Here is a 144,179-nt window from a genome sequence, read left to right on the forward strand (position 1 = left end):
ATGACAGGTAAATACCATTGGTCAATGCTGAGGAAAGATAAATGCCATAGAGTTTATTTTATACTAAATGTAAAAAGCAAATGGTACAGCAAGTGCAATTGAATTTCTTTGTCCGCATCCTCCGTGTGACACTGCTGGAGCTCCCGCTGCTGCTGGGAGGGTATCTATGGATGGATTTTGTTGCTCATCTCTCAATTCTTAGAGACTTCTAAGTGCAGGAGAACAGTTTGCCCCTGAAAAGGGAGTGTTAGCTTTCCTGTTCTTCTAAACGTCACTTTTATACATTCATCAATAAAAACAAACTGGAATTACACATGGAAGAAAGCTGACCTTTCCAAATATGATAATGGATACAACTGTGCAGTGTTCTTGGAAATGCAAAGGTTATGTGGTCTTAATATTTGATATTTGGAAAGAAGCATAGTTGGAGGGAAAGGTGTTTATTATGCAATTTCCTCATTACAGTTATTCTCTGAATAATCCTTGAACAAATATCTCTTAATTTACTCGCATGATATCTATGCCCTAATTATCTTCAATATAGGATCGTGAGTGTATGAAGTCTTACAAATGGGTAAAAATTTATGTTATAACAAAATGAAAAGAAAAAAAGGGAATATGAGCTGGAAATTCATAGAAAAATGTTAAAAGGACAATATATACATTTGACGATAGATTTAGCTATCCTACTAGCTAAAGAAATTACAATTAAATGACAATAAGATAATGCTTTGCACTATCTCCAATATGTAAATCAGAAATGATCAACTCTATATGGTGGTCAAAATGTGTAGCCACATGGAACTCTCCATCATTGGAGCTTCTCAATGACTCCAGAGGACAATTTGGCTATCTCTAGTGAAAATGGAAATGTCCCACGTTGCAAGTTTTAGTTCTCAGTGTATGTCGCTATTGTTGCTACTGTGGTTGGCTGCTGTCCAGTCGCCCCACTTTATGGAGATCCATGTCGCAACGGGACCTGAGTATTGTAATCTGTAGGATTTTCACTTGCTGATTTCTCAGAAGTAGACGGTCAGTTTTCCTAGTCTGTCATAGTCTGGAAGTTCCGTGGAAAGTATCCAGCATCAACGTAACCCAATAAGCCACCGCTCACAGCCAGGAAGTGTCTGTGCTGAAGAGTTTGGGTCAGGAATAGCATTCAGGTCTCGTGTATGGAAAATGATCCTTCTTCCATTGAAAGGGACCCATCAGGAGGCCCATTGCAGAGATTTGAATACTTAACAACAAAATAATTTCAGTCATATCTATCATGAGATAAAATGATGTAATTTGATTCATATGTATCAACATGGACGAGCCTAAAAGTAAATTATTTATCAGGGAGAAAAGTAAATTGTATAATGTATATTGTAACAGTATTTCTGTAAAATTTAAAAACACAGCAAGATATATACTGTTCATTGATGTATCTATGTATACTTTTATAATAAAACTACAAACCAAATGTATGAACTGAGATCAAATCAAAATCATATTTGTGCTATCAAGAAAGGAGAGAGAAGGGTACTGGGGAGAGGTCATTGTGGAAAGACCTTTGAGGATGTGAGGGAGCCCTGGGGATATAGTGAGTCACACGTTGGCCTGCTAAGAGCAGCACGTGGGAAACACCAATCCCTCCTCCTCTGGAGGCTCCTAACCCCGTGAACACCCAGTCTCAGAAACTTGTGGAGCAATCGCTATGAGTTGGAATAGAGTCAATGGCAGTGAGTTGGAGTTATTTTGGGTGCTTAGTTCTTGACACTTTATGAGGGGGCTTTGCAAAATTTGTGGAAAAAATGGATTTGAAAAACAACAGTTTTCCACAAACCCCTTGAAGCCTCCTCATATTTCATAGAAAGAATGAAAACATAAAGCTGTTCATCCACAATGAGTTTTTTTTATGTGAAATAGCAAATATATGCAAAATACATGGCTTCATCAAACAATGTAAACAATCCTCCAGCTCTGGTCAGTCTTGTGATGTGTGAGTGTGACTGGAGTACTTAGTACTCCTACACTTGTCCCTCTCCTGGATTGTCTTGTTTCCTTTGAAAAGCAAAGTCAGACATCATCTCACTTAATACCCTTACTCCTAAGGGGGGAAATGGACACATTTTATAATGAAGATAAAAAAATACTGGTGAGTTGAATACTTAGTTATAGAGACCTTATGGGACAGGCAACCCTTAGAGGGTTTCTAAGACTATAAATTTTATGAGCACAGACAGAATGACCGATTTATTGAACCATCCCATCTTTGATGAACAGTCAAGTGTTTAAACAACACAACTCTCTGGACTTCTTGAACCGTTGTGTAGAATATTAATAGTTGTTAGTCTGTGGTATGTACATGGCTATTTGTTGTGTTAGCCCCAGAAGATTTCTGTAGTTAAGAAAATAACAAACTGATGATGGTGTTGGATCATAAGACACAAATTCCAGAAACAATGTACCTTGACTATCTTTAATAATTTCCTCAAGGTAATTACACACTGCCACTAAAAATCTTACTTAGAATTCAATACACACTAGATTATTGCTTACATCTTCCAATCTTACTTAGAATTCAACACACATTAGATTATTGCTTACATCTTTCACCCAGTTGTAGGATTCTCTTCTGTATATAAAAGGAAGAAGAATTTTAAATGTTTTTTGTTAAAACCTTTTCAGTTGAGTCACCTCTCCGATACACATTAGGCCTGATCTGGTGCTAAAAATCTGCTGTATTATTTTTGCTTTTTGTTTGCTCATATTGGGGTTTATCTTGGAGTTGCTTTGCAATTGGAGGTGACCATTTTGATTTTTGGTTATATATATTTTCTCTTTTTCAGTATATGAAACCCAGGATTTATGAACCTTTAGTAGAACAAGTAGAATAAGAGTGTCTGAGGGTTAGAATAGTGGTGTGCTGTGTGAGGTGTGGGGTAAAAGGAAGCTGATGTCAAGGAGTCCAAGAAGGAAGTAAAATCATTTGAAACTGATTATGGTATCAATTGTAAAGTACTGTTTGATGTGATTGAACTATGGAATAAGATGATATCTGTATTAACTCTCAATAAAATGTTTTTGAAAAATATAAAATCAAAAAGTCTTAAAATATTGCATAATTTTTACAAAGAAAATAGAAATAAAATTTCTATTTTCTAAATACTAAATTTAGTTGAGTACTCTCACCCAACTAAGGAAAGCTTCCCTTCAACAAGATGGTCTACAATTAGTAAAATCCACCCCAGACACCAACTCCATGCATCACACAAAGCAAGTGCCCAATAAACAAGGGGCAATCTGAATAGCTTATTTTCACCTTTCATTATAAGCATCTTAAAGATTCTCAAAAATCTTTCATCAGATTCACTCAAGGACTTCTCAAATAGCTTCTGGCCTCAACAGTGTGGAGAAGGAGCTTTTTCATAGTCTTTGGCTTAAATAAGTAGGAAGACATTCAGAGAGCTCCCAAGGCATTTGTCAGCACCTACTCTTGACTGGGGAAAGTGCTCCCAGTTAATAAATGTAACTCAGAACTTTAACTTACCCAGATACCAGAGGGATAGATCAATGACAAGGGGCATAAATTATAGCGTGCTGAAAAGATATTTATAACTCTCCTTTTACTCTTGTATAGTGCACATATCATTTGAATGTAGGTATGCAGGACAATTAATTTTTCTCAGGTGAAAGAACATAATTAGGTATCAGGAGAAAGTATGCCTACACAGTACAATCTCCTTTTATAGTTTGAAAATTTAATCTACATGTCAAAGATTAATTTCCATTCTCCATTTTAAACATAGCAACAGAATTTTAGGTTGGGGAAATGTTGAATATCAAGAACTACTCTTTTGGACTCCTGAAAGACATAATTTAATGAACAACTTTTAGTTAAATGTGATCTTTTCAAAATAGCAAATTAATATAATGGACAATAGTAATAAACTAAGTATCTCCAGAGAAATTGTGACTATAAATATATGCAATTATTCTGTTATTATTAATTGTTAACATGTTAACAATTAACGTGCATGTTAATTGTTGTCGTAGTTTCTTATTGCTATTATCGCAAAAATTCAACAGTTGCGTGGCTTTAACAAAGAGTAAATTATTTGTATTTTACGGTTTAGATGACTGGAAGCTCAAGTCTCCAGTTAAAGAGGAAGGCCTTCCCCAGGTCGCCGATCTGGGCAGATGCATTTCCCTTGGCAGCAACAGGTCCTGGGTTGCTGGAGAATCTTTATAGTTCATGGTATGTCTTCTCCCAAGCCCTTTTTTCTGCAAAGCTGACATTTAGGTACAGTTTACTTTACTTTGCTAGTTGGATCCCTTGGGTAATACAAAGATTTAATGCGGTTAGCTGGTGATAGAAATGGCAGGATTTTGAGTCTACACTAAAGGGACAAAACCTCTTTTGAATACTGAAAATCAAGGATGTAATTTTGAGGATTAAAATGAGTCTGCACTAAGCCATGGTATTTTCCAATGCCTTATACCCATGTGAAAGTTGGACTGGGAATGAAGAAGACTGAAGACGAATGATACATTTGAATGAAGAGCTTGGGCTGCCAAAAGGAACAAGACATTTGTCTTGGAAGAAGGTATCTCAGAGTGCACCTTTGAGACCAGGGTACTGAGAGTTGGTCTCACCTGCTTTAGACATGTCAGGAGACACCAACTCCTGGAGAAGGGCATTGTGTTTGATAAACTAGATGGACTGCAAAAACAAGAGGCAGGTTCTCAAGGCGAGGTATTGACAGAGAAGCAGCAACAATGGGCTTAAGCATATGCACAATTGTGAAGATGGTGTTTCCTTCTAGAGTGTGTGGAGTTGCTGTGCGCTGATGGCACATAACAATGACAACAACAACAAAGGCACCGTGAGAGAAAGGCTGGGGGGTGTATGCCTGAGAAATCAGCCATTGAGAAGAGTATGTGTAGTAGTAATGCGCTACTACACACTTGGGTTGTTATGCGTCAGAATTCACTTGACCTCAACTTGTTCATTATGTTGAACCCAAAGTACCTGCAGGTTTCTTTTTATCTATGCTAACACCAAATAACCAGAAAACCTGTCTTGGAAAAAGGATAGCCAGCATGCTCTGTAGAAAAGAGGACGGCGAGCCTTCATCTCATGGATTCATGTACTTTGGGAATGTTATTGGGAGAAACAAGGCCCTAAAAATGGACATCATGCTTGATATAAGAGAAGGTCCATGAAATAAGGGAAGACTCTCATTGAGATGGATTGCCATAATCCTCCAACAATGGATCATGTTACAATTGTATGAGGCTGGCTCACATCCAGGCCATGTTTTATTTTGCTGTAAATGGGGGTTTTATGGTTCTGAATCAACTCCAGGGCACCTAACTAGACAGTAGTAATGTTTCCCTTTAATTTCACACTTCACTTGATAGTCAAATATGTTTTTTAAACAAACAAACAAACAAGAAACCCTTTCCCAAAATCTATCCTCATGTTTTAAATATCTAACTAGAAATTCATGATTATTTAGACTGTAAAAACTGTAAAATTGAATGTCAATACATTTCTCAACCTCTTTCCATCCAAGACCATCAGTTTACAAGAGTCTTTTAACAAAGATTGTTACAAAATAACAGGCATCTTTACTAGATGATAATAATAATGAAACGTGAAGCTATCATTTCAGGGTTCATAATATAGCTTGTTTATATACATAATAAGGCAGTGTTTCCATCTCTTCACATCTTTCCTTAAGAATATTGTGCTCTTTGAATTCAATCATGCCAAAAAGAAAGTTTTGGCATCCTGCAGTGTGCGATTATATTCCTATTAAATGTTCTTTAAATTGGGGGGAATAAAGCTAATGTACAGGAGCATGTTCAGGGCTGTAGGGTGCAAAGAGTAATTTTCCCCCATGAATATATTGCAGGACAGCCCTTGCTTATGCAGAATGAGTAGGTGCATGATCAGGATTGGAGAAAATTTCTCAGTGGTACTTTCCTGGCCTTTATCTCAGTAAAGCAGTTGTCAAATTTCTTAAAACTTAAAAATACTGTTAAACAATTTGGAGGAGGTCTGATTGTTGTGGGTGGTGGGGACATGGGAGAGGGGAAGGCAGGGGAAAGGAAGTGGGTGTTAACAAACCCAGGCACAGAGGAACAACAAGTGATCCAAAATTGGTGGCAAGGAGGGTGTTGGAAGTCTGGTAGGACTTGATCAAGGACAATGTAACTGATAGGAATTCCTGAAGCCCAAATGAAGGGTGAGCATGATAGTGGGACAAGAGAAAAGTAAAAGGAAATAGAGGAAAGAACTAGTAGGCAAAGGGCACTTACAGAGGTTTAAATATAGGTATGCACATATGTAAATATATTTATATATGATGATGGGTAAATAGACCTCTGTGTACATATGTATAGGTTTAGTATTAAGGTAGCAGATGGACATTGGGCCTCCAATGAAATACTCCCTCAATGCAAGAACACTTTGTTCTATTAAACTGGCATTCCATGATGCTCACCTTCCCGACCTGATCACTGAAGACTAAGCAGGTGCATAGGCAAATGTGGTGAAGAAAGCTGATGGTGCCCAGCTATAAAAAAAAACTATAGCATCTGGGGTCTTAAAGGCTTGAAGATAAACAAGCGGTCATCTAGCTGAGAAGTAACAAAGTCCACATGGAAAACACATACCAGCCTGTGTGATCATGAGGTGTGGATGGGATCAGGTATAAAGCATGAAAGAACAAAAAAATCATATCACTGTGAATGAGGGGGTGTGCAGAGTGGAGACCTGAAGCCCATCTGTAGGCAACTAGACATCACCTTACAGAAGGATCTCAGGGAGGAGTTGTAAAAGCCCCAAATAAAATGATTAAAAAACCAAACAAACCCAAAATCTTCACAACTGGACCAATAGGTTACATTTGATAAATGGAAGAAAGATTGAAGCTGTCAAGTACTTTGTCTTGCTTAGATCCACTATCAATGCTCATGGAAGCAGCAAGTCAAGAGATCAAAGGATACATTGCATTTGGATAAATCTGCTGCATAAGACATTGTTAGAGTGTTGAAAAGCCAGGATGCTACTTTGAGGATTAAGGTGCACTTGACGCAGGCCATGGTACTTCCAATCATCATGTATGCGTGTGACAGTTGGACTTTGAATAAGGAAGACCAAAGAAGGATCTAGGCATTGGAATTATAGTGCTGGTGATGAATATTAAGGTACCATGGACTGCCAAATGAACCAAAAATCTGTTTTGGAAGCAGTACGGTTAGAAAGCTTCTTAGAGGCAAAGATGGTCAGATGTTGTCTCAAGTACTTTGGACATGTTGTCAGGAGATATCAGTCCCTGGAGAAAGACGTCGTGTTTGGTAAAGTGGACTGGCAGCAAAAAAGAGAAAGGCCCTTGGCAAGATGGTTTTACACAGACTTGGCATAGGAACAATTGTGAGGCGCAGAACCAGGTAATGTTTCATACTGTTGTATGTAAGGTCACTGAGATAGTTAAAGTTTATTGTGCCAACCTTGCTGATAAACACATGTGGGATTAATTGAAGGATGGAGGGATAAATAGCTCAGTGAGCCTCGCCTTTCTAGTTCTCGGTTCTATTGTTTTCTGATGGTTGGAACAGGGTGCAGCTGCCTTCACCAGTTTCCTGCTTCAGCATGCAAGGCTCACTTCCTGCAAGACATCCCTGAGGAGAATATGCTGAATGGACCTACCCTAATGTAGCCCTGGGTGCTGGAGCACCCATGTGGAGACCCCTGCTAGCACCGAGATGTTTACAAGTTCACTGATTCGACTTTCCTCCTGCAGTCAGCATCACTGTGTCTGATTTATGAGATGGAGGAGGAATTTGTGGATTAGTGTAGGTCATATGGGTTAATATTGGACTTGTGGACTTGGGCAGCACTGGGTTCGGATGTTTTCTTGATGTGCACTTAACCTTTATATAAAACTCTCTCTTAAACAAAAGTTTCTGTGGATTTGTTTCTCTAAAATACCCAGACGAACATAGTCACTATGAGTCAGAACCAATTTAAGAGCACCTAATGCCACCAACAACAGAGCTTTGTAGCAATGGGATGAAAACCAGAGCCAGAAATATTCTTGCCAGCGCAGCTAAGAAGTGCTGTTGTGGACCAAAGAACTGTATCCTTAATGTTTTCAGATCCTAACTAGATTAATCTTAATCTTTTTAATTTTGGGGGTGGGGGCTGATGCTATTTTTTAAAATAAATCATTTTATTTCAGGCTCTTACAGCTCTTAAAAAAACAAACTTAAAAATCCTTACCTTTAAAATGTCTGTGCTTTTTACAACATTTATCAAGATTTCCACTTTAGAATCAATGAAACTGTTGTTAAACACTTCTGAGTTCACCTTTCTGCCTTAAATTTGACTGCTCCAATAGATACCATCAGGAACCACTGTCTTTATTGGACATTGTTCCCTGAATTGTATTGGTAAATCCAATGCTAGTCCCTGATTATAATATCTTGCATAAAATCCTCATTAACTTCAATCTTGCTTCCAAGACTGACGGAACAATAACCTTTTGAAAAAGGGTGATCTTCACACCGCACATTTTGTACCCATTGAGTCTGAAGCTTGTGGTGAGCAAGATGTTCACCTAACTTGTAAAATGCTGACCCAGGAGAGATGCCAAATTGATTATTGATTGTATAGTCCTATTCCAGTTTCTGGACTTCAACCACAGTTTCTTCGTTTGTCAAGGCTGTCTGTCTTCCCTCTTCCTCTTGGCTCTTTTCTAATCCCCCCTCCCCCAATATTAATCCAGTTGAAAACTGTTTTTGTTATTCCTTTTTTTTTTAAGCCATCATTCCCATCGACTTGTTGCAAAGTTTCAATGACTTGGCAAGATGTCCACTTGAACTTTGTTACAACTTGGATATTAACCCTGAACTTAGAATTGTTCTCTTTTATTGCACAAAAAATATGTCCTCTCCATGTAAAAAACAAAACAAAACCAAAAACAACAACAAAAATGGGACTAAGACAGTGTATTGCTGAGCAAGCTTGTCTAAAGCCCTCCACCGATAACAGACACACCCTTCATAATGGTGTGTTTAGAATAAACCCGCGCATGTATGAAATAAATGCTAGTGGCAAAACTGATGCCAGTGGGTTCCTGAGGTGGCTCCATTTTGCAAACCTGCAACTATCTTGGACCTATTCTAAACCCTGTCCACATTTTCCTGTAGATTAATCAGTAACTAACTCTCAATCCACAGGGGCGATGGTTGGAACAAGAAAGACCGTCTTTTGTGAAATATGATTGACAAACAAACAATAAATTCAGTCTGATAACAAACTAACCACCGACGAAGAATAGCAGATGTTGGAGAAAGCATGTGTGGAGTAGTCAGCATAGCTGGCAATACATAGGATAGAAAAAAAGATCCTGGAATTTCTTGGACAACTACCCCATGCCCAAGATTCCTATAAATGTTTTTTCCCTTATCCCCTTAGAGAGCACCTTAGGAGGACACCCATTTCCCCCTGCCTTTTTGTGTAATTATATGCATCAAACCAGTTCCTGAACCTCACCACTCTGTCAGATTGATTGGATTCTGCAGTGGATTTCTTTGCCTTGCCATTGGGGGACCGTACCTTCTGACTTTCCCTTATACAAATACACATAGCAGTGTCATCTGTCACTAGCCAAACCGAGCCCACTGCCATCAAGTCATTGCTGACTCACAGTGATGTCATAGATTATGAGTGTGTTTCCAAGACTATAACTCCTTACAGAAGTAGATAACCTCATTTTTCTTCCATTGAGCGTCTGGCGGTTTCAAACTGTTGACCTTGCAGTTAGCAGTTCTCTACACCACTTGTAGCTTGTAATAGATTGTACCACCCGGGCTCCTTAACCATCACAACACATTCAATTACATAAGTGATTACAAGGCTCTTGTTCCTCTTCCCAGATAGCTTTGTTGTCTTTTCAAATCAAACTGAAAACAAATCATGGCCTCCTTTCTAATGAACAGATGCATTTCAGAATTGCAACAAACATGTTTTCACTTTTTAAATTCAACATGGTGCTTTATTGTGTTATTTTATATTGGTCTCTAATTATGATATATTATTTATCCTCCAACCTAAGTTGTCATTATTTACAAAGCAATTAACATAGTACTGAAGCTATTAAAAGGGATTAATAAATATTTGGTGAGAAGATGAGAAGAGAAGATGAGATGAGAAGTCTTACACTACCTCAAAAAAGAAGCACGGCCAAATTATTAATTATTGGATTAGCAAAAATGATATAACTTATCTAAATCTCTTTCTTATCCAAAAATGTAAAAATAGTATATAGAATATACATATATGGATTGGCTTAAATATATTTCTTATAGTTATTAGAGTTGAGGACGTCTAATGATTGATAGGGTATTAGAACTTACTTCTGAGCACTAACTTTGTCAAGGCTACCGTTGACAGTGGAAGAGCTAAATCCATTTCTAAAGAGCACATTAATGGGCCTCCACTGAGTTCGTTCTGATCATGAGCAAGGTAAACAGGTTCGCCCCAGACAGGTTGTGTCTCTGAGAGTCCCCAAGGCAGGCAGCCCAGGGAAGGTGGAAAATGTCACCCTCAGGGATCACAGTGGCCCCAGTAATGGCCCCTTTTCTGGTCTACAAGTTGAGTCTATGTGTGTGATGAACTGATCTTCTGCCAGCCATAATTTCATAATAATTTCCTTTGTTTTCCATGACCTATGACAGTAGCCATGTGACCATGAATTCTCCAGACACCATTATGACATCATGCGAAGGGTCTCCCTCATCTGAATGATTTATCTTTGCTTTGATCCTATTTAAGAGGTAATAAAGGAGTCTCTCTCTCTCTCTCTCATGTTTTTTTCCTTTTTAGAACATGTAGTAGACAAGATTGTCTATAAACACAAACCAGTGACATTTATCTATGTATAAGAAAGAGCTTCGTACCAAGAAGTAATTCTTTATCAAGAAGGCGTCCCAGTCCAGTCCAACTCAATTCCCATGTCTGATGCTAGCTACTAAGTGTCTCTTCAGACTTACACAGCCACGTGCTGGAGATGTGGAATGGTGAAGCTGGAAGGTCCCAGGTCAGTGGGTGCACTCGTGAATCCAAGGTCACTGGGAACATGGCCAGGCACCACCAGATCTCAGGTTTAGGCAGCCCACCTGGGGCCACCTCTGGAGGTAGCCTCAGAATCCTAGTGAAGACCCAGGAGAGTGGCAGAGGGAGAAGCAGTTCCCAGAGTCCCTCACTCTCATACAAATGGCCAGACCCTCAAGAGAGGTCATCAAGCTGTGACTTGATTGACAGGTTGGATTCCACTCCTAAATATCATAAAATTTCATTCATAAAATTTCATAAATTATCTAAGTACCACAGAACAAAACCATGCCCCACAAATACCTTGCATTAGGAACTAAAGACAGGGGAGGCTCTTTAAGTTAAATGATGTCACTTAATTATCATGTCCAGCTTGGGAATTTGGTAACCGAGGTTTTATTGATCCTAGTTTTAAAATAAGTAAGTTCAGAAAACTTTAGCAATTTATTCGTGATTCCATGGTTTTCAATGTTGGGTTTTCTGACTTCTTCTACTTCTTTTCTAGTCTTACCTCCCAGATCACAAGGCACTGATGAGCATCCTCTCCCTATGAGTAATACTGGCATCTACTGGAGCATCAGAGTGATGCTCTCGTGCCCTGAAACAAGAAGGCCTGTCCCTAGGGGTGGGGTGAGCTTTATAAAGGGGCTGTTGTGCTAAATACTTAACTCTCATAGTAGAAACAGTCAAGCTCCTGATACTTTATGACCACTTCTCACTCCAACCATGATGACTGCTGTCATATGCTCCTTTCTTCTAGAGTTGGAATGGAAAAGGGATTTTTTTTTCCTTATATGACTCACATATGTTCCAGATTACAGCCAGAGCTGACAATTCTGGTTTCTTGGTCTTTTTAGTACCTATCCTATGGCATTTAGAATACAGAATCTAGGGTCCTCCTTGGTTCATTAATTTACCGATTTCCTCCTTCCCAAGGTTCCCCTCATTTCCATTCTTTATGAAAGTCCACCCTTCAGCTCAGATTTTATCATCTTGATTGAGAAAATTTAGAGAAATCACTCACAATACTCAGTGATCACAATATCCGTCCTTCTTTCTGCGGACTGCATATGGTTTATAAATTAGAAGATTTGCGTTAGCCTTTAGTTCCCCATACATATGAACTGTGAGGACTTTGAGAAGCCACTCAAGCTCTTACCACATGGAAATGCAACAATGCTATTGTTATTTTTGTCATATTACAATTTCAATATAGAATAGGGGTAACATTAATAATAATTAGCAAACAGAACTGAGAATGATGATTTTAAAATGCTTTGAAATATCTAACCAATTTATAGCTTGACTTTTGAATATAATAATAAACTTCACTAGAACCTCTCATATTTATGTACCTTCTAATCTAAAACTGTTATTTATGTGTCATTTAACCAACAAATATTTATTAAACAAATGTATATTTAGTTCCCAATATCTTCTGAAAGCAGTGTAATATGTTAATGTATTCCCTAGTCCTGTTGAAAATTTTGCCTATAAACTAAAGATTGAACAATGAATGAATAACAGAATTAATAACTACAACTAGAGTCAATGCACAAGGTAAGCATAAATTGTTGATATGCAAGATTTTCTATTTCTGTATTTTTCTTTCCTTGGATTGTGTCTGGACTGTAAGTTTTCTAATTAGGCCAATAACGATGTAATGGACTTTATTGGAAAGGATCATTCTGATTATATTATTGTAATAAGTAAATTATTTCACTAAATTACATGAACATGATAATGAAAGCATAACAGATTTATAGCTGGAATTTTACATTCCCCGCTGTTAATGTATTTCTTGGTAAAGCAATAGACAATGTCACCAAATGAATATAGAAATTTGACTAGTGTGCATTAACTAGGTGAACGATAAAGAAAAATAGTATGTCTTGCCAAAATCATGAAAAAGGAAGCTACACAGCTTGATGATAGTTGCCTTCAGATGGTCTTCTAGTGCTGAGACAGTGAAAGTTGTAGATGAACCTGAAATATTTTGTCACTCTAAAAATCAAGAAATGTTGAAGGGAGGGGGAGACATATCAAAATACACAAAGACAGCAAAATAATCGTTCTCTCTCTGACCCGTCTGGGATCATTTTAACATACAATAAATAACACTGGTAATTAATAAGATCGGAACTCACGAACCATATTGATATAAATAAGTGACAAAAGGAAGAATGAAATTCTCTTTTAGATAAAGGAGTGAATGTCTTAAAAATATAAATAATACCTAAAAATTAATAGGTGGCATTTGATGAGAAATAGTATGTTAATGTGTTCTCAAGGTATGTCCCCAGCAAATAGCAATGATCCAATTAAAGGGGAAGATATTAGCTTTATAGTGCAAGGTCCCTCTTAGAAAATGATTAACTATAAGATTACCCAAAAGTATATTAACTCTGACTGTGTACCTCACTTCACAGCTAAGGACACAGAGTCACAAAGCCCAGTGGCTTGCTCACATTCACCAACCCGCGAGTCCCATGGATGGAGTCGTTCCGAATCATGTGGGTTCCATGTATGCAGAGCTTTACTGAAGAAAGCATAAAACAAAAGAATGGTACATCTCCCTGTACCTTTCATTACCTCTGTCAGTTTGTAATCATATTGTTAGAGGCAGGAAGGCTGCGACATCGTGTTATTCCTTCACGTAATAGCCCATCATCAATATAAAGAAATCATGTCAATCCATTCTTTGTGACAATGCAAACACATTCAATATCTCATGAGAATCACACATTAATTTTTGAAATGTTATTCTGTTTTCTCAAAACTATCAGTAGAAAACAAGAAGAGTTAAGCAGTCAGGTCAATATCTATGAAAAATAATTCTTATTTAAAAATGCCTCAGTCCTCCTGCACTTGAGAAAGCACCCTTTGAAACGTTGACATCTCTTATGACTTTATGTCTAGAAAGGAGGAGGTTATGTATAATTTCTTCAAGTTCAGAATTCTTGGTAGGTTAAAAAGTTACTAAAGCTTTAATTTTAAAAAGTTACTAAAGCTTTCAAATTCTCAAAATGATTGTAGAGGAAAAATTCATCAAAATAAAAATACTTTTAAGGAGTATAGATTCATGAAACATAACATTATGTTAAAGAACAAGGTAGGCATGTCACTATACAAATAGACTTCTTTAATCTCTAATTCTGTCTCACAACAGCATCCCATACAAAGTACTCTGGTTACTATCTTCTACACTTTAAAGTTCGCGTGTCTTTAAAGACCCTGTTTAAAATACCACATCTTCCTTGAGGGTTACCCATAAGCAAAGTAGTCATATTTGTTTCACCTTCTTCCTAATCTTGAAATTACTGATTTAATGACTTATGAATGACAGATTCATTCTTTGGATCAGATGCAGTGTTCAATAATACAGATGAGAATGAGTGTGCTTAATTTCTGTCTGGTTAAATCCTGGGTTTCCACGAGTGAATGGGTGGTCTTGAGGAAGTTGCTTAATAGCTCTGGATTACTATTTTCTCACACTCTACACATTGTAGAGATTTTAATTATGTACCAGATACTGTTTTGTGCTATAAACATGGGGATAGATCACACAAGTTTGGTCTTCTATCCAGATAACTTTCAAACATTATATAGATAGTCTCTTGATTTGAAATTAGAGTAACCACTTCTAGTCAGCCAACACATTTGGATTTGATTGTATATTTTTCTAAATCTATTTACATCAATTTTGGTACATTGATTTAAACAGTTTTCAGATCTCAAGGGAAATATTAAAGTAAATATAAATTTTCCTACATTGTATAGTTTTATAAGAGCCTGTTGGTAAAACAATTTAATCACATGATCTTGATTTATGAGTCACAACAGCCATCAATTTGTTACATAAGGCTAGCCTAATAGAATTATTCAGACACAATGCAATGAATCATGGCTCTTTGTCCTTTTTTTTCCAAAAAATCAATTGGTACAAAAGGGGGATCTGTTTTTAGTTAGACCCTGCTCCTGCCTTTGAAAAAAAATCTCATTTGTATTCAATCACACAGCAAATAATAATTTTCCCTCCATTTGTTCTATCTCTCTCACCGGCATACTTCCTGCCTGCTCTGCTTAATATGTGACTGGCCAAAATTTAATCTGTGTTGTAAGTATAGAAGATACCCACCTTCCTAATTGGTATATGGTAATTTAATATCTCACTATATTTTATATTTAATATATGTGGAAATAGACAAAGACAAAGACAGGGTGGATGATACCTTCAGGACCAAGGGTGTGAGGGTAGATGCTGGGAGAGTGGAGGGTGAGTGGGTTGGAAAGGGGGAACTAATTGCAAGGATCCACATGTGACTTCCTCCCTGGGGGAGGGACGGTGGAGAAGGGGGGGAAGGGAGACTCCGATAGGGCAAGATATGACAAAATAACGATGTATAAATTACCAAGGGCACATGAGGGAGTGGGGAGCTGGGAGGGAGGGGAAAAAAAAGAGGACCTGATGCAAAGGGCTTAAGTGGAGAGCAAATGCTTTGAGAATGATTGGGGCAGGGAATGTATGGATGTGCTTTATACAATTGATGTATGTATAAGTATGGATTGTGGTAAGAGTTGTATGAGTCCCTAATAAAATGTAAAAAAAGAAAAGAGGAGAAAAAAAGATAATGATTAGGGCAAAGAATGTACAGATGTGCTTTATACAATTGATGTATGTATATGTATGGACTGTGATAAGAGTTGTATGAGCCCCTAATAAATTGTTTTAAAAAATTCTTCAGTTCTCATTTCTTTAGAGAGACATCCTAATGCTCTTTCAAGAGTTTGTTCTTGTCTTCAAACTCAAAATTCCAAAATACTTCCTGTTCCTGTACCCTCCTCACAATTATTGCTATATTTGAACCCATTGTTGCAGTCACTGCGTATGTCTATTTCACTAAAGGTTTCTCCCTCTCTATCTCTCTTTTTTCTTATTCAATTATCCTTTATTTCACAAATGCCAATGGATCGGTCCGTTCTGATAACATGACCAAGGAATGTGGGTGGTGTCCCATTATCCTCGCTGCTAAGGAGCGTATTGGGTACATTTCTTCCACAAAGGATTGGTTTGTTCTTCTGGCAGTCTGTGTGTCTTCATAACCTGTCCCACCGCCATAATTCAGATGTGTCAAGTCTTCTTCTGGTTCTCCTTCACGTTGTCTAGCTTTCCACTTGCATAAGCCCATAGAAAACATTGTGACATGAGTCAGGCACCAATTAGTCTGCAGACTAATACAGTAGAATCCCGGTAACCAATCACATCAGTATTTGACATAATCGGATTTTGATGCGAAAAATGGAGGAAAATTTTGCATCGGAGTTTGAACAAAACATTGGCATCTTAGACCGACACGAGTGATTTTTGTAAACAAAAGCAGTTCATGTTTCGGTGACTCGGCATCAGTTGGCGTTGTTAGTATGCGTTGTTTAAACCTTTTGCAGCCCTTTCCATGTGTTTTGTTATAATTTTCTAAGTTTTTGTGACTTTTTGTAATATTTTAAAATAAAAACATGGATCCTAAGTAAGAGTTTTTTTTAAAGGAATGATCATCATGAGGAACTGGTTAACCCTGTTAACTATATTTTAATGATAATTTAGTAAACCCTTTTAGAAATCAGTTAAGGAAATGCCAGTAGCAGACCACATTAGACAGTTAATTATTATTTTTTTTTAGAGAAAGTCATCCAGGTCCTAGTGAAAAAAGCAAAGAAGGGGGGGGGGGAATAAAAAAAGGTCCTGAAAAGCAGCTACCAGTTGATTCTATGGAAGGGGATTCCCCTGCCAAACAATGACTCTCTTTCCATACCTCCTTTCCACATTCTTGTCCACAGATCCAGATCCTCATCAATTTCAAGGTATGGGCCACACTGCAGTTGCTAAAAACTTTTTTAATGTTGTGTTTCTTATTTAAATTATAATATTTAACTCTGAACTTACTTACTTTGAAATATATGTGTAATGTTTTGCATAAAAAGGCAAGGTTAAGGTAAAATCTTGGTGGTTCAGAGTGGATTATTCTGTTTTCAATTATTTTTCATGGGAAAGATTGATTCAGAACTCTATTGCATCACATCTCGACGCTCCTTCTAGAAAAAACAGAGTAGCGTCAAGGTCCAGGAGTCTAATGTCTCTGTATTTTTAACATTTTATCGAGGCCCCTTTCAGCTATTTTCTCCAATGCAACATAAAGTTTGGTTTCTGACTGCTGTGTTTATGGATGTTGATTGTGGATCCAAGTAAAAATAAATCCTTTAACAGATTCTTTTTTTTTCCTGGTTGTCATAAGGTTATTAGTCCAGTTGTGAGAACTTTGACTTTTTCTGTTGAAGCATAGGCCACAATAAAGGCTGTGATCTTTAAATTTTATAAATAAGTGTTTCAAATCCTCTTCACTTTCAGCTAACAAAGTTGTAACATCTGCATATTGGTGGTTATAAATGAGTCTTCTTCAGATCCTAGTGATCCACAGATAGAGTCCATTTGCTCAGATCATTTTCTCAGGTCACATATTGAATAAATATGGTGAAGGAATGTAGCTCACACATGTTGTTGCTGATTTTAAACCATGCATATCCATTTGATTGTTTGAATGACTTCCTATTTATCTATGATTCTACAAAACTATCCATGTTTTGATATGATCCGCACAGTTGAATGTTTGCAGAGTCAACAGAAAACAGGTATGCATCTTTCTGTATTCTCTCAACAATGATATCTGTCCTTCTCCATCCTCTAACTCTGGCTTAATTTCATACTGATGGCAATAGCAAAAAATAGGGTTTTGAGACTTGACAGAAAACCAATTGAAATGTGTTTTTTAAAAAACGAATGGAGCACTGGAAGATTTACTCATCTGTCATGGAATTTGGAAGATAGATATGTGATCCATCTATCAGAAGAGATCCATAAGTGTGATATCCTAAAGAAAAGAAAAGTTATTAAAAATATCATTGATACTGCAGCCAAGTAAATTTTTGATGAAGCTAACTTTAAAATGATGACAACAGTACATTGACCAGCAGTTGCTAGAAGTCAGATTCAGAAGATGACTTGGAATGAGGGAAGTCATCGTGATGGCAGATGAATCTTGGCTGAAAGCACAGAATACCAGAAAGATGTTTATTTGTGTTTTATTGACTGTGCAGAGGCATTCAATGGTGTGGATCATAACAAACTGTGGATAACATAGCAAATAATTGAAATTCCAGAACATTTACTGCTTCTCACTAGAAACCTGCCCATAGACTATGAGGCAGTTATTTGAACAGTACAAGGTGGGGCTGGTTTGAAATCAGGAAAGGTGTGTGCCAGTGATGTCTCCTTTCTCGATATTTGTGCGGTCTATACACTGAGTATAATGAGCAGCTGGACTCCATGAGAATGAACAAGGCATCAGGACTGGAAGAAGGGCGACAACCTTGCTGACTGGAAGAGAGGAAGGCGTGTGGCACTTGATGCTGCAGAACGAAGGCTTGCATAAGGATTCCAACTCAAAGACTCCCAGCCTCACGTACGAGAGACATGTTATACCAGGAAAAACTAGTCCTTGAAACAAGATATTCTGCTTGATAAAGTACAGGGTCACAAGGAGGAAGTTGTTCATTGAGATGGGTTGACACTGTGGTCACATTAGTCTCAAACATAACAGCAATTATGAGAATGACAGGGGACCAGGCACTCGTTCATTCTATTGTATATAGAGTTGCTATGAGGTCAAGTTCATTTGATGGCACCTAACACCACCAACATTTTGTTGCATAGATTAAAGCCAGAGCCACAATCAATAGTTAAGCAAACTGCTCCTATCTTCTGAAAATTGAGGCCAATAGACACTCAAAATATAGCTAAGTGAACAAGATGTTTGTTTTTAGATATAATTATGAACAATTTAGGATCATTTTAGAATGAAGGTTAGTGTATAAATAACTAAAAATAAAGTGTGTATTTTTTCATTTTAAGGAGAAAAGACTTTTCTGTCTGGTGGCTGCCAGGAACACAAACATCAACATCTGCAGAAGAGGGGTGAAGACTGTAGATGTTATTTTCAGGCAGATTTTAAAGCCACCTGGCATACCATCTGTAAAGAAGAATCTGACAAATTGAAAGAAATAATGTGCAAATGTTCAAGCTTTAAAGTAACGCAACCCTCTCCCCCATTTTTATACTTACTCCACCACCTGGAATTCTATATATTTACAGAGAATTCAGGAATGAACTATTTCAATCGAATTTTGTCTTTCCCTACTAGTTGCATTAATATTGTACCCTCTGGATAAGTTAACAAGCAGAATTGCAGTCCTTTGTAATTCTTAGCCAGAAAAGTTTTTTTTTAACTAAAATTACACTTATTTGGCTAGCAGGTCAATAAATGTACATGGCAACCCTATAAGACAGAGTAGGATTGCCCCCAGGGAGTTTTCCCAGCTGTAATCATGATGGTAGCCAATTGGCACATTTCATGGACCTGCTAGTGGGCTCAAACTTCAACCCATAAAATGAGATCAGTTGCTTCTGAGTTTATTTCAACTTTAGGGTGTCACTGGAAACTTGTGCTTGATAGGACTTTGGTTGCCTGTGACCTTTCAGAAGTAGATTGTCAACACTTTCTTCTGAGGCTCCTCTAGGGGGTTCCAACCATGAACCATTTGGGTTGTAGCCCACGGCTACATTTGTGCCATGCCAAATCAATAATCATGAATGGAATATTTACCCCCAAAGGGTATCAACAGGAATCAATAGCTGAATGGAATGCAAACATTGCCTGTGAAGAGGTTGCATGCAAGTGTCAGTGGGGTGCTGAAGTACACAGCATGGATTCGTGAACGCGAGAGGAAGAGGCAGTGTCAGGTCTGTGCTATAGGTAAGTTCAGGAGCCCCATCCAATCTGCAACTCCGTGCGCTACTTCAGATCCTATTGTAGGAGTTGTCTGCTTATTTTTGTAATTTAAAATGTCTTACACTTACAGTATTTCAAGGTTTAAAAAGCTGAGACATATTTTATGTAAAAAGATTAAAGCGAAACAGTATGTTCAAGTTTATTATTATGATTTTGGGTGGGAAGAGGCAACTGATAGAACTCCGTGATGTTTCAGAACACTGCTAAATATTTCATAAAGGAGTCTTTGCCTGTGGTGACTGCAATTGACTCTGTTGGTGCCCTTCCCAGCTCGCCTTCCCTGAGCTGCTGTACCTAACTGCCACTCCCCTCTGCTGTGAGTGTGGAGATAGAGATATCAGCTGCACCTTCTCTAGAGAATGGAGCCAGATGGGAGTGGCCTTGCCTGGGAGATTAGTTCCCCTCTTGCCCTACATGTCAAGCAAAGGACTAACTCACAGGAGAATACAAAAGATCTCCTCGCCTGTTTCGGAGGTTTTCCTCCAGGGAAAGTTTATGCCCTTGTGCTCTCCTGGGGACTGCATGAAGCTGGACTCAGGCTGAGAATTTCCTAGCTGAACTCAGTTCTTTGTTCTGCCCTTTGCCCTCATCATTTTATCCCTTGAGAACATGCCTTTGAAAAATACTACGCACTCCAAACCTTGTGTGATGTTTTACTTCTAGAATCTACCCTTAGAGAAAATCAAAAGTTAAAAACAAATTGCATACTGCACAACTCTTAAGAGTGAATGATATAGCACCAAGTACCTTCTCGTGGCTGCCAAGTTGATTCTGATTCACCGCTACCCTACAGGACGGAGGACACCATCCCCAAAGGCTTCTAAAACTGGATCTTCAAGGAAGCCCACTGCCACATGTGAACCACTCACCATTTGGTTCACAGTCAAGGGGGTGGCCACTGTGCACCCAAGACAGTGTAAAGATAGACCATAATAGATAGGTTACAGTTCACTAATGCCTGCGCACACTTTCATTGTGTTGAGCTGAAATTGACTTGAAGGCAGTAGATTGGCCATAAGCATGGCCTGATCACTTTGTGACTTGATCAGGTAACAGTTTAGTAGATGCAATTATCTCATGTTTCTTTCTCACAACCAACTATCCATGTTTTTTTCTTATTGGCATTAGCCAGATCCCATTCCCGTTATGAAAGTGTGCCTAGCATGTATAATTGTTAGACATTATAATAATGGTTAGAATATGAGTCCATTGCGTTCCATTCAAATCCAATGTGTCATAGTGATCCTAAAGGGCAAAGAGGAACTGCTCTCCTCGATTTGTAAGGCTGTAATCCTTCTGAAGGAGTGGCATGGTGGACTCCTAACTGCAAGGTCAGCAGTCTGAAGCCATCAATTGCTCAGTGGGAAAGAGATGAGGCTGTCTACTGTCATAAAGAGTTACAGTCTCTGAAGCCCACAATGGCAGTTCTGCCCTGTCCTACAGGGTCACTGTGAGTCAAAGTCAACTCGATGGCAGTGAACCTGGGATTTTTCAGTTAGTGCTTGGAAAGTGGACTTCCGCAACTTCTCCCACTTTAGCTATGAACTGAGTGATCGCTCATCAAGCCCAAAACCAGTATGCGAGGGGCACACAAGAGGTGCATGTAAAATTGTAATTATCCTTTAATTCAATTTTTCTGTGAACTTTTTGTGGCCTTCCCATATTACTGCAGATTCATGCTTGATTATCATTTATTAATGTCTGTGTAACCTATTGGTGGAGCCCTGGTGGAGGAGCGGTCAGCATTGGGCTGCAATACGTGTGGTTGGCAGTCTGAAACCACCAGCAGCTCCGTGCAAGAAAGACCGGCCCTTCAACTCCCATAAACAGTTACAGTCTCAGAAACCCACAGGGGGTCGCTGTGAGTCTGCATTGACTCAAGGGCAATAAGTTTGGTTTGTTGAATCATCTATGGAGGGAGAAAGAAGAGGCTCTCTACTGCCATAAAAAATATCGTCTCAGAAAGCCACAGGGACAATTCTATTCTGTAGTATGGGTGTCCCCCAAACTGTAATGGGCCCCATGGCAATGAGTTGTTGGTTTGTCTCTATCACCTACCATGTGATCTGGAGAAAGACGGGTGTTTTACCCTCAGGGACAGTTGTAGTCCTGGAAGCCAAAATGGGCAGTTCTACTCTGTCCTAAAAGCTCATCATAAATCAGAAGTGACTCAATAGCAGTGAGTCTAGCGTTTACCATCATGGTAGGTGAAATGTTTGATTTTTCTTGATTTTGGAGTAGAGAGATATAGAAGGTAACAAGATTGAAAATGTTCGATAGAATTAAAATCACAAAAAGAAATCAAAAGGAGAACAGTAGCACTGGCTTTATTTTTGTTGCAAATGGAGCAGCTAAGTGCTGTTGAAGAGAGCAGTCATGTGCCTTTGGCAGTCAAAAACAAACTACCAAACAGGATTGGAGTGACAACTGTCTTTGATTGAAATGATAACCCTGGCTTGCCACTCAATCATTCCTCTGATATGCTTTGGGCTTCATCTGTTTCTTTGGATTTTCTGGTTTTATTTTTCTCTCATATTGGGGTTTATCTCTGTTGTATTTTGTCATTGTTGGTAGCCTTCCTGAATATTTGCTATGTGTTTTCCAGTATATGAAACCCAGTACTGATGAATTTATAGCAAAAACAACTAGACTAAGAGTTCCTGGGTGGGGGATAGTGGAGGAGGTGGGGAGTCAGGGGAAAAGGATATCAAGGAGTCCAAGAAGGAAGAAAATGATTTGAAATAGAGCTTGGCAGCAATTGCACAGTACTGCTTGATGTGAGTGAACTATGGAATGGGATAATGTCTGGATTAGCCCTAATAAAATGGTTAGGGGAAAAAAACCAAAATAAATGACAAAATTTTCTATTGAAAAAAAAGATAAACGGGACTAGAGTGTGAAGAAAAGACTGTCGAGGAGAGATAATAGACAAGTCTCGATTGTTGGCAACTATTCTGTGGGCAAAAATCGGGACTTGACCTGAAGCTTTAGGAGTATCATTAAATACAGAGGACATCATGGCTCTCTGAATATGGGAGAGGAGTGTATTCAGATGCCGAGTCATAGAGAAGTGTAAGTCCACGTGTGTGTAAGCATTGCAGATAACGGCATTTGAGGCTACCCGTAATAGTAATGGGGTTCTTCAGGGCATTTTAAATATTAGCAAAACCAGAATCATAGTATCAGCTTTAATGTAGACTCATACATATGAGGAAAAGTGGTATCTTTCCTTCCTCAAAATATGAATGTACCCTCACCTGTCACGCTATAGCTGCAGTAATCTAGTAGCTACATTTCCTGTGTGGGAGAGCATTTGAGCTCCCAGTGTACTTCTATGAGTGCTGTTTTATTTTAATGAGCATCATTAGCCTTCATTGGCGTATGATTTGGAGGATGTCATATGGAGTCAATAACTTTTTAGTCGAGCCTTCCCATACATAGAATTCACATAAATATGTCAGCTAGACCTAATTGACATATTTATGAGAATTACCATTCATTATTAAAATAGATTTGTCCTCATTATACAGCCCTGTAGACTGGTCACATTATCATCTTAGAGATAATTGGTGACATATTTGCAAATACATATGCAGAAATGCAGGAACCTGGTGTTTTTGTTATTCCTTTCAGAATTGCAGATACCACTAATGGATTGTTTCAAAAATAAGAAATAAAGGGGCCTTTTGATATCATCTATGTTATTCTCCACTCATTAGGATGGCTCTACTAGATTAAATCCATTTTAAGCTGACCACATGGTTTATTGGATTAGTATTTAAAAATACGAATCTAGCTGAGTACCCAGATAAGTGATACCAAAGGCTCTATGTGTGGGGTGGTGGGGAAGAGGGGGTGCAGGGTCCAACCAGCAGGAAGCTTTTATAAATAATGTGGAGCTTAATTAAGTCTGTTGAATTAAATTAAACTACCCTATGATTTTTTTTGAGTATTTGCTCAATCTGTATTCAACTCACTTCATTCATTAGGGGTCTTTAATAAATATTTTTGTCCTAATGTGAATAAAGAAAAACTCTTGAGAAACATAAATATTCATTTATAAGTTAATTTCTTACTTTACTTGAAATTTTAATATAATTATGACAGATAGACTTTTACATATTCATTTTTTTAATTGTAGGGGTTTAAATGTTAGATCATCAATTTTGCATTAAAAATTTTGAGTTACTTATTAAACCCCCTACCCAGACATACCCGCCCTATCTTGAGAATAGTCTTCTCTTTCTTTTGGATTACTATCTTCCCCTTGACCAAACTCCGTATCTGCCAACTCTCTAGCTCTTGGATGTAGACTTGAGTCTACTACTACCATACAGGAACACCGGTGGGGGCATGGTTACATGTTGGGCTGTGATCGGCATGGTTGGTAGTTTGAAACCACCAGCAGCTCCAAGAGAGAAAGACTGGGTTCTCGACTGTGTGAACAGTTGCAGCCTTGGAACCCCACAGGGGAGCCACTGTGAGTTAGCAGTGAGTCGATGGCAGTGAATTTGGTTCGGGGATTTTCATACTACTACTGTACCCATAGCTAACGTGAATCTTTTCTGTTTACTCAACTTTTCATCCCTTGATTCAAACTGATTTTCTTCAGTAAAAACATAAACTAGTCCATTCTCAGATGACTATTGCCCATCAAGATAGACTATTTTTATGGTAAAACCATATGGAGGTTAATGAATGGCTTCTTCTGTTTTACTGGAGTAAATTCTGATGAGGTCAATTAGATTAACAATTTATGAATATGGAGAGATATTAAATTACCCTGTGAGTTTTGCAGATTTTTATATTTTAGATATATTAGATGGAATTTGATTCCTGGGACAATCTTCCACAATTATCTCTGCATTAACACACAAGCAGACAAGTAGTTTAGCAAAGATGAGACTAGCTGCTCCGGTAACAATTGTACTCTCAGAAATTGCCGGAGACAGTTCTACTCTGTCCCATAGGGTTACTACATGTCGGCATCAACTCGATGTCAATGAGTTCTGTTTTGTCCACGTATGATTAACATACCCACCTCTCATTACTAGTCCTCAAATAAGGTATTCACTTTCCTTTTAAGAATTCATGCTACTGGGAAAATCCGGCACAGTTTAATGGTCAAGTGCATAGAGGCAGAAACTAGATGACCTGGAGTTTAACTTATGCAACTCCTCTGTCTAGCTGAGACATATAATTTAACTTCTTTGTATCTGACTTTCCTCCTCTGTAAAATTTTTTTTGTGCAGATTAACTTAATAAAGGCTATATAAATATGAAGGCTAGATTAAAAGAATAAAGCACTTCAAGACTAATTTATAATGATAGAGAAGTAAATTCCATGCTATTTCAAAAAGTTTATAGAAAAATACCACACTCTTTTATTTTCATTTTTATAGAAACTTTTAGAAGTCCCTTCATATTTTTAACAGCATTATTTTCTATCTTTTTAAGGAAAGAAATCTTATTCTAAAAGTCATAGAAAAATGTCACCCAGCAGTGAATAGTTGTTAGGCCTAAGAAGCAAGTTATTATTTTTTCTTCCCTTCACTGATTCAACAACTATGTCTACTATAAAAGAGACTCCACCCTAAATGCAAAAATGAAGATGCAAAGAAAAAAAAGAAAATGCAACAAGAAACAGTTCCTGTATTTAGGAAACTAAAATTTTAATTGAGGAACCAGAAAACAAATTAGTGATCAAAGTTGGTATTAGATACCATCAAGTTAGTCGCTGGCTCATGGAGTCCCAGAAATTTTCGTGGGTGTAGTTTTTATGGAATCAAACCCATAGACCTTTCTTTTATGGAGCCAAAAGGTGGATCAGTCCTGATGTGCAAACCAAGTCACTTACAGCACTCAGGCTTAATGCTAAGTAGAAATATATTTAAATGTGAGAAGTGGGTCAAATGGTATAGGAATCAGCGAAGCTAGAATATCTGACTTCAGAAAGAAATGACTTGTGTGAGTCCACTGGACAGGAAGACTGTTGGATTCATGTGCTCTGTTTACCTCTGGTTCTTGGTTCTTTGGGATGCTGCCATGTGTCACACCCCACTGAGGTAGGAAGGGCATGGGCTAGTGTTGACTCAATAAGCTGTGAACTTCCTTTACCCGCTAGCACCATGAGTAGGCAACCTAGAGATAATGCTGGATACTCTATTTGCTGGGTCCCTTAGTGATGAGCAGAGACTCCCTTCTCCAATCACAGGAAGTATGTATTGATCATAATTGCTTTGATTATATGCGACTAATTGCCAAGATATATTTTTGATGTTTGCTTTTTTAACTATAGAATAAGTCAGTGGAAGAAAACAGAGATGTAGGTGATGGAGCATGGATGTATGAGCCAAGCTATTCATAGAAATTATAAATTATTCATTGTGGCCTGAGTGGAAGAGAAGTTATGAACTGAAGCCTATGAAAGAGTTATGCCAGGTCATGAGTGATTTCTTTGTGAAATTTATACAGGGGAAATAACATTTCAGCAAAAGTTTTACACTGAGTAAACTGGTAAAATCTAAGGATTACCAAAATAATTCACTTTTAAACTTAAAGGCACAATCCAGAAGACAGAGAGAAGAGTTAGCTCATTCGGTTAATTTTCTTCTGTCTCTTTCTCCTGTACCAAAGACAATCCTCCCTAACCATGATTAATGGCAGCCCTTACAGGGATTCACGTGGAATGATTCATGTAAAATGCCAAGCCAGCATAAAGCCTGGCATATGGTAACTGGGAACACTAGGCCCCTTCCCTTGAAGTAGTAAAGTTTGTTAGAAAAAGGATCTATTCATGTGCTTATAAACAGCTCTCTATCTCACTTCGGCGAACTCACCAACAAGCTGTTCTGTTTGCAACTAAATTAAGGCTGTGTTGAAAAACATAAACTCATGACTCCTCTGATTTATTTTTATAATTCCTGAATCACACAACCCAAACAGCCAACCTCACTGCCATCGATTCGATTCCAACTTACAGATTCTTGATTGGATGGAACTGAATGACTCCCAAGGTTGTCTGAGAGGGTAAATCTCATCTTCCTCCCTCAGACTGTCTGGTGGATTTGAATGAGGAACCTTGCAGTTAGCAGCCCATACATAGCCCACCCTGCCACTGTCACCGCCAAGGCTCTTTTCACATCACAGGGCTTGACATTTCCATGGAATCGGCCAAAGTGAAGAGACGCCTCCTTGTGTGAAAAGACTCAATCAATGAATTTTAATATGCCACTTTTGTGAGCAATTGAATCTGATCTATTGGAATGTACCTTATTCATAAATATTGATTTAGGAAATGTCATTCTGATACAATATGATCTAATCCACAGTACATATTCAAATTGTATCAACTGTAAATCAATGATTTCTCTCTGAGATTTTCTTTAAGGTCTATTTAAGTATATGTAAAATGGGATCATGAACATATTGCTATGGCTTCTTCCACTGTGATAGCTGTTACCTGAAGACACAGCATGAATTATTGTGTGTCCCACGATGTCCATGTAAACTCCCATTGTGAACCTGGAATGATCACCGTCTGTTCTCTGTATATTCTAACTATATCCCTCTGCTGATTTATTCATAATTTTCAAAGAATTTGTTTATAAAATAGTTGTTTAGTATGTCCTATTGGTCAGGGTATGGGTTAGAGAGACTGAGAAAGAATTAAACAGTACAGAATACATTCAAATGTTCTTTCCCCATAAGGTTATTAATTTCTTGTGAATTTTGTCTTCAGATACAGCACAGTGATTAAAACTTTAAGAATTGGGGCCAGATCGCTTGGACCTGAGTTCTTGCCTTTTTGTTTGCTAGCCAATGTCAGTGGAAATACTTGTTTTTGTTAAACTTCCCAGGAACCACTGGGGCTCCTAAACCATGGAATTAGAAGTTATGATGCTTATAAAGCACTCAGTAGAAAGCCAGGCACTTGGTAGATATCCACTAACCATTGGGTTCTATTGGGATCCTACTATTACTTTGAAGGGCAAGCATTGCCATTTACATGCTTCCCTCTCCACTTCCCACCATCCCACCCCCAGCCCCATTCCCTCGAAATCAGAACAGTGCTGGGGTCATAGATAGGTACACTATGAATTTCTCATGAACTGAGCTGAGTTGGAAATAATATAAAATTGTGAAAATAGGCTGATCTAGACATTCTGTTTTCAAATGCCCACACATAACAATATATTTACTGTTTTCACTGCTATAAGAAATGCAAAAATCTAAGTTCAATGTGGTGTAAGAGAATGTGCTTCTTTAAATATTTATACCCATATTTTCTTATGTCTACATTGTTGACTTGTTAAAGGACCTTTTAAGCGAATCTATATTTTCATTTTAAAATGATATTTTAAAATATAAATTGTATTATACTTAAAATAAATAAAAGAAATCACTCACTGTCATTGCATCAATTCCTGGTCACCCAATAGGACAGAGTAGAGCTGCCCTAAGGGTTTCTGAAGCTCTAAACAGAATGCCTCATTTTTCTCTTGCAGATTGACTAGTGTTTTTGAACCATGAACTTCGTGGTTAGTAACTCCTTGCATTACCCACTATGCTCTCAGGGTTCCTTAAACTTAACATTTCTATAATTTTTGCTGTATTTAATTGAAAATTTAAATGTTTTATCTAGTGTTGCAATATAATGTCAGTGAGTACCTTAAAATATACTTTATTGAGAGACACAAGAATCTGGAAACTACTCATAGATGACAGTTAACCTCTTAGATTTAGAAAGTGCATGGAGTTTGATGAGAGGAATTCCAAGGTCAAATCTTCCTGGGGTGACAACCCTGTGAAATGGTTCCCTGTGAATTCCTGTTTATGGGAAATCTGTCCCTGACTGGGATTGCAAATTAGAAAAGAGGATTTGATTGCATTGGATGTTGCTGTGGGGCCGAGGGGGAGAGAGACAGAATCTCACCATATGCGGAAGCAGAATATTGATGACATAAAAACATGAAATTGTTCACTATAGATTAGAAAATGAAATAAGCCTAACTCCCCTCCTGTCCTCTCCCCTCACACACTGCCCAGAGTTCTGGCCTATTTACCCTGCACTGGGTGGGGAGAGGAGGCCTTCAACATGGCCATTTAGAAATTTCATTTTTAGAAATGTTCTTTCTAGAACTATAGCCCCATTCATATGGCCCGCATCCCCCAGGATGTTAGATAACAAAGGCACTTTCTTTGAAGCCCTGCCCACCGCTGTCCTGCTCCTGCACTCAAGGACATCCAAGCGAAGTGTGAGGATGCTTGAACTGGGCAAAACCAGGATTTGCTTGTGGTTCATTGCCACCACTTAAACACAATGGCTGTACAGCTGGACTCAATTTTGTGTCCAGCCTTAGGAAGAATTATAATGTTGGCCCATTTTTATTTTTGGAGGAGGGTGTCTTATGTTTATTTTTTTCAGCATTCTGACCCACTAGTTTCTGATTTTTCTTTCCCTTATGGTCTAATTTTATTTCATTGCACTTTTTATTCCTACTACTAAATAAATTCAAATTCATTATAATTATTTGTAGTTATGTAATTAGTTTTAAATTTATGTCATTACTTTAAAAGGTTTCTTTTTTTAATTGGATAAATCTTTTTATTGGGGCTCATACAACTCTTATCATAATCCATACATACATCAAGTGAGTAAAGCACCCTTATACATTCGTTGCCCTCATCATTCTCAAAATTCGCCTTCCACTTGGGTTCCTGGAATTAGCTCAGCTTCCTTCTTTTCCCTCCCCTTCCCCCCCCATTCCCCCTTCCCCCTGAAACCTTAATAGTTTATAAATAATTATTTTAAAACAATTTATTAGGGGCTCATACAACTCTTATCACAGTCCATACATATACATACATCAATTGTATAAAGCGCATCTGTACATTCTTTTCCCTGATCATTTTTTTTTCTCCTCTTTTCTTTTTTACATTTTATTAGGGACTCACACAACTCTTATCACAATCCATACATATACATACATCAATTGTATAAAGCACATCCACATATTCCCTGCCCCAATCATTCTCAAAGCATTTGCTCTCCACTTAAGCCCTTTGCATCAGGTCCTCTTTTTTTTCCCCCTCCCTCCCCGCTCCTCCCTTCCTCAGATGCCCTTGGTAATTTATACATCGTTATTTTGTCATATCTTGCCCTACCCGGAGTCTCTCTTCCCCCCCTTCTCTGCTGTCCCTGTCCCAGGGAGGGAGTCACATGTGGATCCTTGTAATCAGTTCCCCCTTTCCAACCCACTCACCCTCCACTCTCCCAGCATCACCCCTCACACCCTTGGTCCTGAAGTTATCATCCACCCTGGATTCCCTGTGCCTCCAGCCCTCATATGCACCAGTGTACAACCTCTGCCCTATCCAGCCCTGCAAGGTAGAATTCAGATCATGGTAGTTGGGGGGAGGAAGCATCCAGGATCTGGGGGAAAGCTGTGTTCTTCATCGATACTACCTTGAACCCTAATTTTATCTTATTTTACACTGCCCGGCATCTGTCCTCACCCACCTTCCCATTGACCATCTCCCAGAGAGGAGGTTACACATGGATCCCTAAGATTGGTTCTCTCTTTCTACACCTCCTTCCCTTCCGGTGTCGCCACTCCCACCGCTGGTCCTGAGGGGTTCATCTGTCCTAGATTCTCTGTGTTTCCAGATCCCTACTGCGACGCTGTGCATCCTCTGGTCTAACCAGGTCTGCAAGGTAGAATTGGGATCATGATAATTGGGAGGGGAGGAAGCGTTCAAGAACTGGAGGCAGGTTTTGAGTTTCATTGTTGCTACACTGAACCCTGAGTGACTCATTTCCTCCCCACTACCCTTCTGCAAGGGGTGTCCAGCTGTCTGCAGATGGGCATTGGGTCCCCACCATGCACTCCCCCTCATTTACGGTGATGTGATTTTTTTTCCGCCCTGCTTTTGTTGTTTGAGACCTGGTCCCCTCTGCCTTTCACAATCACACATGTTGGGGTGCTACTTCTGTGTGGACTTTGTTGCTTCTGGGCTAGATGGCCGTTTGTTTACTTTCAAGCCTTTAAATCCCCGGAAGCTATATCTCTCAATAGCCAGGCACCATCAGCCTTTTTCACCACACTTGCTTATGCACATAGTCATCTTCAGCGTTTATGTGAGGAAGGTGATCACACAATGATGGTTTTTGCTCCTTGGGGTCTGCTACCTGGTCCATTTAACACCTTGTAATCGCTTTTGCTGTGTGCTTCTTCTCTGTGGGTGTTGTTGCTTCTGAGCTAGATGACCGCTTGTTTGCCTTCAAGCCTTTAAGACCCCAGATGCTATAACTTTTTGATAGCCAGGCACCATCAGCTTTCTTCACCACGTTTGCTTATACACACGTCTGTCTTAGTGATCATATCGGGAAGGCGGGTATCGTGGAATGACCGTTTAGCTGGGTAAGGTGCTATTGTATTGAGGAAGTGTGCATGAGGAGGCCAATGTCTACCTGCTACCCTACTACTGAACCTATAAATATATGCACATAGATTTATTTCCCCCATAATCATAAATATATTTACATATGTACATGTCTGTATTTAGGCTTCTCTTTATGCCCTATGCCTCCTACTCCTTTCCTCTATTTCCTTATGCTTTCCTCCTGTTCCACTACCATGTTCAGCCTTCATTCTGGTTTCAGTAATTCCTCTCCGTTACCTTGACCTTGGTCACTCCCAACCAGTCCTCCCATCCCCTCCCTCCACTGGTTTTGAACCACTCGCTTTTCCCTTGTCCCTGTGTTGGCCAACACCTCCTCACTTCCCCTACCTCCCATGCTCTCATGTCCCTCCAGGACCATTGGTTCCATTATTTTCTTCTCTCATTTTTTGTCCAGCCTATCTTGTCTAAGTGGACCTGCTGGTATAGTAATATATGCATACAAATGCAGATGACTTTGACAGCACCCAAGTGACACGTAAGAACATGGCTTCGACAGCAGCAACACCAACACGCTGATAGGCAAAACCGCCACCAACATACAAAATTTACAAGGTAAAAAAAAAGAAAAGACAAAACAAAAAGATGGCCAAAAAAAGTAAAAATTTTGTTAGTAGTTCGTGGTCTGTTTGTTGGCCTTTAGGAGTGTTTTCCAGATGAGTCTTGTGGGGTGCCACGTCCTGGCCCCAAAGTCCATCCTTTATACTCCCTCAGGATCTCTTTGCTCTGCTTCCCCCACTACTCCATTGCACGCCCCCAGTGTTTGCCTCAGTCTGGTGGGGTCAGCTCAGTCGCATATCCCCCACTGTGTCTCAAGTGCTGTCCCGTGTAGGGCCATAGGTCGGTGCAGGATGTTGCATCTCGCAGTGTGGCCAGCTGTATGGTCCTCTGTACGATGGGCCTTTCGAGCTGGGCTATCATCTTCTGAGCTTGGGGGGTTCAGGTATACTCCACTCTGTCCTTCCTCCTTCCTTTGTTTCAGCTTCCTTCTGGGTGTGGTGTGGTGGGTCAGTTCCTTTCCCACACCAGACAGTCTATTTTCATTTTCTGTGGTACTCCCTTCGATTGTGTCGGTGGTGATACTTCTGGGTTGGACCAGCATATGGTCCAGTCTCTTTGTGTAGTCCTCCGTACTTTACGTTGCCCTCCTTGTTTGGTGTGTCATGGTGGGGTCCGTACGCATCTTCTAGTTAGTGGGGATACAACCAGTACTCTCCCCCAGATGGGTTAGTGTCCGGTTCCCCCCATACTATCCTTTGCCACTACTATCCTGTGATCCGTGGATTCTCAGAGGTCCCTTAGATCACTTGTCCTAGTCCCAGCCTCCTGGACAAAGCACAAGTCTTTGAACATACATTTTCTTCCATCCCTACTTTCAGGGAAGTTACTTAGTTGAAACCGAATCTGTTTGTTTATGATCTTACATAGCTAAATCATGTTGATGGTTTCTTTGTTTATCAAAATTGAACACCTTTATGGAATCACCCTTGATTTGGGAGTCACATGTCTTTACTTCAAGCGTTGACTGTCAAAAAATAATAATATGATAATCAATAAATTGGTAAGCATAATGGATGAAAACTTAGTTTTTTACCTTGGTGAGAAAAGATATCTTATGATCATTTTATCACTCACAGGCTAGAATTAGACATGGTGTATTTTAAGGATGTGTTCTTTAGTATGTTTTCTTAAAGTAAACCTTTATTTTAGGACATATTTGAGTTTTCTTCTGTCTTTGATTTTGGACACATATATTTCTTCTTTTGTTCGAACACTTTCATGTTAGAAAAATGTCTATAGTTATAAACGCTTGTGAAATAATGTTTAAGGCAAAGATTCAGGGAATCAGACTTATTGATGAATGAAAAAAATTGTGCATGAAATTCAGTCAGAGAGATACATTCCATAAGAAAAATAAATGAGTGCATAAAGAAAGACAGCAAGAAAAATATGGAAAAAGCTAAGATCAATACTAGCATTTGAGCTAGTTAGATTAATTTGTCTGTACTTGTAGGGTAAAGAGGTTAGCACGTAATTTACATTCATAATACACTGATGACCTGAAGCACTTAGATCTCCTCATTTTCCTGTTATTCCTAGGGATGGATGATGAATATTTCCTATTCAACATTTTCATTCTTCTGTTTGGGTGCTTGGGCACATTGGATTTTAAGAACAATTGCAGGCAATTAAGTTCCTGTGACAAGATAGCATTATTTTTCCTGTGGTCCAATATGTGTCCTCCTCTATTGATTTCTGCTGGCTTCTTTTGTGTGCGTTCTAACACCAGAAAGCAGCCATGAATTCATCAAGGGTATTGATTAATCCCGCTGCTCCTTTTACCTTCCCCAGGTCCAGCATCTTGCAGAAGGCTGGACTTAGATTTTGGAAAGTACTTCATTTGAGTCTACAAGAGTTAGTGCTAATCACTATACACTACACAAAATCAAATAATGCTCTTTAAAGCTTTGAAAACAAAAATGCTTTGTATCCATGCTAGTAATTGCACAGGTTATGAGTAGTATAGCATCCCGGATGAGTCTTTTTAGCAAAACAATGGGGGCTTGTGAGCCTCTATGTTTTAGAAATTAACAGAGACCATTATCATTGTCTTGGTCTGTGAGCATCAAGTGCCTCAAACCTCCAAAGGTTCAACTTAATTAATATGCTTGCTATAAATAAAAGAGACATCGGATACACTAAGGGAAGCTCATTTCTTATCATTTGTGTGCCCATAAATACTAACAGAACACCATGTCTCTTATAGTATGAATTAGACAATGCAGATGGCTGTGTCTAGGAAATCACTGAAAGCATGCAGATGAGACATAATATTAAATGTTCATTTGAGCTAATTTTTTATGTGCAGCTTTCAGGCATTGACAACCCTGTTATGTCATCCTTATTACTCCCTGCCCCAGCCTCACTCTCATGGTTCCTTTACTGAGTGGTTTTCTTTGTAGCTTTGCATTTAAGGTGGAGCCAGAACTTCCAAAATCACCAGGGAGTTGGGGGGGGGGTGTCACTCTGCTAATTATGCTGTTGAAAGAAAAATCACTGATATGAACGACATAACCAAAAGCGCAAAGACAGAGGGAAACTTGGGCAAACACATGAAAATAAATATTGTAATTACAATTTACCCTCTCATTTAGAGCAATACTTCAGTTATCTCCATACAATGCTGGAATTGTGTGCGAGGTTCAAGTGAAGGAGGAAGATGATAAAGCTAGGGAATGCTGAGAAGCCTTTTGATCTGCAAAATAAGCATCATTTTGGTGAGCATTATGCTATGCAGATGTTGCTCTGCCCATACTCTACATACCTGACTGGAGCTCATATACATTGAATGCTGGGAAGTGCTTCACTCTTCTCTTCTTTGACATGAAGGCCAACGGGCAACTGGGAACAGAGTTATGGAGATTATGGTCCATCTGATCCAATGCCACTGCCAAGCTTTGCTTCAGCAGTCAACCCTGCGTCTGGCCATGGCTACTCTGGCTTCTCTGGTCTTCCCAGAGAGCTGGATGTGCCACTGTGAGGGACAGTCTTCCCTCTTTGTGCCATCAAATGTGTGAGGTCAGTTGTGTCAGACTCAGAGTGATTCCTTGTGCCCAATGTTGGGACTCTCCCCTAGTGCAAGAAATACATATGGGATTGTTATTTTGGGGAGGTGTGGCAAACAGAAGGCAGCCAGGTCTACTGGAGCTGAATGGTCCACAACTCCTTGGCCATCATCAGAGCTAGAAAATTCCTCAGCCAAATAGAGAGAATCTTGTTTGCATAGAGTTTCTCTTTTCTTCAGATATCCTCCCCCCAACCCCACAGGAGGGTCTAGTTTGCATTGTGCCGATGTCGAATTGCTGCTTGATCATATTAGACACCCTTCTTTCATGGGACTGACATGTGATCTAAGTCCACACACACACACACCACATCCAAAGAGGGGATGATGAATTTCAGGATGCGATCAGCAGTCATCACAACTAGAGAAATGTCTTTGTCCTGGTTGTTGCTTTCTCTTGCTGCAGGCTCTTTGTCAGGAGCTGGTCCAAGTGACTGGCTTTCAATTGCTCTCTCCTGGCCCACTGAGGTGCTGCTGAAAATATGCTTTCTACCTGAGCATGGATTTCCAGGCTTTGAGCAAATCAAAGTCTCTTTACTAAAGTACAGACAGCGAACTCGCTATTATTGAACCAGACGGTTCTCATTATGTCATGGCATTGGCAGACGTCATTGGCATGGCAACTGGAGGTAAAGAGCCTATTTTTCTAGTTCAAATTAATTCTATGATTCACAAAAATTCATTAGAGCAGATCAAAGGGTTTCCTAGAAAACATCTGTTTTAAACCTCATCTGAGTGCAAAGTTTAGGACAGAAAACTGACCGGAGTAACATGTTCAACACAATTATACTGCAAAGTGCAAACTTCAAGTTTGCTACAGATGAGCAGAATGGTGTTTTTTGTTATTGTTGCTGTTTTAGGTTAATTAATAAAATTAAGTAGGTAAAATAATTAGATATGATTGGATCCACTGGAGAGGGGTTTGCACTTAATTTAGAGTGTCTCATTATTGGTAACATCTATGCTTTTTAATTGTAGAGGAAAACGCTACCCAGTTCCAGAAACATCTTGAAACAGAAAGAAATATTTGTAAAGGGTTAGATAACAAAAATATTTTGAAACTTGAGCACAAATCATTATTTATATACACATCTTATGGTTCAAAATGACATGTTTGCATTTTAACATTTTGAAGTGTTATACAGGTTTATCACTGGATCAAAAAAGTTAAAAAAGGAAAGAGGGAGAGAGAGAGATTGAAATGTCTCTCTCTCATGGAATTTCCAACATAAGTCAGGGAGTTGTAGGTCATTAAACCAGGACCATGAACCAGGGACATCCTAAGGTAAAAATGCTTAGGAAGAATAGGCCACCTTGACTATGGTAAGTTATAGATTATGAATTCCTTTGAGTGGATAGTAAGGCAGTAGTACCTGGATTTTCTTGTTCATATTATCTTATTGCCTTTTCTCTAATTTAAGTCCGAGCCATGTCTTATATGATCTGCTGTGATACTGGCAGTATTTGTTCCTCAGGAAATCACAGTTGGACATGCCACTCTTAGGAACTCTATTGGTCTGGCATTGTGGAAATATCTAAAGTTGTTGGAGAGTTAATATCAAGTAGCAGAGACCAGGAAATAAACACAGAGATGAATTTATCCAAAATCAAAGAAGGAATACCATTTGAAAGGATTAAAATAGTTAAAACCCTGGCATTCATTCCTATTTCTTTGTCTTTAAAATCTTACCCTAGTCTCTCTGTATTGTACCCTGATCTCTATATTGGTTTAATATTTATTCCACTTTGTGTCAGCACCCAAGCCCAGTATCATTGGTCATACTGTGTTATATGCTTATGACTACAATGAGAAGGTATGGAAACAAATTTTAATTAAAGGAAGCAATCAAATCAGTCAAATGATAATAGTGATTTCTTTTAATCTGTAAAATTGCCACACAGAGTGAAAGGGCAGGTTTATAACCAGTTCAGGAACACATGGGAAGTCAGAAATGCAAAGCTATGGTTCTTTCTTATTTTTGTTTCCCTGTGTGCCAGCTCTGCTTGGCTCTCTCTTCATAATTCTCCTCTGCAGATCGGGTTCAAGTGAGGTAGAGGGTCGCTGCTCACTTTGCTCTTATAGCTTGTCATCCACATTGATGGGCTACAAGAGAATGATCAGGGAGCACCTGGGATGTCAGGGGAGAAAAAACAAAATTGGACAGAGACAAACAGCATATGGTGATCCTGCCCTGAAAAGACACAGCCATTCTTAAAGGGCGCTCTGATGCTGGCAGCACTCCTGTGTCTGCATCTGGTACATGGAAGGGATGGGGGTGGGGGAAATTTCTACTAACACCTTAGTCAGACCATGAATAAAGGCTGCCTAGGAGGGCCAGGAAGGACATGGACTCAGTAATAGGTGGCTTGGGTCAACACAGCCAGGGTCAGCCTGGAAGAGACTGGCAAAAGAGTGCTTTCTTGACTCTCAACCTTGTAATTGAGAAGGGATCCTTTTTTGAGAAAGGAGCCCTCTGCAGGAGTGGAGAGCCTCGGAGGAGTGGTTGGTAGTTTCAAACCACCGACCTTGCAGTTAGCAGCCCAACTTGCTACCCACGTCACCACCAGGGTTCTTTGAGAAGGTATCCTTTCTTAAAGGGTGCTTCCATGTCCACCACATTCTGTGACTTCCTTGTCATTATCACAGTGTGCTCATTCCACAGTTGCTGAGTTTCAATCACAAGCCATCTAGCCATTACTCTGTAAGTTTGGGAAACAGGAGAAATGGTTGATTAATTCCTGAACAGGATTATTGTAGGTAAAACTAGGAATTTTCATAGTTTGGTTGGACACATGAAAGGTTTTAGTGAGAAATATGATAGATCAGTATCTAAAAGAAGTTTGTGAACCTTAGAAAATATCAAGGTGAAGAATTAATTTATTTTTAAAAAGACCAGTACATGAGAGTCAAAGTTGACAACTTTAAGAAGATAGTAGTAGTAATAATAGTAGCAGCAACAGAACCTATCTCCTCTCAGGGAGTCTTGGTTGCCATGATAAGTGCAAAGCCGATTCGTATGAGGTGCAGGGAAGACATGCCTCCAACCCCAAAACTTTTTTTTTCTTTTTCTCTTAACCCCTTTGGACACCAGTTGTCCCTCCTCTGGCTCTCTTTACTTCTACTCCAAGGTTCTTAAACCACTGTGGGGGCCACCCAGAACTCAGACCATACATCGAGTTAAGGGCTTTTTCTGAGGAATAACGGTTAGAACTTGGGATAGAGATCAGGATGAAGAAAACTGTAGGCAGTTTCCCTACTTCAGTGCAGAGGGATCCTCTCAGGCCTCCTTTCAGTCTCCTCAGGACTGATATCTTCTTGGCGCCTGCATGACAGGCTCTTGGCCCCGCCATCGGTTACCATTGGTTGCCACAGGGCTTTTCTCTGGGCTTCCTCCTTTTACATTGCTATAGCTTTCCACCCCTGTTACCACTCTCTCTGTCTCCCTCTTTCTTGTTCTTTTACTTCTTAAGTTAAAATGAAATTCATGAGTGCAATGAAGAATAATTTAGCTCTTAAGGAAATAAAGCACGCTATAAAATAAAAACCCTCTTCAACCCATAAACATCACTGAAGTCAACTTTCCCATTAGAGCTCATTCCATGCATCCACAGTGTTTTCATCATCTGCTCAGTCATCAGGATTTTTCATGGAGCAAGCAAAACCCAGTAATGGATTAATAGTTCTGTGATTAATGGAAGCTTTGTAAAATCATCCTTTTAAATCTGTTTCAGCACTGAATAGAATGTAGACCGTGTCAAAAGTGAAAGAAAGTAGTTTTGTTTTTTGTTGTTGTCTGGGAATGGTTCAATCCAGGCGACATACATTACAATTTGAGATCAGAAAGCATTCCAGCCTTTTGAGGGTGAGCTTTTAATATAAGCAAACAGGGAAGGGAGTATGTGGCCACAGTCATTGGACGTGGGGTTTGCATATACTTATAAGATAATATCAAGTTCAAATTGTGCAAGATTAGCTTATATATTTCCTAACATATATTTCCTGGAGTTAACCTAGCAAGTGACTTTCTAAAGTATCTACAGTCACATTCTTCTTGGGACGTGCTGTGGAAGGATTCTCCCAAGACCATTCTGGTAAACAATTACTGGCAAACATTTCTGCACCATCCACACCTCTGCCTCCTCCATTATTGACTAAGGGTAGTTAACATTTCTCAAGAAACTACATGTCACAAGACTCTAAATCACAGGGTCTATTTTTAGGAAAGCAGAAAAAAATGAAATAGGAGAATTTAACATTGAATTTAAAAACTAGAATATTGATTTAGACCCATGTAAGTTACTTACAAGCAGGCCAAGGACCCCGGTTCTAGAGTGCTCTCACACATGTCACTGTCACTAGAAAATGCACAATAGTGGTAATGATAATACTTACAATAACAAAATATAATGTAGCAAATAATTATAGCTAGAAAATGTGCAATAATAGTAAGTGATGATAATTCTTATAATCTCCTTTACCTTTTTCTTATTCTATACAGACCAATTTGGTTTTATTGCAGAGAAGTTATATGCAAATCAAATTTGTATATGATTACTAATCTTTAGTAAAAACATAATAAACTTGTAAAGAAATGGCTCATTTTTATGTGACTAAAATCTACTAAAATTGTAGAAATAATATGTATTTATTGATATAAAACCCTAGTGATATATAATCACTTAAGAGGAGGTGAGATTATTTAGAATTAAGTAGCATAACCCTTTCGTTATCCCTAGGATAAAATCAAAAGTCTGGGAAGTGAGGAGACCTGTCCAAAAAGGCTCCTATCTATTTACTGGCAGAGCCAGACCATCACACAGGCTTCACGTGCCACAGCTAGTACAAAGACATTGCTGTTCTTGCTTATCATGGCCACAGCATGAACACTTTCTCTGTAACTGTCCTGGGTTCACTGGAATTTATAGAATGTTCCCAAGTCCACTGGAAAGCATCTGCAGAGGACCTGGCCCTCCAGTCTCGATCAATTAATTCAATAGGTTAGGACCCTCATTGGGTACATATACCACCAGGGAATATGATAAAATCATCCACTCTAAGGATGTCGCAAAACAGACACAGGAAGTTGTTGATTAGAACCCTTTCCTACTGTGTTAGTCTTCCATGCAAAGTTGTTATCTAACCCCTGATGAAGACAGAAACCGGAGTCTTTAAATACCACTAAAGACAGCTAAACACAAGTTTTTTAACTATTCATTTTAGAAGTCTGGCTCATTTTCGAAGATGTTGGAGGAAACTATTTTTCTCCCTGTTACTTTGTCAAAGTAACCATAAAACATTAAGCTACCTGCTCATAGATCGTAACTACTCCAAATAACTTATCATCTCAAATTTGATCACACATTATTCATTTATTCCATAAGCATATGAGAACTTAAATGATGCGTAGTATTAGGGAAAAACAGCAAAAAATCTAAAGGGTTAACTATCAGAAAGACCAACACTTGTCTCTAAGTTTGTGGCACTGTGGAAGCAAGGCCACTGGTATGTACTTTGGTAGCATCGTCACCCACAGTGAATAGGGTTAAGTTGAGCTTCCAGACAAAGAAGAAACTATGAAGAAGGACTTAGTTGGCAATTCTGGTAAAGGACACACTGAAACCCTTAAGGGTAACTTCAAGACATTGTCAGATATTGAAGGCCTAATGAACAGAGACATAACACTGTCTGAGATGGAACCAGAGGATGAGGCCCTTATGTTAAAAGGGATTCAAAATGTGAACTGAAGAGGAGCTGTCTCCTCAAAGTACAGTCTCCATGTGGCATGAATGGAGCGCAGCCTGTGGGAGAGGAACCTTCTAAATCTTCCCTTTCTGATGGAGAGCAAGTCAAGATAAGATGAAGGAGCCATAGAAAGCTAATAATTAGACGTTGGAATGCCATAAGTGGGAATCAAGGAAAATTAGAAGTCTTCAAAAATGAAGAGGACACATTAAGATTAATATCCTAAATCGTTAGGACTGATATGGACCATTTTGAATCAGAAAAGCATATGGTTTACCATACTGGGAATGTGATAGTCATTTAGAATGGCATTTAATTCATAGTTAAAAAAGTATTTTGAGATTTGTTTTGAAGCACAATTCAGCCTGTGATAACATGATACCTATCTGCCTTAAAATAAATCCAAACCATACTATATTCAAACGTATGAACCAATCACCAAAGTCAGTGATAAATTGAAGAATCCTTCTAATGACTTCAGTCAGAAAATTATTAAACATGTAAGCAAGATGCATTGATAATTATTGGTGATTGGAATGCAAAAGTTGGAAACAACAATAAAGCAATAGTAGTTGGGAAATATGGTATAGGTGATAGAAATGAAACTGGATATCATATTATAGAATTTTGAAAGACCAATGAATTGTTCATAACAAATATATTATTTTTCAACAACACAAAAGGCAAGTATACACATGGATTTCTCAAGATGGAATACATATTAAGAAAAGACCTAATTTGTCAAAGAATTTTCTAGTTGCATAGACAATTGATGTGCACGGAAACATCACTTAAGGGATCAAATGACAGGTTGCATTGAGTAAATGTGCTGCACAATTCCTCTTAGAGTGCTGAAAAGCAAGGACATTACTTTAAGGACTAAGGTGCATCAGACTCGACCATTGCCTTACATACCTGTGCAATATGGACACTGAATCAGTAAGAAAGAAAAAATAGATGCATTTAAATTGTACTGACCAAGACAATTGAAAGAATCATAGACTGCCAAAAGGACAAAGAAATTTTTCTTGGAAGAGTACAGCCAGAATGCTCCTTAGAGGCAAGGATGGCAAGACTTTGTTTTACTTACGTTGAACATGACAGAGTCCAGTCCTGGAGAAGAACACCATGCTTGATGAAGGAGAGGGGCAGAGAAAACAGGAAGGCCACAGAGAGATGAACTGACATGGTGGCTGCAACAACCGCTCAAGCAGAAGAAGAATTATGAGCATGGTGCAGGACTGGGCCATGATTTTTATTCTGTTGTGCATTTGTACAGGGACTGACTGCATAACACCCAACAACAACAACATAAAAATTCACAGTCTCATAGGGAAAACGGTGAACTGGATAATGGCACCTCTCTTATTAACCACAGTATTAACTTTTTCAAAGTAGGTTAGGAGCACAACAGATTAAGAGTTTGTGCCAAGAAACTGGGTAGAGGGAGGGGATTTAGTAAGCAAGGTCACAGTGGCACTTGTGGAATTACTTAAAAAACCAAACTTGAAGCGACATTAAAGATCACTTCCATGTGTTAGTTTTAAAAATGAAGGGTAGGGTCTTAGCGGGATAACTGGGTCGTGACAGTGTGGGGTGGGAGGAAGCATTCAGAAACTAGAGGACTGTTGTGTGTTTCGCTGGTGCTATACTGCACCCTGGTTGAATTGTCCTGTCCTTGTGGCCCATCTGTGAGGGGAGGTCCAATTTTCTACAGATTGGCTTTGGGTCTCCAGTCTGACCCCTCTCATTGACATCGGTACAATCATTTGCTTGGGATATTTTGATACCTGATACCTGATCCTGTGGACACCTCATGATCACACAGGCAGGTGACCTTCTTCCCTGTGGGCTTTGTTGCTTCCGTGCTTGATGGCTGCCTGTGTAACCTCAAGCCTGTAAAATTCCAGACGTTATAATCTTGTAATAGCCGGGCAGCATTTGCCTGCTTTCTTCACCACCTTTGCTTCTGCATAGTTTTTACCTTCAGTGACAGTGTTAGGAAGATGAATATCAAAGAGTGCCAGGTTATTAGAACAGTATTCTTGTGATTATGGGGGCCTCTAGTAGAGGCCCAAAGTACCAAGAGTGTAAATCTTTATGACAGTATAAAGACTCTTTTTTCTCCTACGCAGCAGCTGATGGTCTTGAACTACTGAACTGTGGTTTGTAGCCCAACTCATAACCACTCCTCCACCCAATCTCCCCCTTCAACCACATCAACAACTGTCTATTTAGTATGTTATTTCCCCTTCTCTCTCCCATTCTTATCCCTGGCAGTATCAAATTCTGTTACTTTGGTGTGAAAACCTTCATCTTGATTTTCTTTTTTTTAATAACAGTGGTCTTACACGGAATTTGTCCCTTTGGGATTGTTTAACTTCATTCAGTATAATGTCCTTCAAATCCATGCATTTCATGAAATTCTTCACAGCTTTATGATTATTCATTAATGAAGCATAGTATACCACTGTGTGCATGTATCCATGTGGATTCATCCATTCTCCCACCAGTGCACATTGATGGCGTTTTCATCTGCTTACACAACTATCTGAACAAAATTGTGCATGTAACTGCTCGAGCCATTTTCTTTATTTCTTTAGGGTCTGTCCTGAGTCAAGGGATGGCTGGATCATAAGGCACTTCGGTTCTCTCTTTTTTTTTGGGGGGGGGGAGGGGATGCCATATCACTTTCCAGAGTAGTTTAACTCTAAAATAATGGAACTATAAAACAGCAGTGTCTGAGAGTAGATGAACCAAGGGGAGGTTTTTTTGAGTAACTTTAGTTTCCTAGGGGGGTTCAGTGAAAGCAAGGGTCAGAAAGGCATTCATATGTAAGGAAAAGCCAGTTTAATGTGAGGAGGTAAGAAGCTACTGGACTTCTCAGAGTCTCAGGGAGCAGTTCAGCATGGCAAAGCCACATAGGACTCGGGAGAGACAATGCTGGGGTAAAATCACCCTTTGTAAAAATAGTATCAAATATTCCCATTGGTTTTATTTTACTATTATGTAATTTCTATATTTCTCAACCTCCACTGTCAGAAAACCCTTCCTTCAGACTAACCACATTTATTTGCTATTTTCGCTTAGACAGAACGATAAGAAATGAGTATAATTGCTCTCAATTAATTGTTTTTGCTCCAACAAATAGCTGTTCGGATTCACTTGACAGCTTTCCTGGAGGATAAGGGCTTGATTTCTTGTTATCAGTTTCTTAATTTTCATATTATGTTGAAGCAGGAGAAACTGAATGAAAACAGTGTAGAAAATTCCATGCCTCTGTCTCCACCTTTTTATTTGTTTTCCTTGGTTTTTATTCATTTATTGTTCTCCATTGCCATGGTAGAAGCACTAGTCATTCCCAGGGCCATTCCTTCTATTAGGCTGTTAGGTTTTACTCCTTGTCCATCGACTCTGTTACAGGCATGAAACTCAGAATCCAGGGTCTGAGAAGACAGGCCCATGCACATCACTACCAACGCACTCCTTGTGCAAATGTGTGGCTGCCTGACCCTCAAAGGAAAGTAAATAAATGCTACCCTCTGCTGTTTTTCTTCTGTAAATATGAGAGAGAACTCTGGAGAAATAAAGGTGAAATCCTGTCTGCTTAAAAATACAAAATAGCTGTGTGAAGCCTTAAAAGCCCATAATTTACCCAGGAGTTGAAAGATATGTACTCTCAAAATAACCAAAACAAAGAAATAAGCTATTTAAAAGCCATAGTTATTACAGTCTCTTAGCTCTAAATTATATCTTGCATTTAGGTGGGAAGAGGCTATTTGGATGTGTTCTAAAGACACACTGAGCATGTGCTTGCCAGTCCCCCTGGAAGCGTCAAAGTGCCCGTGGTCTGGAATTCATCATGAGGAGGGCAGAGTTCCTCACAAGAAATGGACGTGCCTCATTGTGGCAGACAATTGCACACGGTGCCGCAGAGAAGGACATGGCTTCCAGATTGGCGTGCTCTGAATGTGAGCCGGTTTTCATCATGACTAGAACAATTTTCTTTCAAATCATGTTCAGGAATGGTGGAATTTATATATTTCTGTTACTTGGAGGAATGCAGCATTTTGTCTTTGTGGATCACGTATCAATTTCTTTCTGTAAACATAGCCCCTGCTGAAACACACACACAACACACATACAGACAGCTATGAACTTCGGATAATAAATCTCTAAGGAATCCCCGCAGGTTTTGAAGTTCAACATTGACAGGGTCGACTACCTTCTACAGACATTCCAGACAAGCAAGAGACACAATTAAACTCAGAAATTAGATCAGGGTTTTTCAGATCAATTGGTTTGTTATCTATGTCTAGTGTGCACCACATACCACTATTCTTTTTCTGGGAAAAGCATACAGACGTGCAAGCAAACACTAAAGCAGAGGTATAGATAAAGTTGTCCCTGTTGTTGATTATCATAAAGTCAACACCCCATTCTTGGAAACCCTATGTGGGAGGGAAAATCCACACAGCCTAGCCCTGCATTGTCACCAGGACCAGCACTAGCTCCACTTCTTCCAAACATCTATTTGTTCTTTTGACAGTCCAACGCACCTTCAGTATTCTTTGCCAGTGCCATAATTCTAATGAATTGATTCTTCTTTGGTCGTCCTGATGCCCAACATTCACATAGTAAGAAGCGAATGAAAATATTCCGCCTTGGGTCAGGAGCACTTTAGTTTTCAAAGTGACACCCTTGTTCTTCAACACTTTAAGGAGTTCTTGTGCAGCAGATTTGCCTGATGCAAGGCATTCTTTGGTTTCTTGAATACTGTTTCCAAGAGCATTGCTTGTGGACCCAAGCTAAATCAAATCCTTGACAAGATGCAATAATGGGGTTTTATTCTAGGAATTAGAGAGGGAGAGACAAGAGGAAACCCTTCAGAGAGAGCTCTGGAGGAGCATTTGTGTTCCCAGCCTCCCTATTCTTCCTGTTGGTAGCCTCTTTCAGATCCCCATGGCCCCTTGGTATCCCTGACCCCAACTTCACCTTCCTAGAGTCTCCGCATCAGCTTTACACTCTTCTGTTCACACTGAGCTACAACTGCTAGGAAACGTAGGGATGGAGAAGTACTAAATAAATATATGGTTGGACAATTTTACGACATAATTCAGTGCAAAAAGTGTGTCTAGATAAGGTATGTGATGAAGGGAGGGAGAAGGGATGGACGTATTTGTATGACTCCTGAGAATCTGCAACAAGGTGCAGTCAGTCAAGAAGCACAGGCTCGTAGCTGTTTCTACTTGCAGCAAGCACTAAGGACTCAGCCACCCACGGCTCTTGCCTTCTGTAAACCCTGACACCCTCCCATGTTGTCCTTTCCTGCAGTGTTTCAAGATGGTGAAGAACAGAGTTCAAAATAAATCACAATTGTTGTCACCTGCCATTTCTTGTTCTACCTGTATTCCTGGTCTGCCGTTGTAGTCTCCCTGCACCGTGTAGCTCAGTATCTGAAGGCTCTTATGTAAGGTCAGTGATTTCAGAGGCTGCATTTATTCTGGGGAAGTTATCACTTGATTAGAGGTTACTCAGAATTTATAAAAGTGGTAAAAAAAAATTCCCTTAACCTAGTCAGATAGAGTGACCAAAATAACTAAGCTGGAAACATGGCAATAAAGGAATTTCTTCCAATAAATGATGTGTTCTTATGAAAATATTTACATAATACATATTCATGTTAAAATATATAGTTTTACCAGAAAAAAAACCAAATCCATTGTTACAGCACCAATTCTGACTCATAGTCATTCTATAAGACAGGTCATAAGCCTTTCTGAAAGCAAACTGCCATATCGCTCTCATGCAGAGTGGCTGATGGGTTTGAACCATTGAATTTGATTAGCAGCTGCGTGCTTTACTGTTTGGCCAATAGAACTCATGGTTACATTACTAAATTTGAATACAGTAAAATTATACAGTGACCAGTAAAACTATTGTGATCAATTACTTTTGAGCATTTTCATTTTGATATAGCTTTTGAAAAGTAAGTTTGTACAATATCCATTTGAGAGAGGGGTGATTAGTTTATTGCTAGTTACTACTATATTGGAATTTCCAGGGAATTCCTATGTGATATACAGAAAGCAGGGAAGAATCTTTTAAAACGGCATAAATAAAAAGCTCCTTCAACTTTGTGTGCTGTGTGGGAAAGAGGTAAGCAGCGGAACTGTGATTCTAGCAATAAATTGCATATATAGCATAGTATTCAGTTTATTTAAAAATATTGAATAATTTTATTGGGGGCCCTTACAAATATTACAACAATCCATAAATCAATTATATCAAGCAAACTTGTACATATGTTGCCATCTTCATTAAAAAAAAATATCTTCCTACTTGAGCCCTTTGACATTAGCTTCTCTTTTTCCATCCCTCCCCAAGTCTACCACCCTTGTGAACCCTTAATAAATTTATATATTACTGTTATTTTTCATATCTTACACTGGACACTGTATCCCTTCATGCACATTTATGTCATTCGTCCATTATACATCCTCAGTGCTATCATTTCCTCCTTATTCCCTTCCCCCACCCCCCGCCCTACTATCCTTCTGGAATTGCTATTCCCATTACTGTTTCTGAGGGGTTTATCTGTCCTGGATTTTATGTATCAACTGCTCTTATCCGTACCAATGTGCGTACTCTATTAAGATTCGGATTGAGAACTAAATTGGAGCTAGGAGTAGAAGCAGCAATAAATGGACTAATGCACTGTGGAGAGCAGTGTTTCTTTGAAGAACTGTTTCCGCAACCAAGAAAAAGCAGTGGATTAATTCCATATCGATACTGGCACTTTGTTTCTGAAAGTTCCTAGGACAGTGGCAAGCACTGGAGCCAAAGATGGCAAATACAGTTTTCCCTAAAGGGAGAAGAGGAGGGGGAAGTCTATCAGTGATGTTTGTGAGGGTGCACAATAAGGGACTTGGGTCCATTTTCACACCATGAAAGGTGTCCTAGAATTGATTGGGTGTCCTGATTCTTAAAAGAATAATTGACATTATTCCAGTGAAGATAAGCAAGAACAGCTGGGCAGATGGAATGACATCACAGGGCCTTCAGGCATGAAATAGACAGTCATGACTGTAACATTTAAACATCGAGTGCAAAGTCCCATGTCTTGGGTCAACATTTTTATGGAGACATTGATTTGTCACCTTTAGTGTCTATAGAAGTGCTGAAACCAGGCCAGAAGGACATTTTTATTTGAGCACATATCACGATACACATGATCAAATTTCCTCAGTGGCAAAGCAGAACAGTTCAACGAAGACACACGTGTTGAATGTTGGCTAAAGTGAAATTGACAAAAAGGCAGTGATTAGTTCATCAAAGACCTTTAAAAATAAAAACAACTTACATTGTTTTCAAAATCAAGACCCCGGTGAATATTGTTATATGTCTAAACATTAAGGCTGGTGGTCACCTGTAATATTCATTGGCCATTTTTTGAATGTCTGAAGACCTTTACAAATGTTTTTCTCTTCGTTTTCATAAAACACTTTTGGGTAAAAACTATATATGGCTTCATTTTAAATACAAGAAAATTAAGGCATAATACATTATGCAATTTGATGAATTTAGATGGTAAATTTAGAACCAGGATTTGAACCCATGTTTCACCAAATTCCAGTGTGTGAGTATATCTGAAACATCATAAAAATAATTCTAGTTTATGTAAAGATGCCTGTGACTTAAAGCCAGCACAGATTTATTATACATAAAACACCAAAAACGCTTCAAGTCTTAACACATATTCAAATGATGCCGTACTCACAGAGATCTCCTTGGGGCTCGGGTCCTAGTTTCTCTGGTACATCATTCGACCTGTCTCCCCTTAGGAGTATTTCAGAGCAAATACGAAGAAAGAAAGGTGGTAAGGAGAAGTCTGAATCTCAGTTCTAGCTTTACTATGAAGAGTAAGAACTGTCTTAATTTATTTGGCTTCCTTTGTCTTTTAATTTTTTCATGGACCATATAAAGAGGCTGGATGACTTATTCTCTAAGAATCTTGATAGGGCTCAAGACTCCCACTCAAAAGGAAGACAAAATCATGTCTCCATGGAGTTTATACAGTGGAATACAATCGTCAGAAAGACATTTAAATTAAATTTGATTATCAGCAAATAATCCTTATTGAAAAGGAACTGTTTGCCAACAAGGAATCCCCTTTGGGAAGAGATGATCTCATTAGCATACAGTTTTAGCTGGTTCTTATGCACAGAATAGTTGGGGACATTCTGTACAGACAAGGACTCTCCAAAGGGGAAGCCATAATAATTGGCTGACATTTGCTTAGTGGGCATGGGTTCAGATATGCTGCTACAGTTGTAGATTTGAGATACACAGACTAGTTTAAATTCATTCCATCATTTGTGGGTAGGTATCTTCCAGTTTATTTATTTATTTTTTGAGTTTTTAATTTTTACCTAACAGTTTTATTGGCACATAACTTATATATCACACAATTCAATCAATTGTTTAATCATATTAAGAAGAATTGTACAATTATTACCACATCAATTTTATCTCAGAGCTGTTTTTGGTCAGTCAACCGTTCCCAGATCTGCCCTTACCTGAGTTTCTCAGAAAGGTTTGCATGAAGTTCAAACAGGAGCAGACATGGGGAATTTTTCTCTGTGACATAATAAATGGGGGTGGGGGTAGAAAAATAGCACAAAAAAAGAAAGAAAAATCAGAGAGTGATAAATGCTACAAATAATATTAGTAGTGGTGAAGGTGAAATCTGGGGGAAAGAAAGTTCCAGAAGAGAAAAGCACTGATGTTTGATATGTTCTTGTAAAGCCAGAAGCCGGTGCGGTTGAGTCAAAGAAACAAGGGAAACCACCTGTGTTGTGAGAGGCACGCCAGCTGCAGACTGGAAGGGTGAGCTGCAGCTATGACACCTCTGTCCAGGGTTCTGCATTTAGAATTTGTCACTCTTTGGAAAAGTCGCACGTTATGTAGAAAAAAGAAAAACATAGATATGTAAATTAGATGAACTGAAGTGCCCAGCATGTAAGATCATTCATTCTTGTGGTGTACAAGCCATCATACTCAAGGTGGGTTGGGTCAGGTTCTTTCTCCCTGGTGGAGGTAGAAGGTGCTCACCAGACACCTATATCCGACAAAGCATAGAACTCATCTAAAAAAACAGAAGGGGCTTAAGTGGAGAGCAAATGCCTTGAGAATGATTGGGGCAGGGAATGTATGGATGTGCTTTATACAATTGATGTATGTATATGTACGGATGGTGATAAGAGTTTTATGAGTCCCTAATAAAATGTAAAAAAAGAAAAGAGGAGAAAAAAATGATTAGGGCAAAGACTGTACAGATGTGCTTTATACAATTGATGTATGTATATGTATGAACTGTGATAAGAATTGTATGAGCCCCTAATAAATTGTTAAAATTAAAAAAAAGGCAAATGTTTTGAGAATGATGATGGCAACGAATGTACAAATGTGCTTGACACAATGGATGGATGGATGGATTGTGATAAGAATTATACGAGCCCCCAATAAAATGATTAAAAAAAACAACAGAAGGGAAATATCATCAAATGCTACTCAGACATCGAAAAAGATCATGCATTATCTAATTGCGTTATTTGGAGAATTGATGAGGTCACCAATAATCTGCAATAGTTTAGTTTAGGTCCGGAGATGATCAACTTGCGGGTTAAGAAGTAAATGGAAGATAATGGAGAGGAGAGAATGAAGGCCACCCTGTCAAGAGGAGTTTAGGATGTTAGAGAACAAAAAAAATGAGGTTAACTGTAAGATGGATGAGGATTTTTTTTAATTTTGGCAGGTGTTTAAGCATATTTTATGCATGGGCTAAACAGTTTCAGCAGGGAAAAATAAATTGCAGATTCTAAAGAGAGCATAATTGATAAAACAATTCCCTCCTTCACCTAGTCTGAACACAAAATGAATGCATACAAATCCCAAAGAACATTTTACAGGAAAGTCAGGGCCTCGCATTAGACTCCTGCATTGAGAGGGTAGCAGGGGAGTTGGTGTGGGAGTGAGATTGGGCAACAGGAACTCTAAAATCGGTGGACTAAGATTTGACAATTACAGGTAAAGACGTTGGAAGTAAAGGAGTTCTCTGGAAAGTTGTCTCTTGCTTTCTAGGACTTTCTAGGAGCTTAAAGGACCATGTGTTCCTTCCTCCCTCATATGAGACCTGTAGAGAAACCATTCCTTCTGTCCCCGCCATGGCACATGCATCCACTCCTGATTAAAATGAATCTGGGGCCAATATGAACCTGCCTTGACAAGAGAGTATAACTTGATCGAACTCCTAAAGCACAATTGTTCAATGGGTTGCCCTAACTCAAAGTGTCAGCCCTCTAGGCGCTCTCAGGTGGAAAGTGCACGGAGATCTGCTCTTGTAAAGACTGTCGAGTGGGAAACCTACACCATCACAGTCCCCATGAGTCACGATGAATCAGCCAACACACAACATACCCTGACTGATATTACATAATAAAATTTCTCATTTTTTTTGCTTTCTTTCATGTTTTAAAATTCATTGCTAGAAACTGAGCTACATATAAGGAGCCCTGGTGGTGACTGGACTCCTGTGGGGCTGCTAATCATAAGGTCCACACTTGGAACCCATCAGCCAGATGAAGCATCTGCTCCTTTGAAGACCTGTCATCTCTGAGGCCCCAAGGGGCAGTTCTACTTTGCCCCACAGAGGGGTTGCTGGGTTCAAACTGCTAACCTTGCAGTTAGCAACCCAGTGAGTCAACAACCCACTGTACATAAAGAACATCTTCTCTGAAATGTGCTACTGTTTCCATTTTCTCTTTTAGGCCATTGTCTGGCATAAGATTCTGTGCTTAGTAGTAGTCCGTTGACTGCTAAATTATCAAAGCTCAAACAAAATGAAATGTAAGGTTATTTCTGAGCAATCATTCCATGTGCACCTACTCACCTACTTTGGACATGTTATCTGGAGAGATCAGTCCCTGCAAAGAAACATTGTTTGGTAAGACAGAGGATTCGCAAATCATAGAAAGACCCTCAATTAAATAGGTTGCTACAGATGCTACAATAATGGGTTCAAATAAAATAAATGTGAGCATGACACTAGGCACAACAGGACGACACACGTCCCGGTGAGCACAGGGTTGCTGTGGGTTGGAACTGACTGAATGGCACCTAGTGACAACAATGGTAACAGGCTCTTCTGATTCTAGTGAGGGTTGGGGCAGGGTGGGGTGGAGGGGTGGCAAAAGGGTCCATGTAAACTAACTATAATGAGAACTTTCAAAAGACATGCAAACCTTTCAAGCACTGGTGGCGGAGTGGGTTGTGTATTGGGCTATCAACTGATCCTTTGGTAAAGAATTATAGGCTCAGAACCAACAGAACCAGCAGTTCTGTTCTGCCCTGTAGAGTAATAAGGTGTCAGAACAGATGCTCTGGTAGTGGGTTTGGTCTCTCGCTCCCCACTTATTGAGATCAACTGATACCAAGAGACTTCTGCTCTAGCAGCCAATAATTTGACCCCTTCCCTGCCTGAAGCCACGAGATGTGTTGATATTTAAATGAGGAGAACACAGGTTTTTTTCATTGAATCAGGAAGTAATAGTTTGTGGTTATATTGTCAAGCAAGAAGAGATGTTTATATTAATAAAAAAGAGTTTCTGGTGGGTCTTTTGTAGTTTTGGATCACACATTTTGCAGTAAATATTTGGTTCCTTGGATATGAAATGTCCTAATCCAAGTAAGATTTCTGCTATTGATTTTTATCTTCAACTCAATGATGTAAAATAAACAAAAACAAAAGGGGATGGTTTTCTTAAACTTAGGGGAAAAAAGAAGTGAGGGGAACATTCAGTTTTTCAGCCACTTCATTAAATGATTCAAAAATAAATTTCTTTATAAAATACTAAGACTGAGGAACTTAGGTGTCATTGACTTTCAGGCTTGATTTTAAATATCTTCAATGGAAATGATACTCATCTTCTGGTTATCTTTGAAATCAAAATACTTCTTTCATAAGGCATATGAATGCATGTAATGAGATTCCAAAAGTAGAATTAAGCACTAGCAAATATTCATACATCAGAATTTGAGTTAAATTGCTCTGCAGATCTCATGCAAAGAACTATTAATGTTTATTCTTATTTCTTTGAATATTCCAATTTTACTGTTAAGGTGAAATGAGTTTGACTATCTTTCAATTATAGGAATTCTCTATAACAATTTAGCCAATAAGGCAGATTTCAATTATCTCAGGCACCTAACATACACCGGTGATAAATGGTAAATGAATGAACTTCAGGGAGCCACTTTCCTGTGGAAGCACATGCGTGATGTTGGAGAGACAAGCAGACACCACACAAAGAAAGCAGTGCCCGGCTCCTGTTTGCTTACTTGGCTGAGAGAAATATCATATGCGTTCTCTAGGTGGCAGCAACAGTTTAGAGACTTTTGTTCAGGAAAGGAAGTATGCAAATGCATAAGGAAAAACTGAGACAAAAACAATTTTGCTAAATAAGCCTTCCCTCTTTCCCATGTCTCGGAAACATCAGAATTTCTTAACTATAAGAAAAAGAAAAAGAGAGAAAATAAAAAGAAAGAAGGAATTAAATCCTGCTTTTATTAAACAAATAGAAAAGAAGGCTAAAGGCAACCCTCAAAATAGCAATAACTCAACTAGGTTATGGCTATTATCTTGGAAAAGTTAGCACTTATCCATATATTTTATTTCAGGCTAAAAAGAAGGGGCCAAGGAGTACAGAAAGTTGGTGCGGGGCTATTGCTATCTGAAATTAAATGGTACATCTCGCAATTGTTTTCCTTAAGACCTTGATGACAATTAATAAAACTTTATTTAGGTACTTTAGCATTTAAGAGACAAATAGCCAAAACCCAAAACCCATTGCTATCGAGCCGATTCCAAATCATCGTGACCCTAGACTAAGTAGGGTTTCTTAAACTGTAAATATTTATCAGAGCAGACAACTTCATCTTTCTCCCTCAAAGTTGCTGTTGGATTTGAACCACCAACCTTGTGGTTGGCAGCTCTATGTTCATCCACAGCACCACCAGAACATCACTAGGCATCTAGACTTGTCCAGGTGGGAGAAGTATTACCATGTTCTTCCTGCCCTACTCGATGTGGCTGTCTCTTTTGTCCCCTGTATGAACTTTCTCTGGACCTCCAAGTCTGACCCTGTCTTCATCATGGCACAGCCTTCTTCTCAGGACACTCCACTCATGTCCAGTCTTTTCAACCTGTGGATATAAATCAGAAAGAAAATATTTGGAATGATAAAAGCTCAGGAGAAAAGCATCTCTCTTTTGTAGGCATTTTACCAAAGAAGGGGGTTAGATAAAAAATAAAATTGATTTCAGAACAGTGTGATGTATTTTTTATAAAGTGGGGGAGGGAGTCCTTTTGGTTATCACAGACAAATTCTGGAATTAGTTTCTAAGCAGGATGATGCGATAAAAAAAAAGAAATGCATAATCAGTTTTTCCCTTTTTTATTGGAAATCTGGGAGATAAAGATTCCAGGATCCAGAATTCCAATAAAAAGGAAAAAGCTTCTATAAGGAGCTTAAATGACAGTAAATCAAAGCTTGTGGAAAAAGCCGGCAGCTGGCATGCACAAAGGAAAATGTGTTAGAGTGGTTCTTACTGAGGAGATGAGCTATCATAATGGACTTTCAGTTTTCCTTCCAAGTGATTCTAGCAATTAGAAACTATATTGGACCATGAAATTTGACCCCAAGACAATAAGCTCTTTCTGCAACTATATGAAGACTTTCCTGACTAAGGAAAATTAACTGTTCTAATCAACTGTATAGAGTTCTACAGATGATAGATGATAGTGTGTTAGTCTGAGTAGACTAGAGAAACAAATCCAGGGAGATTCATATGTATCTAAGAAAGAGTTTTATATAAAAGAGCAATTGTATATTGAGAAAATATCCCAGCCCAGTCCAAATCAAGTCCATAAATCTGGTATTAGCCCATATGTCCAATACTAGTCCATAAATTCCTCTTTAGACTCACACAGCCTTGCAATAATGCGGAATGCAGAAAGATCACAGGGCAGTGGGTGGAGAATCTTGTGGATCCAGTGGCAGTAGAAGCATCTCAGCACTGGCAGGGGTCTCCACATGGATCCCTCAAGCTCCCAAGATTCTGGTTACATCAGCATAGCTCCGTCAGGGTCATTGTCAGTAATGTTTCACAGGTAGGATGTGTGTATCCCAACTCCCATGAGCGGTTTATCTCCTTAGCTCCTCCAAATGAGGTCTCCATGCTGCAATAGGATTGACAGGCCAAAATCCACCCCTTCACTCTTAAGCCATAGAGAGATGATAGATAGATAGATAGATAGATAGATAGATAGATAGATAGATAGATAGATAGATTTAAGCATACAGCATTTATGAACACGGCACAGTGCTTCCTCATGTTTTACGTAGGGCCAAAATCAATAAAAACTGACTCAACAGTACCTAACAAATCCGTGGAGTTCTACTGAGACAATTTAGGAGCAGCCAGTAAACTGGAAATTAAAAGTTTCCTTTGTTTGCTGAAGCTCATCTGCCCAGAAAACAGGTTTCTAGGACAACCTTCAGTCTCCCCTATGACCACATGCTCTCCGGCAAAGTGAGAGATCAATTCCATGAAAGAAGTTTCTATTGAGAGCAAGTGGCTAACAAGCTCCCAGGGAAGTTGACCTTCTGAGGAAGCTGGTCAGAACTGCATTCTGGGAATATGCACTCCCCCAAGCACCCTGGAACATGGCAAGCACGTCAAGGAATCAGAACTCAAAGAGCGACACCACTGTTGGGATGACATAGGAGCTGCAGCGATGGGCTCAACATGACAACAATTGTGAGGATGGCTCAGAACCGGGAGGTGCTTCCTTCTGTTGTACACAGGGTCGCGCTGAGTCGGAACCAGTTGGATGACACCGAACAACAACAGCAACAACAACAACATCACTTTTGCTGTCCAGACTCATGTCAAAAGCAAGAGGTCCCAAGACCACACCTTCACCAATGTCTCTGAAGTATGACCCAATCTTTTTATGAATAATGCATAACTTCCCTACATTTATGAATATATATGATTTCCTTGTTCTCAAATTAACTATTAAAACACTCTCCCCATCTGTCAGAGAGGAGACAGTTTCTATTTTGATAAAAAGTTCTTACTGCCCTAGCTTTGCTCACAAGCAAAACGAAATCTGCCCATGTCTTTTAAAATTGAAGTGCCACTCTGCAAATGCTAACCAAGGACAGGCCAGGACCAAGGGCGCCAGGGAGACAGGTCAGCCCCTAGCCCCCGAGTGCTGCTCCATAACACTGGGGACCATTTTGTCCTCTTCGATGTACTAGTTTCCAGTGCTTAATCAACACAGTCATCAAGAACTTCTACTGCTTAGTTCAAGACTCCTCGGCTTTCCCCTCATTGAAGAACCTGGCAAACTTATTCACTGGTGTGAAGTCCCTGGCTTGGCACACTGAACACAGAATATCACACACACACACACACACACACACACACACACACACACACAGAGTTTTCTTGGTGTTTCTCTTACTTAAAATCAGTGACTGTTAATGTTTCATTTGCATTCCTGTTTTGTTATTGTCATTGTCTTTAGTGCCCTGTGTTTCCCCTCCTCCTCGCCATCAGCTAATGAGTGTCCATTGTACTAGAAAGCTTTAGTCTTGGTGTTGCTTCGGGATATGCGTTCCAAACACCTTGCATTCCTTTGTTTTCCGCATGTTTGGTGATATGCGAAACAGAATTGTCTACTGGAATCTTTCCCAGAAATCTCTATGGAATGTAATTGAAATATGTACTTTTTACCGTTAGCCCATGATGATTTCCTGTGTCTGGGAGCCTGCACTCTCCAGATCTGTCAAGGCTGTGAGCTTTCAGCAGCCGGTTGCCAGGCTTTAGCTTAGAGGCATGCCCAGCGGATCGAAGCTCTCAACTTTTGGGGTCGTAGTCCAGTACTTAACCCACTTTCCCACCCAAGAACTCCTCGTTTTCCCTATAACCCTCCACTTGCCCTACTGACTCTAGGATTCTTGAACTAGCCACCCCATCCTACCTCAAATTTCCTTGAGACACACTTCAATCTTGAGGGGGAAAAATTAAAATTACTAGAGGTTCCTTAGAGTTCCTACAAGGTTCTAAAACACCCAGTCCTATCTCTCTCTAGGTTCCTGATGTATGCATTTTTAGTTCCATTCAAGCGTCTCTATTTATTATTCTTTTAATCTGTCTGGACTATATGACTTCCTTATGTCTTCCATTTTCACCTTTTACCTAAAATACCACGTTTTCCTCTTCACATCCGATCATTGCTTGCATCTGATTAGCGCACCACTACCTGGTCAAGACTGCCCACAGGACAGAGCAGAACTGCGCCATCGGGTTTCCCAGGCTGCATCACTTTTTTCCTGTGGAGCGACTTGTGGGTTTGCGCTGCTGTCCTTGGGGCTTTATGGGTAAAAATGAAGCTCAACCCATTGTGCCACCAGGGTTCTTTAAGGATCTGAGTAGGCTTTCCAATCCCAAGAGACATGTTTATATATCTTACTGTATTTGGGCGACATATAATGCTCTTACTACATGTGCCATTGATTTGATGATGAAGCAAGACTACCTGTGGTGTCTCCTGACTTGTGGTTCTGTATGGTAAGTTAACTTTGCACAGGCTTTTCTCAAATGTATATCTGAGGAGGATAGGGATGGTCTTTTCTGCATCTTTGAATTTTCTTCAGCATTAAAAGTGGCTCCATTTTTTTTCAGGTTAGTAAAGGAATTTTGAGTGCCCGCTAATTGAGGCACAAGATGTGTCCCTTCAGGATTTACTAGGTTAAAATGTGGTCATGCTTAACCTGTACATGTTTGCAAATTAAGGCAATAGCAGATGTTGTTATTGTTATCATCATCATCATTTATTCCAGCAACTGATGCATCCCCTGTCTGGGCATCCTTCTCACTCCCAGATACAGGTTCCCCAGCAACCACTGTCTGTGAGATGACTGCATCCTTGACCCAGAAGACAACCACCTGACAAGATGCACAGAGTCCCTTAATGTTTTGCACCTGAATGTGATATGCAGTTTGTGCTCACCTATGTTTCTGTCAAAAGAAGCCACATGGTATGATCATGTTTCAGGACTGCCACAGAATAATACCACAAATTACTCACTGCCACTTAGTCCATAGTGACCCTATTGGACAGGTTAGTACTGCCCCTGTGAGTCTCTGAGACTATAACTCTTGACCAGGATAGAAAGCACCATCTTTATCCAAGGGAGGGCTGAGGGTTTCAAACTGCTACTTACATGAAACATACAAACAAAGGAAATTGCCACAATCATGATAGGCAGCAGAGATAATGGCATGGAAGACATCTCTCACCTCCCCCAGCTTCAGTAAGGAGATAGAAAATCCACGTCCACACCGGCTCAAAGCCAGTTGCCACAAGGCAGAAGTCAGAGGTGTCTCTATCCTCCATCCTTCTTGGCCCTACTCTGATGCCAACTGTCCTCCAACAGAAATACTACTTCTCTGCTGAGTTTGATAATCCATTGCAATAGCTACATGGAAATCAGAGATAGTACTCATGATTGCGGGGGTTATCAGGGAGATTGACAGAGTGCCACAAATCAGAATCAGAAAACATTCACAATAAAGTCTTTGGCCAACAACTATATCTGCCTTTGGGTGTTAACCTTTCAGCCATATAATTCTCAAGGCTCCGCCTCCATAGGCCTGCCACTGTACCTGTCGCATGGTCTCAGCAGTGCAGCGCTTGACTCTCTCTAAGGGTAGCAGCTTTGCTCTGCCCCATGGTCTCTATGCAGCAGCCTCTAGTGCCTCTGGTCTCAAACTCTCACATCAAGCACCTTCCTTGTGGCTCTTCTTCCTTGATGGCTCCAGAATCCTCTCTCTTTCTTCTTCTGAGGCGGCTCTCTTTGAGTCAGTGGAATGACAAAACTGCCCATGCCCTGAGTTAGGGTCCTCCACACCTTACCGTGTGATGAGAGTCAAGGAGCTCTGGTGACGTAATGGTTACACGTCAAACTGCAGTCAGCCTGGCCGTCAGCTGGAAACCACCAGCCGTTCCACAGGAGCTTTCTGCACGTCCCATTGGGATTTCTACTCCTGCAAACATGTACAGTCTCAGAAACACACGGGGGTCCTGATGAGTCAGACTGACTGGATGGCAATGAGATAAAGAAATGGAGAGAGGGGCCATATATAAGCAATTTCACTTTATCGCACCAGTCGGTAAATTCATCATAGTTGCAGCCAGGGAGAGGAGAATTCCTGTGGGTACATAAACCATCACAGACTAGACATGGTTAAAAGACTGGGCTTTGGTCCTCCAACCACCTTGTTCAGGCTATGACTCAGAACTCTTCCAGCCTCATACCTTAATTGCTATCTATGAAATTCCAGAAGGCAAAACTACCCATTCCTGGATCGAGCCAGAAGTTGCAGCAAACATACTCTGCCTAAGGATACATTTTTCTCCTAGTCGAGGGTCAGAAAGAACTCACTGGAAGACAACCCCATCCTGAAACCTTCCATGGACTAAGGGCTCCTGCTGTTCACTCTAGTTTTCCGAAGACCTCTGAGTTCAAGTTTGCGTGCAGGCAGAACCAGATACTTTGTCTATCCTGGGGGGAAACATTCCCTTGTACCCTCAGCTCCTTCTGATAACCCTGTGCACTTCCCGTGATTCCTTGAAGATCCATATTCACATGTCCTTCCCCCTAAGGGTCTCTCTTTGTTTATTCCTCTCTTTATTAAGGACAGTGCTTAGATTGGGTTAGGATCCAACCTACTAAAGCAGGACATGAGAACTTAACTGACATCATCTTCCAAAAAGCTCACGATCACAGATACAAAGGATCAGGATTTTAATTTACCATTTCCCTAGAACACAATTTAATTAATAATCTAAGGAACTGAAATCTTCCCATTATACTCAAGGGCATAACGGGAAATATTCTGCAGAGTGGGTATTAGAATGAAAGATAGATACATGCAACACATACTAGCTCAACTTGAGAGAAATTCAACCTCACATGGTAACCCACTGATCTATTTACAATAACTTCTGTTACAAATTTTGCACCTGATAATGGTCCCTATTGAAGCATCTAGTCCATATTCAATTAACAACTAACATTTAATTAGGTGTTCTCTAGGTTTCCTTCTTCCAATGATCAAATGTTATTAGACTTGTTACTAATGAAGGCTGACTGTATCATGGTCCCATATGCCCCACGTACTCAGGCCTTATGGATGAGCACTAGACACAGTTGAAGAATAGCACAAGGCACTGAATTTAATTATATTGCTCTGTAATCCCTGGAAAAGAGTTAGTTAGAAGAGCAACATTTAAAGCTGGCCATAGACTTATTAACAAGGAGCCATGGTGGCACAATGATTAAGCACTTGTCTGTAGGCTGAAAAACGGCCCATCAAAGCCCCACACACTTCATAGGAAAATGATGTGGCGATGTGCTTCTGCCACGGGTACAGAGTAAGCTTCCTATGCGGAAGTTCTACTCTGTCATAAGGTCTGTGAGTCAGTATCCACTTGAAGGCAGCATACGTGTGTCTTTTATTGAAAAATCATTTAAAATAATTTGTGAACTTGTTTAGAAAATATGCCTCTTGAAACATGAGCTTGGGGCAAAATTAATTAATATTCAAAATAATGTAAAAGACAGGAATCTCATTAAGCCCTCATAAAATTCACAGGCCCTGGGGTATGTCCTTGAACTTGAGTGCCTGGAGGACGAGATACCTTGGCATCTGCATTTAATTTAAAATTGCCATGCTCTTTTGTTATATAAAAAACTCTTTCATAAAAGACCTCTGTATTTTGTGTGTATGGGAGGCAGGGTGAGTAACAACAGAGACCCTCCCATAAAATGGAACCTGCAGGCACCATTCTACGCGTTGATATTGGTTCTGTAAATCTAGTCTTGGTTTGTAAAGTTAATGAGGCTCCTTCAAATCTTTAAAATGACTACACGTAGAGTCCACATAACTAGAGAAATAAATGGAGGTTAACTGTACCAAGGGCTTATTATACTCACAACTAACAGTCCCATAAAAACTTGGGCTAAGTGAACAGGGATGTAAGAGTCCATTCCATATAGATGGAGAATGACTGTTGGTTGGAGCTACTGTGAAATGGGTAGTACAGGCAAGTCACCAAGGATAAGATTTTAAGAAGAGGACAGAAAAAAATTAATCTGGAAGGAATATGAGAGAGGGGGATAACATTAAAACAGTACTAAGTGGTTTAATAGCAGGATAAATTAGGTGACAAGAACAAAGGACTGGATAAAGAAGAAAGCAAAATATGATTTGTACACAATAATAATTCTGTTTTTTGAAGTAAAGAAACTGTGTGAAGCAGTTACTGGTTTGTGAATCATTGATCTTTCGGTGTGCTACTTTGAACAATTTTTAATGAAATCTGACCTGTCTTCAGTAAAGGAATGAATGCGTATTTTAACAAAGTTGAACTACCTATGAAATCACCAACTTAATAAAGATTCAGAACATGAAAACAATTAACCATAATAAATGACTCTTATTTATTGTTGCTATAACTCATGATACCCTACCTGAGATAACTATGTTCATACTTCTATCTCAGTGATTGTTTTTAAATGTATTTGAACAAAATAGAATGACACGCATGCCTCTTTGTTGTCTGGTTCCTTTTCCTGAACTTTATGTCTTTGAAATTCACTAATATTGTTTTGTGCAAGGATATCTTCTTCTGTATTTCTCTATAATATTCTCTTCTATGAATGTCCTTACCCCATCTAACATTAATGAAATTTACAATTGATTATAATTTGGGTTTTCAATTATAAATGCCAATTTATAATTGACTATAAATTTCTTCTGAATATATTTCCTAAAGAAGTAAGAGACATACCAGGATAAGACATATGAACTCCCATGTTCATTGCAGCATGGTTCATGATAGTAAACGGTTGGAAGCAGTCCAATCAGAAGAAAAATGGATAAAGAGACTTTGTTACATGTGCACAATAGAATATTGTGCATCAATAAAAAACCTCCATGAAATCGTGAAGCATCTCAAGACATGGATGAACTTAAAGCATATTATGCTAAGTAACTTTAGTCAATCCAAAGAGGACAACTATTGTACAAGAACACTGATATCAGGATAAATACCACGACAACGACCGGGATCAGTTTAAGGTCATGCAATTATGTTTGATGCATTGAGCATTAATGACATAAGTAATGATGAGTGATGGGATGACATCAAGAACATCATGATGAAAGCAAAAGGTCATTTAAAAGAGAGGAAAGGGAAAAAAGATGCAAGTAGATATCAGAAGGGATTATGAAACTTGCTTTAAAAATATATGTAGAGACTACTTTATTAGTTTCTGTAATCAAACCCACGTAGATTAGACCTTGCATATTTAATAAAGTACATTACCACTGAACAAATTGGGACAAAAATTAAGTTTAATATTTCTGGACCAATATGGCTGGTAACTTCTGTAAAAAGGCAACTCAACACGGTACAACTGGATATTTTTCCAAAGTTGACAGCACAGCTAAAGATTCCAAAAATTCAAATTATATATGTGTATATATATATATATATATATATATATATACATACACACACACATATAAATATGTATATGTAAATACCAATCACAAATTTATACTTCAATAGCAGCAACAGTTTTACTAAGGTCTGCAGTCATCTGAACAAAATTATAGAGACACCCAATTAAAAAAAGATCAAAGGAAAACCTCTTAAAACAGCAAAGTTTTTTATTGTTGTTTTACCTGGCACCATTTTAAAAATTAACTTCTCAATCATAATAGGAAAGAAAACATTCTAGAATAACATCATTAAAAAACAGCTCTGATATATCACTATCACTATTACATATCAAAAAGCAAATAGGTACAAGGTATTTTACATTCACAGAGGTATGATACATTATGGTCTTACATCTATAATACTAGAGGCATTAAAATTTAAAAAGCATTATTTGAGACTTAATTCTACTTTTCCAGCAACTATCCTATGAAACTTGCTCTTAATGGTAAAGTAGCTAAGGCAAACGGAAGAAGTGATAAAGTAAAAGAGCTAATAAAACTTCAAGGGGCAGCTTGAGAAGACAAAATAAAATATTATAATGAAATGTCCAAATAACTAGTTATAAAACCAAAAATGAAAACACGTTCAGCATACCTTAAGCTGAAAAATAATTATTATAAAAATAACAAGAAATAAGAAATCAAACCTAGAAGAATTGCAATCTTAAAAGATTCTATGGGCAAAATATTGAATCATGTAGGAAGCATCAAGAGAGGTGGAATGAATACAAGATCCAGCGTACCCAAAATAACTAATTGACCTTCAATCATTTCAAAAGGTAATATATGAGAAAGAGCCAATGGTGCTGAAGGAAGAAGTTCAAGGCACATTGAAAGCAATAGTCTAAAACAAGGCATCAGTAATTGATGGAATCCCAATCATAATGTTTCAACAAGTTAATGAGGCATTGAAACACCTAGTTGTCTAGGCCGGGAAAATTGGAACACAGGCAGTTTGCCAACTGATTGGAAGAGATCTGTATCTGTACCCATTTCAAAAGAAAAATACAACTCATTGCGATTGAGCCTATGGCAACTCATAGAGGCCCAATAGGAAAGGGTAGAGGCTGAGGCCAAATTTAGAAGAGAATATGGGACAGAGTATATCATTGTTGCTATCAGAATGACCTTAGCTGAAAGTCAAGAATGCCACAAAGATATTTGTATTCTATTGACTATGCAAAGGCATCTGACTGTGTGGATCATAACCAAGTATGGATAGCCTCGAGAAGAATGGGGATTCCAGTACACTTCATTTTGGTCACGCAGGCAGAATCTATCTGTACATGGATCAATAACTGTTTGTGTGACAACAACAAGGCAATACTGCAGGGTTTAAAATCAGGAAAGGTGTGCATCGGGGTTTTATCTTATCATAATACCTATTGGGTCTATCTGCTGAGCAATAATGTGGTCTCTATGAAGACGGAGGCATCAGTATTTGAGGGAGACTCATTAACCTGAGATATACAGATGTCACAACTGGCTGGCTGAAAGTGAGGGGGATTTGAAGCAATTGCTGATGAAGATCAAGGATTAATGCCTTCAGAATTGCTTGCAACTTAATATAAAGAAAAGAAAAACCCTCACAAACAAACCAAAAAAAATGGGGATAAAAAGATGGAAGTTCTCAAGGATTTCATCTTGCTTAGATCCATAACCAGTACATATGATCTCAATAGTAAAGAGAGCATTGGGCACATTGCACTGGGTAAATCTGCTGCAGAAGACCTCTTTAAAGTGTTGAAACATACGCATTTTTCTTTGAAGAATAAGGTGTGCCTAACCTTAGCCATGGTATTTTTAATTTCCTCATATGCATGAAAATTGGACAGTGAATAAGAACTGAAAAAGAATGGATGCATTTGAATTATGGTGCTGGTTCAAAATATTGAAAATACCACGGACTTCCAAAAAAGCAAACTCTTCTGTCTTGGAGGAAGCACATCCAGAATACTCCTTAGAAACAAGGATGGAAAGATTTTATCTCATATTTGGGACATATTATCAGGAAGCGTCAGTCCCTGGAGAAGGACATCATGATAGTAGACATGGGGCAGGACCAGGAAGGGTTTTCCTGTGTTGTAGGAGTTCTTTGAGTTAGAACTGACAGGAAACCACCTAACCACAACATACACTTCTGAAGGAATTCCTTTAACCCTTTCCGGCCCCAAATTCTGCCATCTTGAATTTTGACCACATTCCAACAAAATTCAAATTCATCAACAGAAGGAGGCAAAATGGCACCCAGGTCAGCAGCACATACTGTGAGCTCCGTGACAAACGGTAAGTCCTGTGTACATGAAAACTAGTGGGAGGATTCTGGTAAGTGTGGGGACCCCCATTACAACCCAGAGTGCTTACCTTGTCCAGAAGGTGATCCTCCCATGTATCTGCATTATGGCAGAGATCTCAGAGATCTGATACCTGATCCCTGAGATGAGGTATTTCCTAGCCTGAGCCAGCTGTGAGGCTCCTGCAAGCCACCACCGCTGTGGCCGTTGACCAACAATTGCCCATCCCACCCCCAGCCTGGTAGCTATGCCAGGGACTGGATGGCTTTTCTGTCTAGACTCCCACAGCCACAGCAGGACCCCCCATGTAGCAGCTATCCACCTACAGCACTCCCTTGGTGAAGTTATGCCCTTTTCCCATGGTTACCTCTCTCAATGTGGCACTATCCTGTCACCAAGCTCTGGTAGCTATAGCCATCAACCCGAGGCCTCAGGAACCCAAGACCCTTACACTCGGCATCCAGCCCACTCTGTGTGGAGCACAGCCCAGCACTTCGACAACCCCCCTGGCTGATGAGGAACAGCTGAGAGTTCAGCCTTGGTCCAGAGGATATAATCCCCTATGTCAGCCTGGCTCCGGAGCCCAGGGGATAAGTGACCTGGGCCCTGGCACTCTCTAGTCCACACCAGCGACACTAGCTCAGACTGCAACAAGGCTAGCACCCATTGATTGGCCCTCCTCAGTCTTATCATTGTTCCTGGAAATCCTCCCATCCCACCACCCACAACAGCAGCAGCCTGTCTCTGTCAGTGCAGTACTCCCTGCCTTAGGGAGCCACAGTTTCCTGCAACAGTGCCAGGCACCTCCATCAGGGGGAACCTTTCCCCAGGCACCTACACCATTGGCAGTGGGGCCTCAGCACTCCTTCCTGTGGCAGTGAGACTTCCCCACCCTTGTCTTCTATTAGGATCCTCTAAAAATGCTTTTTTTTTTATTTGAAAAGCGTAAAAATCATGGCCTGGCAGCCCAGTCCAACTCAGTCCAAGGGCATACATACAGTATCTAGCCTCACTCGATTCACTGAGGCTCCTCACCACCATTGGCCACGGAATCTTTGTGGAACACTGCCTACACAGCAGTCTGACCCATCACCATAGTAGGCCACAGAAAGCCCTCAAAAACCCTCTTACCAATAATATAGAGGAAGAGCTCAGGGTTCCTTGGTCTCCCAGACACATGGAGCCCACCTGTACAAAGCTGTCACGTAAATAGCAGCAGACTGCAACACTCTCAACAACAACAAAAAACCAGAAAGACAAAACACAACAGCAGAGCAAATGATGCTAATAGAAGGATCAGGTGTAGTTCAGCCACAAAAAGAAATTTTCAGAAGGCTGCTTGAGGGTAATGATAGAGGAGATGCAGTTCATGACAGAGGGAATGAAGTCCATGATAAAGGGGATGGATTCCACACACCAAAGATAAATACAGGAGCTAACATAAGAGGTAACAGAAACTACACACAAGATCACAGATCTCATGAATGACTAGAGGAGGCAGAAAACAGAATTGGTGATCTTGAAGACAATGTGGCAGACTTCAGCAAATGAGAGAGTCAAATAAGATAATAAAAGAGGCAGAAGAAAGCCTGAGATCAATGTCAGATGCTAGGAAGAGGAACAATATTCAAATAATTGGTCTACTGGATCAGGACACAACAAAGAAATGGACAGGAAAATTAGCAAGGGAATTTCGGGAAGCAAACTTTCCCACATTTATTAATGAGAAACAGACATTCATATTGGAAGCAGAGAGGACAACAATTAGACCAAAACTCAGAAAGAACTCACCAAGCATATAATAGTTAAATTATCCAATTTTGAGGAAAAATTTCAAGAGGAGCAAGAGAAAAGAAGACAGTCACATACAAGAGTGCTCAAGTAAGAATATGTTCAGAACTCCAGCAGAAACCATGAAGAGGAGGAGAGAGTGGATTAACATCTTCCAACCCCTGCAAGAAAAAAATGCATGCCTAAGAATTCTATCCCCTGCAAAATTATCTATTAAGCTAGAAGGAAAGATAGGGTCATCATTACAAGGAAAAGCTCAAAGAATATGCCATAAGACACCCAAGCCTGCGAAAGATCTTCACTGATTCACTATGATCAGAAGACCAAATCCACGAAGCACAAGCAGACCACCATATAGCCCAACTCCATCCAGAAGCCAACGTGCAAACAATTACCAAGATAACATGGCCTCAGAGAGAAAAGGAATCAAGAATGAACACCTCCCTACAGACACACACACAAACACAGCACATTGATATGGATGGAGATAAGAAAACACTCAAAATAAAAGGGACGAGATGACAGCAATGAATCTACAGATTGTGATAATAACTCTGAAATCCAAAGGTCTCAATTCAGACATTTAAAGAAAAAGGCTTGGAGACTGGCTCAGAAAACATAGCCTAAAAATCTGTTCCCTGCAAAAGACACATCTTAAGCATGCAGCAAAAAATAAACCAAGAATAAAAGACTGGTGGAAAATGTATCAGGCAAATGCTAACTTAAAAAAAAGCAGGGGTAGCAAACCTAGTCTCCGACAAAATTAACCTTAAGAATCAAATCATAAAAAGATACAAGGAGGGGCACTGCCTATATAATGGTCAAACTTTCAGTAAATCAGAAACCACTGAGCATATTAAATATATACATATCTACCGAGATACATGTGAAATTTGTCAAGCAGCCTATTCAAAAGATGAAAAAAGAAATCACAGATTCAACAATCATAGTAGGAGGATTTCAAATAACAATATCAGAGAAAGGTCACTGGGAAAGAAGCTCAGCCAGGAGGCAATAGAATTAAACAACTGGATCTGATAGACATATAAAGAGTTTTCCATCCAAATGCAAAAAAATTCACATTCTTCGCATGGCTCATTTTTGAGAATAGACCACATGTGTGGACCCAAGTAGAGCCTGAATAAATTAAAACACAAAGAACTTACTCAGACGTCTTTCTCAGATCACCATGCGATAAAACTGGAGATTATTAAAAGGACAAGCAGAAAAACAAGGGGAAACTTTTAGTGGATGAATAATAATTTTCTGTGACATGAATGGGTACTGGCCCAGATTAGAGGGGAGTTTAGGAAGTTGCTAGAAACTAATTAAAATGAGAATACAATGTACCAGAACTTATGGGAAGCTGAGAAAGCAGTTATCAGAGGTAGCTTGGTATTACTAAATACATATTTGAAAAAGGGAGAGAGACTTAAGACTAATATGCTATCACAAAACCTCCAGCAATTAGAGCAGAGTCAACAGAACAAGCTCTCCAATAGCAAAAGGAAAGAAATAATAAAAATCAGGGCATAGTTAAACCAGTGGGAAAACAAAAGACTGATGTAAAAGATTAATACAGCACAAAGCTGGTTCTAAGAAAGGATCAACAGAATGGACAGCCCACTGGCAATCCTAACCAAGAAAAGGAAGGAGCAAAAATGAATGGTCAGGATGAGGGATGAAACAGTGGAAATCACAACAGACCCCAATGGGGTGAAAAGGTAAATCCCAAAGTACTATGAATGTCTGTATTCTAATGAATTCAACAATGTGGAGGCCATTGAAAAATATTTAGAAATATGATCCCTCCTTAGGTTATCCCTGATAGAAGTCAAGAACCTGAACAAACTCATGCCAGCAGAAGAAAGAGATGCGGTCATCAAGAAGCTACCAACAACAGCAACACCACCACCAACAACAAAAACTCCTGGACCAAACTACTTCACAGGAGACATCTACAAAGCATTCAGGGAAGGGCTGACACTGATCCTTCACAAATTATTCCAGATTGTAGAAAAGGATGGCAAACACCCAAACTCATTCTATGAAGTTAGTATAACTTTGATACCCAAGCATGGCAAGGATCCCACAGGATAGAGAATGACAAACTGATATCTCTAAGGAACATAGATGCAAAAATCCTTAACAAGATATGGACCAATAGAATACAAAAGTATATAAAACATATCATTCACCATAATCAGGTAGGATTCATCCCAGCGATACAAGAATGGCTTAACATCTGAAAGTCTATCAATATTATACACAATATTGATAAGAAAAAGTATAACAATCACATAATAATATTGATAAATGCAGAAAAAGTATTTGACAATATCCAACACTCATTCCTAATTAAGACACTCAAGAAGATAGGAATGGAAGGAAATACATGCTATCTAAAAAAAGCCAACAGCCGACATCATAGTTAATGAAGGAAAAAGTGAAAACAACCCCTCTGAAAAAAGGGACCAGAAAGGGATGTCCCTTTTCCCTATTTCAATTGAATATAGCACTGGTGGTCCTAGCTAACAAAATAAGACAGCAGAAGTACATGAAAGGTATCCAACTGGGAAAGGAGAAGGTGAAGCAATTGCTGTTTGTAGAAGATATGATTCTGTCCATTGAAACCCCCAAAAGTTCTACAACAGGAGTTCTGACGGTGATAGAGGAATATGGAAGAGTGGCAGGATGCAGGATCAGCAAAGAGAAGTCTATTGGTTTGCTATGTACATTGTACAGGACCAAGGAAGAGGAGATCAAGAAGGCAGTACCCTTCACAATAGCCAAGAACAAATTGAAATATCTAGGGATATATTTAACCAAAAAACCAAAAGACTTATACAAGTAAAGCTACTACAGGAAACCAAAAGTGACCTCCAAAAATGGAAGAATACCCCATGCTAATGGACTGGAAGACTCAACATAGTAAAGATGTCAATCTTACCCATGACGCTTTATAAGTTTATCCTCCATATTCTGATTCAAGTAACAAAACCTTCTTCAAAAAATTGGGGGAAAAAAGACCACCAATTTCATATAGACAGGGAAAAGGCCCAGAATTGGCAGAGAACTCCTCAAGAAGAAGGATAATATCGGAGGCCTCACTTACCTGGTTTTAACACCTATTACATAGCCACAGTGGTCAACACAGAGTGGTACTGGCATAAAGACAGATAATCAGCCTAATGCAAAGAACAGAAAATCGAGACATAAAGCCATCAGCACATAGACATCTGATCTTCAATAAGGGTTCCAAAAGCATCAAGTGGGAGGCGGATGCCCTCTTTACCAAGTGGTTGGTGCTGGAAATAGTGCATATCCACCTATAGCAAAATGAAACAAGATGTTTACCTCCCCTCATGCACAAGAACAAACTTGAGGTAGATCATAGACCTAGAAGTAACCCCCAAACTATGAGGATCATTAACGAAGAAGTCGAGACAAACCTAAAAACACTTGATATTTTTTAAATTTTGACTTGCCCACACATATATTAGTGGCATTTCGAGGGATAAGGAATGCATAAATTCAGCTATGGAGAATATTGCCATTCAATTTTCCAGTTGGTTGTACCACTTTACACTCTTCAGCAGCAGTACATAAGAATTAGAGGTTCCCTACACACTCATTAATATTTAATGTTAGTGTGTTATTTAAATATTTTCTATTTAAATTACACTATTCTATGTGTGTTATATAAATGTTTTATATACTGTTGATTGCCTATAGAATCTTAATTTGTTCTTCATTTGCATTTGTTCAGTGATTACTGAAATTGAGCAATAGTTTATAAATTCACAGTTCAATTATCCTCTTTGAGGAGGTATCTGTCTAGATTAAACTTTATTTGAAGAGTGGTGCAAAGAGTCCTCTGTGTTTGTCTTGTTGATTTGACACCATTCTTTATATGTTCTAGATACATGGTCTTAACAGATGAATATATCACAAATCGATTATATCACTAAAGCATTGCCACCCACTAATGCACCCACTAAAGCATTGCCCACTAAAGCCTTGCCACCAAAGCATGACCAATGAGTAGATTCTCGTAGTGACTCTATAAGACAGAGTCTAAATGATTCCTAGTTTTTCTAATACTATAGCTTTTCAAGGATTGGACAGCCTCATCTATTACAGAGTAGCTGGTAAGTTTGAACAGACAAACCTTACTACAGCACTTAAAAATTATACCACCAGGTATCCTGCACCCCTACAGCACAGGTGCCTTTCTGTTCTTTAGATGGTGTTTTTAGATGGATAAAAAAAAAGCAAATTCACTGACATTGAGTCTATGAGAGTGTCCCATGCCCATGGAATCCACGGGGCGTACCATGAACCTCATCATCCTGAAGCACCCGGCTTAATAGAATGATGGAATAGGCTCCTAAAGACACAATTGTGGCACCATCTGGGTGACAACTTGTGGGGCTGGGGCAATGTTCTCCAGAAGGTTGTATATACTCTAAACCAGTGGCCAATATATGGTGCTGTGTCTCCAATAGTCGAATTCATAGGTCCAGAAACCAAGGGTGGAAACTGGCATGGCACCAATTACTATTACTCCTAGTGATCCACTGCAGCATTTTTGCTTCCTGTCCCAGCAATCCTATGTGCTTCAGGCCTGGAGGTCTTAGGTACGAAGGAAGGAACTCTCCCACCTGGAAACACAGTATTGATTCCACTAAAATGGCAGCTGAGAATTCCCCCTGGCCACTTTGGGCTTCTCGTGCCTTTGGATCAAATAGGTCAGGAAGGATGTCACTGTACTGAGTGGTGTGATTGATCCTGATGACCAAGGAGAAAATGGGCTGGAACTACATAATGGAGGTAAAGAAGAATGTGTCTGGAATCCAGGAGATCCCATAGGCCATCTGTCTCTTAGTGCTACCATGCCATGTGATTAAAGTAAATGGTAAATAACAGCAATCCCATCCTGACAGGATGCCTAATGACCCAGACTCCTCAGGAATGAAGGTCTGAGTCACACCACCAGGCAAAAGAAACACACAAAACAACACAGCCAGCAGAGGTGCTTGACAAGGGCAAAGGTAATACAGAACAAGTAGTAGAAGAAGGTAGTTCTACCTATCAGTTACTACCATGTGATCAATTGCAAAAGCAAGGTTTGTGATTGTCAGTTTATTTTCTTTATATGTGGTTGGTTAATGAATATCTTTCTTTTGTTCATGTATGATGTATAAGATACAATTAGTTTTAGTGTGTTTTCATTTATATGTATGATAGATGTTTGATGTTAAGTATCAGTGTCGTGTCATTAATATCTGGAAATTATATATGGCTAAAGAATTGTGTACAAGTGCCAAGTTGGCAAGGGATGAATTGTAATAGGTAGGTTTATTGTGCTAATCTGGCCTATAAACACATGTGGGATTAATAAGGTTGCAGTTTAATTGAAGGGCAAAAAAATAAATGACTCAGTGAGCCTCGCATTTCTGTCTCTTGCTTTCTAATTATTCGACCAGTGTGTAGCTACCTTAGCTAGTTCTCTGCCTCAACTTGCCAGCACTACTTGTGGGACAACCAATCCATGGACTGCGTTGCTGTAGTTGAGCTTCTCTTGAGACCTGCTTCACCACACTGCTGGTGTATATGTCACTTGAGCTGAGGACTGTCTGACCATGTCATCTGGCTGAATGTTGGTGGTTCACTCTGTTGTTTGCTGCTTATAGCCATATTGCCTGAATTGCCTTACAGAAGACTCAGCTGTCTGTTTCCTTAATTAGCACCCAGCAGCCCTGTGAGTTGAAGACCTGCCAATGTATTCACTGTCTCACGGAAGTGAGTTGAACTGAGCCATTTGTACTGCTCTGTGGATTAATTAGCTATTTATTTCTTATGTTCTATATCTATCTATCTATCTATCTATCTATCTATCTATCTATCTATCTATCTATCTATCTATCTATCTATCTATCTATCTATCTTTCTAAAATCAAAAGTGTCCTGGTTTTGTTTCTCATAGCAATGCTGTAGAGCAGGGTAGAACTGGCCCTGTGGCTTTCTAACATTATGACTCCTCGCTGGAGTATAAAGCCTTGGCTACGTCCCTTGGAGCTACTAGTGGTTGCAACTGCTGACCTTGTGGCGAGTAGCCCAATATGTAACCACTATACCATCAGAGCTTCTTTAATAAGAATAGATATTTCTCAATTTTAAGGAAGTCTAATGCAGCAATCTTTTCACTTAATTTGTTGATTTGGCTTTTATTTCTAGCAAGGTTTAAGGGTAAAAAGTTATGCTTCCCCAACCCCAACCCCTGAGAAAGGATGGAGCATTTCATCCTATAAAGACTACTCTCTAACCTCCCCACTTCCATTTGTATCTTTATCCCGATCAGGCGATACTATGTGCATACATCTTGGGTGGAATGTATTTCTGGTTCCTCTCGTTTATTTGGCAACCCTGATATAATTATTATGAAGTTTAAATATCTCTCCATCAAGTCAATTCTGACTCATAGCAATCCTATACAGGAGAGAGTAGAACTCTCCTGTGGATTTGTGAGGCTGTAAATCTTCTAGGGGACAGGCATCCTTATATTTCCCCCACAGAGCAGCTGCTGGATATGAACTGCTTTGCAGTTAGCAACCCAACACACAAACCACTACACTTTCAGGGTTTCATGGTAAACTAAGATAATGTAGTTTCCTGGGTGGCACAAACAGTTACAACTTGACTGCTAACAGAGAAGTTCACAGATCTAAGACCTGGTATTCTGCCTTTGCATTTTACTCTGAAAACTCTATGAAGCAAAGTTCTACTCTATGTGCCTAGGGCTCTCATCAGTTGGAATTGACTCAACTATAGCTAGTCTGACATGCAGTCATTTATAATAACAGATTTCAGAGTTGGAAGTGTGAATAGTCCAACTTTGTTATTTTTCTTAGCAATTCTTGGCACTTTGTATTTTCATATAAATTTTAGATTTAGCTTATCACTTTTCATATATAAGAATATTGATCTGCTGATGGTCTGAATGAGATTGGATTAATCTCTAGGACAATTTGAGAAAACGTGTGATATTGTTGTTTATACACCTTTAAGACTTCAAAACCATGAAACCTTAGGTTTTAATTTTCTTTCATATTTTTAATTTTTAAAATAATTTTCAGAGTAAATATCTTATACATTCATCACTAGATTCACCCTTAGATACTTAGTACTATTATAAGCATCAATTTAAAAAACATCATTTAATTTTCACTTACTTGAACGTAGTACATTTAAATTTTTGAGGTGATATTTATACCCCCCCAAATTTGACTTATATTAATAATTTCCATGGATTCTTCTGAATTTATTATATGTGTATTATACCTTTATATAATCCTGGGGACATAATGTATTCACCTAAATTGGGTTCCATCTCATCATGACCCTATGTACAACAGAATTAAGCATTTTCAAATTCTGTGCCCCCCCTACAATTCATATGTGTGAACTTGTGGTTATAGGCAATGTTGTGTTTTAGTAATCAGTCTATTTATATTAGATTGAATTACTGATTATTTGAGTCAAATTCAGCCATATTACTGTGGGTTTTTTTAAATGTCCAATCTGGTTTCCCTTTTCATCTGTATTTTTTCCTTCTCTTGGCTTTTAATAAAGAGATAGCTTGATATCTCATTGTCATTAAGTCATTTCTAATTCATGGCAACCCTATATGACAGAATAGGACCGCGTCTATCGGTTTTTTAGGCTGTAAATCTTTATGAGAACAGAAAGATTCATGTTTTTCCTTTGGAGTAGCTGGTAGGTTCAAATTACTGACTGTGGTTAGTTTCTTCTGGAAAGTAGGCAGGCAAATGGGTAAGTAGGTAAGTTGGTACATAGATATATAATTTCTAGTCTTTGGATATTATTTCAAAGTTTATTTTAAGATTCATAACATGCACTTTTTCTTATTGGGGTTTTATTTAAATTAATTATTTTAGCATACCATAATATAAGCATTTTATAGTATTTTTCATTTATGTACTTCCCAACAACTTGCCATTTACCAACTTGATCCTATATATATTTTAAATCCCACCAGATTTTGTAAGTAATCAGTATTCATTGGGATTTTCCAAAGTACGTCTCCTTTTCACTGTTCTTCATTGTCTACTACATTATCCTCCTGCCATCCATAGTCGTTACAGTTCTGCCTTAAACCCTTACTAAATACTAATTTTTATAGTTATCTACTGGCAAATAAACCTTTCAGCCAGTTTCATTTTTGAATGATAAAGTAGATGGTTTGAAAATGATATGCTCTACGTTTCAGCATGTTAAATATACTATCCTTATTTCTGTCTTACAGCTTTTCTCTGAAGTCAGTTTTCAATCTCTTCTTTCTCATTAAAAAAAACAGTGTTATTATATTTCCCCCTCACAGCTTTTAAGATTTCCTTTTGGTTTTGGTTATCGGCAGTTTTTCTGTAACATGAGTCGGTTTTTGGGGATAGTTGAGAATGATTGGGGCAGGGAATGTATGGATGTGCTTTATACAATTGATGTATGTATATGTATGGATGGTGATAAGAGTTGTATGAGCCCCTAATAAAATGTAAAAAAAGAAAAGAGGAGAAAAAAATGATTAGGGCAAAGAATGTACAGATGTGCTTTATACAATTGATGTATGTATATGTATGAACTGTGATAAGAATTGTATGAGCCCCTAATAAATTGTTAAAATTAAAAAAAAAGGAAAAAAATTTCTTGGGATTTATTAAATCCAATGCTTAAAGTTTTCCCTCTGTTTTAGAAAACACATATTCAAAACGCCTTTAAATATGGCTGATGTCCATTCTTAGTCTCCTTTTTTTATGATTCTGAAAACACAGCGCAGGGGATTTATCAAAAAGATGCTTGTCTTTTTCTCGTTTTGTGATGATTCCGAGGGCTTAGCCCCTCAAGGCTTTGACTTTTCAAGAAGATCAATAGTGGGATGGCAGAAACTAGTGTTACATTTTTTATCTCCTTTCTTAATCCTAACCATTATTTCCTCACCACACTAGCTTTCCCAAAATAAAGAGCAGGAACAAAACCTGTTTGAACTTACTTACAATGAGCCATTTTGTTACAATCTTTAAATTCTATGAAAGATATAGATCTGATTCACCAAAAGAAACCAGAATCAACAAAAGAAAAAGAAAGAAACCAGAATCAACGGTTATAAACCATGAAGTCATTCTAAGTCTGAGCAACAGCATCTGAGACCTTTTCCTTGCCTCCCTTGGGGGGTCTTTTCCTTGCTTTCCAGCAGGAAAAACAAACAGATTTCAATGAACTGTGGAGCTCTTGGGAATCAGCTCAGGCCACCACAAACTGGGAGCTACTTTTGTTGCTGCGTGCTTCGATTTCTTACACTAAGTATGTCTCCTACTGCTGACTCTGCAGGTGGTAATTCTGATGGTTACTTTAATTTTGGGGTGATTTACCAAAATAAAAAAACAAAAACAAAACATTATGAGGTCTGGAGATATAGAGCAAGAGATGAGCAGACTAGAATCCACTCACCAAATACAGCCTTGTGTCTGCATTGGGGGAAAAATAGGTTTTACAGAACACACATTGCCCTACATGTTGTGTTTTCATGCTATTGCACTATCACAAGATCGAGCAATTGTGAGATTGATGACCTGCAGTGCAGTGGTTACGCCTTGGGCTTTGAGTCACAAGGTTAGCAGTTTGAAACCACCAGCAGCTCCAAAAGAGAATGATGGGGCTTTCTACTCTGTGCACAGTTACTGCCTCAGAAACTCAAAAGGGGCAGTTCTACCCTGTTCTACCCTGGTCACTCTGAGTCAGAATCGACATCATGACAGTGAGTTATCTTGTTTGTTTTTGCTTGAAACCAAGAATGTTGACTATCAAGCTCGTCACAGAAAAACAAAACAAAGGTTTCTGATTCCTACTTTAGACACAAATGTTGTTATTCACAGTCATTTTAAAGTCAGTTGCCCAGTTCTGTGCCATCTTCATGAACAACGATGTGTTTAGTCCATTGTTTCAAGCTGTCTCCTTAAGGGACATCCCTATTTTTGCTCACCTTCCACTTTACCAAATTCAATGAGCTTTCCTGAGGAGGTGTTCAAAGCAATCAAGCCAACCGTTTCTCATTTCCTCTTCTAAAGAACATTCCAGTCGCATCTGTTTTACTTCTGGACCATAATACACTGATATAAACATAGGAAAAGGATATGTGTGAAGGATTTGAAGGGACATTCCTAGGTACCATTTTCCTGCAGAACGAGATAATAAGAACTCTAATTAGTTCGCCTTGAATAAAAATGATCTTCTACCACTTTTCTCTAGCTATCAAAAACATTGACTTCTTAAACTTGCTTTAAGATTCTGACTGAAGGATTAATAAATGATTTAATACTTCTTTCACTTTTCAGGTCAATCATAGAAAGAGCTGTGTTAAAAAATAATTTGTCTTTAAATGAAAAATTGTCTCTGTAACCTACAGTAAAAAACTGGTGTCATAGTGGATTATGAGTTGGGCTACTAACTGCAGGGTCAGCAGTTCAAATCCCCAGCTGCTCCATAGGAGAAAGATGAGGCTTTTTATTCCAAGAAAGATGTACAGTGCCACAAACCCACAGAGGCAATTCTATTGTGTGCGATCTGGTTGCTCTGAGTCAGAATTGACTCAATAGCAGTAAATGATGATCCAGACTAGATAATATGGTTTTTACAATACCATGGGTTGCATCTCTGAAACAGTTCAGTAAACACTTAGGCTTCCCCTTCCTTGAATCCTGCAAATAATAAAACAGCCTTGAGACAATGAGTAGGCTTTTTTCAGAAGCTACCAAGGAGTTGGGATCACATCTGTCCTATGACCTGTGCCATCTTTGTTTCCAATAAATTGATTATTTATCTGTTGCTGTTTTAACAAACTTTGAGATTCATGAAGATTTTGTTTAGAAGCATATAATTATTTCTTGATTGCTTGTTATTTATTTGGATCCAATAGTGCTTTTTGTCTTGTAAATTTCAGCTTTTCCATTTCAATTAGCTTAACTTGTAATTGAGAGCAATTTTTCATTCTTATTCATAGAAAATGAAATATGTGATTAAATTCTGCACTGCAAGGAGATGGCATTCGTTTGATAATTTCTAAGGGTGTTTTTTGGTGGGGGGTGTTGGTGGGGAGCAGGTCATTCTCTTTCATATAGAATTCTTCATGGGGTCCTGTGAGAATGAGTGTTAGATTGTATTGTAAAATGGTCTGAGGGTTAAGAAAGAAATTACTATGTCAATGGAAACTATCACTAGTTTCTTAGGTTTGTGCTTAGCAGAGTTGGTATTTATAAGCTACTCCTTAGACTGAGGCATTTGATGTATTCTTCTCATGGCTTAGTCAATCATCTGACTATTACTCCTAGTTCCAGCGTCCATTTTTCTGGGTTGGAATGGAGTCAGCCGTCTTACAGCTGCATGTCATTGGTCCTAGGGGCCCAATCTCGCCATCTTTTCAGGATACACATGCCAACAGAAGAGCAAAGGACCATACCTCCACAATAGGGGAGATACATTTTTACACCTCACTCTAGGGTGTCATTCTCATTCATATAGAGCCCATTACACAAAAAAATCAGCCGGTTTTGGGTTCAGATAGCTGGGCTCTAAATCCATTCACTGGTTGCTAGATTAATGGTCAAGGAGAAATCACTGTCCTAGGGAATGTTATTTAGTATAATTTATAATGTGAGTACAGTAGTTAAATGCTCAGCTGCTAACTACAAGGTCAGCAGTTGGATCCTATCCAGTGGCTCTGTGAGACAAGAAGACCTGAAGATCAGCTTGTGTAAAGATTGCACTCAAAGCAACCTCATGAGGCAGTCTTACTCCTTCCTACAGTGTTACTATAAGTCACCGTCACTGCAGTTGTGCACAGCAATAAGAACCCCAGAGAGGTAGCACTCAGGATGGAGCAGAAAAACATCTGTTGACTAGGAAAAGTGAAATTAGAGAAAGTAGCTTACCATCATTTGATCAATACATCTTTTGGTGTTGTGCACAGTTAGAGAAATTATTCCTTCATGCCACCTTCTCTCCCAAAAACAACTGCTTAGCGAAGACCAATGATATTTATAGCACTATGTTTTATGCTCAAAGCTATCCTGGCACTGCTGTTCAAATAAGCTCTCATCAATCCTAACCTCTTCTTTTGGGCTCAGTCTTGAACAAATATTTTGCTGTTTTCCATGATCTAACCTGATGATAAAGCTCTTGTGAATAATTAAGCTATCATATTTTTATCGTGGCATTCTAGGTTAAACGTTAGCCTATTAATACAAGGTCAAGGTTAAAGTCTCTAGGGACTCTGAAGGGAAAAAAGGCAGGGTCTATCTGCTCTCTTACAAGATTGACAGACTTGGAGACTTTATATAAGGTTACTAAACTTGATCAACATGGTAGAAGTTGGTATTTTGTTTTCATCATAATTTTAACTTTTGTATGTATTCAAAGTAATTGTGTATATCTTTGTCACCTCTCTAATAAACACCTCATATTCTGAGAAAATTAAATAAGCACAGAAGATGATTTACATTAAATGATAAGAACCGACGTCATATTTATTATTCACATGAAGCATAATGTAACATGAACAATGAATTTTTTTAAATGAAACAAAGATCAGAACTGTATATGTAAAAAGGCTGCAAATACAGATCAGAGTTGACTATAGGAGACCGTGAAGGATAAATATTGGAAACAGACAATCTGAAAATGGACTATTCTGATCCATTTAAGAGCGTTGAGGTGTTTATTTAAATGATATGTTGTTGTTCTTGTTAGGAGCTGTTTATTGGTTTCAAACTCCATAGCAACCCTCTTAACTGGTCCTGGGATCACCATTGTTGTTGCTGTTTGAGCCCTTTGCTGCAGCCACTCACTGTGTTGATCCATCTCGTTGATGGTCTTCCTATTTGTTGATGACCATCTGCTTTACCAAAAATGATGTATATTTTTTTCCCCTGGGGATTGGTCTTTCCTGATTCTATGTCCAAAGTACATGAGACAAAGTCTTACCATCTTACTTCTAAGGAGCATTCTGGCTGTATTTCTCCCCAGATTGAATTGTTTGTTCTTCTGGGAGTTCACAATAATTTTAATATATTTCACCAACACAGTGATTCAAATGTATCAATGTTCTGTGATCTTCCTTAATCATTTTCCTCACTCTTACTTTCACATACAAGTACACAAGAGGGAGTTGAAATTACCATTAGTGGTATCAGGTTCAGCTTAGTCCTCAAACGAACATCTTTGGTCTTCAACACTTTACAAAGATCTTTGGCATCAAATTTGGCGCTTAAAATATGTTGTTTGATTTCTTTACTGCAATTTCAATGAACATTGATTTTGATTGAAGAAAAATGAAAGTTTTGATAGCTTCAATTTTTTCTCCATTATCATGATGTTGTCTATTGGTCAAGAAATTCAAACTGAATTCAGATCAGGATGTGACAAGAGGAATTTCACTCTTGATCTCAGATGGCTATTGGCTGAAAGCAAAGCATACCAGAAAGATCTTTACTTGTGCTTTATTAACAATGCAAAGTCATGAGAATGTGTGGATCATAACAAACTAAGGAAAATATTGAGAATAATGGGAATTCAGAGGACTTCATTGTGTTCACATGGAACTTCTACATGGACAAAGAAGCATTCATTGACAAAATAAGGAAACTGTATAGTTTAAAATCAGGAACAATGGGTGCCAAGGCTACATCTTTTCACAATACTTATTCAATCTGTATGCTGAGGAAATAACCTTGAAGCTGGACTATATGGAAAAGAATGCAGCATTTGGATCGAAAAAAGGCTTGTTAACCACCTCTGATATGAAGATGACCCAACTTTGCCTGCTGAAAGTGAGTAGGACTTCATGCACTTGTGCATAAGGATTAATAGAATAATATTTGCTTTTTAAATTAAAGAAATAGTGTACTCTTATAACATACTGATAAGGTTTACTTTTATTATCTGTTAGAAAATATGCTTTTAGTGTGCTTATCTCGCTGCTAGTGCAGAGATAGATGCTCATGGCCAGCATGTGTGTGCTGCACAAAAGAACTGAATTTATGGCCCTATTGCCTGATCTAAGTCTGTGCTCAGCTTTGCTCTTTATGAATCTTGCTCTGAGGTTGACACAGGGCCCTGTAAAGTCTATTATACTTCTAATAAACCAACTGTGAATCTCAATATAGAAAAAAAATCTTCAGGAACAGTGAACTTTTGATCTAAGATCTTAAAGCTCTAACTTGTTTTTGCCAGGGGCCAATTTTTAGTTTCTCTTTGTTCTTAAAAACTGTTTTATTTAAATATAATTAATACAGGGGAAAATTGGTCAACATCTCAATGTGTTTTCACAAACTGAATACTAGTATATAACCCAAACAAAAATCAAACTCACTGCCATCAATTTGTTGCTGACTCAAAGTGATCCTAAGCAGCTGTGCAGAACTTCCCGTCTGTAAGTTTCTGAGACTGTAACTTTTTATGGGTTTAAAAGCCCCATCTTTCTCTCACAGAGTGGCTGGCAATTTCAAACTCCTGACCTTGCAGTTAGCAGGCCAATGTGTAACCACTACATCACCAGACACCAAATCTCCTCAAGTGTGCTACCACCTGGATCAGCCACCTAAACAAGAGAAGGCACTCTCCTAAATAACACCACAGATTAACCCCGCCACCAGCAGCCCATGATGGAGTGACTGATATATGTCTGTTGCCATAGTCTATCATAGAATAAATACAAACCCATTTATTATTGGGGGGAAAAAGCAGACTTTGGAGGATTAAGACCTATAAAGCATGGATGCAAACTTCAGGCTGTTTCAAGTCCACCTAACTCTTGATTCCTCTTTAATAGTTAACAGGCGTTTTTGTGTGTGTGCCAATGTGGCACCTGTGAGAAAATATGCGTGGAGTTTAGCCTGTCAATCAGGTCCCAGATTAATGACCTCATTTGGAAGTATCACAGTGAAATAGGGCTCTCTGGAAGCGGACCCCTCTCACTCTCTCTCTGCCTTCACCTTCATGCCAGCGAGCCACACTGAGACCTGCACAAGCTACTACCATTGGATCCACAAGACTTTGCACCCATGGGGCCTGTGATCGCATGTGGCTTCGTGAGTCTGCAGAGGGATTTATGAACTTAAATTGGACTGGACTGGGATGTTTTCCTTATATGCAATTACTTCTTGATACAAAGTTCTTTCTTCGACATACTTCATATTTTTTTAGAAGCAATTCCCTGAACTAAATTCCTAAACTGTCTGTCATTCTTTAATCTATCTTTCTGAATGTCTACTCCACTGAAGTTGAACTGTTATCAGATCCAACATGTTGGGTTTCCCTTAGTAACTGGTGGTTAATCCCATGTTTCTGTTTAACTCCACACCCTAGTCTCTCATCTTAGAGTGCTTTATTTCTCTGTACTTATTTAGTGAACAGTTACTAATCTTTCAAACTCAACTCAAATTTTAGTTTTCCTAGTAAATGAGCTTCTAGTTTTTCCACTCTCCATGGGAACATTTGTGTAGAGTTAACATCATCCAGCCCAATAATAAGGTCTCACAGAAGTTGAAGCAGCAGCTTATGATGAATTACTAGATTCCCATTTCCCTCACAAATTCAGCTTGCGAGTATACAAATGAAGTCTCCTATCTTTTATCTTTTGTGTGCCCATACAGAATAAATGCAGTTGCTACTCATTGAAAATGTAGAAAATGAGTAAACAAACTAATGGAGGGCAGAGAAAATCATCAGCCAGAATGGCAAGCATCGTGTAAAAAATATACATAAGCGTGAGACAACTTTTCAGAGTACATTTTCAGGTGTCACTGAAAATTGGGATGCAAAATTAATGCAAGACAACATTATGACCTTTAACAAGATGTGCCCAAGACTCCCCTTGTCCACATACAGACAGCCTAGTGGAATGTGGTGCTGCTAAAGGAGAAGATACCCTGGATGGGGCTGATAAGAAGCATTGTTCCTGCAGGTACCGATGGCAGCTGTGGAGGCAGGGAATGGGTTTGAAAGAACGTAACGTGGATCATCTTCCTTGGAAGCTGCAAAAGCTAAAAGATTAGTGTTAGACACAGATAGCTAAGAATTAGTCATGGTTCTTAACTATCTTTTGATCTGGCAGGGTAAGAAGGATTTGAATAATTATAGATGAAAGAAGAAAATCCTTTTAATTTAAAGGATAACTAAAAATGGCCAGTTATGGTCTGGGCCAACTCTTTGTGAACCCACATGTATCCGGGTAGAACAGTGCTTCTTTTCCAGAACAGATTTGTGGGAACAAAAATCCCTCAGTCTTTCTTCTTCGGGGTCTCTGGGTGGATTTGAGCCCCTAACTTTTTAGTTAGTAGGGGAACACATTAACAACCACTCAGAGACAAATAACATTTGATAGGCACATATAAAAATGGATAAAGCAAAATCTACTTCTGCCCAGCCTGTTCTAAATGACATGCCCATGTCCCTGTTGTCAGATATTCGCACGGCCTTCTGTAGCCCCTCAGAGCACCTTCCTTGTGGACGTGCGACTCTGTGTGCCGAGTATTGGAGACACGGAGGTCCTGACATACAGAATTCTCATTATATTAGCAGAGAGATAGAGGCATAGGAAAAAATTGTGAAAGGTTAGTGAGGGGTATTTACAGGATATTGAAATCATGGGGAGGGATTGACATGTGATTTATTGAGGATTAACATACATAGCCACTAAGAAAATTGTGAAAACCTACAGTTGGAATATGGGACAATGAGGATTGGGTGAATCATTTGGCTTCTCTTTCAAACATACCTATCCCTTGAAATACTTTAAGGGACAAGGTAGCTTACTTCTTTTTCTGTGCCATAAAGCAGTGTAGTTTTACTTCCATCTCCATCATCTCTTTGAAGGTTCAGAAGAAAAACCTTCATTTATTTATACAGGCCCTGCAGTACATAGTAACTCGTTGGAGTCTGGGCAATAGTTGGAAGCAGTACTATCTAGGGGGAGGAGTTGGCACAATGAAATAATTAACCTGGAAAATTGAGGAGTGAGAAAGTTATTACTAGATAATTGAATTTAGTAATTGGAAGATGTTACCGAAAACTTCTTTGTAACCTTCTGGTTGAAAATGTTCCCATTAAATATGGAAACATTATCATGGTTTAATTAATCCAATAGAGCAATTTGGATTTTGCTTTGGTAAAATTCTAAGTGATACCTTCCCCGTCTCTTCAGCCATGTGTTAGTGTCATTTAGTGTCATTTAAGTCACTGCTCAAAAGCAATACATATGTTGTTGTTTGATGTGTTAACACTTTATCTGTCATCTCTGAACCTTTTTCTTTCACTGAGAAATATGAGGATAAGTAAAAGACATTGCTTCAAAATTATACTATATATATATATATATATAATTATACCAGTTTTGGCATCCTCCAGGGACTCAAATTATGCTCCTGTTCAATGCTCTTTGACTTTGGAGAACAAAATGAAGTCTGAGGTATATAGGATGGATGAGGTAGGATTCTCAACGAAAATTTCATAAGATCGGCCTTGTCCATGTTAACTCAACTCAAACCAACCAAGCAAACAGCATCATTGACATCACATTGAGGCTGACTTATAGAGATTTATAGTGACCCCTGTGGGTTACAGTCTGAGACTGTAACCATTTATAGGTAAGAGAAAACAGTGTCTTTCAATCCTAGCGGTGGTTTCCAACTGCCAATGATGTGGATTGCAGCCCTACTGGTTACCACTAGACCACCAGCACCCCTTTACCAAGTAAACGAAGGCTGGCCAAAGGAGCAGTGGTTATCAAAGGGATCAGACTAAAACTGCAGCACAAAGGATAGGGAGAGACATACAGACATAGCTGCCCAGCACAAAGGAAAGGAAAAGGCAGTGAAGATATATTTTTGGATTAACGTAAGAGACCAGAATTGAAAAGCCTTGGTGGAGAAAGACAGGATGTCCACACCCTGTTCCCACCATGATTGAATCAGGTCTTGGGATCGTATCACAACTGTTTTCCAGTTTAATTTCTATGCCTCTAACCCTCTGCTAAAATAATGAAAATTCTGTATATCAGGACCTACGTATCTTTAATCCTCAGCCCGTAGTAGTTGTATGTGCACAAGAAATGTTTTACAACTGGCTCAAGAAAGCAATGAAAATCTCTGCCAAGTGAGACATTGAAATGTCATTATGAATAGGCTGTGGAAAAATAGATTTTGCATTGTCAATTTTTATATGTGTCTATCAAATTTTAGTCATTTCCAAATGGTTAATGGGTTCACCTGCTAATGAAAAAGAGACACCTCTGAAGTCATCCCAAACCCCATGAAGCACAGTTCTACACTGACACAGGGATTCACAGAGTTCACACGCTCAAGAGCTCAGCATGAAAACCGGGGTGCTGGGGTTCTGGGATGCACATACCTGGAAAGAGGAGTTACACGACAGAGAACCAGCCAATAGCAGAAGACCGGCCAGAAATCCAGCCTATGGCGTATGGCGGGGGGTCCACCACTGGCACAATATGAGTCTGGCTCTACATTCGACCTGGCCTTTTAGAGTAGTCACTGAATATTCGGACGTCTTTTCCAAAGCATCCTCTTCAAAAACTCCCTCGCTCTGTGCAGAACTTTCTTCTGACTCTGGTCTGAATTGTGTGCCTCCCCTGAAATCTTTATTCCAAGGACAGGAACTGAGAAGCAGAGAGGCTGGACGTGTGGAACCTTCTCCAAGAAATGCGACTGTGGAAGAATGAGCAAGTGAAGGCCCTGATAGAGCAAGAAAACATTAAAAGGAAATTTAAAAAAAATCATCAGTACAAGTTTCTTGGCCTTTTCTCATAAAGACAGTTTTCAATTAGAGATTCCTCCTAACACATCCCTCATGATTTCCTAGGTCCCTTGAGAAAATCATTCAGCACTATTCCTCTCGAATCTAAAATAGATAGATAGATAGATAAAGAAAACAGCTATCATAACCTTCTGAAGTGACCTTTCACCTTAAGTTTAATTGCTCCAGCAGATCTCTTGGGACATCACTGTTTAAACAGGATTTTTTTAATACTTCCTAATCAGAGAAATTATCTATAGCCATATACTGGGATGTATTTAAACATGGTTGGAATAAACATATGCCTGTATGAAGTGGAATCCTAGTAACAAGACCTTTTCACTTATATTCATACAATAACTGAGATCTTATGTAAAGCGCTGAGTATGTGTTTCATGTTAAATTCAGTTATTTAAATGAGCAATGCACATATGAGACAAGTGAGTGGGCTTGTCAGATTGCTAATGCTGTCAAAGTTTAGATTAGAGTGATGTGTGTTACTTCTCTACTCAAATGCAAACTCTTGTCCCCTGACAAACTGGCTTCTAAAGGTCATTGTCATTCCACATACATGTTCTTTCTGAGGACCTTGCCTCCAGATAACCTGAACCTTACTCTTGGTGGCAAATGAGTTAGCTGTTGGAGTGGGATCTGCAAGGTCAGCAGTCCAAATCCACTAGCCACTCTGAGGGAGAAAAATGAGACTTTCTACTCCCATAAAGAGTGACAGTCTGGGTACAAATAGCAACTGGAAACACAGGGAATCCAGGGCGGATGAGAGTGGTGAGAGTGACTATACCGGGAGGGTTGAAGGAGTGTGAGGTGGAAAGGGGGAACCAATTACAGGGATCTACATATAACCTCCTCCCTGGGGGATGGACAACAGAAAAGTGGGTGAAGGGAGACGTCGGACATGTAAGACATGACAAAATAATAATGTATAAATTATCAAGGGTTCATGAGGGAAAGGGGAGCAGGGACGGAGGGGGCAAAATGAGGAGCTGATGCCAGGGGCTTACGTGGGGAGCAAGTGTTTTGAAAATAACAAGGGTATTGAATGTACAAATGTGCTTTATACAATTGATGTATGTATGAATTGCGATGAATTCAATAAAATGATTAAAAGAAAAAAAAAGAGTGACCGTCTAAGAAATCCACAGGAGCAGCTCCACCCTTTCCTACAGAGTGTCTATGAGTTGGCATCCACTTGATGGCAGCGCTTGTGCTTTTGTTTTTGCTAGAATAATTTGGATAATATTTACCACCTTATCATTTGCACTCCTTAAAATGTTTATTGGCATATAATTCACATGCCATATATACAATTAAGTTATCCAATCATATTAAGGCTAGTAGAGTCATCATCACGAACACTTCCTTCTCTTGTACTCTTTGTCGATAGCTCCCATTTCCCCCAACCTTCCGTGCCTTGCCCAAGAAACCATTCATCTAGTTACTGTTTTAATAGATTTGCCTATCCTGAATTTCACCAAGGGAAAACCATACAGAAACAAACAAAATAACTAACAACAATAACAAATAAAACAGAAAAACCCCAATTGAAATAGACGCAGAAAATATTTTTAAAAACTCAGACATTAAAATGGGTCAAAAGGAAGACTGAATAGTAAGGCGTTAAATTGTAACCTAACTGCATCTTCAAGAATCCACTTTCCAATGCACTGTGCATCAAGACAAGTCTATTCACATCCTGGTCTATGGCGGGAGGACATTCACCAGAGCCTTAATCCATGTGTATTTCCCCCTTCAGTTTTCTCCCTTGACTCATTTTAAATGTGTTTTAATTTTTACTGTTTTCTGTAATCTTGTCAACTCAGGTTTTTCTTTTTCCTTTTTAAAGCATTTTATTGGGGGTTCTGACAGCTCTTATCACAATTCATATATACATCCATTGCATGAAACACATTTGTACACATGTCGCCATTATCATTTTCAAAGCATTTTCATTCTGCTTCAGCCCTGGATATCAGCTCCTCATTACCCCGCCCTCACCCACCCTTCCTTCATGATGAACCCGTAGTAATTTATAAATTTATAATTCCTCCTCCCACGTCTTACACCGTCTGCTGTCCCCTTTCATCCACTTTTCTGTTGTCTGTCCCCTGAGGAAGGGGTTATATGTAGATCAATGTGATCAATTCCCCCTTTATCCCCCACCATCCCCTTACCCTCCTGGTATCTCTATTTTCATTATTGGTCCTAAGGGATTTATCTATCCTGGATTCCCTGTGTTGCAAGCTCTTACCTGTAGCAGTGTGCATGTTCTGGTCTAGCCGGATTTGTAAGGTAGAATTGGGATCAAGATAGTTGGGAGAGGATGCATTAAAGAACTAGAGGAAATTTGTGTTTCATTGGTGGTATACTGAACCTTGACTGGTTTGTCTCTTCCTTGTGACCCTTCTGTAAAAATATGTCCAATTATCTACATTTGGGCTTTGGGTCTCCATACCAAACCACTGAATCATATATATTGCTATGATTTTTTTGGTTCCAACTGATGTTTTTCTATATTTTGTTATTATTATTGATGCTTGGGTGTTTTTATGTCTTTCTCTATATGAAATTCAAGATAGAAAATTTATAAAGACAGTAACTGGATTAATAGTTCCTTAGGGTTATGGCAGGATAGGTGGGGGTGGGGTGGGGTGAAATGTAAAGATAATAATAATGAGTACAAGAAAATGAAACTATTCCACAGTTGTAATGATGATTGCACAATGCTTTTTTAATGTTTAAACACCGAATCGGCTTTTCAATCCTAGAAAGTGTTACAGTCTTGGGATCTCACAAGGGCAACTCTAACCTGTCCTATAGGATTGTTCTGAATCAGTATAATATGAATTGTATTCCAATGACAATATTACAATTAAGATTTTTAAAATAGAAATGGAAGGAATTATACTAACTACATCTGGGGAGAGTTTTTCAATGGTACTCTGTTTAAGGTCAGAGTTGAGGGCTAAGTCAATACTACTTGGCATTATGAAAGCAAGTTTCCAAGATTATCCCCAATGATCAATCACACTCTTGGAGTTACCTCCTATTTACATCAAGGTTTTCTATTACTAACAGACATATGGCAAAAGTCATTGTACGTCATGTCTATGATTAAGTTATTAAAAGTTTGATCTTCCCATCTCATGTCTCTTTTTCTTAAATAACTCACCCGAGGGAAGTGGCCACTTAGTTGAGAAACTGAAATTTTAGGCCTATGTTAATCCATGTGGACTAGAGAAACAAATCCAGTACACTCATATGTGTATAAGAAATAGCTTTATAAAAAAGAGTAATTGTACACCTTGGGTGGGGAAAACAGTTGAATTTGCCAGGAATGGACACGTCTGTCTTGCAAGAAACCCAGCCAGAATGTCCCTTTGAAACGAGGATGGTAAAACTTCATCTTGCATAGTTTGGGCAGGTACCAGTGGGGCCCACTTCCTGGAAAAGGACATCATGCTTGGTCAAATACAAATTCAGTGACAAAGAGGAAGACCCGCAACAGCAAGAGATATTTCCCACGTTCTTCCTCACTGACCAGGTCAAATAACTGCTCGTCAGAAACAAATCCATAATTGGAAACTAAAACAAATAATTTAAAAAGAGAGTAATTTTATATTAAGAAAACATCCCAACCTAGTCTATATCAAGATTGTAAGTCTGAAATTAGCCCATATGTCCAATACCAGTCCATAAATTTCTCTTCAGACTCGTGCAACACATGCAATGATGCTGAATGCAGGAAGGCCACAGGCCAGTGTGTGGAAGGTTTGTGGCTCTAATGGTGATGGAAGCATCTTAGCACTGGTTTGGGTCTCCACATGGCATCTCCAGCTCCAAGGCTATGGCTGCCATCAGCATAGTTCCATATGCTCTGCTTCCCCCACCGCTCCATTGCATGCACCCAGTGTTTTGCCTTAGTATGGTGGGGTCAGCTCAGTTGCACATCCCACACTGTGTCTCCAGTGCTGTCCCATGTAGGGCCATGGGTCAGTGCAGGATGTCTCATCTTTCTGTGGGGCTGGCTATATAGGGCCTCTCTGTTCATTGTGCCTTCTGAGCCGGGCTATCGTCCTCTGAGCTTGGTGGACCCAGGACTTTTTTTATTAACTAAATTTTGGGATACACTCTTACATGTCATTAGATAATTAATATTAATATTACTATGGATAAGCATATATTTCTATCTCTAAATTTAAGTCATAGATTTGTATAAAGCAATGAGACTCTTAAGTATCTAAATCTCCCAGACAAAGAACAAATGCTAGGAAATTAATCAGTAAGAATATTAAATTCCCTGTGTTTCACTCTAAGTTCTATCCAAACTCACTGCCATCAAGTCAATGCTGTCTCATAGCAAACCCCCCCACCCCCCACGGGTTCCTGTCACTGTTTACAGGAGTAGAAAGCCCACGACACCAACAGGGTTCCATGAAAAACTACAGCAGGTAATGTAAATGAGTAAGATGTTTATATCAAAGATCCCTCTTGGCACTGTTGGATATGTATAAGACTGCTAATCTCAATTTTTATTGTTCAAATCCATCTGCTTCTCCTTGGGAAATGATAATGCTATATGCCTCTTAAAGATATAGATGGCTTATGTAGGGTCACTATGACTCCTTGGCAGTGGAGTATAGGGGAATGTGCATATTGCTTGTTAATAACATGTGCTCTGGAGCAAAATAAATATCCAGGACTAGCCCATTGTTTCCAGTTGACTAGAGTCACCACACTTGTGCTTGTGTGTGTGTGTGTCTAAGTTATTACATTGCATGGTAATAATTCCCTATGTGTTGGATTTCTCACACTTTTAAACTCCTCCAGGTACTCTCAAATGTAATATACTAATTAAAATAATTCATGTGATTACTTACCTGTGTCAAGACTTTTTAAATTATCACTTCTCTTCTTATTTTTATTGATAGCAACATGCCCATAAAAAATCAAAAAATTAAATGATGTCTGGTATCCATTTGTTATTTTCTATGCAATTTAAGGAATTCTTAGCCACCTAAAGACACATGATCTCTTTAGCTAGTCAACTTTACCTTGATAGCTACTGCTGATGGGGGTCGGGGAGGAAGAAGAAGAACAAAATGTTTTAATAAATGTGATAGTTATATAATCTGTTATCAATTTGAAAGGATTTTGAGTGAAGGAGTGGGGTTTAGCTTGTCGATTATTTTTATAGCCAATGAGGCCTCTGTGTGGGCATGGCCTACCCCTAAGGATTCTGGGAATTGCTGTATTTCCTCCTTGGAGATGGGAGACTCTCTCTTTGCTCACTCCCGGGAAGGTGCTCTACTGACAAGACAAATGGAACTACGCTAGTGCCCTTACCTGGAGAAGCCATGTGGAGATCCCTATCAGCACTGAGATGCTTACAACACCGCTGGATTCACAAGACTTCCCACTCACTGACTTGTGACCCTCCTTCATTCGGCATCACTGCATGTCTTTGGAGTCTGAAGTGGACTTTATAGATTGGTATCAGGCATATGGGCTAATGTTGGACTTATGGACTTGATCTGGACTGGGCTGGGATGTTTTCTCAATATTCTCAATATTCATTTGCTCTTGTATATAAGCCTCTTTGTTATACACATATGAATGTTATTATGAATTTGTTTCTCAAGTGCACTTAACTAATACAGCAAATTACCACTATAGTAAACTATATAAATGAAACAAGTAATTATATACACAGATAAGAAGTGTCTATAAAATGATGCTGTTGGCAAACTAGAAGATTATTAAAAGTATAGTTTACTTTGTTGCTAGAAAATGAGGATTGAACAATTAAAATATTCTTAATTTTTCAACCATTAAAACTATACAAAGGCTTCAGGTTAATATTTTAAGTGGAAGTATATGATATCAAAGAGAATTCAAACCAAAAGAAACGCCTTAGAAGGTGCAGAACAAAAGATAAGTGCAGATAATCCTCACATATGCAAACAAAAACTAAGCAGGGCTGCAATATTAATAAGACACAAAGTTGAATTCAAGGTAAAATAAACGAAATAGGACAGAGAAGGTCATGTTTTATCTGCAAAATGAAAAATTGACAGTGATGATTTGAATGTCACAAGCCTTTATGTGTTGAACAGCATAACATTAAAATGTATTAAGAAAAAAAATCCCTTTAAAATCAAGAAAAATTGAGAGAGCTCATGCAGTGGAGGTTTTAGTATATCTGGTGTCTGTCCATTCAAGAAGGACACAAATAAATAAGGGTAAAGAGCAACTAAATAACATAATGAATAAGATTATTTAATAGTTTAGATATACATTTTAAATTCCATACTCTATACCCAGAAAATATATATTGTTCCACATGCTCATAGAATCGGTTCAAAAGATTTGACTTTGCTTTAGGATACAAACAACTACACTCACAGAACAACTGTGTGGTGAAACAACGCAAAATGTGCCATATATTTTGCCCTTCAAGCAATGAATAGGAAATTGAGCAAAAGAAAAAACAACAAAGTACTTAAAGATCTGTCAATCTCCTAAATTTGACTCCTACACCACATGCAAAATCAAAGCCATAATTGAAGAATAGTTGAGAAAAATTGTGAAGGGGAAAATACCAATAGAAAAAATAAGAATGTCTAATTCTAAGATCTCTCTCTCTATATATGTATATACATATATCTGAAATATGAAAATATGGGTAAAATATTACTCTGAATGCTGTTAAAACTTTGATGTGAAATAAACTAACCTGCACTCACTTTGGAAACAATGGATTTTCTACAATTCATTCAGCATTAAATTACAAAGGCCTTTTAGTAGAAAAAAAGTCTAGTTTCTTGTGCCAGCTGAACTCTCCCTTTCTATAGAAGAAGTAGAGGTTTGCATTAAGGTTCTTCTTTTTAAATTTCTAGCCTTCTTTCATTACATCAAAGAACCCTGGTGGCATGTTTGGTGTTTATAAGTTGGGCTGCAAACCACAAGATCAGCAGTTTGAAACCAGCAGCTACTCTGAGAGTAAAAGAAGAGGTCTGATACTTCTACAAAGAATTACAGTCTTGGAAACACACTTGGGCAGTTCTCCCCTCCCCTATGGGGTCACTGTGAGTCAGCATTGACTCGATGGCAATGAGTTTAGGATTTTTGTTGCTGTTGTTGTTTTTGTTAATTGTTAAGTCAAGTAATTGTTCTAGCAGTGAGTAGCTCCTTCTTCTTTTTAAATTTTGATTTTAGTGAAATTTTACAGAGACAATTAGTTTTCCACCGAATTGTGTGGATACATTTTTCTTCATTATATTGATTTCAACCCCTATAATGGAAGAGTGGTCTGTGGTCTTCCCCACTCCTTCTTTATATATTATTCCTGTGTTTGCTTTCATTATAAATGAAAGAGAAGGAGATAAAGGCGTGGACATCCTAGTGAATGATCAACTTAACTTTCAGCTGTGCCCTTTCCCAGCATTTGTCTATTGACTCATTAGGTAAATGGGCAAAAAAAAACCCCAAAAAAACCAAAACCAAACAAACCTGTTGCTATCAAGTCAATTCCAATTCAGAGCTGTGCTTGCGGACTGAGTCCCAAATGCCCCTTAGTGTCTTCAGGCCTGCAGCCAAGGTCACAGCTTTCTTCTGCATGTGATTGGTCCATTTGAACCTTTATCTGACCTTACAGTTAACAGTTAGCAGCTTTACCTACTGTGTCTGTACGGCTCCTTCATTGAGGAAATAATAAGATCACGACGTTCTAGGTGCTTTTCTCTCTTCTCTTTCCTTTCTTCCTTTTCTTTTCTATATTTCTTTTTTGGTGGGTGGGCGGGAGTAAAGGTTTAGACACTGACATCGAGCACATTACCTTTCATTTTTTCAGAGATTAGGAAATATCCATTTATTGCTTAGTTTAATAGAATTAATATCGTCTTGCTTCTGTATTAGCTCCTCATTCAATTTTAAGGTTCAGACTAATCTTTTCATTTCCCTTTAAGCAGCTTCCACTGATATCCATAGGTTATCAGGGGCTAATTCCTCTGAAGCAGACACCTGATTCCCTCTTCATAGTCTGTTCTTATCTGGAAGCTCCAATGAAACTTGTTCACCGTGGGTGACCCTACTGGTGCGTGAAACAACAGTGAATCAGTTTCCCGCATCACAACAACACTTAGAGCACCAATGTTTGACAAAGTTAGCTGCTGCTTCCATGGCTGGTTGTGGATTCAAGCACAATTCTTGGTAACATCAATCTGTTCTCTGTCATGATGTTGTCTATTAAGTTAGGATAAATGTGTACACACATACAGATACATTTTAAAGGTAGCAGAAGGCTGTTGATCTTCTCAGCAAGTGTTTAAAGTCCTTCATTTCCATAGATAACACAGACAAAGGAGAGGGAGAGAAAGACAGAAACACCCTGAAGAGGTAGCTGGCAGGGGGCAGTAGAGCATACCAGCAACATCAGGCACCTGAGTGACAGCTTTTTGGTCATCAACTTCTCTGTGGATGAGATGTCAGGACAGGGAGGAATAAAGCAGTACAATTGCTTTTTAGAATTATTTTATTTTATTTTAATCAAGACTCTTATCCCTGCAGAGCAAGAGGAGACAGTCAGCCTAAACAGCAAGGGGGATGGGTGGCTAATTGTTATTTTGATGGAGAAAAGTAGTAAATCATGATCCTATTACTTTTCTGGGGGAAAAAAAGAAAAGTACCACACCTAATGATATGAGATATTCACGAGGGTCTCTTTACAACTCCAATGTGTCAGTTTTGAATTCTTTCAAAATTGCCCATCTACCTAGAAGTAGCACATGAGTTCATTTTCAATCAACTGCACCCTAAAGCTCATGGATAAAGGGGGAATGATTATGACTTTTGCCCCAAATTGTTTCCTTTAGAAGCTAAAACATCACACCTTTACTAAGCAAAATTTCTTTTGCATCCCAGATAAAGCTTCAAACTTAAGTATTTGATGCCATTTTTGAGTGTACTAAGGGTCTGTAAGGGAAGGCGCAAAAGGACAACTTCATTACCCACATCGCAAGCAAAAGATAATGTGGGCAAGCGCTTCCCTAGCCTAAGACTGAAATAACCCTGGCAAGAGAATAAAAGCCACTCCTGTGATATGTCTACGGTGGCAATATGGAATCTTTCATAAAAGGATTGATCTGTATTTCAAACGAAATTTCATCTCTTGAGATCTCAGTAAAGTGCTTGAGGCGTTTCACAAATAAAGCATATGGAATATTAATACTCTCCCATCAGCTCTGTGTTTTGTTCCAGTCAGATGCACGCAGAACAATCCTCATTTTAAGGGAATCTGCCAAGATTTTAAAGTAAAGAGGATTTTTGTTGACATATTTTAGCTTATTCAAAGTCCTTTCCTCATTGCTAGGTTTAATATGAGCAGCCTTTTTCACATGAGCATTAAGATTTACTTTTAAAAACCCTCTGGCTATGCCTAGAGGTCAGAAATTCTCCATTTATTAGCATTTATAACTGCAATATTGTTATGGAATACAATATAATGATTTTAATTTCTGTTTGTCTAGTAACCATTCTTGAGGTAAAGAACTAGCATTATTGAGATATAGCTGTTTCCTACCAAAGGCCATTCAGGCAAGACGGTGAACAATGCAAAGTTCTTTGGAGGACCAATGTTAGAAGTGATGACTATACTCTTCAACAGACTGTATTTCATCAAAATGAATTGGATTCACAAGAAGACGTATACAGAGATGGGAGAGCATTCTGGACATAATCTGGGTTTAATCTGTGCATAATCAATAGGATTGTTTCCCCTGCAATAGCATCTGGAAACTTTGACTCAAAAATATTCAGTCAGCAAAAGCAATCATTCAAATATCAGTATGCTTTTTGTAATTTTTGATGAATTATTTTAGATGAGTGACTTTAAGCATAAAGCACACAGATTAGAATTTACCATTTAAATCAGTTGTCTGTTAATATTGTAATATCTATTTTATTTTGAAGACAATATATTGAACTAAAATGATATAATTATCATATATCAGGATATTAACATTTCCAAGCTCCCCAAATGAAGATCATGTGTTCTCATCAGCCCTTTGTCTCTCTTTACAATGACCTTTGCATGTTGACACCATCATTATCTTCTATTGATGATAGGGTTGTTACTACACTCCAATGCAATATTAGCCTCAGTCTCGTCATTATCACTTCCTAGTGATTGACCCCAGCTAATCCAAAATATAACACTTCTACTATTACATGCTCATTTTCAACATTACAGTAGCATCCTACCTAGTCTGGTCATTCTATTCTAAAATCTCTCTTCCAGTGTGCTTACACAAGCAGCTCCCTAACCTACAGATTTGTTTGCTTTATTGCTCTTGTGTGGCTGGGCACCATCAAGTCGGCTGTGTCTCACAGCTCCCTGGTCACAACGGAAAAAAAAACAAACACTCCCCTGTCTTGTGCCATCCACACAGTCTTTCTTATATTTGGTTTATCATCCAACTAAAACTAAATATCAGTGACTCCCAGTACCTGCAAGATCAAGTCAACACTCCCAACCTGGTATGCAAACGCTAGTCAAATAGATACTTGTGTGAGTCTGGGTAGACACGCATATGTGTATAAGAAAGAAATGTGTATACAAGAGCAATTGAACTTTGAGAAAACATCCCAGGCCAGTCTAGATCAAGTCCATAAGTCTGATATTAGCCCATATGTCCGATATCAATCTATAAAATCCTCTTCAGACTCACAAAACTCATGCAGTGATGCCAAACGTAGAAGATCACACGCCAGTGGGTAGAAAGCCTTTGGATCGATTGGCATTGGAAACTTCTCAGCGCTGGTAGGCATCTCTGTATAGCTTCTCCAGCACCCAGGGCTGCATCAGGGTACATCCATGTGTCTTGTCAGCTGTTATGTCTCCCAGGGTGTGAGCAGAGAGAGAGAGAGAGAGGTGTCTCCTGACACCAAGAAGGAAGTACTAGATTTCCCAGAATCCTCAGGAGAAGGCCATGCCCATACAGAAGCCTCATTGGCTATGATCTGATTGACAGACTAGACACCACACCTTCATTCATAATCCTTTCAAAATGACAATTATATAACTATCACAATATTCTACATTAAATTTTCAGTATTTCCCTATTATATACCCTTTATACTTTATAATCCTTCAAAATCTGGTCATCTTCCTCTGAATATAACCTATGTAAATATATTACTCTTCTTCTGCTTTATGCCTAAGAAAATCCTAAAAATTCTAAAGATAACATTAAATCTATTCCACCAAAAGAAAGCTTCGCAAGTCCCCCCAAAGAAAATGCATCTATATTATGTTTTCTGAACACGACTTTGATTCTTCTGAGTAATTCATAAATGACCATTGAAGTTTCAATGATAGAACATTACATTTTTTCCCAATTTTTTTGTATATAGGCAATTGTTGGTGCTATTCTGTCATTAGATGATTTAAAATAAGTTTGTGACCCCAAAGTGGGCAAGAACAAATGTTCCATGATAACATTTATTAGTATGCCCGTTTTCAAATTAGTTATCCATATTTCTGGTTAAACGATAGTTTCCTAGAACATAAGGTCTGAGTCTTCATGATTGTTGCATCCTCCTCAGAATCTGGCTGAAAACACAGCATCATAATGATCTGAAACCACAGGGAAATTCATTTAGTCTAGATAATGTTGTTTGTATTTGTTTGCATGATGTAGCTTAAATACTATGACCGTTCTCTACTCTTGGAAGGACTATATTGCAAAGGAGTGAGGTCATCCGGCCGCATGTCCTTAAAGCAATTGTTAAAGAGATTGGAAGTCAAGGAAACTTGGATATGTCTATGAATATACCAAATAATAGTGTAATTCTCTATAAAAGTGGTGTTCAATCTCTATCTCAACCTGCCATATGAGGGGAAACTACACACAAGTAAAGAAACATTTAGAAATTATTACCGCTACCATATAAGGCTCAGATTTTTTGAGCCTGCATCAGTGCACTTATAGCTCACCAAAATATGTAATTACCCAGTTTTATTAATAGTCTCCATCCAACTCCTTTTGGCACCAATATGGACACTAAATTATCAGGTAGATTATGGTCTAGAATAATTGGTAAATTGTGGGGGGGGGATGAAAAGTGAGTAGGAGAACTTGCTTTTAAATAAATGCTAAAAGGTTAAACCCTCAATACTTTTGTGAATATTCACATTTCTCTGTGAATAAAGTAAAAGTATGAATTAATCACAAACCATTTTGGGGCAATATTAAGTAGAGTAGGTTAAAGACATTTTTACTATGACATTTGGATGCTGAGGCTAAGCCTTTACTGTTATTTTGCGAAGAGGATAAATTCTATCCTGACTTCATAATTTGCATGTCAGAATTTCTTTTTTCCAGATAGTTTTGTTGGGAGCTCATACAACTCTTATCACAAACCATCCATCCATTATGTCAAGCACATTTGTACATTTGTTGTCATCATCATTTTCAAACATTTCCTTTCTACTTGAGCCCTTGGTATCAGCTCCTCATTTTTTCTCATTCCTCCCTGACTCTCCATCTCTCATGAACCCTTGATAATTTATAAAGTATTATTGTCTTTTCATGTATTGCACTGACTGATTTCTATCTTCACCTACTTTCCTGTTGTCCATCCCCCAGGGAGGGGGTTATATGTAGATCATTGTGATCAGTTCTCCCTTTGTACCCCCACCTTCCCTTAACCCTCCTGGTATCACTTCTCTCAATATTGGTCCTGAGGGGTTTATCTGTCCTGAAATCCCTGTGTTTCCAGCTCTTATCTGTATCCATGTACATGCTGTGGTCTAGCTGGATTTGTAAGCAATAATTGGGGTAATAATAGTGGGAGGGAAAGCATTAAAGAACTAGCAGAAAGTTGTGTTTCATCAGTGCTATACCACACCCTGACTGGCTCGTCTCCTCCTCACTACCCTTCTGTAAGGGGATTCCCAATTGCCTACAGATGAGCTTTGGGTCTTCATTCCATAACCCCCCCCCCCATTCACAATGATATGATTTCTTGTTCTGGGTCTTTGATGCCTGATATCGGATCCCTTCAACACCTCATGATCACACAGCCTGATGTGCATCCTCCATGTGGACTTTGTTGCTTCTCAGCTAATGGAAACCTGTTTATCATCAAGACCCCAGACACTATATCTTTTGATATCTGGGCATCATCAGCTTTCTAAACCACATTTGCTTATGCACCCAGTTTGTCTTCAGCAATCACGTCGGGAAGGTGAGCATCATGGAGTGCCAGGTTATTAGAACAAATTATTCTTGCATTGAGGGAGTACTTGAGTAGAGACCCAATGTCCATCTTTTATCTTAATAATAAACATATAAATATATGCACACAGATCTATTTTCCTATTGTCATATATAAATATATTTACATATGTACATGCCTGCATTTAGATCTCTATAAGTGCCCTTTCCGCTAGTTCTTTCTGCTATTTCCTGTTACTTTCCTTTTGTCCCAATGTCATGTTCAACCTTCCTTTGGGTTTCAGTAATTCCTTTCAGTTACCTTGCCCTATGTCAAGCCCGACTATGCATCCTACACACTCCTTGCCACTGATTTTTAGATCACTTGTAACTTCCTTTTCTCTGGGTTAGTTAGCACCCAGTTCCTTTTCCCTGCCACCCCTCTGCCATTCACCCCATAAATTTCAGTCCCTTTGTTTTCTCCTCTGGATTGTTTATCCCACCTATCTATCTAGATAGGCATGTCAGAATTCCTGGGAAGCAAAAGATACATCAGTTCTACTAGCATGTTTAGTAAAGGAGTAGAATTAGAATGTTTTCACCAAATACTTCCAGGGAAATTCTTTTACTCTATTGTGGCTACCATCTGATTATGGAAGCAGCAGAATGAGGGTTGGTTATATTTAAACAGGACAGGCCATTCAACCCTACTGTCCCGCAGTGTTCACCTGATCTTTCTAAACTCTTTGAGCCCTAATTATATTCAGAGACTACTACTAACAGGTACCCCTGAGTCCAAACAGGTCAGGGCCCTCTCCCACAAATGTTCTTCTGGAGTAGCCAGCAGTGGCTTTTTCCAGGTGCTTAGCCCCCGTCCCAGCTCTGAGAGGCTCAGAGGGTTTCTCCCATTCTTTGCACTGGAGGAATTAGCAGTGAAATGCCCGCTACCAGCCTTATCAAAACCAACACCACACCACACCCCCAAAACCTACTGCTGTCCAGTTGATTCCAATTCACAGCGAACCAATAGGACAGAGTCAAATAACTTCATAGAGTTTCTCAGGCAGTCTATTTTTATGGACCCATATCTCTACACTGGAGCTGCTAGTGGGCTCTGGACACTGACCTTTCAATCAGCGGCCTCGTGCTCCAACACTGCCCCCCCCCCCCCAGGGCTCTTTGCTATCAGTCTTCCCTAGCCTTTTTCAAGGCCAGCTCCTCAGCCACCAGGTTCCTCCTGACTCATGGCCACTGCACGTGTGACTGCTCCATAGGGTTTTCATCTTTGAGGGCCCATCCTCTGACTCACAGGTTAGTTGTCGAGAAAACATTTCTTGTACAGCCACAGATGATGTCAAATACTAATGTTTTAGCATTTAATATATTTGAAATTGTAGATATTATTTTCCTGGGGCTTTTTTGCTCTTAGGTTTGCAAATTCAGCATTCTTAAAGCTCGTTGACTCTGTTTTAAAACACCTGTTCATAGTTACTACTTAGTGAATGGGATTCTCAGACTATGGCTTTGTGTCAAATAATTTTTTTAAAAAGGTCAATTCTAGACATTGCCAGAGCAATAAACATACAGACACACTCTCTCCCTCACACACATTCCTTTAAAATATCCATGAAAATAAACAGAGATCTAATCTCTTTGTTTAGTGCATATTTTGTTGTCTTAAATCTTTGATTAGCAGCTCCTATGTCCTTGAAATGTGTGATGACTCCGTTTATGGATATGTCAGTTAGGGATCAAATGATAAAGATGTCATCATTTCATAGCCTCAGCTGAAGGAACTATAGCATTTGTTTGTTTCTTTCTCTACAGATTTGCTATTCTGAAAATTCTGAAAAAATCAAGAGCATACATCATCATAAACACCAGCATATATTTTTTTCCAAAAATTATTTCCAATTTAATGAACTTATTTTGAAACAGATATACTGCCAAAATGATTTCTTCAATTTAATACTTAAGCCAAGGTAAATCAAAATGTGTTTTTCTCATGTTAAGATATGTCTCACATGTATTTATAATATGGAGATTGTAGATTGTGAATCCCAGGTTTCAGCAAAGGTTAGTTATGGAAAAAGAAAATGCAAAGTTTTTCAATAAAACAAATTATGAGGACAATGCAAGAAATTTTTTAAAGTGTTAAAACTCAGTTTTATCATATTTTGCCTTATAAAACCTTTAAGTTATAGAGCTTTAAATTGGTGAATTACAAAAATGGAATTATTCCAATTTGTCATCTGTGTATTCTGCATGCTAACAACTTAAAATTTTACTTATCCTATAGCATTCCAATAGATAGGCTATGTGCCCAGAATATTTTTTTGTCATACAGAAACAGCTATTTTTTATTTGTCATGATTCCAAACATTTAACAAGTATGCATGTATAAGTAAATTGATATCTAGGCATAAATTAAAGTGAGAATATATTTTAGTAATTATGGTAAGAGGAACATCTACAGGTTACAGTAATCTATAGTTTAAAAAAGGATTATATGTGTAAGGAAACACTAAAAATCTACATATAGAACATTATCAAAATGTCTCCACATGAAAAGCTTCATTTTGTTTTGCTTATTTTTTCCTAATAGCTTTCTCTCACTTCTTTTTCACCTGTCTGTGTTTTCTAAATCTGTGTATATTACGTATATAGAACCATGCTTAAAGGAAAGCCAGTTATTTAAAATTATGTATAAACGGCATTAAGCTGAAGACATCTTGAGACCTTCAACTTTTCTGAAATTGCTAGTGGAAAGTGGGTGTAGTTTTTTTTTAATTGGTCAGTTAAAACACAATCTGTCCTCCAAAAAGTCAGATGAAAAACATTTGTTTTAGTTATGTGGTTCGGTTCCTTAGAATCATAATATCCACATAGTACCAAGCTCAAATTCACTGTCATCATGTCATGGCCACTCAGAAGGCTCTCTAGGACAGGGAAGAATCACACCAGTGAGTTGTTTCCAAGACGGCTAAGCCCTCTCTTCCCCATGCAGCAGCCAGCGCTTCCCCAGAGCTGTCCTTGTCGTCAGCTGCCCAAGCTGTAGCCACGTGCTGCCACGGCTGCTGAGCCACGGAACGGGAGTCCAGTCAATTGTTTCTTTGTGTGCCTAGATTTTCTTTTGTTTAAGCTATGTTTAAAAGATATCAAATCACTGCTGATTAATTAAGCCTTGGAATGGGTAAGACTCTAGAATACTTTACAGACATGTTTCTAAAATGTCCCTGAAACCTGTTTTTTAAATCAGGGCCAGTCATGCTAAATTTGTAAACAGGGCCATGTATGTATGACAGGTTTTGCTATATCTTTCATCTCTGTCTAGCTTCCTTTACATACCGGCTTCTATTTACCAATTTCTGAGAAACCTCCCTCTTCTTGCTGTGGATCATAACCATAAGCCCCTTACTAATTAGCTCTCCTTAAAAAATAGTTTCTATTGTTACAAATTAAATAAAGAGTGACCTGACTAGTTCAGACTTCAAAAGACCCTACAAGGCTTTAAAGTTCAGTTTACTCCTAACCCCCCCTCAGGAACTGTGTAGTCTTGGCAAAGATAAGTATTCACCCTTTCCTAACCATCCCTCACATATGTCTTCCACTCTCCTGGTTTCCACGTAGGCAAAGGAGGAGCCTGGGAAACTCCACCCAGATCTTTCTCTTGAACATCTCCAATTCGTTCTATTTCTACACTGAGTCAAAGCTCTGATCCGATGGCACTGTCTCCAGGAAGCCTTCTCTTTGGTCCTTTTCCTGAGGATCACAGCAAGCTTCCTAACCCATGGTGACCTTTACCACCATGATCACTTCGACCGTGACTCTTAGAACTGTACCCATTTCACACACACGCTTTGTTTTCCTTCCTTCCTTCCTTCCTTCCTTCCTTCCTTCCTTCCTTCCTTCCTTCCTTCCTTCCTTCCTTCCTCCTCCTCCTCCTCCTCCTCCTCCTCCTCCTCCTCCTCCTCCTCCTCCTCCTCCTTCTTCTTCTTCTTCTTCTTCTTCTTCTTCTTCTTCTTCTTCTTCTTCTTCTTCTCCTTCTTCTTCTTCTTCTTCATTGGAAGTTAATACATATACATAACACATATACCCTATAATTCCATAATTCAACCACACCAAGTGGTACTGCACAATTGCTACCACAATCAAATATACTTTTTCCTGGATTCCTTGGCATTGTCTTCTTTAAGCGCCCCCCCCCACACACACCACTGTACCCTCAACACTAAAATCCTAGTTCTACTTGCTGTCCCTAGAGGTTCATCATATTTTCCTTTGTTGAACTGTGTTTGTGAATTAGGCGAGGGTTTAGAGGTGAGATCAACATTGTTGTATTCAACAAATTATCACAGCTTCCAATGCCTTGCCTTATTTCTCAGTCTTTTCCCACCTCATCTCCATCTTGTTGTGTATTATTGCATTTCCCTTTATTGGACCAAATAGCCTAAAAATTCCAGGTCATTGAATCTCTAATATTGCCAAATAAATACTTTCAAGTAATAGCTTCTCAATAAACATCTGCTGGATTAAGTAAAACAACCCTGAAGTTTGTTAGAGGTCTTAATTTCCCTTGTTGTGATGAACTCCTTTGCATTTCTTTTCTTGCTGAAAGGAAGAGCCCCTCTCTGGTTTTTGAAAGAATGTCATTTTAAAACTAACATGGACTTAAACAACTCTGACAAAGACGTGCAATTTCTACCAAAGTCACACAATCTGGGGAGAACCTTCATTTCATTAAGCTCTAGAAATGTTTTCAAGTTAAATACGAAAACTCTGTAATGGAAACGGTAATCATTTTGAAACATAAAGAGATTTTATGGGGTGTTTTCAATCACCAATTTTTAAAGTATGTAGAAGAATAGATCTGGCAGGCTGCTTCTTTAAAATCTGAAGTCTAAGAAACCCTGTGGAGTAGTTTGGGGGTACTCTGTTTTCTAAGGTCAACTGGGAAGCAGGCAACATACACACAGGAGGTGTGGATATTACCATATTAGGGTCGAGTATGAACTTTCTGAAGGGGCTGGCTTGTTCTTTACAGAGATGGAGACTGAGCACATAAATTAAAAGCAGTCACCCCAAACTCACTAATTCCAATTTTAAGAAAACAGCTAATTCTCGCAATTGCTGGGTTTTCTTTTCTCCCTCTTCCTTAGCTAAAGTCTGTGATCTCCTGGCTTCTCTTCCCATAGGATGCCTCCCCTAACACATTCCTAGTGGACATAGGTCTTGGCTCGTGTTGCCGTAACAGAGAGACCACAAGTAGATGGCTACCAAGAACAGACTTCTAGTTCTGGAGACTTCAAAGTCCAGCTCAGGGCCTTGGCAATGCAGATTTCCTCTTTCGTTCCTAAGTGGTTTATATGTAAGATCTGCCTTCTCTTGTTTTTATTCCTGTGTTTAATTTTCCCTTTTTATAACTCAGTTTTGATTAGGTTTAAGAAACACAGTACCCTGATAGAGGCTCATTGGCACAACTAAGAAAATACTCTTTCTAAGTAAGATTACAATTAGGATTAGAATTCCAACATATATTTTGAGAGAAATAAAATTCAATTCATAACAGTATGCAAAGCCTGCCTTCCCCCATCTATCTACATCCAGAAGGGTAAGCGCCCAAGAAGAACATGCATTGGCCTCTGCTGCCACAATGATCAAATCCCTGACAATTTTCAGAAAAGTTAAAGAGCCAAGCATGCTTCTTCATGATACGCTATTGGATTTTACCCCATTAAGGGCAAAGGTATTTCCATTTTCTTCTGACAAGTATGGAAACAAAAGTGGATGGTGGCAGCAGTAATTAATAAGTAACGATTAGACAGAATTGCCTTATTAGGAATAGGAAATGCCATTCTGAACCTGTTCAAAGGATATTAATGAACTGTATTAATTATCAAGGATAGCAAGAAACAGCAAATAAGAAATTGCCTACTGGATACAAATTTCCAGTATTTCAATTATAACAAGTTACTGAACATATAAATTCAATGAACCTTGTAACACAGACGGGTATGTTCTGGCTGTGGGAGGGCAATAGCACTGTCTACGTGGCAGAGTAAATGCATTCCATCCGTTCATGAAGGCTGTCGGTGTAAGTGTCAGGCTGAATGGACGCACATCACTCATCAGCACGGTATTGGGCTTCTAGGTGGTTCCTTTTTCTCCCTCTTCCTTTTCATCAGACTCCAATATTAAAGGAATTTCTGGTGGTTTTTCTTTCTAATTTCAACCAAAACTTAGACAATAATTGTGGTGATCTTGAAAAACTCATCAGATATTTAGGTTAGATTCGAGTCCTCTGATGTGAGCCATCCTTGATCTCTGTTATAAAATACATTAATGCTTTCAGCCCAGTTGACATGAATATCACCTTTCTACGAGTTTACATGAAACGGGATATATATCCTTTCAAGCATTATATGTTTACTTGCATATATGATCCATTCCCTTGCCCCCTAAAATGGCTTTAGCATTCTAAATGCATTTTCTTTTTTATGCATCATTTGAAAATACCTCAATTATTCTTATTTTTCATTATGTGACTTAACAATAGTGTATTGATATCCTTCCGACATAGTCAGCATGATACCCCGCCCTGATAAACAATTGCTACATTAACCAAAGTGTATAAACCAATAGTAAGATACACTCCTGTCCACTCTGCGGACTCCCTGAGTGATAAACCACGAATGTGCCTGTAGCTCATCGAAGGTCCGGAGGTCTGAGTCGACCCAGAGATGCCTTAGAAGAAAAGCGTCAGAAAGATCAGCCAGGGAAAACCCTAGGCAGCACATTCTTCTAATGCATGCACAGTTGACATGTGTTGGAATCAACTTGAAGGCGATCTGCATCTAGAGAACACTCCTTTGGCTGTTTTGTTACATAGGAAGGACCTTCACAAATTTGTGGAAAATGCATATTATGGAAAATTATGCACAATTTTTAACAATAAAATGCACTCATACTCGCTTATTACAATATGCCTCAACAAGAAATAGTATGAGGAACCAAGCAGGATAAGAAAACAGTTTGAAAAGAGACCCTTCTGAGCAATATGAATTCAGCTACAATTGGCAGGAACGGACTGCACTGATAAAACTGTTAAAAGAGGGAGGCGTGGCTGAAGAGAGGGAGAGAGAGAGAGAGAGAGAGAGAGAGAGAGAGAGAGAGAGAGAGAGAGAGAGAGAGAGAGAGAGAGAAAGAGAGAGAGAGAGAGAGAGGAGAGAATAAACATCAATGCCAGCAAATCAGCAAATGACAAGAACCTGGCTCCTTTTGGAGCATTTTGCGCACAGTCTTGTGTTTGGGAACATGAAGGTGCAGTAGTTAGGGCTATGCAAGAAATATCTTTGAGGAAATGCCTAACATATATGTTTCTTCTAAATAATTTTACTGTAGATCTTAGTTTCCTAACGAATTCTGTAATGCGTGATTACCATAAGTGAATAACTTCACAGAACAGAAATTTATCTTCTCTTAGTTATGAAAACTAAACGTCCAAATCTGGGCCCTTTGTATAGGAATTTTTTCCTTCTCCGTAACCACAAACACATATTCCTCCACTGTGGTACAAAATGTCAAGCATATCGCATTTGCCTTCATCTGCGTGTGTGTGTGCATGCGCCTTTGTCTAATTTGTTCAAAGTGACTAGATATTGAACTCATCCTACTTGGGCATGATATAATTTGCATAGCAAAGTCTATTTCTAAACTAGAATATATGCATAAAGGGGTTAGAATCCCAACACACCTTTTTGGGTGAGAACATTTAACCATACCTTACATTTTAAACTGAATCTTGGGGGAGAAAACTACTCTCAAGATACATACTAAAAAAGTTCCTAAAGTTTCGTGTGCGGTATTATTGTATCTAATTTGCTAGCATGGCCAGGGCCCATCTTTCAGGAGGCTTGATAAGTCTTTGGTAAGGAAATAAGTCACTTCATTAGAAAGGCAAACATTTACAGCTCACAAACAGCAAATAGATGTTTAACTTTGTATTTGCCCCCATATAACTGGTTGAACACTTAGATGGTTAGCTGCATTTATCTAATCAACATAAGGCACAAAATAATGCATTCTATCAAATAGTGAATTACTTTTCTTTTTGAATTTACAAAACAATGACTAAAATGGAATACTCTGATAATTTACTGTCTTCATATACCTTAAATGTTCTCACAAGTCTAATTTTGAATTTCATTTCACTTCTTTTTTAAAAAAAACATTTTATTAGGGACTCATACAACTCTTGTCACAATCCATACATATACATGCATCAATTATATAAAGAACATCTGTACATTCTTTGCCATAATCATTTTCTAAGCATTTGCTCTCCACTTAAGCCCTTTGCATCAGGTCCTCTTTTTTTTGTCCCTTCCTCCCCACTACCCCCTCCCTCATGAGCCCTTGATAATACACAGATTGTTATTTTGTCATATTTTGCCCTATGCGGAGTCTCCCTTTTCTGCCGTTCATCTCCCAGGAAGGAGGTCACATGTGGATCCTTGTAATCAGTTCCCCCTTTCCAACCCACTCACCCTCCACTCTCCCAGCATCGCCCCTCACAGCCCTGGTCCTAAAGGTATCGTCCACCCTGGATTCCCTGTGCCTCCAGCTCCCATATGTACCAGTATACAACCTCTGCCCTATCCAGTCCTTCAAGGTAGAATTCAGATCATGGTAGTTGGGGGGAGGAAGCATCCAGGATCTGGAGGAAAGCTGTGATCTTCATCAGTACTACATTGCACCCTCACTGACCCATCTCCTCTCCTAAACCCCTATATGAGGGAATCTCCAGTCACCGACAAATGGGCCTCGGGTCTCCACTCTGCACTTGCCCCTTCATTCACTATGGTATATATATATTTTGCATGATGCCTTATACCTGGTCCCTTTGGCACCTCGTGATCACACAGGCTGGTGTGCTTCTTCCATGTGGGCTTTATTGCTTCTGAGCTAGATGGCCGCTTGTTCACCTTCAAGCCTTTAAGACTCCAGACACTATCTCTTTCGATAGCCAGGCACCATCAGCTTTCTTCACCACATTTACTTGTTCACCCACTTTGGCTTCAGCAGTTTTGTCGGGAGGGTGAGCATCGTAGAGTGCCAATTTAATACAAGAAAGTATTCATGCATTGAGGGAGTGCTTGAGTAGAGGCCCAAGGCCCTTCCGCCACATTAATACTAAACCTGTAAATATAGACACATAGATCTAATTCCCCATCCTCATATATATATTTGCATGTACATGTCTTTGTCTAGACCTCCATAAATGCCCCTTGACTCCTAGCTCTTTCCTCCATCTCCCTTGACATTCCTCCTGCCCTACTACCATGCTCCGTCCCCACCTGGGCTACAGCTATACCTCTTCTCTACGCAACCTTACCCTCGATAATTCCCCACCAGGCCTGCCACTCCCCCCTCACTACCATTTTGGGTCCCATGTTGTTCCCTTGTCCCTGTGTTTGTTAACACCACTTCCTTACCCCCTCACCTTCCCTCACCCCACATCCCCCCAGAACTGTCGGTCCCGTTGTTTTTCCTCCAGATAGTTCATCCAGCCTGTCCTATTCAGACAGACCTGTGGAGGCACTAACATGCATGAAAAACAAGACAGAGGAAAACAAAGCAACAGTATACAACCAGACAACAAAACAACAAAAGCAAACCACTGACAAAGAACAAAAAAATCACATCACGAAAGAAAAGCTTGTAGTTAGTTCAGGGATCATTTGTTGGCCGTTAGGAGTGTTTTCCAGTCCAGTCTGTTTGGGCACCACGCCCTGGCCCCAAAGTCCACTTTCAGCATTCCCTGGGGACCTTGCCACTCCATTCCCTTGCTGTTCCGCTGCACTTATGGGCAATAAACAATTATCATTATGGAAGAATTAAAAACTTTGGCTGAAATACAATCATAAAGTTCTTCAAGGCCAGGGGAACATGTTTATCCTTCTGTGAGTGTCTCATAGTAGGTGATCAAGATTTTTTTAAACATTGAATAAACCCTCAGGGAAGAGTTTGGGCCAGGTTAGGTTTGAAAGGGCTCGAAAACCAGTATAGAATAATAGTGATTGGGATGGAAACAACAGCTCTGTGGAGTTAAAAGGATATATTTGCAATGGCAGATGGGGGAGTGGGAACTCTATTACTATTCAGGGAAAACGCTCCATCAGCCATGCTGGGAAGTCCAAGGGTCACCAGAATGACCCATGCACATCTATAATCGTCATTTTATTGTTGCTCTGGGATTTCGGCACTGAGCGGAGACAGCTATAAAGCTTCATTTCGTGAGCACAATATCTTCCTCGCCTTAAATGAGGCAAGATAAGCACAGTAATAGTCCTTTCCTTCTGAAAGAGTCGAGCTACACATGGGGCTTCTGCACCAGGAGCAATCATAGAAATGGGGGACTCATTTTTTTGTTTTTGTTTTGTTTTCTCCTTCTGCCTTTCCCAACTGTGCCTCAGCTACGGAGCAGAGGTGATGGCTCCATTAACCCTTTATGAATCTCCAGGAAGGTTTTCTTTGCCCTAAATTCTTCAGAAAACGAAAATGGAAGTGATAATCATCTCGCGTACTTTCTTATGGAAAACAACAATTTAGGAGCCGTCCCAGCCTGGTTAATCAGTTCCATACAGTAAAGTTGGGCTTTGTCTTTTCTGGACAAAATGAATGGAACAACCTCTTTTCTGTGTTTCCATCTACTTCGTGTTTTTCTTTTCTCTTTAAAAGAGGGTTGGTAGCTCAATTGCATATCTCCTTGGCTAACTGGGAAGACAAGTGGTTCCTACCAAGCATTTCCTGTCTCAGATGCCAGTGGGCTTTTCCTGCTAGCCTGCATGAGCTGTCAGATAAACTGAGCAAGGTAACTTGTTAGCATCTGGGTCTTTACACCTTTTTTCATAAACAAAATTCCATTTCCTATGTTTGGGAGAGTTAGCTACATACCCTCCGATTTCTTCATGGAAACTCTAAAGCAAGCATGATGGGTATACATTGTCATTATCAACTGTTTATAAGTTATGGTTTAACTCAGTATGTCTGTTTATTAATTAAAAATCAGTTGTAATGTAGTTATTATATGCAAGCACTTGGGAAGTCTTAGGCTTGAAAACCATTTTTCCACTAGTATTTTATATTAAAATGTTCAGCCATAAACTCCACCTAAGTTTGCATCAAGAAGAGTGCTAAGAAAAAATGTGTATATATATTTTTTGTTTTGGGTTTCTTTACCGCCCCCCCCCCACACACACACTTTGTTTAATTTTCAGGAAATCTTTCATAAACTATTAATCATTAGCTTTCACTTGTTCACACAATCTTACACACCAAAAAAAGAAATAAAACTAACCCTAAGCCACTGGAGTATTCATCAGATTTGTCCAGATCATGGGTCTGAAGGTTGAGGACTGAGTGCTACACATGGGAGGTGCTCAGGGAAAGTGTTTTGAACAAATTGCTCTGTGTTACTAATAAGGGCCTTTAGCTTGTACCTTGGGAGAAAGATGAATCTCTCTACTTGGGTAAACATTTACAATCATGGAAACACATAGGGACTGTCCTATAGGGTCACTATGAGTTGGCATTAACTTGATGGTATTGACTTTAATTGTTGATTTATATTGTACTTTCGGAGTTCCTGGGTTGTAAACACTGTTTATGCACTCAGCTGCTAAGTATTGGGTATATAGATTCGAGTCTAATGTCTGCAGAGGTACCTGGGAAGGCACACCTGTCAATATACTTTCCCAATCCTATAGTACACAGCTAAACTATGACCATTTAGGGACTCTGTGAGTTGGAATCAACTTGATAGCACCTTGTAGAGTGGAGAGTACACAGGGACACACAGTTAGATGGCACTGAATTTCCCTTGCTGAAGGTTTGCATCTGCCTGAAGAAGAAAAGTTTGTCTTCTGGTCATTCTCAAAAAGGTACCTTACATGTTAGAATCCCCTTCCCTGGAGACTCTGAGTTGAAATGATTAGCTTGGTTTTCTAGCTCATAAAATGGAGCCAGGAGATAATATCCATTCTGACTCTACCCTCTGTGCAATATATGGCATGGGGGCCAAAGTTGACCTCTGGTGCCTTTACTGCCACAGGGATGGGACTGGCCATGCCATCACCTCCATCCTTCTTTATCTACTTCTGACACCAACTGTTCCTTCTACAGCCTTCTATTTCTATGCCAGGTTTGACAATTCATTGATAAAGCCACACAACGCGTGTACAACACTCATGGTTAGGAAGGTTTATAAGGGCAGTTAATAGGTGGCCAGAAGTCAGGAAATGTAAATAATAAGGATATCATCATTGGTCCATGCCAACACCTCTCCTCAGCCAGCACTCTCTCCGGTCCTCAACCTTTCCATCACCTGTCCCTTGGCCTTGGCCTAAATGGGCCAGGAAGCCACGCTACCTAGCACTCTGTTTCTTTGTTTCATAGTCTTGGGCCAGATGAGAAGAAGGTACCCCAGTCTTGGTGCTGTTCCTCTTAGCCTCTGTGCCATGGGCACTGGTGTTTCTGGTCTCGAGGCTTCTGCCACTTCAGAGAGCGGTCTTGGGCTTGCTCTTCCAAATGGTCCTGTGATTTCTCCTTGTGCTCCTGATGGCTTTTCGATTCTGAGGAATGGCTTTGCTGGCAGTGTTTTCTTTGTTTGTTTGCTTTGCCAAACATACTCCCAAGGAAAATGAAGAACGGTGTTTTAAGTAGCTTCCTCTACTAATGTTGTGTTAAAGATGCCTCCAGAGAAACAAAGGAAGTTTTTCCTGGCTTTGAGCCAGTAGGAGAATCCTATTAGAGAACCTCTTCTTATAAGCACCTCGTGTTAATTTATTGTGTCACTGGAGCTACCGAGAACCTCCCTCTTCTGCTAAACATCCATACTTGATTTTCTTTTCTTTTAAAAAGTTAATAAATCATTTTGTTTGATACTCTTACAGTTTTTATTACAACCATTCATCAATTGCATCAAGCACATTTGTGTGCATGTTGCCATCAATATTTCCCAAACATTTTTCTTTCTACTTCAGCCATTGGTATCACATCCTCTTTTTTTTCATCCCTTATAAACAATCCCAAGGAGAAAAGGGAGCATCATGATGTGTTCAGAGATCAGGTTTCAGATATCAGAAAACCCAAAACAAACACCATTTCGATACGAACAAGGGGACTTATAATGTAGAGCCAAAGCCCATCTGTAGACAATGGACATCCCCTCACAGAAGGGTCACAAGGAAGGGATGGGCCAGTCAAGGCACAGTATAGTACAGAGAAAACACTCAACATTCCTCTAGTTTTTAATGCTCCCCACCACCACCACTACCATGACCCAGTTCTACCTTAAAAATCTGGCTAGACCAGACCATGTACACTGGTACAGATAAGAGCTTTCAACACACAGAATCCAGGACAGATAAACCTCTCAGAACCAATCATGAGAGTTGTGATACCACGAGGGTAGAGGGGAGGTGGGGGAGCCTATGGGTAAATTATTGCAATGATCTGTGCATATTATTACCACCACCACCACCTCCAGGGACATGAACAACAGAAACATTGATAAAGGAAGATAGCAAACAGTGTAAAATATGAAATTAAAGACATTAAAACTTATCAAGGGTTCATGACGGGGAGAGTGTGGTGGGGGAGGGGATAAAAGTGGAGCTGATATACGTGATTTTCAATGTAGACTCTCAAAGGTAGTTAGGTTTTTCTTCCTAGCTCCAGAAGTCTTATTGGTTAGTTTTCTATGATGCCTCTGACACCAGCTCCTTGTAATCCTGGTCTCCCAAGATGAACCCAAGAATTGCACTTGCTAGAGGAAGATTAGATACTCAGTCAAGCATTGCCAGTCTTTAAGAGGATGCCCTTTTACTCAAAAGGCATAGTAACTCTGAACTCAATTTTCAGATACGCACGGATAACAACCCAGCACAGTTCCTTTATTACACAATAGAGGATCTGAGTCTAGTCCTAGCAGATTAACTTTGAATCTCAGCAGACATCTTCAGTATTTGAAAACAACAAAAAAAAAATGAATCCATGAAGGTAGCTTCTTAGAATTATAGAGTACATTTTGATTCCTGGGAATCCTGATGAAGAAAATGAAAATCCCATTGTGAGCTGGGTTTAAGACTTGGTTTTCAGACCAATTATGTATCAAGTCTTCACGATATAGCCAAGAGCCCGCTTTGCATCTGGTGGCTCAAGGATGCGGAGGTAGAGGTGAGAAGGATTTTATTTCAAAACGTTCAATTGCTATTTATGATGTCCCAAGCCAAACTCACTGCCTTCAATTCAATTCCAACTCATAGTGACCCTTGTCACAGGGGAGAACTGCCTGTGATTGGCTTGTGAGACTGAAACATTTGATGGGAGCAGAAAGTCTCATATCTCTCCCGTGAAGCGGCCAATGGTTTAGAACCGCTGACCTTTGGGTTAGCAGTCTAGCACATGGCCACTAAGCCTTAGCTCTTCTAAATGGCAAAGGACATCAATAATAATAATTTTAAAAATCTCTACTTAACAGTCCATTGTAGATTTAACAGCACAATTTTTTAACTTTTGTTTTACAACTAGTTATTTCTTTTAAAGGATTATAGTGTGATTGCATTAAGCCACTTGCTATGTTTTATCCAGGATGAATGATCGCTTTCATAGGAGCATATTTTCCTTTTGTTGTAGCGTATCTTGGACATCTTCATTATATACATATGCAAAGGCCATTTCCTGGACAGTTGATAGCTAATTTCCTTACATCTTAAGTAGCTCATGGATATTTCACCTCCCATTTAAAGCTCTTAAAAGTCAAGTTGTAATATTGTATATAAATGAGATGAGGTATCATCCACCCTGGATTCCCTGTATCTCCAACCCTCATATGTACCAGTGCACAGCCTCTGTCCTATCCAGCCCTGCAAGGTAGAATTCGGATCATGGTAGTTGGGGGGAGGAAGCATCCAGGATCTGGGGGAAAGCTGTGATACCTCCAGGACCAAGGGCGTGAGGGACGATGCTGGGAGAGTGGAGGGTGAGTGGGTTGGAAAGGGGGAACTGATTACAAGGAGCCACATGTGACCTCTTCCCTGGGAGAGGGACAGCAGAGAAGGGGGGAAGGGAGACCCCGAATAGGGCAAGATATGACAAAATAACGAGGTATAAATTACCAAGGGCATATGAGGGAGGGGGGAAAAGGGAGGGAGGGGGGGAAAAAAAAAAGAGGACCTGATGCAAGGGGCTTAAGTGAAGAGCAAATGCCTTGAGAATGATTGGGACAGGGAATGTATGGGTGTGCTTTATACAACTGATGTATGTATATGTATGGATTGTGGTAAGAGTTGTTGGAGTCCCTAATAAAATGTAAATGAAGAAAAGAGGAGAAAAAAATGATTAGGGCAAAGACTGTACAGATGTGCTTTATACAATTGATGTATGTATATGTATGAACTGTGAAAAGAATTGTATCAGCCCCAATAATTTGTTAAAAAATAAAAAATAATTAAAAAAAAATGAAAAAAAAAAAATGAGATGAGAATAAGGTCTTTAGCAAAAATGTTTCCTACTAGCAACTGTAATGAGAATGTGCTTTGGCTAATTTGTTATATACATCCTGATTGGATGCACACCCTGAATCTTGACACAACAACTTATATTTCAATGTATTCTTAATTTAAGCATTACAAATAAAGGCATGTTCAGAACGAAAATCTGGTTCGGTTCTTGAATACAAAGCACCATCACTGTAATTATGGACAATAGCTGCCTTGGTCTCTTATTATAGTGATAGATAAATATGGTCGCCAAACTGTGGGCTACTAAATGGAGGACAATAAGCACTGTCAGCAGAAGATGCTTCTCTTGTAGATATGGATACAGTCTGCCCCGTACAAGCAAAAATTCATTTTGCTGCTTTCAATTTATTAATTATTTATTATGCAGAGTATATTTAAGTCATGGTTATCTGAGAGAACAGCTTCATATTGCACTGCAGCCTTTTGCCCCAAAGAGTTCTCCCTTTTCACCAATGCATAATAACTCAGATAACAGAAATACAGTCAATTAGATTGTTAAAAAGAAGCTGAGTCATTAATGAGTTTGGAAGGGGGGCTGTTAGTTCCTATGCTTGAGTGGTAAACATGGCCAAGTCTTATTCGTTGTTAAAATGCACATGTTGTCCATTGCCTTATGTGCACTGCAGAGTCATACCTTGCTTATACAGAATTGGAAGAATCAATAGGCTGATCCCCCTCTTTGTTTAGTATCCCCAATTTAGAAACACTGTCCAAACAGGTGCCTCACTCACTCACGTTTGGAGCTGATGTCGCAAACTGATAGACATCCTTTGATTCTGTGTTGAGCTGTTTTCCTCCAACAGACCCCTGGGACTCTCACAGGGTCATTGATTTTCAGTTTGCTTTTACAGCAGGTTTCCTCGTGCTCACAAAGAGGGAGTTGAGCCCTGTATAATTCTTGGTAATCTTAGTAATTTGTTGTTCTGTGTGTGTGTGTGTGTGTGTGTGTGTGTGTGTGTTTGGCTTCAAGGTGAAGGGAATACATTGGTATGCACTCACATTCAATTGATATGCATTGCTTATACAATAGAGTACAGTAAGGGCTGGTGGCAAGAAACTATAGGATGCCAGGAAACCTCCTTAAATTCTGCTACTTGAGAAATGAACAGGAGGAAAAAACTGAGTAAATGTGCAAGTAACCTCCACACCTGAGGGTTTGCTTACAGAGATCAAACTGGAGCTTTTGTGGGAAACAGCTGCTTAGAAAACAGTTTTCAAGAAAACATCCACTTTCCTCAGTCTCTGCACCTATATACACCCAGGCACAGCTTTCTGAAGAATATGCAGCACATGCATCAGTCTAAGAAGCATAGTCCTGTAGCAAAAATTACAGCTGCCCAGAGTGCATCGTGTACACAAAGCTCTTTACCCTAGCATTTGTTGTGTGGCATTCTAGAAATTCAAATCAGACCCACTTTTTATGCATGCCCAAAGGTGAAGCCCACCCTGAGCTTCTGGCCAAAAGCTGTTTTCAAGAACTGCTTCCCTGCTTCTGAGTGCAGGGGTGGGACCATCTGCACTGCTTGAGGTTTGCTTGTGAGCACATTCTGTCCTCTGCTCCAGGCTTTGTAATTAACTGAACGCCAGGGCACGGGATGTTCAGCTATTAGGGCTTAAAAAAAACCAAGACCAAGAAAAGGCATCTTCTTCTTCTTAATGCTGGGTGACTCAGATTCTGTAACAATTCACTGTACACAGGCCAAGATTTGAATCAGACCACAGAACTGGATCAATTACAAAAGGACAAATACATGTGTGCTAATATTAAGAAGGGGTCAAAAAGCATCACAGGGTTAGGCTATGTTGACCTAGTCTGGTGCCAGGGGCCTTATCCGGAAGACTTCAGTGTTTGATAAGGACCACACAGGGAAAGCGCCTTCCCTCGCGAGAGTGCCCTGCAAAGATGCATGCTTTACTTTTGATTTTGCTGCAGGTGTTTTCTAAAAAGCTCAATTAGAACAATTTTCTCCACTTACCATTTAAACTCACGTTAAGTACCTAACTGTGCACATAATGCATAATTCAACCCTGCATGGGTAGCCAAGTGCTTTAGAAGAGATTTCATAATTCTTTTCCCCACACCTTTGCCTCCTCCCCCTCCAACATTCTGTGAGAGTCTTTCTCTCAGCTTTCCTGTGAGACTTGATGTGGTCAGAGAGACAAAATGTCTGTTGAGTTAGCTTTCCTTAAGCAGCAATGTAAGCTGTAGGTTTGGATTAGAATCTTAATAACTAGAGTTCTCATTCTTTATTAATAATCATAATGCCAAAATACGTTCAGGAGTATCTATCTCATCTTTCATTCTTTTTCCAACCTCTATCATGAATGGATGGGGGCAAATCATTCCATCTAACCTGCTCTTACAGTCCTTGGGTGGTTCACATTAGCTGGGCTTCCAATGGAAAGGGGTTCAAATCCACCAAGAGGTGCGTCAGAAGAAAGGCTTGGCAGTCTACTTCCAAAAACCTCAGCCGGTGAAATGGCTTGGCTGTCCTGTTGTCCTCTACAAACTACCTCGCGTTCAATCAACAGGACAGCAGCGTGAGTTTTCTGAGGGGTTGGAGGAGGTGTATTGTTTTCTTGGTGCTGTTACCTCTGAGGCTAAAAACTGTTACCACTGAAGTGAAATGGTATTTTACCTTTTGATTCTTATTTAATAAAAAAACAACAACAATAAAGGAAAATTATTGCCAAATGTGGGATTTAAACAATCTATCATTGATTTTTAAAATATTCTTTAAAAATAATTCTTTCAAAAGAAAAGCAAGAAAGAAACCAACAGCATCATGTGTTTGCTATCCCAACTCCAATCAGCAGCTTAGGCTCAGTTATCTTCCTGGAAGGAACTAGCATTTATAGGAACAGACTAAGTCAGTACTTCTTCCATCTTCAACCCTAATATCAATCCTGGGTTGCAATCCTGCTTTTATAATTGCATGTCAGTGGGTCATTTCTGTTCAAACTGTGTATGTCTCGACCAATGAACATTGACCATTTAAAGGTAAGCTTACCCTTTCCATATCATTTCCATCACATGTTGTGACATGCTTCCCAGGCAACTCGGACTCGCACAAAGTTTAAGTAGAACAGAAACATTGCATAGTCCTGTATCATTATCGCGCCCATCGCTATGTCGCATCCATTATTGCAGACACGATGTCCATCCTTCCCATTGAGGGCCTTCATTTTTGGTCCCTCTCATCCAAGAATGAAGACTCTTTCTAGTGATTGGCCCCTCCTGATAATGCGCCCAAAGTAAGAGAGACAGAATCTTCCTGTTCGATTATCTCAGGAGCATTCTGGCTTTACTTCCTCCAAACAATGATGTGTCTGTTCTCCTGTAAGTCTTTGATCGATTCAGTATTAGTCATCCACACCAGAATCCAAATGAGTCCATTCTTTTCCAGTCTTCATTTTTTCATGGCTCCCTTTCTCATGCACATGAGATGATTGAAATCAGGAGAATGGCTTAGGCAGATCTTACTCATCAAAGAAAATTGTTTTATTTTTAAGGTTTTAGAGAGATCTTTCCATATGAATGAGATGAAACTCATAACTGACATTCCAAACCTTGCTGACCTGCCCATTTCTCATTGACACTTACATTCCATTGCTGCTAACCTGGAATGCGCACATGTTTCTGCTGCTTTCATTTCCCTCACTCCAAGGAAAGAAGCTTATCCCTCAAAAATGGAAAATTAGAGTTGACAAATTGTTTCAGGTGGTCAGGTTCTAGTTAACTAACATTGATAAATGTTAATGGTGCTTGCAATTAAATGACTAGTGTGGATGTGCGGGTCAAAGAAAGACTATTTTCCCCCTGCCTTTGATCCATTATTAGGATGCTCTTGTTGCCTGAGGCTTCTTTCAGTCAACTGTCAAAACATCTAGTGTAGACAATCCCTGTACACAGCAGCCCTCGGCACAGGGAAGCCTCTGGGGTTAAGGTCAGAGTGTGGATGTCTAACGAGGGGTGGATGAGTAGTGGACAAACCCTGTTCCCAGTATCCAGTGGGGTCTGCTCGAATCAGTTCCAGTTATCTGCTGAATTGGGAAGGGAATAAAAAATGTTGGCATTTCTCTCTCCAGTTAGTAACTCTTCTTTGCTTTCTTGAACTCTCTTTTCCTGGACTACTTGGTGAGAAATCACTCTTACCTTGGTGATGTTGTTTCAAAACTCCCCATATGTTATAGTTTTCAAACTGCAGAACAGAAATCCAATTCACTGGATGGATATAGAAGAAAATGCCAGCCTTTTAGACTAGCGAAAGATACTTCAACTTCTTTTTCAAAGTATCCCCTTACATGAACTCATTCTTTCTGTTAAAAAAAAAAAAGAATAAGAAAGTATCTGTCAGCATTTCCTCCTCTGTTTATTGTTTCATTTGTTTACCTTAAAATATTATTTAATACATAAATCAGAACCTGTAGAACTGTCTGTAAAACCCATAAGCCTGGGCTAGAACTGAAAAAATACTAGTAACTTCCATAAATTCCTTCTATATTCAATTATCTTATTTCTCCACTTAACTTTCCCCCAAATACCTGAGACATCCACAATCCAGAACTTTATACTTTTCATACCCTTGATTTTAATAGCACGTACGCATATGTGTCTCACGAGTATACTGATCTGGATTTGGCCATTTTCTGGAACTCGTGTGGGTGGAAGTTGCAGGCACGGGTAATTCATTAAGCATTTGAATTGTGTTGCTGGCAAACAATATTGAAGACATCGGGGACTGCCAGAAGAATAAACAAATCTACTTTGGAAGAAGTAGAGCCACGTGCTCCTTAGAAGCAGGAATTGTCAATACTTTGGACTTATTATCACCAGAAAGAGCAAGCCCTGACAAAGAACATCATGGTTGTGAATTACAAGGACAGAGAAAAAGCAGAAGAGATGCCAGGAGATGAACTGACTCAGTGATTGCAACTCTGGCCTCAGATATTGTGAGGATGGCAAAGGCCTGAGCAGTGTTTTGTTCTGTTGGACATATATGGTCATTATGAGCTGAAACAGGTACACTGGCACCTAAACAACAACATGTCAATTCATCCGTTTTCACTGCTTTATTCATAGATCAGGTGTTGCTATGAGTATTTTGGTTTGTGCATATGCATAATTTTCCCAAAGGGTACATTCAATAGAAAAATTCCTGTGTAATAATAAGACAGGGTCATTTTATTTTTATTAGATGTTAATATTTAAGATGACATTGTTTACAGAAAAGTACAGCACTGCCTAATAACAGGCATTCTTTTTCTATGCCCTGTATTCTCTCTCCCAGAATCTTCAAGTGTTCCAGTGTTGTACATGTTTGCCCACCAGTTGCTGTATAGCTATCTGATCATGAACTTTCCTGGAGATTGTAAAATGATATTTCAATATATTTTGTCATTTGCAGTTTTCTAATTTATAATGAGATATAACTAGTTTTCATATCTGTATTGACCATTTGCTCACATAGAAGTGCATAATCAAGACCTTTGCCTCTTTTTCTACTGGGTTGATCTGCTTATGTTCTTAGTTCTTTGTGAAATAATTTGATTGTATTGAGGATGTGAATTAGTGGACAGTTACACCTATTGCCAATATATTTTCCCAGCTGAGATAGCTGTTCATTGTTTTGTGATTGTTTTTGGTGACAGAATTTCTTAATTTCAAAAATAAATCCATTTGATCAAGCTTTTTCTTCATTTTGAATATGCTATATCATCTTAAAGAACACTTTCTGCTCAGAAACTATATAAAAATAATTCAAAGGGGAAAAGAAAACACCTCACTGCTATTGAGTCAATTCCAGCTCATGGCGCCCCTATAAGCAGGGTAGAACTGCCCGCGGGGTTTCCCAGACTGCAATTCTTTAAGAAATAGAAGGCCTCATCTTTTTCCTGGACAGCTGCCGTTGGTTTTAAACTATATACCTTGTGGTTAGCAGCCTAATGTTTAACCACTATGCCACCAGGGCTCCTTAAAATATAATATTATTCTTATAGGTCTTATAGTTAGTTTTACTTTCTTAATAAAATTTTTAATTCAATTAGAAATAACCTATATATGGTGTGAGGTAAGGTTCACATTTTAATTCTTTACTTGGCAAAAGTGTAAATACTATTTCTATATCATTTTATTAAGAAATTCACATTATCCAGTTGTCTCCAATGTTATTCATCAATTCTATAAATCAAATCTTCATATATGTGTGAATCTCTTCCAGGAATATGTTTCATATCTGTAGTCTACATGAGAACCCATTCTGTATTAATATTATATAATGTTTGATCATTTCTTCTGTCTAAATGATTTTAATTATTATTATTTTCTCTTTACCCTTTTCTATACTGATTTCAAATGCCAATTTATTATCTGATTTTCTAAATTAATTTTAACATAAATTTCTTAGAATTTATGAAAGCCAACATACATAAGAAACAGTTGAGTAGCATTAAATTACAGATCTATATGAATCAAATTCATATATTTAGTATTTTGAGCCTCTTGTTAGCACATAACATTTTTCTACTAATATAAATTGCTTTAAATTTATTTCTACAATATATCATATTTTTCCTATACTGTTCATCCATTGATTGGATTCCTTTATGAAACTCAATTATACTTATTTTATGAATTATAAGAAGGAATTAAAAAATTATGATTTCTACGTTTTCATTGTTAGTAAATGTCTAATTTTTTTATATATTCATTTTGTTTCATGAAATGCTGCTGAATAGTCAGTTATTTTACTTGACTTACAGATTCTAATTCTAGCGATTATTGATTAGTTTTTGAAAAATAATCCAGTCTCTTGAATCTGGTAATATGGTAGGACTGCATGTACCCAGTACATCCTGCGGTTTGCTTGGACCAATGAAATAAATAAAGTGTGAGTGGAAATGACATATACCACTTGTAGGTTGAAAAATAAAACTGCTGGTGCTGAACTTCAACCTTCATTTCTGGTCCACGACAATGTTAACAATATGTGCCTCAATTGGACCTTCGTTAGCTGGGATCACGGAGAGATTTCAGTGAGCACTTTCCTGCTCACCCTGTGAACAAAAATGCTGTTTTGCTAGATTATATTTCTGAAATGGTATGACTCTGTTATCACTTAAAAATCTAGTTCACTCAAATTAACAATATCAAAGTTTTGGCATATGTATATAATTACCCTGTCATTTTTATTGCATGATATATTTTATATGTACAATTTAGTGTACATATACATATATACATGTGCACACATACACACATATTTTGGATGTAGTTTTGAGAAGCCCTGATGATACAGTGGTGAAAAATATTTGGCTGCTAATCCAGATGTCCAAGGTTCAAATCTTCTTGACAATCAGAGGGAGAAAGATAGGGTTCCTACTGCCTTAAAGATTTTCAGTCTTGGAAACTCTATGGGACTGTATCACTCTGTGCTGCAAAGTTGTGAGGAAACAGAAGTAACTCCCTCATAGTGATAGTCAAAACTCCTGTATATTATTAAATAAGTACCACTCTAATGACGTCCTTGTCTTGTTCTTAATTGTAAAGGAAATACTTCACTAAGTACTATTAGATTTTTCATGGAAAATTTTATAAATATCTTTTATCACATTTTACACACACACACACACACACACACACACACACACACACTTCCATTCCCAGTTTCCCAAAAGGAAAGGTCTTATCTTTCTTTTAAAAAATGCTCAATGAATAGTTACTATTTCTTTTCTGCATGGATTTATTGGAATATACTTGTTGTTTTCTTTTAATTATTTAATGCAATGATGTAAAATGCTTTTCATGTAAAATTTGCATTCCCAGACCTTACTCAACTTACTCATCTTTTAACATGCACTGATGTGCAGGGTACCAACGTTTGGGAACTATGGTGCCAAATCGACATTGCCCGTGACTTTCTCATATTTTCAGGAAACGGTTAAGCCATCAAGAATATCTGAGAGTGGAACGTGTTCTCTACTTTTGAGTGCTCTGGAGAAATATATATAAGATTCTATAAACCGGTTTCACGCATCTCATTTTAAAATAAATGAATACATATTCATATGGTGTGGATGTTGAAACTGTTTGTGACCACTGGCTTATGGAAAAGACATAAATAACATCCCTGGGCCGCATTTCTCCAGCTCTCGATGGTCTAGGAGACTCAACAGGCAGTTCTGTTTTCTGCACAAGTTTGAACCAACGCCATGGCCCACAACACGATGAGAGAAGTTGGGTGTTTTTTTTTTACACTTATGTTATTACCTTGCAGCCAAGAAGCATATGTTCTTTACATCTATCCACCACCTCACAATGTTCTCCAGATATGGAACTGATTGTGCAGAAAGAGTCAATAGAAGAAATGATTCCCTAAGGAGATTTTCTTTCAACACAGCCTGTTTTTGAAAAGCTGCCTCAGGGATTGTTACGCTAAATGCTCACAGGGAAATTCAGAAGAAAGTGTCATGCACATGTTTTCCATGTAATGAAAGGACCATCTCATGTGTGTGTGTATGTGCAACCAATGAGAATATAAATTAATATTTTTGAAATAAAATCAAAAGTTAGGTCTGTTATCAAGGGTCAGCAGACATACAAAAAGATCAAACTTGTGGCATATTCTTTAATTAAGCACTTACAAATTGACAACACAGTGAAAGATGCTCTAAAATTTAAAGCCTTCAATAATTAGAGACTGTCATGAGATCTTCATTCTTTGTTATTCCTACATTTTGTTGCCCCTAATAATTAACTGGGAATGAACATATAATTGTGACACCATGCTGGAATGAATAAATTCAGGGTTTTTTAAAGAAGACCCAGATGTGAACAAATTTCATATATCAGAACATGATTCTAGTAATCGCCAGGTTCTCAGTCAAATCACTGAAAGTCACTTCTGGGCAGTGGGGACAGAGTGTGCCAAGGTTCAATCAGGAGAATGCTCAGGGGGTGGAGGATGGAAGGAAAATATGGTGCTGAAATATTTGCACATCATTTATATTCCAAGTTGGCTACTTAGATTTTGTTATCGAAATGATAGAGGTGACAGGAATATTATCACATTACATTGTTAACCATATAGTTTTTAGTACATGATTGAGAGAGACAGTACTGTGTAGTAGGTAGAACATAGTGTTCGAAGTCAGATCATAAGGGGAAAAAATCAGTTTTGCCACTTACCAAAGGCATTACTGTGAGCAAAGTTTATTTCTGTTTCCTCACCACTGAAACAAGACAATAAATGCTACTTCCTAGGATGGGTGGGAAGATTTTATGAATTAATATAAAGCATTTGTAGGATTGCTTAGAATATCGAAGCAAGTAATATGTTAACATTGTTACTATTCTTGTTATGGGAAGATATATTATTAAAATAAAATTAGCAGTGAGTTACCAGTTTGAAGGGAGTTGGGGAAGCAAACGTTTACCTTAGACAAAGGATTTTGGGGAAAAAAGTTCATATATATGTATTCTGTATACCCCTTGTCATTTCTGTCTGTGCTGGGTCCATTAGGAAAAGTACAGAGACCTATATTTGAACCCATTCCAAAGAAAGGAGACCAAATAGAATGCACAAATTATAAAACAATATAATTGATATCATATACAAAGAAAAGTCTGCTGAAGATCATCGAAAAACCATTGGAGCAATACTGTGATAGGTAGCTAGTTTATTGTGCCAACCTGGCCAATGAACACATGTGAGATTAATTGAAAGGCAGAGAGATAAATGACTCGGAGAGCCTTGCCTTTCTTGTCTCTCATTCTTTGATGATCAGACCAGTGTGCAGCTGCCTTAGCTGGGTTTCTGCCTCAACTGGCAAGCTATACTACCTGTGTAAGGACACCTAACCCGTCGATTGTCACTGTAGTTTGAGTTTCCCTCAAGACCTGCTTTTCCATGCTACTAGAATATACATTGCTTGAGTTGGAGACTGTTAGACCCTGTCATCTGACTGACTGTTGGTGGCCTGCCTGCCTTGCTGCTTGCTGCCTGTGGCCGGATTGCCTGAATTGCTCTACAGAGGACTCAGCTGTATGCTTTCTTATCTTGAACCCAGTGGCCCTCAAGACTTGAAGGACAGTCTGTGTATTAGCTGCCTCATGGAAGTGAGTGACACTGAGTCATTTGTACTTCTCTGTAGACTAATTAGCTGTTTATTTCATATGTTGTATATATATTGTCCTGGCTTTGTTTCTCTAGAGAACCCTTTACAACATACTGTTACTGTGGGGATAAAGGTGAGCCTGAAACAGACCACAGTATTTTCAATTGCTTTGCATGCATAAGAATGTTGGACAATGAATAAAGAAGACTTATGTTCTTATATATATTACATATATATATACAACATATGAAATAAACAGTTAATTAGTCTATAGAGCAGTACAAATGGCTCAGTGCAACTCACTTCCATGAGACAGCTAATACACTGGCAGTCCTTCAAGTGTTGAGGGCCCCCAGGTAGTCCTCTGTAGAGCAATTCAGGCAATCCGGCACAGGCAGCAAACAGCAAGAAAGGTCACCCACAGTCAGCCAGATGAACAGGTTCGACAGTACCCAGCTCAGGCTATGTATACTCCAGTAGCATGGCGAAGAAGGCCTGAGGGCACCTCAAACTACAGCAATACAGTCCATGGGTTAGCTGTCCCACAGGTGGTATAGCTTAAAAATTGAGGCAGAGAACCAGCTAAGGCAGCCACACACTGGCTGGATTCTCAAAGTTCAAGAGACAAGAAAGGGAAGGCTTGCCAAGCTATTTATCTCTCCACCCTTCAATTGATCCCACATGTGTTCAATTACTCCCCCATGTTGGTCAGGTTGGCACAAAAAACCTACTTATCACAAGGAACTTGACAGGGACCTGCCAGAGGTTCAGGCCAGATTCAAAATAGAATGTGGAACAAGGCCCTTACTACTAGTGTCAAAATATTGAGTGATGCAGCAAGTACCAAAACAATATAACATGCATAGAGTCACGGTAATAGAAAGAAGTAGTAGAAATTTCATTATATCAGGAGGTAGCTGTGGGCAAGAACCACTGGTGCTTAAGGAAGAAGTTCAAGTTGCACTGAAAGCACTAGGCAAAATCAAGGCTCCAGGAGTTGATGGAATACCAATGGAAATGTTTCAATAAGCTTATGAAGAACTGGAAGCACTCACTCATATATACCAGGAAATTTGGTAGACATTTACTTGGCCAACTGAGTGAGAGAGATCCAACTTTTGCCCGTGACAAAGAAAGACGTGTGGATTGTAATGAACTATGGATATCCTTGAGAAGAATGGGAATTCCAGAACACTTCATTGTGGTTTTTTTTTGGAAAATGTAGATGGATTCAGAGGTAGTGGTGCAAACAGAACAAGGGAATACTGCATGGTTTATCATCATAAAAGGTGTGTGTCAGGGTTGTATCCTCTCACTATACTCTTCAAAGTTTATTCTGAGCAAATAATCCCAGCAGTTGGATTATAGGAAGAAGAATGTGGCATCAAGACAGAGGAAGGCTTACTAACAAGCTGTGATATGCCAATGATGCAGCTTGATAGATGAAAATGAGGTACTTGAAGCACTTGAGGATGAAGATCAAGGATTGAAGCTTTCAGTATGTATTAAAAATTAATGTCAAGAAAAGAAAACTCCTTATAATGAGACCAATAGGTAACATTATGATAAGTGGAGAAAAGATTAAAGTTGCCAACATTTTAATCTTGCTTGGATCCACAATAAATGTTCATGAAAACTGCAGTCAAGAGATCAATGATGCATTAGTACATTTGGTAAAGGTCTGCCACAAAACCTATTTAAAGTGTTGAAAAGCCAAGTCTGGATAGAGCAGAGGATGTACACTGGTGCAGATAGGAGCTGGAGGCACAGGGAATCCAGGGCGGGTGATCCCTTCAGGACCAGGGGTGTGAGGGGCGATACTGGGAGGGTAAATGGTGAGTGGGTTGGAAAGAGGGAACCGATTACAAGGATCTGCATGTGACCTCCTCCCTGGGGGATGGACAACAGAAAAGGGGGTGAAGGGAGACATCGGACAGGGCAAGATATGACAAAATATTAATTTATAAATTATCAAGGGCTCATGAGGGAGGGGGAAGCAGGGAAGGAGGGGATAAAGGGGACCTGATGTAAAAGGGCTTAAGTGGAGAGCAAATGCTTTGAAAATGATAAGGGCAAAGAATGTACAGATGTGCTTTACACAATTGATGTATGTATGGATTGTGATAAGAGTTGTATGAGTCCCCAATAAAATGTTTTTTTAAAAAGAAAGAAAACATACACAGCGCACACAGAAAATAAAAATTTTTAAAAAAGTGTTGAAAAGCAAGCATACTGCCTTGAGCAACTACGATCTTCCTGACCCAAGCAATGGGATCTTCTTTTTTTCATAAATCATTTTGTCAGGGGCTCTTAGAGCTCTTACAACTATTCATACATCAATTGTTGCAAACACATTTGTACATATATTACCAATTTCAAAACATTTTATTTCTACCTGAGCCCTTGCTATCAGCAACGCCTTTTTTCCCTCCATGCCCCACTTTTCCAACCTTGTGAACCCTTGATAAATCATGAATTATTATTATTTTCATATCTTACACTGTCTACTGTCTCCCATGTTTCTGATTTTTATCTTCTGGAGGGTGGGTTATAAATACATTATTGTCATCGGTTCCCCCTTTCTCCCCCTTCTGCCCTCCACTTCCCTCTACCCTCATGGTTTCACTGCTCCCATTACTGTTCTTGAGGGGTTAACTGCCGTGGATTCAGTGTGTCCACATCTCTTATATTTACCAGTGTGCATGTTCTGATCTAGCCAGATTTGTAAGGTAAACCTGGGGTCATGATATTTGGTTGGGGGGCATTAAAAACTAGAGGAATGTATGTTTCGCCAGTGCTATCCTGCACCCTGGCTGACTTGTCCCTCTACTTGACCCTTCAGTGAGGGGATGCCCAATTGTCTACAGATGGCCTTTGGGTCTCCACTCCAATGCCACCCATTCACATCAAAATGTTTATTTCGGGTGTTCTGATGCCTAATACATGATCCTGTCAATACCTCGTGATCACACAGGCAGGTGTGCTTCTTTCATTGTGGGCTTGCTTGCTTCTCACTGCATGTTTAACTTGAAACCTTTAAGAATCCAGGCACTATTTCTTCTAATAACCAGGCACCATCAGCTTTCTTCACCACATTTGCTTATGCACCAATTTTGTCCTCAGTGGTTGTGTCAGGAAGGTGAGCATCACAGAATACCAAGTTATTAGAACAAGGTGTTCTTGCATTGAGGGAGGACTTGAGTCAAATGCCTGTCTGCTACCTTAATACTTAACATTGTCCCATATACACTTGAAGAATGAACATTGAATAAGAAAGACCAGAGACCATTTAATGTATTTGAATTAAGGTATTGTCAAAGAATACTGAAGTCTTCATAAACTTCCAAGAGAACTTCCATTTCTGTCTTGGAAGAAGCATAGCCTGGATATTCTTTAGAGGCAAGTCTCATGTACTTTGATTGGACATGTTGTTAGGAGAGACAAGTCCCTGAAGAAGGACATAGTGCTTGCTAAGTAGAAAGGCAGTAATAGGAGGATGGCCCTTAACAAGATGGATTGACACAGAGGTTTCCATGATAGGCTCAAATACAGGAAGAATTATGAGGATGTGCAGGGCCAGGGGTTGTTTTGTTGTGTTATGCATAGGGTTGCTATGATTCAAAATCCACTCAAGGATAATACCTAACAACAACATATTGTTATTAAGCAAAAACATTGGAGGGAAATGTCGCTGTAATACAGTGGTTATCAACCTTCCTAATGTTCAAGCCCTTTAATACAGTTCCACATGTGGTGCTGAAGACCCCCCCACCTATAAAAGTATTTTTATTGTTACTTCATAACTGTAATATTGCAACTATTATGAATCATAATGCAAATATCTGATATGCTGGATGCATTTTCATTGCTACAAATTGAATATAACTAAAGCATAGTGATTAATTGCAAAAACAATATGTAATTACATTGTGAAATACTTATTTCTAATGACAAATAAGTAAAATGTTGTCTTGAAGCATGGTGTACCATTGGTAACAGTTTTCACGCTGGTTACTCTTATGTGGGCATGTCTGCATGTGGGCAGACCTGATTAGAGACGAATAGAGGAGTGATGTCTCGTTCCTAAGACCATCAGAAATATGTGTTTTCTGATGGTCTTAGGCGACCCCTCTGAAAGGGTCGTTTGACGCCCCCCCCCCCCAAAAAAAGGGCCACAGGTTGAGAATTGCCACTGTAATATAAAATCTGGAATTCAGAGGCGTGATTTGCAGTGGAACAAAAATTTCACATTACAGCTGCAACTTCCCCTGAGAGGTTCTTTTCACTTCCTTCCATCAAGTAGACGTAGGGCTTATAATGTATGTCAAGCGGTAAATGACATTGAAGGAATAAGGTTTGGGTACTCACCATGATAAATTTTCTCTTTCTATAAGCTTTGGTCTGAATCATTTGTGGTAGTTACATAATCTGGTGTCAACCTGAGACTATTAAGAGTGAATGGGGTGGGGTTTAGGCTCTCAATTAGGTCACTGCTTGCTGACCACATTTTGAGGCACTACGGAGATAAATAACTCACTGAAGTGGGACACATACACTATCTGCTTCATACTCCTGATGACAAGACTCAAGGAGCTATGCTAGAGGCCTGGAGCTGGAAAAGCCATGTGGAGATCCATGCCAGCACTAAATGCTTCTGCTGGCACCGATTCACAAGACTTTGCACCCACTGGCCTGTGATCATCCTACGTTTGGCATCATTGCATGTGCTATGGTGAGTCTGAAGAAGAATTTATAGATTGGTAATGAACATAAGGACTAATATCAGACGTATGGACTTGGTCTGAGCAGAGCTTGGGTGTTTTCTTAATATACAATTACTCTTTGATATAAAGTTCTCTATTACACACATATGAGTGTCTCTGGAGTTGTTTCTCTAGTTAACCGGACTAACACCTTAATCATTGTACAGCCTCCTTACAATGGCAAGACAGCCTAATCCTTTAATTGGGCCAAAAATAGTTGCTGTAGGAATGTATGGTACAAATGGCAAACGATGTCTGTGTAGAAGATGTCAAAGGTCAAACAGCTCTTATGTGTAAAAATATATATTAATCTTTTTAGAAGGCCACACAAGGAAAATGTGGATCGTGGAATGAGGAGACACTGAGATTAAAGGCAGGAAGTGAGAGACATTAGGTATTAGGGGTCCAGAGATAAAAAACTTATGACGGATGTCAATTGGAAGATAAATCTGAGTTCTGGATTTGTTGACTGTTTACATGTGGAAAAAGAGAGGAGACCGAGTCCAATGGATTTCCTTTGAGTGCTCAGGAAATAGAAGTCATTTTTTGGTAACGTAATCCCGTGAGTATTAGACATTTTGACTTTGTGTTGTCTGGAGCTCATCATATCTGAATCAATTCAAAACAGGAGATAGATTTTCAGGAAATGAAGCGGGTCTGGAATATTTAAACTAGGATTCAAAGATGTAAGTGAATAAAATCAACAAGAAAACAAAACAAACAACATAAAAAAATTAAGTAACAATAAAAGGAGACAATGACAAGGTGCTGGGAAACATTAAAAATAGTAAGGATCATAATTCAGACTTCCTCTAGTCTCCTTCTTCCTTTATTCTATTCCAGTGGATCTATAGTGCCAGGGTTCTAGACTCGGCCCACCGATTTTCAAGAATAGTTTTGCCATTTGATGTTAACAGATAGTTAATGAATTTCATGTGAACACCCCAAGGCAAGTCAAACTCAGGCTCCTTAAAGGAGTTCCTCATCTTCACCTGTTAAATCAGATACACATACGCCTCCTTTTTCAGTAAAAGACATCATCTTTCACCCCACGAACCAGTCTAATCTTCTAGATTATTCTAGGGTACCTTCCCTGCTTTCTTCTCTACAGCTAAATTATCTGTCTCCTGGCTCCTTTGCAGCTTTCCAATCTGCCATTCCCATCCATTTCCATAGGCACTCCTTTGGAGTTATCTATCTATCTATCTATCCATCCATCCATCCATCCATCCATCCATCCATCCATCCATCCATCCATCCATCCATCCATCCATCCATCTATTTGGCAAGGAGCACAACTTCTGAAACGTTTAAGCTGTTTATTCTCCAGCCTCACTCACTTCTGCACTGCCATTGTGATTACTTTATAAATATGGATGTGTGTTATTCTGTTACATAAAATTCATCAATGATTTATCATGGATAGCGTTCAAATTCACCAAGGATTGAGAATTAGAATTGAACACGTCAAGATGAGAACCATAGCTCCCTATTGAGTGGTATTTTCCACAATTCCTTAAATATGAAACGCCTAGTATACCATACTGGCTTGAGTTTTAGAATGATTTGATGTTACTGGCCATATCTATTATATTCTTAGTAAAATATCTAAATCAGTGGCTGCTAAAAATAAAGGTGATGTGTCGAATTCAGCATACCACCTACTTTTATAAAATTTTTTTCTTGGAATATCTGTTATCTGAGACTGAATGGCCATGCCTTTCTGTTGACCTATATCTATGGCTGCTCCCATGCTATGGAGCAGAGTTGAGTACTTGTGACAGATACAATATGGTTCACCAAATATGATAGTTGTAATCTGGCCTTGTGTAAAAATATCTGCTAACCTTGCACTAAAGCAATGTTATACATACTAGAGAAACTTTATCCAGTAGCAGATTTTGGACTTTAAGAAGGCAAGAAATATTGTTTTCACAAGAAAACTTCACATAAACTTTTTGTAAATTTTTTGTATAAAGACCCTTTGGGGGCATTTATTATAGGAAAGCTGTCATCTACCAGGTTCTGTTTATACACAGGAATAGAGACACGTTATTTTCTTAAACCTACCCTGGCAGTATTAAGGCTCCGTTTTGAAAATGTCCATCACTGATTGGCTGCCAATCTAAAACTCCCCCTTCCTGTTCTTCAGGCTGCAATCACAGCTGTCTGGGCACAGCAAGTCTCAGGGCCTGTGGCTCTCAGCTGCTGTCTCTGAAAAACAGGCTGCATTTGTGCCAAGACCCTGGCTCCTACTAGCTGGATGAGGATGGTGAGGGTGTTAAGGCAGGAGTATTCCTGAGGTGGAAGAAATCTCTTGAGGGCTGATTTAGGATCCTTGAAGATCTTGCAGGACATCCCTTCAATTGCACTGTGATATAGAACATCAACACTTAACCTTTCCTGACCCGTTTCCTCACTGAGAGCTAGCTTTGCCTTGTGACCTGCCAGTCCCTCCTCGTTTTTTCACAACAATGCTTCTCTACCAAAGTGCCTGCACATCTTATCCTGCACTGAGGTCAACTTTGGGGGAAGATTCTTTACTCTTTTGACACACCTGATCTTGTTGCATTTTTAAATGTCTTCCTCTTTTCTTCGTTTTGTTATTTTTCAATACATTAAATAGCAACATTTTTAAAGAATCAAAAACATTTATTTCTTGTTCCTTTTCTCCCTTCTAAAATTATGGAAACCATAAATGATGCTAAGTGGAGACACCACCTTAATTAAATTTGCACCCAGTGTTAGAATTTATTGTCATTTTAAATTTTCTGGCAAATTTGCCATTTTAACAGTTTTATCGGCCTATAATTCACATGTCATACAATTAAACCATTTGATCATATTAAGGAAAGTTGCACAATCATCAACACGATCAAATTTAGAACATTTCCTCTTTCTTGTACCCATTCTTATTAGCTCCCTAGATCCCCCAACGATCCCTGCCAGACCCCAAGACACCATGTGACTAATTTGTTGTCTCTGCAGATTTACACATCCTAGATTATATATATATAGAATATTTTAAAAAACTAACAAAATTAAAAAGAGAAAAACCACAATTGAAAATAAAACAATAGATACTAAAAATCAAACAAATATAAAATGTATACAAAGAGATAAAATGATAAGGCATTATGTTTTAAACCAACTGCATCTGCAATTGTCTATTTTCCAACCCATTCTGCAGGATTGCGGATTCACACCCCTGGTCTTAGAACAGAGGGAATTCACTGGAGGCTTAATCCACGGGTATTCCACCTTTGTTTTTATTTATTTATTTGCTTGTTTGTATATTTATTTACTGAAGCAACTTTAAAATGGCACCAAAGGGAGATCAAATAAGATACATTTTAACCCAGCTGCATCTGCCATAATCAACTCTACAGTGTTCTTTATCTGATAATGAGGCTATTCACAACCCTCAACCACGGTCAGAGGGGGTTCACCAGAGAATTAATCCAAGTGGCAATCCTTTAAATGGCGTTTGGACTCCCCCTGTCACCCACATCCTGCTGCAAACAGGGTAATCACAATTCAAGCTCTGATACTATTCCCTCCTTTGGACTTAGATTTTATTATTATTATTATTATTATTATTATTATTTAATCTTTTTATTGGGGCTCATAAGGCTCTTATCACAATCTGTACATACATCAATTGAGCAAAGCACCCTTATACATTCGTTGCACTCGTCACTCTCATAATTCACCTTCCACTTGGGTTCCTGGAATCAGCTTGGTTTCCCTTTTTTTCCGTCCATCCCCCTCCCTCCCCGATCCCACCCCTGGTCCCTTGATAGTTTATAAATAATTATTATATCTTATCTTACACTCCCCGGCGTCTCCCCTCACCCGCCTCCCCCTTGCCCATTTCCCAGAGAGGAGGTTACACATAGATATCCGAGATCGGTTCTCCCTTTCTACATGCCCTTCACTCCTGGTGTCGCCACTCCCACCGCTGGTGTTGAGGGGTTCGTCTGTCCTAGATTCCCTGTGCCTCCAGATCCCCACTGCACCACTGTACATCCTCTGGTATAACCAGGTCTGCAAGGCAAGGTAGAATTGGGGTCATGATGATTGGGAGGGAAGGAAGCATTCAGGAACTAGAGGAAGGTTTTGAGTTTCATTGTTCCTACACTGAACCCTGAGTGGCCCATCTCCTCCTCACTACCCCTCTGGAAGGGGTGTCCAGCTGTCTACAGGTGGGCTTGTGTCCCCACCATGCACTCCCCCTCTTTCACGGTGATGTGATTCTCACCACCACCCCACCTTTGTTATTGGAGACCTGGTCTCCTCTGTCCTTCACAATCACCTATGTTGGTGTGCTGCTTCCGTGTGGGCTCGGTTGCTTCTGGGCTAGATGGCCGCTTGTTTACTTTCAAGCCTTTAAGTCCCCAGATGCTATATCTCTCAGTAGCCGGGAACCATCAGCCTTCTTCACCACACTTGCTTATGCACACTTTCGTCTTCAGCAATTATGTGAGGAAGGTGATCACACAATGATTGTTTTTGTTCCTTTTTTCTGCTACATGGTCCATTCAACACCTTGTATTCGCTTAGGCCGTGTGCTTCTTCTCTGTGGGCTATGTTGCTTCTGAGCTAGATGGCCGCTTATTTGCCTTCAAGCCTTTAAGACCCCAGACGCTATATCTTCACCACATTTGCTTACACACACGGCTGTCTTCAGTGATCATGTTGGAAAGATGGGTATCCTGCAATGGCTGCTTAGCAGGGCGAGGTGCTATTGTATTGGGGGATTATGCATGAGGAGGCCCAATGTCCTTCTGCTACCCTACTACTGAACCTGTAAATATATGCATATAAATATATTGCCCCCATAATCATAAATATATTTACTTATGTACATGTCTGTATTTAGGGTTCTCTGTATGCACTTTGCCTCCTACTCCTTTCCTCTATTTCCTTTCGCTTTCCTCCCGACCCATTACCATGTTTAGCCTTCATTCTGGATTCAGTAGTTCCTCTCAGTTACCTTGCTCTTGGTCACTCCCTTCAAGTCCTCCCCTCCCCACCCTCCTCTGCCCTGGATCACACAGATTTGTGTGCTTCCTCCATGTGGACCTAGTTGTTGCTTTACTTAGATGGCTGCTTTTTTGAAGACAAGCTTTTAAAACCCCAGACACTATTCTTTCTGATAGCTGGGCATCATCTAATTTTTTTTGCCATGTTTTGCTTTAGAACCTATAACTCCAGTGATTTCTTCATGAAAGCAAGCGTCAAGCATGGCCATTTTTATAAGCACTAATTGTTCTGAGATTGGGACTAGAATTAAGTGTGAGCCCCAAATCCATATATATATCTACAGTTTATATGTGATTCTGGTTCATTTTAGAAACAAGATACTTTTATGTTAGAGAACACTATCAATCAACCGCTTTGGGGCATAAAGTAATTTTATTGATAATGTCATTAATTTAGCCAATGGTATAGAATTTAAAACACTATTGAGTAAAGACTGGCGGTTTGGAACTGTGGACCTTGAGGATTGCAGTCCAATGTGCCTGCACTCCTCCACCAGGGTTCCTGTAATCCCTACCAACAGACTTGGGAGGAACATGTAAGGAAGGTACAGAAGGCCCTCATTTGGAGATTGGCCAGTTTGCCATCCCACTGAGTGTAAAGTAAGTCATTTCAGAGTCAGGACGAGGGAATCTCTGGATCACCCAGAAAGAAGAGCTAGAAGTGAAAGAACAGGTGGCAGCAGAGGGACCAGAGGTGGCAAAAACAGCAGAAATAGTAAGGTAGAGCCACCGACTCCCAGCCCAAGGGACAAGTAAAGCTGAGAGGTTAGGGGCATCAGCAATGAAAGGAGTCTTAGAAAGCTTGCTCCACCAGAGGAGAGGTCAAAGGGTCAAGTAGCTGATCTACTGAGAGCCTGAGATATAAGTACCTGCCAACCTGGATGAGAAGTAAGGTAAACAAAGGAACGGTATCTTTAACATTTTGCAAACTGTCCGCTTCCCAAAGAACCCCATAATCCCAAGATTGTCTGTGAGCTCTGCGTGGCCACTGCAGTAGATTATCACTGGCTCACACGCACTTTTGGTGCTTCAGATATTACACTTGTTTCTCTGTATATTTGACCTGCTGATTTCAAAAAGAGCACCAATTTTTCCCTATCAGTTCTAGTTTTTGAGATTTATAACATATATGTGATATACCACTCTTAATTCTGCTCAACTATAAGAAATCAGGATATCTTAATGTAGGGTTTAAATTAATGTATTTTAATTACAAAGGAAAAACATTAAACATTACAAGAAAACTGTACTGCACAACAATCTACTTATTTAATATTGAAGTACAGATTTCTGATACAAACTCTCCAGTCAATCGACACAGAAGACGTTCTTTGTGTAAAACCTCCCAGAGTGGGATCTTCCAGGACAATCCTGCCTATGATTCGAACACTAGGCTGCCAGCAGGTGTGCGTCCCATCTGGCTCCTCATCTAGCGTCCATTGTCCTTATGTCTTTCATCTTTCTGTTCACTTACATACATCGCCAAGGTTCTCTACAAAGAGATCTGATTGGGAAGATAATAGATTTTAACATTCATGTTACAACCAAGCCTGTTGAAATGATAGGGCATATCCTTTAGTAATATTATGTAGTTGCATGCCTTCTTGTTGCCCACAAAATTTTTTCAGAAGAGTAAATAAATCCAGGCATATGATTCAAGTTCATTCACTGATAATATAAAATGTGGGCCATTTATATATTGTCTGATTTGTGAACCACTAAAAAATCCCTGCCTTCATTTTTCCTTGGTAAGTCCAGGTAACCTACAGAATGCAAATGAACTGGGAACCATAATTCTCAAAACATGACTTATCAGGATATCTTGTCCGCAAAATGAAAAAAAAAAGCCCACAAATTCTTAAGAAAGAGAAAAATGCAGCACTCATTGCAGAAAATGAGAGTTGGCCCGCTCTGCGTGGGGGGCTGTAGGAGTTGAGTGGAGGTGACGAGAAGGAGGTGAACATTTGGAACACCTGAAGGGATGCCTTGGGTGCAATTTAGCTTGCAAGGAAGCAGTGTGTGCGCCTTATTCCATTAAATCACTTTTTACAGCGTGGGTTTTAAGTCTACTGAGTATCTGTGCTATGGAAACTTCATATGACAGGAAAGGTAACTCAATATTATTGCTTCTTAGGTTAACAAGATGAAAAAATGAAGAATGCATGCTTTAAATTTAATTATATGATCCACCTGACTTATGCAACCAATTACATAGAAAAAATGATGAGGTCTCTCTGATTTGAAAGTCAGACTCTGGTTTCAGAGTTAGGCCCTTGAGCATCAACTTGCTGAGGTCTCCCATCACATGATCATGTATTTGTCATCGATGCCTCTACTACGGAAAGTGGGATTAATCTGATTGAAGTCTGAGTGGAGCTTAGATTAGATTATGATTGGCCTATGTTTTTAATTTAGTGCTTTTCCTTTGAACAATTATACACGGGGGAGTGTCTCTGCATTCTGGGTGAAAGGCAGAGCCATATGGGACCCCGGGCTAGCTTTGTCTCCCTACAACTTCATGCTGCTCCATCTATACTAATTAGGGTTTCAAAAACTGAGCAGGAAATCATTCACTCTAGAATAAGCAAGATCTATTGTTCACAGAATGGATGTGCCAATTCAATTTACTGGTCACTTGAGAGGCTTGCCCCCCTCAAAATTGTTTGAAAATGCTCTGTGTTCATATTGCATCCCCTTCTCACCGAGTGTCCCCAGGGCCATTATCTTAGCAAGGCACTCTTGCAATCCTATGGGATGGGTTGAATAAGCTTTCTTAATGCCATTCTACAGATGGGGACACTGAGCTTTGACAAGATTAAATACCTCATAGGAGCTTACACTTTATCATCCTCTGAGATAGAGCCCACAGCAGAATCAAGTCTTCTGAATGCTATTTGTAATAATTAAGGTGATTCCCTTTGTTATAACAAAGGTAGAAGCTTGTGTCAGCTAAGACGTATATTGTATTTATCATACAGATGAAACCTGAAGCAGCTGCTCTTCATCAAGGGGCTTCCCTCCAAAATAAATTCAACGATGTAAGCAAAACCAATCCAAAGTCACTGTCTCCGTCTGCATGGACCCCAAGGAAAGGGTAAAGAATGTATTGCTCCCACGCACATTCTACTGGTGTGGCTCAGCCCAAGGGCAAAGATGGCTAGAGAGTTTCTATGCTCAGGTAGAAGATGATGTAAATCTGATGAACATCTCATATACTTCTGTCTTACCTGTCAGGTGATTGTCTTACTGTAGTAAGGTACCACCCAGGAGAGGGTGGCATAAAGATTCTACCATATGGGTTAATTTTTTTCCACCATATTGTTATTTCTTCTCCCTAAGCCATGATGCCCTAAAGATTTAGAAGGCTATTCCCCTTCAAGGTCAGTAACATGTACCATGAGCATGTGCAACAGATGTTATAAATATATTTCTTTCATATACCCAAACAGAAGTCTACAATGAGATCCCACATAACTCTCATGCCAGGCTTCCCAGCATTTCCATCTATCTGGATATAGTCATAGACGTATACTTATCAACTTATTAATTACACCAATTAGAGTAATGCTGAAGACAGGAAGAGGCTCTCTTGCGGGTGCTGTGTTTTATGTAAGTGACCGCTTTTGTGAAATAGCATGCTTACTTATTGGGCACAATACTCAGGAGCCCTGGCACATAGTAAGTTCTGAACTTGCCCAAATCACATAACTGTAAGTGGTAAAGCTGGGTCCATTTGGCCCCAGAGCCTGAATTCAGCTATGAGTTGCACATTGTACTCTTATTCACAAGTATGCAGTCTGACCCTACCACATGCTCCAAGGGAGAAAAATAAAATAAGTTACGTGATTTTGTAAATATTTACCACCTTGAAACCCCCACAGAGAAGTTGCACTTTACCTTATAGGGTCACTATGAATCAGAATTGACTCAATGACTGTGAGTTTGTTTTTGGATTTCGGCACAGCATGAAGGAGCCTGCCGGTTAAGTGGTTAAGTGCTCAGCTGTCACATCAAGCATTGACCTCTCATACCCAGCAACTGTTCTGTGCGACAAAGATTTGATGATGTGTTTCTGGAAAGATGAATAACCTTAGAAACTAAATGAGATCATTCTACTTTGTGCTACAGTATGAAAATACTTAATAGCAATAGGGGTTTTTAAAAAATGTTATACACAGTACTGAGTGATTTAAAATGTTTGATCTTTTAGAGGAGGTAAGGCTTTACGCATGCAGAAATCAAAATCAAGACTTGGGGAATCAAATTACTTGCCCAAATCACATAACTGTAAGTGGTAAAGCTGGGTCCATTCGGCCCCAGAGCATGAGCTCTTCATTGTGATGCTCTCTATCTTATGTGCTCAGCTCCATATAATGGACCCCATTGTAGACATCTAATAGCTCCACTAGCCACTAGATGAACTTTAGAAAGTCTCAGTATCTTGAGAGTCAGTTATTCTCTGAGTATTTTTTAGTAATACATTCTAATGTATTTTGAAACTAAAACTTTGGCAATCTTTTAAATAGGTAGGCATAGTTTTCGATAAGTCCTCACGTGAGCTTCCTTTTCTACTTTCCTCTGAAATATAGCAAAGGAGCCTCGGTGGTTGAGTGGGTTGCAGGTTGGGCTACTGAGCCACAATGTCAGCTGTTTCAACCCAGCAGCTACTTAAAGAGAGAAATATCTGGCTTTTCTCCCCATCGAGATTCACAACGGAAGGAGAACAATCCCTAAAATTGGTCACTAACACAGGGACAGGGCTACTCTGCCCTACAGGGGTGGCCATGAATTAGAATCTACTCAGGCAGTGAATTTGGTTGTGGCCTATAATATTAAAAATACATACGTAAACTTGGACTGTTTCACTAGTAAACAGTTTCACTAGTAAACAGTTTCACTAGTAAACAGTTTTCACTAGTAAACAGTTTCACTAGTAAACAGTTTTTGCCTTACAAAAATCTGTATTAGAAATCTTTCCGATGCAACGCTGTGGTTATTCATTGAGTGCCACAGCTGCAGTGCCAAGAAGGCTGGGCTCCCTTTGATTCACAGTGCAAGTTTCCAGGGACCCAAAGGCGATTTTCCACAGTAATATGGTCAGGAATTGCAAATACTAAGTTCACCTTGATCAGAAAATCCACTGGACTTTAGCCCTCAAATGTACCTTCTAGACTTCTCCAAAATATGCTGTTTTGCATCATGATGCCTAATTTTACTTGCTTGTGGGAATTACTATTTCATCAACCTCCCCATGAATCCCAATTCCGGACTCAATCATAATTTCAAAGAAACCATCTTGAGGGTGGGAGGGGGAGAAGAGAAATGGAATGGGAACTTGACACACACAATCTCCAAGCTAGACTGCCTAGATATTAAAACAAGTTCCGCAAACTCTAACTCCTGTGTGGTTATAGAATCAGGGATATGTGCAAAGTGTCACAGCAAAGGAAATGGTCTTGTGAAATATGGGGGTTACCAAGGAGCGCACGTTTTAGGAAATATAATGCACTGTCTTCTTTGAAACTGCTTTGAAAGACCATAATGAGAATTTCTTGCCGGCTTTAAGGACCTGGATTAATTTGCTATTTTGCTATAAAAAAAATTTCACTATTTCTTCACATCCTCTGAGAGAGAGAGAGAGAGAGAGAGAGAGAGAGAGAGAGAGAGAGAGAGAGAGAGAGAGAGAGAGAGGTGGAGGAAAATATATGGGTGATCTTTTAACACTTTTGCCCACTGTAATTATGTCATTGGTCTCAAATTCTTCTCTTTAAGTGACACCTGAATGAATGAATATTTCATGAACATCTGTAACTACAATTACTTCTAGTTCAGGGATGATGCATAAAGAAAATATTACAGAAGACTGCTGCTTTTAACCTCTTCACAATAATTAGGTTAAATCAGTCAATTACATCAAGAATCCAACCACATTCCCCTGTGATGCCATAGGTCTGATGAAATCCTTGGCACCTGGCAGAGGTCACACAGAAAAACCTACTCTCCAACCTCTGTCCCCGAGAACACTATGGCCTGGCCCAGGTGCCAAACCCACTTACCATTCTGCCCTGCCTCTATCAGTGTTCTGCCTGTCTCAGCAGCTCCTGCCAGTCTCTTCATCCTTTACTTCCCTTGACAGCCACCTCTGTAGAGACAGGCTACTCTAGGCCCATACCTGTCAGATGTAAAGCAGCAGTTGCGATTGGAGGCACATGATTTTGCTCAGCTGATTGGGAACCAGACCTGACTTCTGAGACGCTGCTTTCCCATTACCCTGTCACCTAATGAAGCAAAATTTTGGAGATTTTTTTTTCCAAAATGACAGAACTCTTTTTTTTTCTAATGAGATTTCTTTATGGCTATATACTTGAGACACTGCTGTGGAGATTGGGATGCTTTAACTCCACCCACCTGGAGTGCTAAAGGGATAAATTCCTGGCGGCAACACAACTCAGTTATTTGCCCTGCAAATAGCATGGACCAGGACAAAGAACTGGGGGATGAAGAACCTCATCAGCGTTCAGGTCCTGATGACCTCTTCCCATGTGAGGCCTAAGCAGGTGTACTGGAAGAGCAAAAGATCTATAAAGATTCTTACATGTTGTTCAAAGGAAGATGGTGAAGTCCTTCGAAACTATGTGTACACTATAATCTTGCACGAAGACGGTCTTGGCCCAGTTTTGAGGCCCTGATTAGAGGTTAGTCAGGTTTTCTCCTTGAACAATTGATTGGGTCCACTCTGCAGCCACTACATTTGTTGTGTTCTCATTTGCCCTGGGGCAAGGTACCCACTGACTAAAACCAACCTCCTTGCCTCCTGAGTCTGAAGAAACCTTCAAAATATCCTATCTGTTAAGCTTAGCTAACCCCATCCTGCTGATCACAGCTAAACGTAACCAAACTCCAAGCTGACTGCCATCAAGTCGATTCAAACCCGCAACCACCCTACAGAGCAGGTAGACCTGTCCTTGGAGTTTCCAATAGTGTAATTCTTTAAGGGAATAGAAAGTCTCATCTGGGGTCCTTAGAGTGGCTGGTGGTTTTGAACTGCTGACCTTGTGGTTAGCAGCCCAACTAAGAACCACTATGGTACCAGGGCTCCTTTCAGCTCTCTTAAAATCCAAGCTTGCTGTTACCGTGTCCCCTCATGTAACCTCCCAAGTGACTCTCCATCAGGGACTGTGAAAACAGCACTTCTTTAAGTGTTTCCAACCTCCCTCTCTTCATTCACATGTAACCTTACCATACCTCAGCATTAAAACATCATGGTGATTAAAGACCTCATTTCAAACATCCTGTGTACTTCATCAGAAAGGAGGCTGTCTGCTCAAAGAATATCTGAGTACATACACATATTAACACACACATGCGCCAGCTCTTCTCTGCATAAAACATGCAACTAATTAGTTAATATTTGACATTTGCTACTAGTTTATGTTGAGCACTGCTTTTTGTTCAGAATGTTTGACCTTAAGGCTCCACCACTTTAACATTTCTCCTCTTTATTATTCGTGAACTGCAAACAGGGTGAGGAGTTCATGTTGGGAAAAGACAGTCTTCGGTGCGGATGCTGAGGACTAAACCCAGTAGAGCACCCATTGTTCTGGTGACTTTGCTCCTTCTCAGATCACATTGGCAATCCATATTGTGAAATCCAAGGAGCTGGGTGGTAGAAAGGAAACCAATCTCCCATCAGAGGGAAGCCCAATCAATGATGCACCTTGCCAAGAGTGAAAGCGGGGAGAGTTACAGAACCATTTCTACCACCAGATGGTGTTTTTCTGCTTCTGTGTACTAATTGCTATCAATAATTAAACACTGGTCTCTGATTCATATGCACAGAGGCAGTGATTCTTAAATTAAACATTTTCAAATAATTATAGTACATTTTATGGGTTCAGCTACACCCAGGATTCCAGCTGATTATGATTAAACTTACTGATACTAAATTACATATTGATCCTATAAATATCCATGCGTGTAGAGAAGCATTGAGAATCCTTGTAACTAGAAGCATTTTAATTTTAGATGATGATGGGGACACTTTTTAATAGGACATCATGCAGAGTCTGGGGCTGTCTCAGATGGTTTTCATCACATAGGAAATCAGCTTTTATCTCCTCCTTTTTAATATTAGACATCACTTCCAGACTTTGTCTATTTTTCTGAAGTACATAGACAATAGTGGGTTCGTACATCTTGAAGAGCGAAAAGAAGGAATTTGCATTTCTTCACATTTTTGTAGATCTTTGAACACAGTAACTGCTTTAGGATTCAAAAGACACCTCAATCTCACATATAATTTAAGGAGAACATTTATTAAGCCTTAAGCGGGGAAAACACACCATCCGGATGAGGGAGACAATTAGCATGAAGTCCTAACAGTGTCCAAGGTTTCAGAGTCACACACTACTTAAGTCGGCATAGAACACAAATAAAACTGTCACAAAATCATAATTAATGGCAAATCAATTCATCAGCATTACAGGTGGGACTGCCAAAGCAGGAGCAGAAACAAGATGGGAATATACACATTATCTTAGATAGAAGAGTTCACAAGATTGGTTCAGGGCTTTCTGACCAAGGCAATAAGTGCATGACAGATAGGCCATGACTCTTGAGTATGTGGCCCCAATACTGCAATCTCCATCAAGGATACACCCAGACAAGCCGTAAGGGAGACTGCCCCGCTTAGGCCTGAAAGGAGGAGTGGAGGCATTCCACTTTACATTGCACACTGCCTGTGAGCATGAGCGCCCTTATCCCTGGTTACTAGTGAGGAGGAATTCTATGAATTTTCAAAATCATCCAGAGGTTTCTGCAAAAGGAGTGGTCAGGACTGAAGTCTTAACAAACAAGAGAGCTTAAAGCACTTCATGGATTGCTTTGTGTCTCACAAAACTATGTGTTAATTTGGATAGGCCCTAATTTCCAATATTGTTTGATTGTCCTCTCTTTTGCTATCTCATGTTGTGATGCTCTGGAAATCCTCACCTCTGCTGATGAAACCCACCATTGGTGATTGGGTTTCATTTGCTAAGCAATTATGTGGGAGCAGGTGATGTCACTGAAGATTTAATTATACTGGTCACGACCATGAGGCAAGATGAGAGCATATCTTAAATCAATCTCCTTTGAGATATAAAAACAATTACACAGGAAAACTAGAGATCTAAGTAGAAGAGACTTAAGCGAAATGATGCCAAACAACCTGATGGTGTCCCAGGAACTGAAACCAAAAGACAGAAGTTTTCTCCAGAGCCAACAGAAACTGTGCCCCTGGAGCCAGCACCTTGAAGGCAGACTTCTAATCTTCTCAACTCTAAAGAACAGATTTCTGCTCGTTAAAGCCACCCACTTGCTGGTATTTCTGTCACAGCAGCATTAGCTATCAAATGCCAAGTCTTTACATGTTTATGAACAGGAGAGAGAGATGGAGTGTATCACCCGCACTAAATAGGGAAAACGTAAAAAAATATCTTTAAAAGGACATGGCATTGGATGTTGGGAGTGGGGTGGGAAAGAAGAGGGGGCAAACTAAGATTGATATTGGCCAAGTGACCTGAGCCAAGACTTTCAATCAGACTGATTATCAGTGCCCTCATCTAGACTGAAAAAGATGGCTCCCCGGGATCTCGGAGGTTTCTTCAAGGCCTGTGATACTTTATTATGAAAACCCACAGCTCCTGTCAAGAAAGTTGAATTGAGGCACGTGGAAACTGAGCTTGCCCTGAGAAGTCAGAAGTTCCACTGGGTGAGTCACTCATTTCCAGTCAGTTCATTGGCATGGCCATTGACTAATGCAGAGTCTTTGCACATTCTGCATCATCATGCTCAAGCAAGCCATTAGATGATTGCAGCGGGAATAAAGAAAGGGCTCTCTCTCAGTTATGAGTCATGTGTTCAACTGTACGAGAGGAGAC

The sequence above is a fragment of the Tenrec ecaudatus genome, chromosome 15 (genome assembly GCF_050624435.1).
Source record: "Tenrec ecaudatus isolate mTenEca1 chromosome 15, mTenEca1.hap1, whole genome shotgun sequence".
NCBI lineage: Eukaryota > Metazoa > Chordata > Mammalia > Afrosoricida > Tenrecidae > Tenrec > Tenrec ecaudatus.